The 116,564-nt window shown below is 37.6% G+C and overlaps 2 protein-coding genes across 3 annotated transcripts; both read left to right on the top strand.

Moving 5' to 3' along the window:
• Nucleotides 1-4,439: 4,439 nt before the first annotated feature.
• On the top strand, nucleotides 4,440-101,497 carry fam184ab (family with sequence similarity 184 member Ab). Of its 2 annotated transcripts, XM_057823024.1 has the most exons (22): nucleotides 4,440-5,142; nucleotides 30,091-30,210; nucleotides 30,299-30,457; nucleotides 33,115-33,354; nucleotides 33,418-33,501; nucleotides 33,573-33,824; nucleotides 36,834-36,969; nucleotides 37,036-37,217; nucleotides 39,181-39,366; nucleotides 47,337-47,459; nucleotides 49,453-49,614; nucleotides 49,688-49,809; nucleotides 53,135-53,285; nucleotides 59,684-59,896; nucleotides 68,466-68,619; nucleotides 73,069-73,196; nucleotides 79,529-79,713; nucleotides 85,428-85,574; nucleotides 85,941-86,058; nucleotides 89,842-89,946; nucleotides 91,007-91,275; nucleotides 101,259-101,497. In XM_057823024.1, the coding sequence occupies exons 1-22, from the start codon at nucleotides 4,954-4,956 to the stop codon at nucleotides 101,338-101,340; spliced, it is 3,507 nt and encodes a 1,168-aa protein (XP_057679007.1). In that variant the 5' UTR covers nucleotides 4,440-4,953; the 3' UTR covers nucleotides 101,341-101,497. The 2 variants fall into 2 exon arrangements, with proteins under 2 accessions (XP_057679007.1, XP_057679009.1); XM_057823026.1 differs by lacking the exon at nucleotides 91,007-91,275.
• Nucleotides 101,498-108,846: 7,349 nt separating this feature from the next.
• ptrhd1 (peptidyl-tRNA hydrolase domain containing 1) lies at nucleotides 108,847-113,616 on the top strand. Its single transcript, XM_057823175.1, has 2 exons — nucleotides 108,847-109,072; nucleotides 112,543-113,616. The coding sequence occupies exons 1-2, from the start codon at nucleotides 108,860-108,862 to the stop codon at nucleotides 112,711-112,713; spliced, it is 384 nt and encodes a 127-aa protein (XP_057679158.1). The 5' UTR covers nucleotides 108,847-108,859; the 3' UTR covers nucleotides 112,714-113,616.
• The last annotated feature ends 2,948 nt before the right edge of the window (nucleotides 113,617-116,564 follow it).

Genomic DNA, 116,564 nt, shown 5'->3' on the forward strand with positions numbered 1-116,564 from the left:
CAGCTCACCAAAATCAACACCGTGAAGCATGGCAGAGGGAGCATCATGATTTGGGGCTGTTATGCTACCTCCAGGCCTGGACAACTTGCAATCATTAATGGAACAGGCATGAAAATGGGTCCGGGATTAAAAAGGTGAGAAGGGTGTGGAGGAAATATATTCCAGTACACTGTATTGTACACCCCAACAAAATATTGAGCTCTGTCGACCCACACTGTGTTTCAGCAGGGCCATGCAGAGACCGGTGGAGGGGTGGGGGCTCGTAGATCAAAAGGGGCACATGAACAATCAATCTCCCTTCCCTACGACGCATGTCTATGTAATGAAATATAAATATTTAAAAAAACAAACAGACTCCCCGGTGGCTTTTAGTTTTAAAGCCTTCTTAATTTCTTTCTCACTCAATAACAATGGAGTTAGATTTGTGTTTTTATTATTCAATCAAAAAACAAAGTTACTTCTATCAAAAACAAAGTTGCTTCAATCAAAATGCAGTATATACTTTTAATCCCAAAAAGTAGCTTCAATAAAAAAAATGTTTTTGATTGCAATAATAAATTTGAGACAAAAAAAGCATTTGAAAACTATTTTTCTTGATTGAAACAAATTTTTCCATTTAAGTAATGTTTTGCGTTTGGGCCACATTTTGGCTAGGACATTTGTGTCTTTCTTATTCAATCAAATAACAAAGTTACTTCTATCAAAAACAAAGTTGCTTCAATCAAAATACAGTATATACTTTTAATCCCAAAAAGTAGCTTCAATAAAAAAAAATGTTTTTGATTGCAATAATAAATTTGAGACAAAAAAAGCATTTGAAAACTATTTTTCTTGATTGAAACAAATTTTTCCATTTAAGTAATGTTTTGCGTTTGGGCCACATTTTGGCTAGGACATTTGTGTCTTTCTTATTCAATCAAATAAGTTGCTTCAAACAAAAAAAAAATATATGTAAAAAGAAAAACGTTGGTTTTCACTTATTGCGGCGGGTTCTGGTCCCCATTAACCGCGAAAAACGAGGGATCCCTGTATTTCTGAAAAGCTTTAAGAAGCAGGACTCATTCCCACCACTCGTCAGGCCGGTGTTGTGCCGACACCGGCCGTCAGCTCAAATCCAAGCCGAAAATAACGCGTCTCCGGCGGACGACGGGAGCGATGTGAGGCGCCCCCTCCATCCGAGAGAATGCCGCTTAATTTGACTCAACAGTGTGTTTCTTCGTTTATATTACCGCTAAATACACAAGCTTGACGCCAATTTAACGGGAGCTATTTTTTTTTCATGGGAGATTTGGCTAGCTCTGGCAGGGTTCAACGCAAGCTGCAACGAATGGCAGTAACTTTTTTATATCGCAAAACGTGAAAACGATTGAAACCATTACTCACCAAATTCAATCTGCTGGCAAATACAGGCAAGTGTGTATGCTGCGCTCTGGTCTGCCCCGATGTGGATAAGGCCTGCTTTTTGTTTTCGCAGCTTTGCAATGCAACCGAAGGCTCTCCGAGCACTCCATGTACACGTGTAGGGAGTGCGCGCGTTTGGAATAACGGAACGCAGCTTGGGCCGATGATTGGTTCTCGTCAGCGAAGCATCTAGAAGGATTTGCTGACTGTGTTCTTAAGTGCTCAGTTTACGTACTAAGTTAATCACATGATGATAATAATAATAATTAAATAAAACCTCCCGACCCCCCCCCCCCTCCCAAAAAGAATTTCTCCTCGGATCTACACAATTCACGTAGGTCGCCCTTTTTGACTTCAAAACGGCGAATTTCGCCGAAAGGTGAGAGATTTTCATGCCTGATGGAAGAATGAATTCAAAAGTTTATCAGGATGTTTTGCAGGAAAACCTGAGCCCGTCTGTCAGTCAGTTGAAGCTAAAAAGAGGATGGATGCTGCAACAAGACAATGATCCAGAACACAGAAGTAAATCAACTTCAGAATGGTTTCAAAAGAACAAAATACACGTTCTGGAGTGGCCAAGTCAAAGTCCAGACTTGAACCCCATTAAGATGCTGTGGCCTGACCTAAAGACAGCGATTCATGCCAGACATCCCAGGAATCTGACTAAACTACAGCAGTTTTGTCGCGAAGAATGGGCCAAGATTAGTCCTGATCGATGTGCCAGACTGAGCTGCAGTTACAGGAAGCGTCTAGTTTGTTATTGCTGCCAAAGGGGGGCCCACAAAATATTAAATGTGATGGTTCACTTATTTTTCCCCCTTCTGTCATTGTTTGCATAATATACTCATTAAAATATGAAACCCTATAAATGTTTGGTTGGTTTTAGTTAAAGCAGACAGTTTTTTCATCTGTGTGATTTTGACAAAGAACAGATCACATTTGATGGGGATTTTATGCAGAAATGTGAGAAATTCCTAAAGGTTCAGATACTTTTTCATACCACTGTGCTTGAGTAGATTTGTGAAGAAAAAAACGCTACTGTTACTCCGCTGCTTTGGGCTACCCAAGAGGTTTTACATTTTTCCCCTTTATTCCACATATTAGATTTTTTTTTCCCAGCGCCAAGAGTAGCTCTACCAATTTCACCAATGAGACGTCGCAACAATAATCACATGAATACAATATACCAATCAGACGCAAGCTTGCCGTTCTATGATCAGGCCAGCCTGCTCAATCACATGGCGGCTTTAAAAGCACCGTAAAAAATGAAGTATTTGATATGGCGTGCTGCCCTCAACATGACTCGAAAGCACGGATTTAAACCTCTCACAGTTTTTATTTGGCACCGACTGACCACGGAAAACCGGCGATATTATCCTTTTTTTTTTTTTTCTCACGCCGGAATTCTGTGATTTTTTAAAAAAAAAAAAAATTGTATATCTTTGGCTTAATGTAGTTATGTAATGGGTTAATGTATAGTATCGTTATAACAACAGTTCAAGTTTGTGCTGAGAGAAAATACCATTGCTTAAAAACGAAAAATCAAACATCGAAAGCAGTTACTCACAGTGTTACCCACTTCTTCAGTATTCTTTTTACTGGATATTATTTTTACTTGTACTTGAGTACATTTTTTTTAATGACTACTGTAATATTATTTTGAAGTAACGCTACTCTTACTTGAGTAAAATCATGGGGTACTCTACCCACCTGTTTAAAACACAACAAAATTTGAAATATTTGTTTAAAAATTGAATTAAAAAGTCACATGCCAAATAGTTTACATGGAAAACAAAATACATTTAAGGGTGGAAATACATTAATCGAAATGAATTTTTATAATTTAACCAATCATGTGGCTTTTTTCATCTTTCTACTGTATTGTAAATTTATATTAGTTTGTCACTAGCAGATGTCCGATCCATTTTAACTGGAAGGGCTGGCAGGGAATGAACATCTGTTCATTCAAACGAATTGGATGTCTTATGGCAGAAAGTAGGTCAATAAATGATTTTAAACATTTATCCAAATTTATTTAAATTGACAGATGGAAAATAATATATTTTTGACCATCTTAAACTACCAAAAAAAAAAAATAATAATAATAATTATTTGAAATTTGAAAAAATAATAATTCATTTGTTAGAGCAAACATAAATCGAAAAATAAAGTTCAAAATGTGTCAGTTAAAAATACTTTCATTTAAATAGAAATAATTCATCAACCTTTTTAATGTCAATATTTTTTGGGGTGCGGGGAGATCATTTGAATGTAGCTTTTTCATGCGCTTACATGTTTCTCCTCTTTTTAGCCTCCATTAATTCTTGCTCACCAATATAAGCAATATCATTTTGCTCCAAACATACTAGTACATTCATCGAAATGCATTTTTCTAACTTAACCAATCATGTGGCTCTTTTCATCCTTCTATTGTAAATTTATTTTAGTTTGTCCATTTTAAGTGGAAGGGCTAGCAGTGAATGAACATCTGTACATTGACTCGGATTGGACGTCTAATGCCGTTATTGGCAGAAAGTAAGTTAATAAATGATTTTAAACGTTTATCCATTTATTTTTAAATAAACAAATGGAAAATATATATATATATATTTGACCATCTTAAATTACAAAAAAAAAAAAAACGTGAAAATTTAATTATTTAAAAACTAAAAAAAATAATAATGTTATTTGTTTGAGCAAATATGAATTGAAAAATAAAGTTCAAATAATGTCTGTTAAAAATACTTCCATTTCAATAGAACTAATTCATAAACTTTTTTAAATGCAAATATTTTTTTTGTGGAAAAAAATCTTTAAAAGTATCAAAATGCATTTTGCAATCATTTGAATGTAGCTTTTTCATGCGCTTACATGTTTGTCCTCTTTTGAGCCTCCATTAATTCTTGCTCACCAATATAAGCGATATCATTTTGCTCCAAACATATTTTTTTCCTAATGTGGCTGTTTCCTTCATTGTCGGTCTGTGAACGCATCTCTAATTTTCGCAGCCTCCGTGAAGGCATCGTGGACTGTTGAGGTGATCCATGGCAACAGGAGAGCAGCAGCCGAGCGCGGGCTGAGGCTAGCTGGAGGGTCCGTGTCGGTCAGTCTTTCAGTCCGTCCGTCCATCGACACGCTCGCCGACCCGTCCCGTCTCGCGCACGCGCACGCCAGCACACCTCCAATGTAGCCGCGGAGCACCGAGGAGAGGACCAATCCGGCGCGACGGCTCCTCATTTGGGCTCCAAGGTGACCGACCGGGGAGGGGGGGAGCAGCCAGACGGCAGCCCGACTTCCGCTGCACGTCAGCGGCAGGTGAAGCTGGCCGTAGCCGCACGTCGGAGCGCTGACGGCGGCCTCGTTCACGATGCGAGCCGCTAACATCTCCGGAGCTTGAAATCCTGCACCTCACTTTCCCCCCCCATGAAGCAAAATGGGACATGTTCTCAACAGATTGCTGCGTCATGGATTCCGATCGATTCATATCATTTTTCACATTTTGAATAATTGAAGCTCACATCTCCATCAAGCAAATAAAGCATCATCGTGAAGATGGCGACCGGGTCGGGTTGGCAGCAGTATTACTGCCCTGCCGGTCAGGGGAAATACACTTCATCCTCCTCGTCAACGTCGTCTACATCCACCACGTCCTCTTCCACCTCTTTCCAGTCCGGCCTGACCATGGAATATACCCAAGACCTGCACCTGAAGATGAGCAAGAAGATCGCCCAGCTGACCAAGGTAAGACGCAGATGTTCCGAGGCCTTTTTGCATCCTCCGCTGCTTTAACTCTTCGCTCCAGACTCCGTTAGAAAATCCGCATATTTTACGTTTGCGCTCTCACTGCTGCATATATGACAACTACGACTAAAATGATAATTTTATTCCGATCTTCCCAGTCATCTGCTTCATTCGGCATTGATTATAGTTTAAATTTACATAGACTAGTGCTGCAACGATTAATTGATTAACTCGAGTAATTCGATTAGAAAAATAGCTTCGAATCCAATTTTGCTGCTTCGAAGATTCGTTTAATTAAGAGTGGCGTTGTAATGGTTTGTTTTGAAAGTGTTTGCTTTTAGTTTTACTGATCTCGGTTGATACACTGTCCTCCATTGGCAACAGTCAATATGACATACTGTATTTTTCGGACTATAAGTCAGTTTTTTTTCATCATTTGGCTGGGGGTGTGACTCATATTCTGGAGTAGGGCTGCAGCTATCGAATATTTTAGTAGTCGATTAATCGATGGACTCGTTAGTTCGAATAATCGAGTAATCAGATAAGGACCATGAAAAATTAAAATACCTGAACTGAGCCTCAAACGGTATAAAATAAAAAAATAAAAAAAAAGAGGATCTAAGTACAACAAAAGAACAATTGGCTAACTTACATAGAAAAAGTCCGCTAGCTTAAATGCTATAAAATGCTAATTTTTTGTGTGTTTTTTTTTTTACAATGCTCTTAACAAATGGTTCAGAAACATATTCCCACAAAAAAACGACTAAATATACCTAGAAATTAAATTATGAATGCATTAAAAAATATTAGCTCAAACAAAAACTTACTTGACGTCAAGTGACTCTGAAACAACGTTGTTCTATGGTAGGTCAGGAGATGGTTGGGTTAACATTGTTTTATAGTTGATGAACTAATGTTGACAAATAGTTGATTCATGATTGACCGGAAAATATGATTGAAAAGTCATTGAATTATGGATGAGCGGGTGTTTTGGTCGAAAATATAACATTGATTCAGCGTTGTTCCAATATTATTAATAATCGAAACGACGTTTAGGTTTTGTAAGGATTTCAACGTTGAAACAACATTAATTGAGGGTGCAAAAGTGACGTTGATTCAACGATATAAGATCGACAGCGGAATGTTGATCCAACATTTTTTTTGAACGTCGGTCTGCTATCTGGGGGTACTCCCTGTTAAGCCCAACATAAGTTTCTATTTGAGCTAATGATTCTTTATGCAATCATTTAGTGCTGCAACGATTAATCGATTAACTCGAGTGTTCGATTCGAAAAAAAGATTCGAATTACATTTATCTGCTTCGAGTATTCGTTTAATTAAAGAGGCATTGTATTGGTTTGTTTTGAAATTGTTTGCATTTAGTTTATTGATTGGCTGAATCCAGCTGCTCCCCGTTTTTGTTTGAGCTAATGTTTTTTTTTTTATTACTGCATTCAGAATTTAGTTTATAGAAATTTATAGGCCATTTTGAGAATGTGTCTGAACTATTTGTTAAGAGCATTGTAAAAAAAAAAAGAAAAGAAAAAACATTTTATAGCATTTAAGCTAGCGAACTTTTGCTTTGTAAGTTGGCCAATTATTGTTCTTTTGTTGAAAATAGATCCTCAATTATTTATTTTTTTATACTGTTTGAGGCTCAGCTAAATTTAAATTTAAAATTTTTGTGTCCCTTATCTGATTGATTATTCGAACTAACTAGTTCATCGATTAATCGGCTACTAAAATAATCGATAGCTGCAGCCCTACAATCATAATTTAGTTTATAGGTATATTTAGCAGTTTTTTTGTGGGAAAATGTGTTTGAACGATTTGTTGAGAGCATTGTACCAAAAAAATAAATAAATTAAAGTTAGCATTTAATAGCATTTAAGCTAGCGGACTTTTGCTATTCAAGTTAGCCAATTGTTCTTTCAGTGTACTTAAATCCTCATTTATTTATTTTAATACAGTGTGAGTCTAAGCGCAGGTATTTTAAATCATTTTTCAATTAATTTATTGCTCTTGTGAAATGAAAGAGCAGTTGTACAGAACTTGAAGGAACACTAGTGAATTTTAGTTTGTATTTTAATCATAATTTTAATGCTCTTTTGAAAGTGCAATCTCAGCAAGCCTTTCTGTAACACATTAAATGTTCCTAATCCGATGACTCAATTTTTCAAACGAACTAATTGATTGATTAATCGCTTACTTCAATAATCGATAGCTGCAGCCCTAACCTAAACGCGGTGTTTCCATGAAGCTCTTCGGTAAATTCTGCTTCAATACAAGAACACGTTCGATTTTAGCACACTTCAGCAATATTTTTCACAAAAGTACATTGGATATGTTCTTTTAAACGCACGCCGAATTAAAGAGCGGCTTCTCGTGTTACTGTCACTTCTTTAACGTGTACTAAAAGGCATTTATCACCTACAAGGCAGACTAATTTAAAATCAGTCGATTCTTCAGGGAAGTTTGGTGGTTGCATACTGTTGCTCCAGAGAAAAAGATGTCAGCTGCCTGAAGGTGAAAGCGTTTTGTCTGGATGCTGCATCCGTCTGTGAGGCACGCGCAGGGTCATTAGCCACAACATTAATCACATCAGTCGGTCATCAGCCACAGCCGCAACAGTGCGCTCACACAAGAGAATCGTGTGTTCATGAAGTGAGGCAACTTGGAACACATCCTATTCAAAATACTCACAATTATTATTATTTCAAACAAGTGACTTTCATTACTTCTTTCTAAACATGCCCAAGATACACAAATTGTTTTTTTCCCCTACACTTTGACCTGTTTATACTAAAAATAAATTTCATATTCCCACCAGTGTCGTCAACGAAGACGATAACCAGTGGCGTGCACAGACAATTTGGAGGCCAGGTGCTCAGAGGGGGAAAAAAGGGCACCTTTTGCAGCGTATTTAACTGCCAGCCCGGCTGCGTTGTTAGAACAATTTGAATTCATAAAAGAAAGAATAAACATTGCGGATTTTTGAAATTCGCCCCCCCGGCCCATACGCACCCGTGAACAGCACCAGCCAAAACAAGTGCCGCTTGGCTGACGCTGTTATATTATTATATTATTATAATTATCCAGAAATGCAATGAAATTGCCAAAAGAAACAAAAATATATACATTTTATACTCTGCAACACTCCCGGAAAAAATGGAAGATGAAGTACTGTGAACAGTGCAGTGCACATACCTCTTAAAACTCACGCATCTTAAATTTTGTATGCTTTTACATGTACATTGCGATTATCGTATTGGCCCGAATATAAGACGGTGTTTTTTGCATTGAAATAAGACTGAAAAAGTGGGGGTCGTTTTATATTCGCGGTTTAGACATTATACCCATTTACAACGCTAGATGGCACCAGATATCACTGAAGCGATGTTCTGTCATGACAAATCTCAGCTCAAGTTTAACCAGTTTGCATTGTTTTATTGCAACGTTTTTCCTTATTCAGATTTGTTTCAAGACTACAGGTACAGTTAGACTTCACTTTGATGGTTAATGCAGTTATTGCAATTTTGTTGTTTTATCACAATAAATGGGTTTATTGACATTTCTTAGTTTACATATTTAAATGTTCAGATATTAAGATTTGAATGAGGCAAAATAACATGCTTTTTCTCTCAAATAGATTGTTATAATTATTTGTTTCAAATGTACTGTAATTATTTTCTGTATAAAAATTAATTTGGTGTTCAAAAAGTCTTTTTTCAAACTTGAGTCTTTAAAAAGAGGGGGTCGTCTTACAATCAGGCCCGTCATATATTCGGGCCAATACGGTATTTTGTGGTACCTAAAGGGTTTATTCCAAATTGCGCTGAAATTCGGGTTCCATCGCCAGCGTAGGAATGGAACCTGGGGATGTTTATGATTTTTTTTTCTTAAATATGTATTTTAAATAACATTTTAATGGCTAAAAAGTGGCAAAAAAATCCCAGAAATACAATGGCATTGCCAAAAAAACAAAAATATATAAATTTTATTAGAGGTGGGAATCTTTGGGCACCTAACGATTACGATTCAGAGACTTCGATTCGATTATAAATCGATTATTGACGCCCTGCCCCCATTTTTTTTTTCTTTAAATGTTTTGTATATTTGTTCCAAAATTTTTCAAAAATCCTCTCAGGCTAAATAAATCAAACTCCTATTTTAGGTTTAGATACCGGTTAAAAGCAGTAAATAAAATACTCAAGTCCCCATTCTGTATCAGCAGCTTTAAACTACATTCAATTAATTTAATGTTGTGAATCAACCGTTAAAGTTGTTAAAATTGCGCCCGTTATTCCATAATTTCCCTCATGTCTACTTTCGACATGTGAAAGTTTTAAAACTGTTTCATCATTTAAAGATAGATTCAAGTCAAGATTTTGCCGATTTAGGGGTATTTTAGATAAAAAGTAATTAGGTTCTCTATAACAGAGCCTTCTAGAGAAGTCTACTCCTTTAAGATGGAGCCTGTTTACTAGCGCGGGAAAGTCTGTCATTTCACATCTAGTCTAGATATATGTGATATCTACCATAGCCGTATGTTGCCGTATGTTTGTAGCAACTACCAACTGGGCGCTGTTTGTAGCGGCTGACTGCAGCAGTCAGGTATTATTGTTTTTTTTTTGTTTTTTTTACCTAGCGGCATTAGCTGCACATGGTATTTACTCTCGGTCCGTTCCTCATTGTCCCGAAGACCGCGCTGACTAGAGGTGGGAATCTTTGGGCACCTAACGATTCGATTACGATTATGATTCAGAGGCTACGATTCGATTATAAATCAATTACTGATGACCCCCCCCCCCCCCCCCCCCCCGCTATTAGCTGCTTTTAATGTTTTGTACATCAGTTACAAAACTGTAAAAAAAAAAAAAAAAAAAAAAAAAAAGGCTTAAATAAACGACTATTTCAGTATCAAGTTAACAGTTAAAAACAATACTCAAATCCCCATTCTGTATCAGCAGCTTTAAACTACATTCAATTAATTCAATGTTGTGAATCGACCGTTAAAGTTGTTAAAATTGCTCCCGTTATTCCATAATTTCCCTCATGTCTACTTTCGACATGTGAAAGTTTTAAAACTGTTTCATCATTTAAAGATAGATTCAAGTCAAGATTTTGCCGATTTAGGGGTATTTTAGATAAAAAGTAATTAGGTTCTCTATAACAGAGCCTTCTAGAGAAGTCTACTCCTTTAAGATGGAGCCTGTTTACTAGCGCGGGAAAGTCTGTCATTTCACATCTAGTCTAGATATATGTGATATCTACCATAGCCGTATGTTGCCGTATGTTTGTAGCAACTACCAACTGGGCGCTGTTTGTAGCGGCTGACTGCAGCAGTCAGGTATTATTGTTTTTTTTTTGTTTTTTTTACCTAGCGGCATTAGCTGCACATGGTATTTACTCTCGGTCCGTTCCTCATTGTCCCGAAGACCGCGCTGACTAGAGGTGGGAATCTTTGGGCACCTAACGATTCGATTACGATTATGATTCAGAGGCTACGATTCGATTATAAATCAATTACTGATGACCCCCCCCCCCCCCCCCCCCCGCTATTAGCTGCTTTTAATGTTTTGTACATCAGTTACAAAACTGTAAAAAAAAAAAAAAAAAAAAAAAAAAAAGGCTTAAATAAACGACTATTTCAGTATCAAGTTAACAGTTAAAAACAATACTCAAATCCCCATTCTGTATCAGCAGCTTTAAACTACATTCAATTAATTCAATGTTGTGAATCGACCGTTAAAGTTGTTAAAATTGCTCCCGTTATTCCATAATTTCCCTTTTGTCTACTTTCGAAAGTTTTAAAACTATTTTAAAGATAGATTCAAGTCAATATTTTACCGATTTAGGAGTATTTTAGATAAAAAGTTAATTAGGTTCGCTTGGAAGGTTAGCTACAACAGCCTTGCAGGGAAGTCTACTGGTTTAAGATGGCGGCCGTTTACTAACAGCCACATCTAGCTTTCTGTAGATGTGCTGCCAACGCCACTGAGTCTATATGGCATCTAGTCCTATATACGTAAATATGATATTTACCGTAACATTATGTGGACGTACTTTGTAGCAGCTGTCGGCAGCAGTCAGGTATGTTGTTGTTTTTTTTATCTCGCGGCATGAGTTGAGCTAGAGCCGTGAGTTGAGCATTGGCATTACCCGAGGGGCCGGGTAATGACAAGCATAATGTTTAGCTACTCTCGCTCCGTTCCTCATTGTGTCCCGAAGACCGCGCGGCGCGCTGAGTGTGTTTTACCTCCGCTTTACTTGACATATTTCAATAATCGGAATTTGGATGTTTGTGAATCGTTCTCGAATCTTCCACGGCCGAATCGCGAATAATCTAAGAATCGGAAATTTCGCACACCTCTAGCGCTGACTGCGTTTTATTTTCGCTTTACCTGGTATAATTCAATAATCGGAATTTGGATGTTAGTGAATCGTTCTCGAATCTTCCACGGCCGAATCGCGAATAATCTAAGAATCGGAAATTTTGCACGCCTCACATTTTATACTCTGCAACACTCCCGGAAAAAGCGGAAGATGAAGTACTGTGAACAGTGCAGTGCTGTAACATGTTTGGTACTTTTTGCTCAAATAAATAAATAAATCAGATCGGGACTCTGTATTGGACTCGGGTGCAAAAATATGTGATTGGGACATCCCTAATAATTATGTTGCCTGTTTACACTTGTTGCTGCAGCTTTTTTGTCAAAATGATAATTGCTTGTAATTTTTTGCAAAGCAAACAAAAAACATTGCACATACTTCTTAAAACCCGTGCATCTTAAAATTTGCATGCTTTTACATGTACATTGCGATTATTTGTGTTCATACTCAAGGAAATATGAAGGCTTAGCTTTAGCTGATATAAAATACTACATAGAGCAGCGTTTTACAACTCTGCTTACTGACACTCATCAGCCTTTCAAGGGCATTCCGCAACTTCCAGCCTTGCCTTGGGGGAGGTCCAGGCTTTAATCTCCGACAACAACAAAATGACATGTTCCCGAGCAGGTTGGAACTCGTGAATAGTTTTGAGTGTGTCATTATCGCCACGAGCGGGAGGTCTGGCGGGGTCTTGCGCTCACACACACTTCCTGTTGGAACCACAAGTCACTTGATTAGGTACAGGAGAGGCTGGCAGGTGGCGCTGTTAAAAATTTAATGCTTTGCTTTTAAAATGTTGCTTGGAGTACATACTCAAAAGACATTCTCAGTGGAATGAAAACGGTCCAATTTTTTTTTTTTTTTTTTTAGAGTTGGTGTTTTTGATCATAGGAAAGGATAGAAGTAGAGTTTATAATTCAAATGACTTGTATTGTAAATAGGGTTGCCACAAATTATTATTTTGACAGTCGATTGTATTGTATGATAGCCGATTAGCTGTCGATTTAGCTAAATTTATTAGTTATATTACTCTGGGCTAGGCATTTTGACTCATTATAATTTCAAGTGGTATCATACAACTGCTTTAAGTAACTATTAGGTTTAGGGTTGTTCTGATCATGTTTTTTTGCTCCCGATCCGATCCCGATCGTTTTAGTTTGAGTATCTGCCGATCCCGATATTTCCCGATCTGATTGCTTTTTTTTTTTTTTTTGCTCCCGATTCAATTCCAATTATTCCTGATAATTTTTCCCGATCATATACATTTTGGCAATGCATTAAGAAAATAATGAATAAAACTCGGACGAATATAGACATTCAACATAAAGTACATAAGTACTGTATTTGTTTATTATGACAATAAATCCTCAAGATGGCATTTACATTATTAACATTCTTTCTGTGAGAGGGATCCACGGATAGAAAGACTTGTAATTCTTAAAGGATAAATGTGACTTTGTATGTTGTGACTAAATATTGTCATCTAGTGCATTTGTTGAGCTTTCAGTAAATGATACTGTAGCCATGCCCAAATGCATGATGGGAAGTGCAACCATGACTGTGTGTATTGGCACCAATTGATATCTCTTCTCTGTGTTGGGAAATAACATATGGTGTTAAGAAAAAGATCAACTACTACCTTTCTTCCCCACAATGCTTTCCCACGTTATTTCTAAATGTTGAGGGAGGGATTTTAAGGCTGGAGCCAATTAAAAAAAAGGCTCCAAAGACTGCCAAAATTCACTTTACTCATTTTACGCTGCCTTTTAGCTCTATATATAGGTAAAATCGGCGCCATTACAGATTGAACACGACAATGCGTGAGTGGGTCGTGCAGCGCATGCATTAATTGCGTAAAATATTTTAACGTGATTAATTAAAACATTTTTAATTACCACCGTTAACGCGATAAATTTGATAGCCCTACTTTAAGCCAAAACTAAAGACTCTGGATGAGTGTAAGACATATTGTCTGTAACGTTCAATACAATTAGAAAACCATTTAATTAAAAAAAATATATATATATATATTAAAAAAAGGCATGTCCGATATTTTTTTTGCTGATTCCGATACTTTGAAAATGACGTGATCGGCATCCCGATCGAGCGGGACATCTTTAATTAGGTTATGTAGTTAAATGAAAAATGCCTAAATGATTTAAGTAAGACTTAATAAACTACTCGAACGAGTTAAACAATTCCTACATGCAAAATGTGTTTTGTTTTCTTAGAATAGGAGAGTTAATCTTAAATATTCATTTTGATGTTGTTAATATTCTGGATGAATGGGGGACCGTAGTGCATATGCAGCGTTAAAGGGGGTGCTTAGGGGGCCAGGCCGCCCCCTGGTGGCCGAAAAGTGTCATTGCATGTAACTGACTTTCTTATATGTGATTTTAAAATTAAGAGTTTTCCGGTAAAATGTTGTCTATAAAAATTGTAAAGCAATAAAACAAACAACAAAAATTAATAAAATGAAAAAAAAAAAATTCTATAATGGGTCAAAATTATTTATCAAACAGATCATGTGACGAGCACCTTAGATAGTCATTTGCTCTGCTTAGCCAAAACCACCTGAGGACTGAAGAGGCAAGATGGATATACGTGATTTTTTCAAACCTAAGCTTTTAAACGAACCAAATGAACCACCATGAAGTTTCATTTGGCCATCACTGCTCCCTTGGGGGAGACGGTCAACCTGTACTGCCACTTGCTGTCAACACTGTTGTCATCCAGCTTGCCTCCTAGCATCCATTGCAGCACTACAGATGTAAATAACAATCAAAATTCATGATCTCTGCTAATTATTTCTTCAGTTACTGTTCCAGTTGTTTCATTAATTGTTACGGTATTTTGGTCACACATTTGACAGTGGTACCATAAGACTGTCATAAGACCACGACACTGCCATGGGCATTGATAAATGCTTATGACAAATATCATTTTTTGTCATCTGGCGAATTATCTCACTTTTTGAATGGTTGTGAAAGATCTGAGCTGGACATAAATGGAGTTAGTGACATAATTTGATCGATCATAGTCGATCGCAAAACTAGTGTGGGTAGCTCGTGGCATTAAAAAAAAAAAAAATGTACATAGTTAATTATGATTATGTTGTATGTTTATTTGTGTGATTAACATATGAGGTTATGCAGCACCCGTCTCTCTCTAAGCAGCTTCTTGCTCATGTTTTTCTAGTTCTATAGTTTCCAACAGATTTCACTACATTTCTCACTGTTTAATTAACGTTAACTGTAGAAAACACAAACAGAAGGACACTTCTCTCTCAGCAGCTTCCTACTCGAGTTTTGCAGGTTAGCAAGTTCACACAGTTCAATATTATGCTAACTCTGATGCAGGTCGGACTTTCAGCAGCAAAATTAGTTGTGGGTTTCTCATCTCCACAACATTGGCGTCTTTTTAAAACACGTATAGTGGCCGCTGCTGGCCGAAAAGAACTTCTAATATCCCTCCTCTTCGAAGAGGGTGGAGGAGGCGGCATGTTTTTTGATATGTATTTCTGTTGGGGTTGTGTGAGTGTGTGTGTCGGGGGTGGGTCAAGTCATCAGCCAATGATACGTGCATTTGAGGGGGAAAAATGGACGGGCGCATCCAGCAAGGGAAATGGGGTAAATATAAGTTTGAATATAATTCACTTAATAATGGTAGGCTCAATTTTATTCTTACAACATATGGGAAGACAATCTAAATGACCAATATAACTGAACTCATTATATCATGCATATATGGTTGCTTAAAATTTGGTCGGGACAATTTGAGCATCCTGAAAAGTTGCTAGTGTTACAGTGGGGCAAATAAGTATTTAGTCAACCAGCGAGGCCTTTAATTGTCAACATGGGTAATCCTCAGCCATGAGAGACAGAATGTGGGGAAAAAAAAAAAGAAAACCACAATGTTTGATTTTTAAAGAATTTATTTGCAAATCATGGTGGGAAATAAGTATTTGGTCAAGACCCAAAAGTTCATCTCAATACTTTGTTATGTACCCTTTGTTGGCAATAACGGAGGCCAAACGTTTTCTGTAACTCTTCACAAGCTTTTCACACACTGTTGCTGGTATTTTGGCCCATTCCTCCATGCAGATCTCCTCTAGAGCAGTGATATTTTGGGGCTTTCGTTGGGCAACATTTTCTATGGGGTTTGAGATCTGGAGACTGGCTAGGCCACTCCAGGACCTTGAATGCTTCTTACGAAGCCACTCCTTTGTTGCCCTGGCTGTGTGTTTGGGATCATTGTCATGCTGAAAGACCCAGCCACGTCTCATCTTCAATGGCCTTGCTGATGGAAGGAGATTTTCAATCAAAATCTCTCGATACATGGCCCCATTCTTCCTTTCCTTTACACAGATCAGTCGTCCTGGTCCCTTTGCAGAAAAACAGGCCCAAAGCATGATGTTTCCACCCCCATGCTTCACAGTGGGTATGGTGCAATTCAGTATTCTTTCTTCTCCAAACACGAGAACCTGTGTTTCTACCAAAAAGTTCTATTTTGGTTTCATCTGACCATAAGACATTCTCCCAGTCCTCTTCTGGATCATCCAAATGCTCTCTAGCGAACCGCAGACGAGCCTGGACATGTACTGGCTTCAGCAGGGGGACATGTCTGGCAGTGCAGGATTTGAGTCCCTGGCGGCGCATTGTGTTACTGATAGTAGCCTTTGTTACTGTGGTCCCAGCTCTCCGTAGGTCCCCCCGTGCGGTTCTGGGATTTTTGCTCACCGTTCTTATTATTTTAACACCACGGGGTGAGATCTTGCATGGAGCCCCAGATCGAGGGAGATTTTCAGTGGTCTTGTATGCCTTCCATTTTCTAATAAGTTGATTTCACAGTTGATTTCTTTACACCAAGCGTTTTACCTATTGCAGATTAAGTCTTCCCAGCCTGGTGCAGGTTGACAATTTTGTCTCTGGTGTCCTTCAACAGCTCTTTGGTCTTGGCCATAGTGGAGTTTGGAGTGTGACTGACTGAGATTGTGGACTGGTGTCTTTTATACCGATAATGAGTTAAAACAGGTGCTATTAATACAGGAAACGAGTGGAACCTCGTTAGATCTCATTAGACGAAACTAGACCTCTTTGACAGCCAGAAATCTCGCTTGTTTGTAGGTGACCAAATACTTATTTTCCACTCTAATTTGGAAATAAATTCTTTAAAAATCAAACCATGTGATTTTCTGTTTTTTTTCCCCACATTCTGTCTCTCATGGTTGAGGTTCACCCATGGCCTCTCAAATCTTTTCAAGTAGGAGAACTTGCACAATTGGTGGTTGACTAAATACTTATTTGCCCCACTGTATGTCCCTACCGTCCCTATGCAAACCTACGCCCTTGCTGTTAACCCAAATAAATCAACAAATAAGCCGCACGATTATCCAAATAGTCAATTAATTGCCGATTAATCGTTTCTACCCAGATCTCAAATCTGTATTCCCCATTGAAGTGACTTGGAATACCTTCAGTTTGTTGAGCTTGCCGTAACAATTGTTTTGTGAAGTGTTTTAAATCAAGAAAACTAGCACTCAGTTTTATACAAAACCACATATTTAAACATACATTTGTATTTATATAAACAGAGACTATGTTGTGGTGTGAAAATAGCCTCAATCCACTTTATTAGCATTGCCGTGTGCCAACGAGCTCGTCAAAGTAGACCGCGCGACAACAAAAGCGCGGCAGTTTCCATGACAACTATCCCACTGGAAAAAAATATAGTCTTCTACTCGCCGCGAGACAAACGCTCTCAAAAGACTGAATGCAACTGCTGCGATAAAATAACTCATCGACGTCCAATCCTTTTTGACTGGGAGGGCTGGCAGCGATCATTCGCTGCCAGCCTCTCCCAGTCAAAACGGATTGGACGTCTATAGCAGTCAAGGGTAGCAAACAGGTTTAAAAAAAAAAAAAAAAAAGTGACCTAAAACTCCTCAGAGTGCAGCAGGTTTTTCCCAGGCTGGCGTTTTGTGAACTGATGAAACGCAGCATATGATGACACACAAAACAGTGAGGCTGCAGGCTACAGAGTGCCAATTGAAACGGATGGCAGCGCTAATGGAAGTCGGTTTTGCGTGTGTGTAAGTGTGTGCGCGCTCCTCGCTGAGTCTGTTATTATGACGTTCATGTCAGACGTTTTGAGCAATCTGTGATTGCACCAAAAAAAAAATACAAATGAGAGTGATTGAGAAACTGGGGAAGTAGCTTGAAATGAATGTGTGGTGATTGGCTGGCGACCAGTCCGCTTAGAGCTGGGAAATGTTAACAGATATATTGTGACATATTGTGGTATATTGTTTGATTGTGTGTATATTGTGACGCATTACGCATATCGCAATACAATGTTAGTTTTCCAGTAGATCGCATGAATCATAATAATTAATTTTCTTCGTCAGTTTTTCTAATAGATACTAGACCAGGGCGGTAAACCGAAAATTTACCGTTACCGAAATTCTTCATGATGACCGACGTAATTTTGACCATGTCGGTAAATTCGGTAATTTAATAAAACAAGAAAATATAGTCTTTTCATCCCGCTTTGACTCTGTGTTGTTCGGCTATGTTAATTCCCCTTGAAAAAGCAGACAGTGTGCTTACGTATGGTTTTCAGGAAGCCAAACAAACAGAAGCCCGGTAGGCTAACGCTAGTGGCTAACGCTACAAGTAAACGGGATGGAGTCGGGCTTAATTTAGCTTCGCCAAACTTTCACCCGACATTAAGTAAACTCTTGGCGGATTCCAGACGGGCTTTCACCCGCTGTCCTCCCTGGTTCTCACGATTTCAGAAGAGGATGCTTTCAGTGCTTTCTTCTGGTAGCCAAGCCACAGGCTAACGCTAGCGGCTAACGGTACAAATGAATGTGATGGAGTCGGATAGCGGTTCTAACCTGGTTGAAACGGCTGAAAATAATGAGTGGACTGGCCACGGACTTCATGTAGCAATCATTATGTCACGTTATTTGGTATCTCTGTGTGATTTCTCTGAAAGCTTTCATGATGGTAAAGCACTCAGCATAGAGTATAATCCAACAGTGAAGCCTATATATAATCAGTGTTGTTAATCTTACTGAAAAAAAGTAATTAATTATAGTTACAAATTACTTCTCCCAAAAAGTAATTGCGTTAGTAACTCAATTACCTGAATGTAAGAGTAATTAGTTACTTGGCAAAGTAATTGGTGATCATTACTTTTTTTTTTTTTTTTTTTTTTCTCCTCAAAAAAAAACAAAACAAAAAAAACATTGGCCACACTATGTGAAGTTTTTAGTATAGGTTTTTGGTACAATTGGCCCGAGCCCAATTCTTTACCCTAATTTACCCTTTACCCTGAATCAACTGTTAAAAGTTGTTAAAATTGCTCCTATTATTGCATTAGTTCCCTTCTCTCTACTTTTGACATATGAAAGTTTTAAAACTGTTTCATCATTTAAAGATAGATACAAGTCAAGATTTTGCCGATTTAGAAGTATTTTAGATAAAACGTTACTTAGGTTCGCTAGGAAGGTTCTCTACAACAGAGCCGTCCTAAAATGTCTACTGCTTTAAGATGGCGGCTGTCTACTAACGCATTGAGTGCCATGTCTGTCATTTTGCATCTAGTTGTATCTATATACAGTACATGTGATATCTACCATGTCTACCATATCTACCATAACATGCGGGCGTAGTTTGTAGGTTATCGGCTACAACATGTATTATTGGAGCTACCTAGCATCGCGTTTGCTCGGCGTCACAACTTTCTTGCCTCCTCCGCACTCCTGCTCTGCTCTGTCGTCTCGGTGAGTCCGTCTCCCTCAGACTTTTCGACCAATATAGTAACGCATAGTAACGCATGCCTTTCCGTCCTCAGTAACGGTAACGGCGTTGCCAAGATGAGAAAAGTAATTAATTAGATTACCCACTACTGAAAAAAATAACGCCGTTAGTAACGCCGTTATATTGTAACGCCGTTATTAACAACACTGTATATAATATGACAGTTTAATGGCCACAGCTATTTTTCTGTATGTGTTTGCTTTATTCTGCCATCATAAAATCTTAAATGTTTCATTGGCATCAGAGCAATACAGCTTTAATCTGGTTGTGTCTGTGCGGTGGGTGCATGTATTAAAAAATGTTCTGGAAAAAAAAACCTGAAACCTTGACGTAAACACTTGTGTTGAATAATTATGTCACAGCAGCCATTACCAATAAGTTGTTTGAAGTGTACTGTTAAAGCTGCAAGTCATTTGTGTTAGAATGACATGTTTGCACAGTCGTCATATTGATTTTTATAATGTTATACATTTTTCAAGTCATACAAGCTGTTATAAATGTTCACACTAGAATTCTTATTGTTTACAAGATTTTTTTAAATACTTAATGTTTAGACTGCATGTGCAATTGTTAAATTGAAAGCTGATAAATAAATTTAATGAGAAACGGTTAATTTGTATTCCATGCATTGATTCATTGATTCATTCATTCATTTTCCATGCCGCTTATTCCTCACGAGGGTCGCGGAGGTGCTGGAGCCTATCCCAGCTAACTTCGGGCAGTAGGCAGGGGACATTCAAATTTTCAAATTATATAACAGTCCGCTTGGGCGAATTTATCGTCATTTACGTTATCGAGGTAAATCTGCTCAATTTATCGTGATACGTACTTAAGGCCATATCGCCCAGCCGTAATAGATACCATCTTAAAATATGTCGTAGTAGGTTAAGGTCAGTTGTCATAATCCCATGATTTTTATTGAACTGTATTTACACGGTTGTTATAGATGTCAAATATGTAAGCCTAGCTATAAGGCTGTAGACAGTGGTATGAAAAAATATTTGAACCTTTTGGAATTTCTCCCATTCTTGCATAAAATCCCCATCAAATGTGATCTCATCTTTGTCAAAATCACACAGATGAAAAAACTGTCTGTTTTAACTCATTTGCTGCCAAAAACGTATAAACACGTTCTATTTTTATTCGTTTCAGTGTCCCAAAGACGTATTTATACGTCATTTACGTTTTGTTTTGTTTTTTTACAAGAGACATCTCTGGGATCTGATTCCAAAGCACAAAGCTGAAAATCCATTTTAAAGCAATAGAACTGGCTACTGGAGGGCAGTAGCGCATTTGGTAAGACAGTGCAGCGGACGATGCCGTTGAGTCCATGCTGCTCGCCGAGCAGAACCCGCAGAGACTCAAAAAGTCCATCTTTATAAGACAGGCCAAGACACCATTATCTCTCATTTAGTTATGTGTAAATAAATTGTTACTTTGCTGTCAAAAGCTCTATTTGTCTTGTCAGGGCCCGAGCACCAATAGGTGCTGCAAAGGATTATTATTATTCTTTTTTTCATGGCAAATGAAAACGGCCAATTCGGAGGTCTTAACATGCTTAAAAACTAAATTCACCATAAACCAAAACTCACACAAACAAGAGGCTTCGCGAAAATTTCGATAATTTGGCAACGTTGTGAAAAACTGTCAAAAAATGGCTGAGTGGCACCCCCTGGAATTTTTAAAAAAGGCCTCTCCATTTAGGTTTTTTCAACGTAGAGCGATGAAATTTGGGGAGATGATACCTTGTCCAAAAATGCTTTAAAAATCGGGTATTTTCGATTGAATGTTGAAAAACATGCCATTTTTGTCGAAAACCAGAGTGCACGTTTGAGACCATTGCACTGAGGCAGTTAGTTGGATCCTCCTCAAAATTGGTGAGACTCTTCATGAGACATATGAGATGTTAAGTTATCAAAATGGTGAGCTTTCATTCACGGGCCTGACCTGGGCGGAGTACCAAAGTCGGACTTATTTGCAGATTAGGGTTAGGGTTTAGGGCTTCTTCAGGGCAAATGAAAATGGCCAATTTGAATTTCTAAACATGCTTAAAAACTCAACAAAATTTTTGTATTAGGGTTAGGATTTAGGGTTAGGGCTTAGGCTTAGGAAGAAAAGTATGCCAAATGTACTGTATTTAGCATACTTTTTTTTTTTTTTTAAATCACCGAAAAGAAATTGGAGAAATCGATAGGTTCCCCGAAATAAATTGGCCACTTTGACTTGGCCACTCTACAATGTGTATTTTGTTCTTCTGAAACCATTCTGAAGTTGATTTACTTCTGTGTTTTGGATTATCGTCTTGTCTTGTTGCAGCATCCATCCTCTATTTAGCTTCAACTGTCTGACAGACGGCCTCAGGTTTTCTTTTCACCCAATTCCGATTGGCCTGATTATCAATCACATGATCGGATCTGGACATCCCTACAAATAAATACAAATGATTTCATCTTCTGATACACTGATTTGGCCCAATTTCCGTTAAAATAAATACGTCTTATAAACCCGATGTTTTTCACATGATTTCGATCCTGGGAAAATTTCGTGATCAGGCCCAATTTCCGATCACGTGATCGGATCGGGGACATCCCTACTCATCAAAGCTTTACGTTAAAAGTGGTGCTGCAACGATTAATTACTTTAGTATTTCGATTAGAAAAAAAGCTTCGAATCAAATTTTTCTGCTTCGAGTATTCGTTTGATTAGAGTGATGTTGTATTGGTTTTATTTTGAAAGTGTTTGCGTTTGGTTTTATTGATTTGGGTGGATACACCGCCCTCTGGTGGGAACAGTGAATATGACATAACTCATTAAAATAGCTGAACCCAGCTGCTCCGTGTTAAGACCAACATAAGTTTTTGTTTGCGCTAATATATATTTTTTTTATGCATTCGTAATTTAGTTTATAGGTAGATTTTGCCATTTTAGGGAGGGATTATGTGTTTGAACTAGGGCTGTCAAAACTATCGCGTTAACGGTCGTTAATTAATTTTTTAAATTAATCACGTTAAAATATTTGACGCAATTAACGCAGATGGCCCGCTCAGACAGATTTTAATGACTGCAGTGAAACGCTCACTTGTCGTGTCTATGGAGTTTTGCCGCCCTCTAGTGGCTCTTGAGTGCGACTGATTTTATAGGCTTCAGCTCCCATGAGCATTGTGTAAGTAATTATTGACATCAGCAATGGCGGGCTACTAGTTTATTTTTTGATTGAAAATTTTACAAATTTTATTAAAACGAAAACATTAAGAGGGGTTTTGATATAAAATTTCTATAACTTGTACTAACATTTTTCTTTTAAGAACTACAAGTCTTTCTATCCATGGATCGCTTTAACAGAATGTTAATAATGTTAATGCCATCTTGTTGATTTATTGTTATGATAAACAAATACAGTCCTTATGTACCGTATGTTGAATGTATATATCCATCTTGTGCCTTATCTTTCCATTCCAACAATAATTTACAGAAAAACATGGCATATTTTATAGATGGTTTGAATTGCGATTAATTACGATTAATTAATTTTTAAGCTGTAATTAACTCGATTAAAAATTTTAATCATTTGACAGCCCTAGTTTGAACAATTTTTTTTAAAGAGCATTGTCAAAAAAACCTTAGCTTTTTATAGCATTTAAGCTAGCGGACTTTTGCTATACAAGTTAGCCAATTGTTCTTTTGTTGTACCTTATATCCTCATTTATTTATTTTAAGCTCTGGTATTTTAATTTATTTTAAAATGAAAGTGAAATTTTGCATAGTTTGAAGAAAGACTCGGTAATTTTATTTGTGTTCGCATCGCTTATGAAAGTGCAATCTTAAGAAGTTTTTAGCATGTTTTACATCTCCGAAAATTGATTCTGCAACATATTAAATGTTCTTAATGCGATTAGTCGAACTAACTTGTTGATGGCTTAATCAACTACTAAAATAAATGAGAGCTGCAGCCCTAGTTAAAAGCCACCACACAAGCTGTTGAAAGCATTCAACATCCAAGTCAGAATTTCTTGTCTTGTCTGTCATGACAGGTGAACTTAATAAATTGACAATACATAGATCCTAGCATACTAGGCAGGCAGTGACATCATGCCATCAGGCCGAGGGTGGATTAGAGATTTGTAGCTTTGAGCAGCACGCTGCTGGTGACTCATCTGACCTGATTTTGCATAGCAGCCGCAGCCTCAGCAGCGAAATCAGCCACTCGGGCGGAAAAAGGAAAATAAAAAAGGCCTTGAAATACACATTCAGCATGGACGTCACCATATGCTCAGTGCTATGACGGTTGACTGGTTGTATATGTAGTTAGAGTCCAACTAAGATCCAAAATATGGAGTACAGTAGCTTTTCTTTTGAAAATATACATATAAACGTCTAATCCATTTTGACTAGATTGGATTAAGCGTCTATCAGCGTCAATGCCAGTCAATGAGCGAATAACGCCTCCTCACGTAGGCGACTGTATCCAGTTGCCACGGAAACCTAGCGCGCGTGTGTGTGATCAGGAAAGTATTTAACCCCACCATCCCATCAGTCGCTCCCCCGCCTTACCTGTATGTGCTGCAGGTAATTACAGTCTTCCCACTCAGCTCTAAAAATATTCCGAGCTTCCGCAAGCAGACGACACTTCAAATATTCAGATGGACGTGAAACGACCAGAAAACTTTTGAAGTGTCTTCAGATTTTAGCTTAACTTGTTAGCGCTAGACGTCTGATCCATTTTCACTAGAAGGTTAAAAATGGATTGGACATCTATCGCAGTCAATGGCACTGCAACATGGAGCATACAACACATAAAGACACTTGACTTCTTTTTTCAGGATTTCAAGACTGGAATCTCCTCACCGAGCAGTTAGTGTTGTATCGGTCGCAAACGATTCGTTCTTTTTGAACGAATTGTTTAGGTGAACGAGACCGAACTAATCACCATGTGCGCTGATTCGTTCTATGAAGTTGGTGCTTGTTCGCTGCGTGGGAGGGCGTTGAGCAAGCGGCAGCGTCCTCTGACATCGCACACGACCAATCAGACGCCAGCCTCATCGCGGGCAGGGGTGGGAGCGGAAACAGAATCAGGGCGTCTGTCACTCAATTCCACGTTCGGCCAATAAGCAGCCAGCGTGCAGGCAGGGGGGCAAGACAGAGTTATGTCACTTCCCGTTCAGTGACTCGGTCCTCCGGTTCCTGACCTAGCTTGCTGCTAACTTGACTTTACAGTCAATGACTGTGCGGTGAACGAGTCAAAAAATGAAAGGAAATGACTTTGTCACATATTTGTTAACTTGGAGCCTATCAAATGCTGCTCAAACAGACAAAAAACACCACACAAATCTAGCGAGCATGGTTTAGTGTACTACTTTTCTCAACAGACTCGGGACTACCTATGACGTCATACTATCAAATTTACAGTAATTTAAAACACGGGTAGCTACGAGGCAAGCAAAAGCTGAGCTGCGGTCGCGTGACGGCAGTGAAGGGGGCAGAGAACTGTCACTATATGGAGGCTTCATGGCAGCGATATTTACCTCATATGTGCACAGAAAAAAAAAGAATATTTAGTATGATCACCATAATACTGATTTGCAATGAAACTGTATATACATGTCAATTTTTTCCGAGTGTTTTTTTTTTTTTTTTTTCGTGTCAGAGCGTGTCGGGTGTTGGTTGGTTTGACAAATTATGTCAATCCGTCCATCATGTGCTATTCAAGCGCCCAAAAACAACGCACACGGACACGGGAGGTGTCGCAATATGTCTACATTTTTCTTAACAGACTAATGAGAGTAGAAAGGCGACATCGTAAAGAGCAAACAATTACTTCTCGTCAGCATTTGACGATCTGAGATGCGAGGACGACAGGGGAGTTGACCGGATTATTTTATTAGTAATACCAGTGCAAAAATTCAATACGATCATCTTAATACTGATTTGCAATGAAACTGGCAAATATCAAAATGTAGTATTGTTTTTATTTCAGAGCAGCACATTTGACAACTAGCTATTTACACTTACAGTTTTGACAATAGTGACCAAAAATAATAGTGATGAGCATAAAAACAAAAATACAACAGAGCAAGAGGTAAATATGATGTGTTGGTCGTTCCATATTTAGAAATTAAACTTTCGATTTATTTTTATTTTCGTGACAGCAAGCACGCTGCGTTGGCTGGTAGCAGCAGCATTGTATATGTGATCAAGAACATGCTAAAGAAAGTCCGTGCGCCCCCGACCCCAAACCCCCACTCCCCACACAAAAGGAAAATGTTTAACTGTGTCCTAAATTGAAATGCAAGCACGAGCCATGACTTTGAACCCATAGAACTAGGACAGACGACGCGGAAGTTCTCCCTCGCTTTTGCAGCAGCGGGAGGGAGACGAGGCTGTCTGTGAAAGCAGAATGATATCGCCTGTCACTCATTTCTGAAACTACGACGAGCGGTCAATGAGGAGCCTGTGTGCAAGAGAGGGAGGGACCAAGCAATGTCACTTCCCGTTCAGTTATACTGCGAAGCGGTCTTTGGTGATTCGTTCGGCAGCGTCACTTCCCGTTCACTAACCGAACGATTCATTTGGGCGGGGAGGGAGATGAGGGGGGCGAACGATTCGTTGAACGATTTGTTTGAACGAATCTTTTTACTGAACGAACCGGAATGGATTCGTTTACTCAAGTGAACGACAGATCCCGTCACTACGAGCAGTTCGGATGTGACGATGTTATTTTGGGGCGGGACTTAAAAAGGGTCAAAGTGGCGGTATTTTTATCGGCGGCCTAAAAATGGCTTTCATGTTTTATTGATAACATTTGGGTTTGGATGTCGGAGAGGCAGAAACGCGGAAGCTGACAGTGAGATGAGTAGGAGGTTGTTCTTCAGAAGACAGCTGAAAACAGGTCTTAAAATGTTTTAGGTGGTTTTTAGTTCACAAAAAAATGTTTTTTACTGTACATATACAGGTAGTCCCCGGGTTACGACGCACTCGACTAGCTTGATTTCGACTTTATGACGCCAGTCTCGGCTGCCATTTTGTCACCAGTCATTTTGGGTATTTTTAGTCGTATAAACAGTACCTTATTGTACGTCATAGTCAGGGGTGAAAGTGGCTTGAATTTCTTGCCGGAACTCCTCGACGTGAAGGTCGCCACGGAGCCAGAAATTTTATTTTATTTATTTTTGGGGGGGGCGCAAACCTCTTAAACTACTGAAATGCAAAGAAAACTGTTTTAGCACAGTTATTTCTATAACATATACAAAAACTGATTTTCATTCAAAATTGTATTTTTTCAATGATTTGCAAAATAAAAGTTAACAAAAACAGCAATAACGCCATCCTCCAACTCCTAATTTTTATTTTCCCTCACATACCAAATGCCAAATCTCAATTTTAACTACTTAAGAACATAGGATATATATTGAAATTGAAGTTCATGTAAACATTTACTTTTTTTTTTTTTTTTTTTAAGAATAAAGATATAAGTAACATACATTCAGAAAAATAAGTACAAATGACTTATACAGAGTGAAATTGAATATATTTCGAAGATCCCACAAACATTGACTTTTTTAAATCATAAGGAAACAAATAAGTCGCCTAACATAAATGAACAAATATAAGTCCAAAGTGCACATTGAAAGCTAAAATGTTCTGAACCTCCCCATCAGAGCAAATAACACTAAATATGATAAATAAGCCTCCTCAACTCTTTCGTTGCTCTTAAAGATTTGATCCATTTTATGTTGCATTGCCCTTTTTTTCGCATCAATTCAACGAGCTTTTTGTTTTTTTTTTGCTGTTCCAGAAAACATGCACATTTGAACCAATCAGAGCTAACCATCTCTGCTGATCACATGTCAGTATGTCAGCCAATTGAACGGATAAATGAGTCCAAGCGTTTTGCTTTGCTGTGTGCATTCGCACATTGACCTGACTCATCATCGTGAGACTCTGATAACTGCAGCAGCTGGGAAAACCTCCATGCCGTCCGTGGAATAAAATCAATAATAAATTGGTGGAAACGGATTACGCTACACAAGCACTTTATTATGCTTGTTGTTAACACTTGTGTATGTAAATCTGATGTTGGTAGATTTTTTTCTTCTTGGAGCTGAAATGCATGTGTGGCAGCTTCGCATTTTAAAACAAAAATTTTTTTTACATAGCGTTTTGACAGTTGCTGTCATATTTTATTTTCGGAATCAAAGCACCGTGTACAGAAACTGCGTTCCGGCCCTGAATCTTATACCAAAACTGCGTTCTGGCCCTGAATCTTATACCGGAACTGCTTTCCTGACCGTTCTGGCCCACTTTCACCCCTGGTCATAGTATCTTATTTTGTACTCTATTAATATGACTTGTTCCAGCCTCACTAAAAATGAAGTTGTTCAGGTTGATAGACAGCAAACAAGGCAATTGTGCTTTTTGAAGCATTTACTTCCTTCACTTTTTACAATTTGTAAAGCTGTAACACATTTATGTTCAAAACAATAAAACACTTCACACAAAACAGACAAAACATCCATTTAGTCTGATCAATATGTAAATTAAGTAGATTAAATTAGCCTAATTTGCCTAACAAACGGCTGCTAGCTTAAATGCTACCAATGTTAACATATTTACAATGGCGTACCGCAAGCAAAACGTCACTTTTGCTCATTAATTTTCATGACGTTAGCAATTGCGGCTAGGTGGGTCAACCAATAGTAAATACATGGAAATAGTGTACGAACGAGATGTTTACTGAGCTAAACCTACCAATTCTGTCCGAAAATGATGTCCCTGGTGCAAAATTCACTGGTAAAGATGTGGAAGAACGTACAAATGTTCAGTTAAAGAGAATGCTTGAGTGTCAAGGGCTGAAAAAGGGCCGCGCCGACCTGATCCAGAATTAGCTTTTTAATCGACACCTTTTTCTTGTGTGCATTGCCTTATGTCACTGACAATGACATTCTCCTGTTTCAACAATCTATCCGTTACCACCATATGCCCTGTTTTTCTTATAAATTATGTCCTCTGGTTGTCTTACGTCTCTGAACCGTTGGGTTCAATTTAGATTGCTATTTTTGTGTAGCAATTGCAAATGCTACACAGTGATAGCCAAGGAACACTTTTAATTTTTTCATTAATAACAAATCTTAATTCTATAATTTATTCACACTTCCCCCTTACTAAGTTGTTTTTAACAACTGAAAAGGTAACAGTGGCAGTCAGATACAGGTCATTCATTGTCATACAGAAGCAGCACGGCAAAACACCACGCTAAAAAAATAAGTAAAAATATCAAAACGACTTACCTCATCATCCTCTGAAGGATCATGGCCCCCAACAAAATGTTGCTGCATATGAAATGTGAATGACTTCACCTTGCTGGCGTTAAACTGGTCTTTTGGACGTCTTTGCAAGTTGATCCATTCTTCACATTTTTGGGTGAGTTTTTGGTTTCGGGAAACGTATGAAGAAAACATCCTTCATATGTTGTCATGTCTAGAGTTGTTTCTACAAGTTCCATAGCAGCAGTGTTTGATCAGCATGTTCTTTTTGTTGAAAGATTGCCAGAGAAAATACGCAGAAATAACATGTTTTGCATGCGAGGTCTATAATGTCCCACTTCCGCATTACGATGGTGACGTCGCGGTCCAAAAATAGCATTCGTTCGGTACTATTCTCATCGGAAATCGCTCACACAAATTGTGACTCTAAATTTTATTACAAACACATGCACAAACTTATACTGTATTAGCTGAAACAACTTGCAGCCTTAAGTGGGCCAAAACAGAGCGCAGCTATCCTTTATCTATGTCAGACATTTAAGTCTGCACCTCCGTCAAACCAGGCGACAGTCCAGCCAGACCCAATGTTGCCACCGGAAAGCAGTGTATCATCCATCATTAAACAAAATGCAATACCTTTAGACTTTTTGATGGTTATTTTGAGTTTTGGGGGTACTTCCGATAGTATAATAATTCCGATATTTGCGGAAATTCGGGCCACGTCGTCCGGTGTAGGAACGGAACTCATTCGTAACCCGGAGACTACCTGTACAAGAAAAATGTAAAAATGTTCGCAGTAAAAATTTTAAAAAGTCCAAATTTGGTGAGTTTTTTTTTTTTAAATCGCTCAAAGGTGTTATTCTTATAAATATTTTTGTTGGTTTTACATTTTTTGACATATATTTTTTTGAAATTTTCTTACATTTCTGGGGGTGGGGGGGAATCATAACATTTTCATTTCGCGTCAAAACAGCAATAAAATATATTTTTCTTTTTGTATTTTTTTTTCATTTAAAATATTTTTGTCCTTTAATTGGATGAAATGAACGAAATATTTACAGCATCGTTACGCATTTAATTTTTTTCAAAGTCAACGATTATGTATAGAGTTGTTCAATCATGACTTTTTAACCGATCTCCCGATATCCGGTTACTCCAAAAATCTGATACCGATATCAAACTGATACCGATATATGTGGTCGTGGACTTAACCTATTTTGGCTGATTGTATTGTGAAGCCCCACTGGATGCTTTAATGATGATAAATGTAATAACTTCAAGGTTTTCCAAATAAAGATTATGGAAAAAAAAGAAGACTAACTTCAATGAAAGTTATGAAAAAAGGGTTTATATTGCACCACTGTATTTATTGCACATGCATATTGGCCCATAACCGATAATTAAAATGTCGATATAGTTTACAATGCTTTTATCGACAACTCTCATGATGTATTTTTCTTCTTGTTCAGGTGATCTACGCGTTGAACACCAAGAACGACGAGCACGAAGCGGCCATCGCTACCCTGAAGGAGGCTCACGAGGAGGAGGTGCAACAGATCCTCTCCGAGACCAGGGAGAAGATTTTACAAGTATGTTGCAACACCTTTTACTTCTCGTCCAGTTTGTGATCACCTAACAATTCCGCCTTGATGTGTTTTTATCTTTTTTTTTTTTCAGTACAAAAGCAAAATCAGCGATGAACTGGACCTGAAGAGACGCATCCAGTCTTTGGAGGAGTCCATGGAGCTTCACGAGAGGATGAAAAGGCAAGCTTTGGCTGAGTTCGACAACTACCGGCAGAGGGTGGAGGACCTGCAGTTATGCACGGAGGCGCAGGTAGTAATAACAGTATATTGATGTTTCATCTAGAGTTGCACTGATAGCATTTTTTTGGCTCCCGTTACTGCAAAAATCACCTAAGCAGTGGTGTACTTGGCAATTTGGGGGCCTAAGGCGAACATATCCAGGGGCCCTTTTAATGGGTCAGGGGTTAAAAAGATGAGAAGGGTGTGGAGGAAATATGTTCCGGTACGCTAGGGCTGTCCTAAACGACAAATTTTCTCCTGATTAGTCAGCCGACTAGTTTTATGATTAGTCGACGAATCTAATAATTTTCTTCTTTTTTACTAATTTAGCAATGACATTTTTGTTGACGCTTATCAATTCACAAAACCATTTTGGAACATTTATGTTCTTTATTAAAGTACAAATAATCATGTAAATAACAATAATTAATCACAAATAAACAATGAGGTGAAATGCGGATAGCATTTACTAGTGCAAAAGAATGGAACGTAAACAGATTCAGAACACTGACTTTCTTTCCAACATTATTCAAAACAATTCTTAAAAAAAAATTCTAGCATTATTATTATAGTATACTACTATATATAATAGTAGTACAGTGGTACCTCTACATACGAAGTTAATCCGTTCCAGGACCTTGTTTGTAAGTCGAAATGGTCGTATGTCGAGCAGGATTTTCCCATAGGAATACATTATAATTCCATTAATTCGTTCCACAGTCCAAAAACCTGCACTAAATCCTTAAAAAATACTGCTGGTGCTATTACAAATGGCAATTACACGTAGCAAAACAAATAAATTATAAATCAAAATTGGAATAATGTAATAAAAAGAATAATAATAATTCCTGTAATAGTGTAACGAATCGGGTTCTAATAAGGCGGACGTTTATTTGTGTACCTGAACGCACCGCGGGGCTCACGTGCCAGAGACGGACCGGTGAGTTGAGTTTCACTTTCACTTTGAATGTTCTCTTGAGAACAGCAGACAGCATGCGTTTTGTGTTGAATAAGTTGTGAAAGAAATGATGAAAGCTGGCGATTTCTTTGGAGACAATAAGAATTGTCAGCTTAATTTATAAAGACTGGCGAACGATGGTCGGAGGAGGACCGTGGAGATGTATTGTTGAGCCATTTCACGGATGCCCACCCCACGCTCATATTTTTCTGTCATTTGCATCTTCATTTCGAAGGTAAGCATCAACTTTTTCCTTGTTTCACCACCTGTACCAACCTTTTCTGAAACCTGTGTTGATTTGTCACACAAGAAAATCCGCCGTGCATTCGTCTGCGGTGCTGCCATTGTCGTCGTATTTCGAGCATGTCGTCGGATGTAGAAACAAATGGCGAGTCAAATTTTGCGTCGGATGTCGAAAAGTTCGTGTGTCGAAGCGATCGTATGTAGAGGTACCACTGTATAATAATTATAATAATTATTTATTGCCAATCATACTTGTCATAAAGAGTGTCATTTGAAAGCTATTCTTAGTGTAGATTCTAAAGATGTATCGATCGGGTCCGATCACGTCATTTTCAAAGTATCGGACATGCCTTTTTATTTATTTATTTATTTTTTTTTAAATTAAATCGTTTTCTACTTGTATTTAACGTTACAGACAAAATGTCTTACACTCATCCAGAGTCTTTAGTTTTGGCTTAAAGTAGGGCTATCAAATTTATCGCGTTAATGGCGGTAATTAATTTTTTTTTTTAATCACGTTAAAATATTTAACGCAATTCACGTATGCGCTGCATGACCCACTCACGCATTGTCGCGTTCAATCTATAATGGCGCCGTTTTATCTATATAGAGATATAAAAGGCAGCGTATAATGAGTAGAGAGAATTTTGGCAGCATTTGGAGCCTTTTTTTAATTGGCTAAAGCCTTGCAATTCCTCTCTCAACAATTAGAAATATCGTGGGAAGCAATGTGGGGAAGAAAGGTAGTAGTTGATCTTTTTCTTAACACCCTATTGTATTTCCCAACGCAGAGAAGATATATCAATTGGTGCCACTACGCACAGTCATGGTTGCACTTCCCATCATGGATTTGGGCAGAACAGTTAAATGGCTGCAGTATCATTTACTGACAGCTCAACAAATTCACTAGATGGCAATATTTAGTCACAATATACAAAGTCACATTTATCCTTTAAGAATTACAAGTCTTTCTATCCGTGGATCCCTCTCTCAGAAAGAATGTTAATAATGTAAATGCCATCTTGAGGATTTATTGTCATAATAAACAAATACAGTACTTGTGTACCGTATGTTGAATGTATATATTCGTCCGAGTTTTATTCATTTTTTTCTTAATGCATGGCCAAAATGTATATGATCGGGAAAAATTATCGGGAATGATTGGAATTGAATCGGGAGCAGAAAAAAAAAAGCAATCGGATCGGGAAATATCGGGATCGGCAGATACTCAACCTAAAACGATCGGGATCGGATCGGGAGCAAAAAAACATGATCGGAACAACCCTAGACTAGATTCTGTATTCTTTAGTATTTACTCAACATACTGTATGTCAGACTCTCAGTGTGAAACATTAAAACTGTTCAGACCATCCGGGCACTTAGACTTCCATTCTCCGTGTCAAACAGCTGAACAGGACAGGTTAAAAAAAGAGAACTTGAAAAAAGAACTTGAGAAGTTAACTCACACCGTTTTTTTTCCCCCCAAGCACACGCAACGGGTGGTGTCCATGTCGCGCGAGGTGGAGGAGATGCGGCGCTCATTCGAGGAGAAGCTGCGCACTTTCAGTCAAGCGCAGGCGCAGTTCGAGCAGGAGAAGAAGGTAGCGCTGGAGGAGCTAAAGGGCCAACATCGTCAGGAGGTTCAGGAGCTGCTACGAAGCCACCAGAGCCACAACGCCAACTATAGTAAAGATCAGGAGAAGCTAGGCCAGCTACACAAAGCTGAGGTGCGATGTAAAGACTGAAAATCTCAAGGAACTCAGGAACTGATTATGCTCTGTTTTTTGAAGGTGGATTCGCTAACTGAGCGAGTGGAAGAACTTAAACAGGACAAGAAAAGACTCGTGGATGAGTACGAAGCCAAACTCAGCAAGGTATTGATTTTAAAGTAATCTCCGCTCGACTCCCAAGATTCCTTGCTGGAGGTAACCGCGTCCAATTCCAGGCCCAGGCCTTCTACGAGCGCGAATTGGAGGCCATGAAACGAACGCAGCAGCTGACGGCTGACAACCTTCTTGCGTGGAAGCGAACCGAGGCCGAGCTGCGGCGCGAGTTCCAGACGCAGGAGGCGGCACTCCAGAAGACGCTTGGCAAGCTGCGGACTGAACTGGCGCGCGTCACCGAGGAGGCCCGCGAACACCGCGACAGATCGCACAAGCTGCAGGCGTCGCTCACTGCTTCTGAAAACGCCGTCAAGGTGAAAGAATTTTCTTATGAGGAAAAAAAAAATTAGATATATTAGGGGTGTCAAACGATTAAAATTTTTAATCGAGTTAATTACAGCTTAAAAATTAATCGTAATTAATCGCAATTAATCGCAATTCAAACCATCTATAAAATATGCCATATTTTTCTGTAAATTATTGTTGGAATGGAAAGATAAGACACAAGATGGATATATACATTCAACATCCGGTACATAAGTACTGTATTTGTTTATTATAACAATAAATCCACAAGATGGCATTAACATTATTAACATTCTGTTAAAGCGATCCCTGGATAGAAAGACTTGTAGTTCTTAAAAGATAAATGTTAGTACAAGTTAGAGAAATTTTATATTAAAGGAAAAGCGGCATGGAAAATGAATGAATGAACGAACTCCTCTTAATGTTTTCGTTTTAATAAAATTTGTAAAATTTTCAATCAAAAAATAAACTAGTAGCCCTCCATTGTTGATGTCAATAATTACTTACACAATGCTCATGGGTGCTGAAGCCTATAAAATCAGTCGCACCCAAGCGACAGCAGAGGGCGGCAAAACTCCGAAAAACACAACAAGTACACCTTTCACTGTGCTGTCATTTTAATCTGTTTGAGCGGGGCATTTGTGCGTTAATTGCGTCAAATATTTTAACGGGATTAATTAAAAAAATTAATTACCGCTCGTTAACGCGATAATTCTGACAGCCCTAAGATATATGTTAATAGCGTGATACTTTATAGAAGTGGCGCGAGAAGTGGGGTGCCGAGGGTGCTGCAGCACCCCCTGGTGTTTGAGAGAAAAAAGTTTTGGTAGATTCTTTTTTTGGGGGGGGGGGTTTAAAAGTAAATAAATAATAAATAAATAAATAAATAAATAAAATATTGAAAGAATAGAGTGATTAACTTTGGGAACTAAATATATTTTGAAAAATTTTTTGGGGGGGGAATAACATGGTCACCACCTGACACCTTGCTTGATACCGGGTCACGTTGAATAAGGCGCTATTGGAAAAGTTAACTGTTGATAGAGGGGGTGTTAACATGGTGCAAAAACGAATTAGCGATTTTTTAAATTTACAAAAACAGCTACATTTTCTTCATATTTAATTCGAGGTTGAAAATGAAGGATTATGATGATTGCTCTATCTACCTTTGGTGTCTTCAAATTGGTAAGACATGCTCGCATTGTAGCCATATTATTGTTTGTTGTTGCTGTTGTGCTGCCGCCGTGCAGAGTGCTGTTGGATATTCGTGTGCAATTCATTCTCGTGTTGTGAAAAGGGCGTGTCAAACTGAGGCTTATTGGACCTTTTAGTTTTCAAATGTGTTCTAGCTGTACTGATTTGCGTTATACAGTGAGGCAAATAAGTAATTTAGTCAACCACCAATTGTGCAAGTTCTCCTACTTGAAAAGATTAGAGAGGCCTGTAATTGTCAACAAGGGTAAACCTCAACCATGAGAGACAGAATGTGGAAAAAAGACAGAAAATCACATTCTTTGATTTTTAAAGAATTTATTTCCAAATTAGAGTGGAAAATAAGTATTTGGTCGCCTACAAACAAGCAAGATTTCTGGCTGTCAAAGAGGTCTAACTTCTTCTAATGAGGTCTAACGAGGCTCCACTCGTTACCTGTATTAATGGCACCTGTTTTAACTCCTTATCGGTATAAAAGACACCTGTCCACAATCTCAGTCAGTCACCCTCCAAACTCCACTATGGCCAAGACCAAAGAGCTGTCGAAGGACACCAGAGACAAAATTGTAGACCTGCACCAGGCTGGGAAGAATGAATCTGCAATAGGTAAAACACTTGGTGTAAAGAAATCAACTGTGGGAGCAATTATTAGAAAATGGAAGACATACAAGACCACTGATAATCTTCCTCGATCTGGGGCTCCGTGCAAGATCTCACCCAGTGGCGTCAAAATGATAACAAGAATGGTGAGCAAAAATCCCAGAACCACACGGGGGGACCTAGTGGATGACCTACAGAGAGCTGGGACTACAGTAACAAAGGCTACAATCAGTAACACATTGCGCCGCCAGGGACTCAAATCCTGCACTGCCAGACGTGTCCCACTGCTGAAGCCAGTACACGTCCAGGCCCGTCTGCGGTTCGCTAGAGAGCATTTGGATGAACCAGAAGAGGACTGGGAAACCAAAATAGAACTTTTTTGGTAGAAACACAGGTTCTCGTGTTTGGAGGAAAAAGATTACTGAATTGCATCCGAAGAACACCATACCCACTGTGAAGCATGGGGGTGGAAACATCATGCTTTGGGGCTGTTTTTCTGCCAAGGGATCAGGACGACTGATCTGTGTAAAGGAAAGAATGAATGGGTCCATGTATCGAGAGATTTTGAGTGAAAATCTCCTTCCATCGGCAAGGGCATTGAAGATGAGACGTGGCTGGGTCTTTCAGCATGACAATGATCCCAAACACACAGCCAGGGCAAGAAAGGAGTGGCTTCGTAAGAAGCATTTCAAGGTGCTGGAGTGGCCTAGCCAGTCTCAAGATCTCTACCCCATAGAAAATATGTGGAGGGAGTTGAAAGTCCGTGCTGCCCAACGACAGCCCCAAAACATCACTGCTCTAGAGGAGATCTGCATGGAGGAATGGGCCAAAATACCAGCAACAGTGTGTGAAAAGCTTGTGATGAGTTACAGAAAGCGATTAACAGGTCTTTGAGGCTCACAATTCTAGCTAATAGGTGTTCAAATACTTATTTGCAAAAGTATAACACATATAAATTGTTAAAAAAATCATACACTGTGATTTCTGGATTTTTTTTTTCTTTAGACTGTCTCTAACAGGGGACAAGCACTGACCATGAAAATTTTAAACCCGCCCATCATTTCTAACTAGGAGAACTTGCAAAATCGCTGGGTGTTCAAATACTAATGTTCCTCACTGTGTATCTTCATCTAAAATTTACTCGGTCATCTGGTTCACACTTCACACACTTTGGCATTTAATTTTGCTTGTCTTCGCCTCTTCAGGAACTCAGCAAGCAGCTGGACGAGGTGACGCAGAATTCGGAGATCGTGGAGATCCGTCAAAAGGAGGCCGAGTGCGAGCTGGAAGCGGCCCGGGATCGAGTTCAGCAGCAGGCCACTGAGATTCTCCTAAAAGCTAGTAAGATGTAGTAAGATATAAGTTAGCTTGACGACGTCGACGTGACACCTTGTCAACTGCTCTCAGGTCAGATCAGCAGCCTGCAGGCCACACAAATGACTCAGGAGGCGGCCGTTCGCGATTTGGATAACGAGCGCAGTCGTCTGAAGGACAAGGTGCTGCGGCTGGAGGAGGAACGGGAGGCGCTTCACGGACAAAGTCAAGCGCTGGAAGACAGACACAAGCAACAGCTGCTGTCACTACAAAAGGTTCGGAGCCGACGAGTTGAACAGTTAAAACTCAACCTTCGGGCAATTGTTTGGGTCATATTTAGCAAAAAAAAGTGGAGGCAACCGTGACAGTGCGTCAATAAGTGTATTTGCCAGTCTGGAGGAAAAATGGCTCTTTTTCGAAAAGGTCACATGAAGAGCCGCCAGCGTGTCCCCTACGCTAAATGTCAAGCGCGACGGCTTCACGTTGCCTTTGTTGTCTCTTCGGCATTGACATTTGTGCTGTGTTGTCCTCGGAGAGGCGCTGACGAAGGTTTCGATCGATGGGAGTGAGCGCACATGTGGCTTGAGTCGAAATTTGTTTGGATTTGATACCAGAAAAGCCAGCTATTGTGTGAGGGTTGATTACAGTGACCTAAAATAACCTTAAACCACATAAAGCTGCCATGATTCATTCACTGATCAACTACTGTGACTGTCAGTTAGTCATTTTGAGACATTGTTGACCTGAGAGTTGTCCTAATCCTCCTGTTGAATCCTCCATCCTTTAGAGCCTCTTAATAGTAAACAATGTTTTTTTTTTAAATATATTATCAAAATTATTATTATTATTTTTACATTTGTTTAATTAAAAAAAACATCAAATTGTAAAATATTATCTTCTATTTCCACGTCTTTTGAAATGTAATTTATTGATTTAATATTTTAAATAAAAAAGAAAAGCTAAATATTTTCCTATTTAGTTATTTTATTTTTAAGAAAAGGATAGTAATATTCTTAAATTTTTCCAATTCTTTTAATATTTTATTTACACATATATTATTTTAAATGAAAAGTAAATTAATAAATTTAAAAAAGTAATTAAAAAATAAATTTAAAAAATATTTTTAAATATATATATATATGTATATATATAAACAAAATATTTACAGTTATTTTAATTTATTATTTAATATTTAATTTTTTTTTAAAGGACAAACAACAGTATATGTACTATTTACATAATTTTTTTCCAATTCTTTTAGTGTTTTATTCATTCATATATTATTTTGAATAAAAAGGAAATAAAAGAATCAAAAATAAATTAGTTAATAAATATTTAATATAGTATATATAAATTAAAAAATAATTTAATGAACAAAAAAGGAAAAACAAATTATTTACAGTAATTTTATTTATTTTTAAGGACAAACAACAGAAAATGTACTATTTTCATTAATTTTTCCAATTCGTTTAATATTTTATTCATTCGTTTATTATTTGAAATAAAAGGGAAATTGATAAATATTTTAAAAACATTAAATACATTATAATTAAAAATGAATTGATATATATAATTAAAAAAAGATTATTTTTGTTATTTATTTTTAGTCATTTTATTTAATTGTTTATTTAAATGTACTATTTTCATTACTTTTTCCAATTCTTTTCATATTTTATTCATTTATTATTTCAAGTAAAAAAAGAAATCAAAAAACATTTTTACAAAAAAAAATTTAAATTTGAAAATTTAAAAAAAATACATAAAAAATAAATGAAAAAAATATATGTATTACATTTTTTCAAAAAAAACAAAGGGACAACAAAATACTTTCATTTTGTATATTTCAATTTTTTATTTATTTTCTTATTCCTTTTTATTTTTATATAACATTGGGGAAAAAAATATTCTCTGATTTCTGTAGTCCTTGATGAACTCGATGATAATCGTTTGAATTTATTGATTTAAAAAAAATTGCCCCCATCAGTTCTGATGCACTTATACAGCTAAAATGTATAGCCCAATGTGATTTCAATACAAGCAGATTGGTCGACTATCGAGCCAATCATTTGTATAGCCCTAAACCCACAAACTGCTTTGCTCAGCCAAAAAAAGTCTCTGACAAGGACAAAGCGTAAAAATGCCAAAACTCTGTCTGAATTCTCGCCCGCTCATTAGTAATCGCTGTCAATATGGCAGAGTGACGCAGCATATGGCTTCACTCGTGTGTGTTTTTGGCAGACGCTGCGCGAGGAGAAGGCGTCGCACGAAAAGGACATGAGCGGCCTGCGCGCTCGCTATGAGGAAGAGAGCAGCCAGACCAAGGAGAACCAGGCCAGGGTGCTGGACGAAGTGGCCAAGAAGCACCGGGCGGCGTTGGAGAACGCGCTAAGTGGGGCGGAGAAGGACAAAAATAGGATGTTAGCGGTGAGTAAGTGCACCAAAATGTCATGTTTACCATCAATAACATTTAAATCATTGGCTGCTGTTGATGGCGATAGATGTCCAATTAGTTTTTTCGAGTGATCGCAAGATTAAAGTCGTAAAGTTTTGAGGATAAAATCATACGTTGTAGTACTACGATAAAAAAAAGTCAATATTACAAGGAAAAATGTCATACAGTGGGGCAAATAAGTATTTAGTCAACCACTAGTTGTGCAAGTTCTCCCACTTGAAAATATTAGAGAGGACTGTAATTGTCAACATGGGTAAACCTCAACCATGAGAGACAGAATGTGGAAAAAAAAAGAAAATCACATTGTTTGATTTTTAAATAATTTATTTGCAAATCATGGTGGAAAATAAGTATTTGGTCAATACCAAAAGTTGAAGTACGCATAGTTTAACAACCACTGATTTAGGGATATTGTTGACATAAAAATTGTCCAAATCCTCTTTTTTGAGCCTCACAGTGGCAATTATTTTCTTGTATCTTTTTTGTCCTCAATCATTTTTTAATCAAAGAAAAAAGGGAATAAGTTTTGAAATTTTTTTTTTGTTAATTTTTTATTTGAATTTATTTAGTTACATTAAAATTCAACAACAAAACTGCAAATACATTTTATATTTGTTTGCGTTAAAAACATTAAATTGAAAATACAGTAAATTTTAATTTTTGCATTTAAAAAAAAACAACAAAAAGCAACTTGACGAGCACCCAGAGAGCCGACCTCCTCCCCCATATTTCTGACCTCTGTGACCTTTGACCCTTCCTCTTTTCAGATCACCTAACCTGCAAATTTGAGTGAACCTAATGACAGAATAGCCTGTTTATTGTGAAATTCCTTTTCTGACCTATGTAACCTTTGACCTCTGACCTCATTCCCTCAAATGTAATCATCTCTTCTGTTTCTTATTATCTGGTCTTTGCCTTATTGGCACAGCCAGATAATGTTGTTCTGCAACTTTATTGTTATTATTTTTACCTGGGTCTTTCCAAAGGAAAGGCTAAGGTTCTGTTCTGCAACTTTATTGTACTTATTATTTATTATTATTATTATTCATCGTATTCTCCGCATTTTTTCGAGCCACCGCGCAGCTCAAACCGTAGCACCGATCGGCACCGTTCGAGTATTGGCATGACCGGAATTTTCGCGCGACGATGGGAATTTTTCTAACGGCCCCGAAAATTTTTCCGTTCGCCTGTAGTCCCCAATTCCATTGACGCTTATAGGGGGTGCTGCCACTGACGTCCATGGACGTCCAAATTTCCCATTCATTTCTCATGGCATTTGCTTTGTTTAATGCCATTGATGGGCATGTTTGTCCATTCTATAGATGCCAATGTACTTGGATGCCATTGACGGCTATGAACGTCCAAATTTTTTACCATTCATTTTAAATGGCAAAAAAAAAAAAAATGTCCACAAATCAACAGGAAATAACCAGATATCAATAGGACACGCCCCCAAATGACCTGATATGATCAGGCCACGCCCCCTAAATGTTCCCAAATGACCTGATATGATCAGGCCACGCCCCTAAATGTTCCCAAATGATCTGATATGAATAGGCCACGCCCCCAAATGCTCCCAAATGACCTGATATGAATAGGCCACGCCTCCCAAATGTTCCCAAATGACCTGATATCATTATCCCAGGCCCAGTAAATGTCCCCAAATAGACAGGAAGTGCCCTGATATTGTCCCCGAATTGTCCCCAAACCAACCTAGGCTGGGGCTAAGATCTGTATCTCCACATGGCAAAGACCAGAAGTAATTTCTCCCGAAATTGCAGTTTCTAGTTACAAATATATCCTCCAGGTTTGATAATAATCTCTTTATTCATTCTTGAGTTATCTTGAAAACAAACATACGAAGAGACGTGTAGACTGCCAGAAGTAAATATTCTGATTCTCGTAGTCCTCATCTTTCATTGAAGACTACAGAAATAATAATAATAATAATCACTGTGGCGCTTTGAGATACAAGTTAAATCATTTCAGGGACATATTTGGAACTCAACTCTAGCAGTGATTCGTTAACTTAATTTGAGTACTTTTAACGAACCATTTAACAGATATTTGAATACTGCGAAAAGTAGTGCTGTTTTGGTCAACGATAACAAAAATATTTACGATACTTTTTTTCCATGACGATAACAAGCTAAAAACGGGTTTTGGAAGACTAAAACATAACGAGACGAATGCCAGTTTTCGTCTGACGAGATGTTGCTTTAGCCTTTAAAGGTCTTTACTGAGTGATCATCACAAGCTAAATGTACGGTTGTGGTCAAAAGTTTACATACACTTGTGAAGAACATAATGTCATGGCTCTCTTGAGTTTCCAGTTATTTCTACAACTCTGATTTTTCTCTGATAGAGTGATCGGAACAGATACTTCTTTGTCACAAAAATCATTCATGAAGTTTGGTACTTTTATGACTTTATTATGGGTGAACAGAAAAAAGTGATCAGATCTGCTGGGTCAAAAATATACATACAGCTGCGCTAATATTTGGTAACATGTCCCTTGGCCATTTTCACTTCAATTAGGCGCTTTTGGTAGCCATCCACAAGCTTCTGGCAAGCTTCTGGTTGAATCTTTGACCACTCCTCTTGACAGAATTGGTGCAGTTCAGTTAAATTTGATGGCTTTTTGACATGGACTTGTTTCTTCAGCATTGTCCACAAGTTCTCAATGGGGTTTAAGTCAGGACTTTGGGAAGGCCATTCCAAAACCTTAATTCTAGCCTGATTTAGCCATTCCATTACCACTTTTGATGTGTGTTTGGGGTCATTGTCCTGTTGGAACACCCAACTGCGCCCAAGACCCAATCTTCGGTCTGATGACGTTAGGTTATCTTGAAGAATGTGAAGGTAATCCTCCTTCTTCATTATCCCGTTTACTCTCTGTAAAGCACCAGTTCCATTGGCAGCAAAACAGCCCCACAGCATAATACTACCACCACCGTGCTTGACGGTAGGCATGGTGTACTTGGGGTTTAAGGCCTCACCTTTTCTCCTCCAAACATATTGCTGGGCATTGTGGCCAAACAGCTCGATTTTTGTTCCGTCTGACCACAGAACTTTCCTCCAGAAGGTCTTATCTTTGTCCATGTGATCAGCAGCAAACTTCAGTCGAGCCTGAAGGTGCCGCTTTTGGAGCAAGGGCTTCCTTCTTGCATGGCAGCCTCTCAGTCCATGGAGATGCAAAACACGCTTGACTGTGGACACTGACACCTGTGTTCCAGCAGCTTATAACTCTTGGCAGATCTGCTTTTTGGTGATTCTCGGTTGAATCTTCACCCTCCTGACCGATTTTCTCTCAGCAGCAGGTGATAGCTTGCGTTTTCTTCCTGATCGTGGCAGTGACAAAACGGTGCCATGCTATTTATACTTACAAACAATTGTTTGCACTGTTGCTCTTGGGACCTGCAGCTGCTTTGAAATGGCTCCAAGTGACTTTCCTGACTTGTTCAAGTCAATGATTCGCTTTTTTAGATCCATGTATGTACATTTTTGACCCAGCAGATTTGATCACTTTTTCTGTTAACCCATAATAAAGTCATAAAAGAACCAAACTTCATGAATGTTTTTTGTGACAAAGAAGTACCTGTTCCAATCACTCTATCGGAGAAAAATCAGAGTTGTAGAAATAACTGGAAACTCAAGAGAGCCATGACATTATGTTCTTCACAAGTGTATGTAAACTTTTGACCACAACTGTAACTCATAGCTTTAGCATAGCATTTGCCTTAGCATTAGTCTTTTTTTTTCTACTTACAGTTTGTGGCGTCCAGGTGGGTACAATTAATAGAAAATAATGTCCTGTTTTCCTGCTGAGTGTGTATAATCACCGAGTTGGTGTTGCAGTATCTTTTTTTTTTTTTTTTTTTCTTTTAAAGACGAAAACATTTAAATTAAACGTCAACAAAACTCGATATAACTCAAATTTGACTAATAAAACTAATAAGTATTATCGTCCAAAAGATTTAGACGGAAATGAAAAGAGCTGCCAACAACAACACTGGCGAGAAGCATAATTACGTACCTGATAAAGTGCTAAAGTGTGTGCATGTACTTACAGAATGAATATTTGAGGTTACTTAACTTCAGCGTGCCGCTAACATGCATTAAAGTGAGTTATTCATGCTGCTGCTTTTAAGCCGCTTGTGTCCTACATAATGTGAGATCACCATAATCATCATGTACATGTACAGTATAGCCTGTTTATGCTGCTGCAAGTATACTGTTGTCACGGTACTTCAATTTTCAACTCGACACCAAAAAAAAAAATGTCCCCATCATTTTTGATCCTATAAAATTGTACTATTTTATTTTGTAGTGGAAGGGTGACAGTGCTGCCAACCTCCCAGTTCAAATGGATTGGAATTCCAGCGATGTCAAAGGCAGCCAATGAGTTAACAAAGAAAATGCAAATATATCATCCATTACTATCAAAAGCAGAGTACGATTATACACAGTTATACAATATCTGTGTGAGGGGAAAAAATGTCATAAATTCCGAGATTAAAATCGTAATATTATGAGAAAAAAAGTCATACTATTGCAAGATTAGTCGTACTACTGCGTAATTTTATGTAAAAGTAGCAGAGGTGAAAAAAGTGGTTGTATTACAAGTAGAGCTGAAACGAATACTCGAGCAACTCGAATGACTCGAGTTGAAAAACTGATCCGAGTCATTTTATTCACCTCGAGTAATCGTTTATTTTGACATCTCTAAGCATCACGTTTTGCTCGGACTACTTTTAATGCGGGACAACACACTGATGTCACGTGCGTAGAGGAAAACAAACAAAAAAAAAACTTACTGCAGCCGACAGCCGCTACAAACGACGCCAACGTTGCTAAATGCCAATGCGACGTTGCAACTTTAAACCACTCATCAGTGATTGGCCACACACCTGAGTAAAATTGTTTGAAAGTTTGAGTGAACCTAATGACAGAATAGCCTATTTTTTTGTGAAATTCCTTTTCTGACCTATGTAACCTTTGACCCCTGACCTCATTCCCTCAATTGTAATCATGTATTCCATTTCATATTTATATATTTGTAAAATATACCCTTCAAGTTTGATAATAATACCTTTATTCATTCTTGAGTAATCTTGAAAACAAACAAACAGATATATAGACTGCTGGAGGTAAATATTATGATTCTCGTAGTCATCATCTTTCATTGAAGACTTTAGAAATAATGATCACTGTGGCGCTTTGAGATACGAGTTATATCATTTCAGGAACATATTTGGAACTCAACTCTCGCACTGATTCGTTAACTTAATTCGAGTACTGTTTCATGAACCATTTAACAGATATTTGAATACTGCAAAAAGTAGTGCTGTAGGGCAACTTTAAACCACTCATCAGTGATTGGGCACACACCTGAGTAAAATTGTTTGGTAAAGATTGGTTTCATTTAGGGCTGTCCCAAACGACTAATTTCCTCCCGATTAGTCAGCCGACTATTTTTACGATTAGTCGACTAATCTAATAATTAAAAAAATTTTTTTTTTTTTTTTTTTTACTAATTTAATAATGAAATTTTTGTTAAAGCTTATTAATTCACAAAAAACATTTTGGAACACCTAAATTCTTTATTAATGTATAAATAAATAACATAAATATCAATAATAAATCACAAACAATGAGGTCAAATGTGGCTGGCATTAACTGGTGCAAAAAAATGTAAACGGAAACACTGTGACTTTACCTTTTTAACAGGAGTCAAAACAATTCTTACTCTTTTTGCGGTATGTCATTGTCTATATTGTTCTACAGTAAATGTTAAAATGAATTGCAATGTCCCGTACAATCATTTTCAGAATACTGTGTGAGTTTAGATGCTCTTTCCGGTGTGCATTCTGCATTTTTTGGGGAGGGGAAAAACTGTTCAACTTTTGTTTGTTTTAACCTGAAGACAACACAGAGGGCACACTGAAATATTAGTAAAATTATTTTGAATGAAAGGCACACATACCCACAGTAACAAAAATTAAGAATATAGTATTAATTTTATAGTGTACTATTATATGTAAACTTTATAATATTAAATAACTAACATTAGTGGATTACAGTAAGCAGGCCAGTGGTGTTTCCATATATATTTTTTATATTATGTATATACAGGATATATGTATATATTTTCCCTAGGTGGGAGCTTCCATGATCCTAATAAATTTAATAATAATTTTAAAAAATATATAATTATGTTAATTATTTTATTAAATAAAAATGGGCTTGATACGACGCACATAAAGGCAACTTCCATTTAAAAAATCGTTAGAGCGTTGTATGGACTTACAATCCGCTAGCTTGTTGTTTCTTGTTGTCTTCGAAAATTATACTTGGTATTATACTTGTTTCAAGTGTTTGTTTATAGCCGACGTGCTACCGTGGTATGCGAGCTCAGTTTAGCAAAGAGTACACACAGTGGCACCCTCCATATTTTCCTTGAAATAATTCCAGGCTCTGGTTATTCTGGTCCGCTTTTTTGACTTTATGCCTCTTTCACGTGTAACCATCTCTGCCCTTTATGGAAATGCGCAGTGTTTTCAACTCCTCACTGGTGATTCACTTGGCTCGTTGTTGCCGGTTCGTCTGGGTTCGTCCGATTTCCTCCTCGGGAAGGCGGCGGCGTGCATAAAAACACCGAGAGGCGTCGGATGGCTCTTTAAGGATACTTTTATTGACCAAAACAAAAACTTGGGGGATGAAGCCACTCAACTCGGCGCTACCCGCGCACTTTTCCAACTCGCCGATCTCGCTCCCTCTCTCTCGCTCACTTGCCCACTTTCTTCCTCTTTGCTCAATCTGACAACGCCGGTCACATTAATATAACAGCGGCCCCCTTGGGGGTGCCAGTAACAACCGCTTGTATCGCGAGCGCCTGCCATTCTAAACTTTATCCGCATGTCATTTTTTTAAACCCGTGATTACCCGTCGACGGTATGTTTTGCCCGTCGACGCATTTACGTCATCGATGACGTCGACAACGTCAACTAGTCGGGACAGCTCTAGTTTCATTTGCTTTTTAAGTCTCCAGGGACAGAGGGTTGACTTACTTATTTTTCCACCTTCTGTCATTGTTTGCATGTTATCCTCATTAAAATATGAAAACCTATAAATGTTTGGGTGGATTTAGTTAAAGCAGACACTGTTTTTTCATCTGTTTGATTCTGACAAAATCAGATCACGTTTGATGGTGATTTTATGCGGAAATGTGAGAAATTCCACAAGGTTCAGATACTTATTCATAGCACTGTATAATATTTGTGTTAACCTAATACTCCATCGTTCAAAATCAAATTTAGCCCATGACAACAAATTTCTGGTTACCTTTGGTAGGGCAAAAAACCAATTAACTGATTTTTGATACATTTATCTTATCCTGATACTTTTCAGTATTGACACTTTGATAAGTTTGACAAAGCTACTGCAAATATACTGTTATATGGACACATATTTTAGTTAAAACTGACTGTTGGTTTAAGTTTAAATGACAGATTCGGGTTGCAAATTAGGGTTCCAATCAGGGTTTTTGCTAAAAATAGTTTTTTTTTAGCCTGAGGTTGATTTGAAATCGTACAAAAATAAAACGTTGAAAGATGAATGTGAAATTGGAACTCCAGGATTTCTCAGCGTGAGTCCAACCAGCTGGCAATGAAACACATTTTGAAGAAATGATGACTAACTGGACGTCCGGCTGTGCTTTTGCGCTCTAATGAGCCCCTGGCGGCCACCCGGCAAAGCGACTCTCGTTAGCCCGAACCCTCGGTTAGTCCCGGAGCCACATGGCACATTTGGGGTGACGTTAGTGCGAGCGAGCGGCCGAGTAGATCCAAAGCGACAGCTGCCGTCTCTTCCATTTCAGATGAGCTTTTTGGATTTCTTTGAAGCGTGCGTGTTGTTGTTTTTGTTGTTTTTGTGCATGTAGGAGCTGGAGCAGCAGTTTGAGCGAGAGCGCCACGCGCTGGAGGAGCAGAGGAGCGCCTTGCTGCAGCAGCTCCATCACTTGAGAGAGGAGATGAGCGCCAAGCTCGATGCCGCCGACCAAGAGGCGAGACGCATACTTGAATTGGGGCTTTGAATAAAGGGTTACGATTTTGCAGTAGGGTTGAACACTTGGGATGGGTTAGAAATGAGGGTTTAAATTAGGCATGTGCCAGTATGAGATTTTGACGGTATGATAACCTTAAGCAAAAATACAGCGGTGTCACGGTATTGCAATTATAGCTCTAAATGTGTTATTTTGAGATGTATGGGTTAAAAAAATAATAATTCTGTTGAACAGGATTTAAAAAAAAAAATTCACAACAGTCTTGCCAATGGCGTACCGCATGCAACACGTCACTTCCGGTCTTTAATATTCATGACATTAGCTACTAGAGATGTGGGTCCGATCACGTCATTTTCAAAGTATCGGAATCGGCAAAAAAATATCGGCCGTGCCTTTTTTTAATAGATATATATTTTTTAATCGTTTTCTAATTGTATTTAACGTTACAGACAAAATGTCTTACACTCATCCAGAGTCTTTAGTTTAGGCTTAAGGTAGGGTTATCAAATTCATCCCGATAACGGCGGTAATTATTTTTTTACAAATGTATCACGTTAAAATATTTAACGCAATTAATGCATGCGCTGCACGACCAACCCTTGCATTGTCGCGCTTAATCTGTAATGGCGCCGTTTTACCTATATAGAGAGATAAAAGGCAGTGTAAAATGAGTAGAGTGAATTTTGGCAGCCTTTGGAGCCTTTTTTTAAATTATATAAAGTATTATTTATATAAATTATATAATATATATATATATAACTTTTAATATAAAATTACTATAACTTGTAACTATAACATTTGTCTTTTAAAAACTACAAGTCTTTCTACCCGTGGATCATTTTAACAGAAATAATGTTAATAATGCCATTTGTGGATTTATTGTTACACTAAACAAATACAGTACTTATGTACAGTATGTTGTATGTATATATCCGCCTTGTGTCTTCTTTCCATTCCAACAATAATTTACAGGAAAATATGGCATATTTTATAGATGGTTTGAATTGCGATTAATTGCTAGTAATTAGGATTAATTAATTTTTAAGCTGTAATTAACTTGATTAAAAATTTTAATCGTTTGACACCCCTAATATATATATATATATATATAATATTTCCCAACGCAGAGAAGCTATATCAAATGGTAGCACTACGCACACTCATGGTTCCACTTCCCATCATGCATTTGGGCATGGCTACAGTATCATTTAATGAAAGCTCAACAAATACACTAGATGGCGATATTTAGTCACAATATACAAAGTCTAAAGTCTTTCTATCCGTGGATCCCTCTCACAGAAAGAATGTTAATAATGCAAATGCCATCTTGAGGATTTATTGTCATAATAAACAAATACAGTATTTATGTACTGTATGTTGAATGTATATATTCGTCCAAGTTTTATTCATTTTTTTCTTAATGCATTGCCAAAATGTATATGATCGGGAAAAATTATCGGGAATGATTGGAATTGAATTTGGAGCAAAAAAAAAAAGCAATCGGATCGGGAAATATCGGGAACGGCAGATACTCAAACTAAAACGATCGGGATCGGACCGGGAGCAAAAAATCATGATCGGAACAACCCTAGTTTTAAGAGTGTAGTTTCCAATTTGGGTTTTGAAAAAGTTCAAAATTGGGTTTTAGTTCTGTTAGGTTTTCTAACAAAACTTGGTGTTTCAAATTAGGGTTTTAAAAATAATTAGGTTTTCAAATTAGGGTTATAAAAAGTCCTAATGTTTAAAATTAGGGTTTTAAATAGGTTGGAAATTCTGTGGATGGGGTTTCAAATTAAAGTTTTCGAAGAGTTAAGGTTTCTCAAATGTGGGTTTTAAAAGTGGTTTTTAGGGTTTCAAATTAGTGTTTCAAAAAATGTTTAAAATGTCGGTTATGTTTTCCAACAAGTGTTAGGGTTTTAAATCAAGTTAAGTCTGTATTATGTCTTTTAAATTAGCATTGTTTTAAAATTAGGCTGTCTTCCTTGTCGTTCAGGTATGCCGTCTGCAGGAACAGGTCCAGCAGGGCGAGAAGGACATGGGCGCGGCCGAGAGTCAGATGGCCACCATGAAGCAAGCGCAAGACAAACTGCTCGAGGAGCTAGATGCCACAAGGGGGCGACTGAGGGAGACCAGCAACCTGCTTACTGCCCTGCAGGTAAACCACCGCCATCACACCTTTGACCAAACTCTGGGCAAAGGCATGACTTTACTTTGTGCTGGCGGTTCAGGGTGAGCTGGAGGTCCAGACGCGTCAGCATGAAGCCAAAGTCATCAGCACCAAAGAAGAAGAAAAGCATAAAATGGATAAAATGGCTTTGGAGTTGGAACTTAAGTGGACTGAGACGCTAAGGTACAATACACTTACATGAATGGGCATGTTTTAGTGCCATTACAACGATCAATCTTGACCGGGAGAGACTGGGAGTAGTTAGTTGTTGTCTAGTCAAAATGGATTGGACGTCAACGGCCGTCATTGGCAGCTGATAAGGAACTCGACGTTTGAATTCTGGGTGACAAGTTTGCTCGAGTTACTACTTGTACTGCTGTACATGCAGTGTGTGTATGTACGCATGTGTGGAAACAGCAGCTGGTAAATGGCTTTTCCAGGGAAAAAAAAAACAAACACTTTAGTTTGTCATTTTGAGAGGTGGCAAATGTCAGACTCAAGGCGGACACACACATGCAAGTGTGCACCATATATACACAAACACTTCACACTCTGCTATTATTTGGAGGAAAAGAGATGACTGCAGAAAAAAATGAGACAAAGGGAAAGCTGAAAAATGGACCAAATGAGCTGAAATGAAATGGCAAATCAAGATCATTCTGATTATGAGTGAGTTGAATGTAAAGATGCACGATAATATCGGTTAGCGATAATTATCGGCCAATAATGGCAATTATGACGTCTCACCGATAAGAGATTTTAAAAAATTTAACCAATAATGCAATCCGATAAGTCTATATACTTTATTTAGCCTTCAAATGTGTGCAACCGACAGTTTTGTCGAATTCTGGGCCGGCACCCCAACCCCTCCTACGGATATTTCTTGTGCAATTAAGTAATTAATTTGTACGCATTATGAATATCAATTAATATACAATGATTCAACGTTGGAATTTACTACTTGCTCACATTTGATGTGGAAAAAGTAGCGATAATTTGCATTTTTGCACAGTAACATTTCCTCTTTTTTATAATTTAAATTTGTATATATGTATATCTTTTCAATAGAGTTATCGGCTTGACATTATCGGTTATCGGCTGGAAGGAGGAGGTGATTATTGGTTATCGATATCGGTTGAAAAATGCATTATAGTGCATCACTAGTTGAATGGATAGGTGGCTTAGATGAGATTAATGGATGGATGGATGGATGGATGGATGGATGGATGGATGGATGGATGGATGGATCAATTAGATAAGAGACATGGATTTGGATAGATGAATGAACAGACAAATGGATGGATGGACGAATAGCTTGGATGAGATACGGATGGATCACTTAGATGGGAGGGATATGGATGAATGGGTGGGCGGATGGACGGACAGGTGGTTGAATGGTGGTTGGATGTATGTATGTAGAGATAGCTCCGATGAGATGAATAGAAGGAAAGGATGGTTGGATAGACAGATAGCTTGGATGAGATATAGAGAGTTTGATGGATGGATCAATTAGATAGGAGATGGATGGATGGATGGATGGATGGATGGATGGATGGATGGATGGATGGATGGATGGATGGATGGATGGATGGATGGATGGATGGATGGATGGATGGATGGATGGATGGATGGATGGATCACTTAGATGGGAGATATATGGATAGATGGGTGGGTTAATGGACAGGTGGTTGAATGATGGATGGATGTAGATATGGCTTTGATGAAATATGAATGGAAGGAAAGGGTGGTTGGATGGACAGATGGCTTTGATGAGATATGGAGAGTTGGATGGATGATGGATAGATGGATAGATAGATGGATCACTTATATGGAGATAAATGGATGGTCTTGGGTGGATGAATAAATGGATGGACAGACGGATGGATGGACTGATAGCTTGGATGAGACATTATTGGAGAGATGGATGGATGGATGGATGGAAGGGAAGAAAGGTTGGATGGATAGATGCTTCGATGAGATATGGATGGATGGATCACTTAGATGGGAGATGGATGGATGGATAGATAGATGGATCACTTATATGGAGATAAATGGATGGTCTTGGGTGGACGAATAAATGGATGGACGGACGGATGGATGGACTGATAGCTTGGATGAGACATTATTGGAGAGATGGATGGATGGATGGAAGGGAAGAAAGGTTGGATGGATAGATGGCTTCGATGCGATATGGATGGATGGATGGATCACTTAGATGGGAGATAAATGGATGGGCATGGATGGATGAATGAATGGACGGATGGACGGACGGATAGCTTGGATGAGACATTATTGAAAAGATGGATGGATCACTTAGATGGGAGATAAATAGATGGGCTTGGGTGGATGAATAAATGGATGGATGGATGGATGTATGGATGGATGGATGGATGGATGGATGGATGGATGGATGGATGGATGGATGGATGGATGGATGGAAGCAAGCAGACGGATACCTTGGATGAGACATTATTGGAGAGATGGATGGATCACTTACATGGGAGATGGATGGATGTAAAGATGTAAAGATGATAAGATATGGATGGAAGGAAAGAATGGTTGGATGGATGGAGGGATGGATGGATGGATAGATGGATCACTTACATGGAGATAAATGGATGGTCTTGGGTGGATGAATAAATGGATGGACAGACGGATGGATGGACTGATAGCTTGGATGAGACATTATTGGAGTGATGGATGGATGGAAGGGAAGAAAGGTTGGATGGATAGATGGCTTCGATGAGATATGGATGGATGATCACTTAGATGGGAGATATATGGATGGGTGGGTGGATAGACATATGGTTGGCTGATGGATGGCTTGAATAAGGTATGGATAAATGTAGAGATGGCTTGGATGAGATATTGGTGGAAGAAAAAATGGATGGATGGATGGATGGATGGATTGATAGATATAGAGATTGCTTGAATGAGATATGGGTGGATGGGTGAACGGATGGAAAGATGGGTAGATTGATAGAAGCAAGGATTATCTATGCTTTCATTTCATCCATCCATCCATTGACTTTGATATGATATGAATTGATGGATACTAGCTTGAATGAGATTTGGATGGATGGGTGTATGAATGGGATATGGATGGATTTATGGACGGATGGATGTGCGGACAGCTGGCTGGCTTAGATGAGATATACTGTAGATCAGGGGTCTGCAACCCTGGTCCTCGAGTGCCACTATCCAGCTTGTTTTCCATGTCTCCCTCCTTTGACACACCTGAATCAAATGATCAGCTCATCAGCAAGCTCTGCAAGAGCCTGATAACGATCATGATTATCTGATTCAGGTGCGTTAAACGAGGGAGACAAGCTGGATAGTGGCACTCGAGGACCAGGGTTGCTGACCCCTGCTGTAAATTGTTCTTATTGTAGATTGGAGTGTTAAATATGTTGGCGGATATATGTAAGCCTGGACTAGCCCATCTTCACAATCTACTTGTTATGAATTTTTCTCTCTCTCTCTGTGACATGTGTCTGCGTGTGTGCAGGCAGGAATGTAAGAAGCTGCGTGAAGAGCTGCGAGAGGATCATGAGGCGGACAAAGCGGCGGCGCTGGGCCAACTGGCCCAAAGCAAAGAGCAAGAGATGGTCAACGCCCGGGACAGCTGGCAGAGGAAAGTGGACGACCTGCTGGAGCAGGTACGCCCTGCAGGCTTTTTAGCCTTTTCTATAGTACAGGAGAACTAGAAGTTTTTCTACTTCTAGTCAGCACTCAGGCTGCGGCGAGTTGTCGCAGCTGCGTGACAAAGCATGAAATTGTCTTCCTCTTCTGTTTTTATGACAGGACATTTTAAATTTGCCCGCAACAAGAGAACTGATCAGCGCTCCCCTGTAGATATGACTTTTTATAGATCAGTGTTAACTGCAGTTTGCCTTGAAAAAGTGCCTGGCATCTGCAATTTGCTGGCCAGCAGAGCAGATTTAATCACAGCACAGCAACAAAATCAATACGGAGGAATAAAGGAAGAGAGCGAAAAACGACAAGAGCGATGAGCTCCCTCCTCGCTTTCCCCAGACTGACTCACAGCGCCGCTAATGGCCGTCCGCTATTATCGATGACGAGAGCCTTCGCCGCAGACGAATAGCCGCGCCGCTTGCGTGACGAATGCGCCCGCTTCTCGTTCTCGCGCGTCACCGGGCGAGCCGTCAAGCATAGCTTTTATGGCAGACGCCTTTAAGATGCTCCATTTTGATTCAGAGCCTTCCACACTCACTTTATTAGACGCGTGACATAAAATTAGATGGTGAGAAATTGGAAAGCTTATCCAAGCTGCCTCATATGTTAATTGGAGTGTCAAACTCATTTTCATTGAGGTCGGCGTTGTATATTGTTTCCCTGAAACTGTGAAAATCATCTTAATGTGTCATCACGTTATTATATTATTAGGTTTATTCAATTGCCCCTGCATTTCATTATGATTGGCTGCCAGAGGTCAAACGTTTTGAGACACTTCACCATTCAGAGGAGAACGTGTCTCCAGTGTTGTTTTTGTCAACAATGGCGATAATAAAAATATTTCGTCAACTAGCAATTTATTCAACGAAAAGCTAAAAACGTGTCTTCGGAGACTAAAACATAACAAGACGGATGCTAGTTTTCATCCGTCGAAACGAGAACAAGATGAAAATTCGTCAGTTTCCGTCATTAGTTCACAATGTGTGAAATTTTCTTATCTTATGTGTAGTTAGCATGCATCGTAGCAGTGTTTGGTCGTGTCACTCATGTGACGTGCGGCGTATGTATGAGCATATGGCGGAAAACACAGACAAGACTGAAAAAGCAAGTTTCTGCTCTTGCACTCCTCTTTTAAAGAAACTGCAGTATTTTAAGCCAAAACAACTGTTGCGTTTAATAGAACAATACATCTATATGCTGCCATAGCAGATTCATGGCGCACGAAGCCCCCGAACTATTTTGAATTTGTCCATTTTACCCTGAAAACCCCCGTTTACGGACGTCGCGCAACCACTTTTGTTTCAACCTAGCCATAAAAAGAAGGCAAGTAATTTATCATTCAAAATGTCTGTCATTTTTAGCTTAGAATCATTAATTGATTTCTATTATTTAGTTTAAAAAAAGAAAACAACTTTAAAAAATTATTCACTCGCATATTTTAAACTTTTAAACAAATTACGTTACAATGAAAAATTTGGTGTCTGTAAAAAAAAGTCACGGATATCTACCTCATAACTCGTTTAATAGTATTTTTTTGTCAATGTCGCATTTTCCCAGATATGTAAGATGATAAATAATCGATCCAAACAAAGAAAATTTGAAACATAACATTTAAAAGGGCAACTATGTGAAAAAGAAAATCTCAACCACTCCTTGTTGTCTGCAATTTCTGCATCAGGACCCTTGTTATATCACCCTGTTTCAGCCATAAAATCCCCCAAAAATCTGGCTGTGTCTTGACACTCGGTAATACATGCTTCATGGAGTTTCTGGATCGAAACATAGTAGGTACGCGATTATGTCTCGTTAAAATTGTAGCGTCTTTAATTCTGCTCTCGCGTGCTCTCGCCTCCAGTTAGGGTTTTGCTGTTTAAAAAAAAAATTTTTTTCAAAATGCCCTCCTGTTAGAAATTTTTCTTCTCCCAGAAAATGGAGATTTTAAGCTTTCCAATGATGTATCACACATGCATATCGGACAGTTTTGAAATTTGGCCAAATGGGGGGTCTCAGAGCGGAACTTCAAGTCACCTGAGTGTTTTCCGCCATATTAATTTTAATCACAAATGTAAAAATCCTATTAAAATACCTTTTTTTGTTATTAAATGACATACCATATTTTCCGCACAATAAGGATCATCGGCGCATAAGGCGCACCTTCAATGAGTGGCCTATTTTAAAACTGTTTTCATGTATAGGGCGCATCACATTATAAGGCACAGTAGTAGTAGTAGTCGTTGGGGTTGTGTTATACATCCACTAGATGGTGCTGCGCTAAAGGGAATCTCAGGCCATGATTAACCAATATTGATCCAAATATAAGGCGCATCGGATTATAAGGCGCACTCTCATATATTGGGAAAATTGAAGGTTTTAGGTGTAAAATATAGCATTTTGCCTTAATCACACAATGTCATTTGTGGAGAAAAAATGGAACAGCTCACCAACATCAACACCTCATCCCCAGTGTGAAGCATAGTGGAGGGAGCATCATGATTTGGGGCTGTTTTGCTGCCTCAGGGCCTGGACAACTTGCAGTCATTAATGGAAGAATGAATTCAAAAGTTTATCAGGATGTTTTGCTTGAGGCCGTCTGTCAGACAGTTGAAGCAAAAAATAGGATGGATGATGCAACAAGACAATGATCCAAAACACAGAAGTAAATCAACTTCAAAATGGTTTCAGAAAAAAAAAATACACATTCCGGAGTGACCAAGTCAAAGTCCAGACTCGAACCCCAGTGAGATGCTGTGTCATGACCTAAAGACAGCGAAAAAACCCAGAAATACCAGGGATCTGACTGAACTACAGCAGTTTTGTTGAGAAGAGTGGGCCAAGATTAGTCCTGGTTGATGTGCCAGATTGATCTGCAGCTACAGGAAGCATCTGGTTGAAGGTGTTGCTGCCAAAGGGGGGCCGGGGGGGAGCACAAAATATTAAATGTGATGGTTCACTTACTTATATTTGCCCATTCTGTCATTGTTTGCATACTATTATTAAAATATGAAAAGCTATAAATGTTTGGGTGCTTTTAGTTTAAGCAGACACTGTTTTTTCATCTGTGTGATTTTGGCAAAGATCACATTTGATGGTGATTTTATGCAGAAATGTGAGAAATTCCAAAAGGTTCAGATACTTTTTCATACCACTGTGTATATATATATATATATATATATGTATATATATATATATATATATTATAAACAGTTTTCAAGCACTTCTAATGTAGTAATTATGATAAGTTTTAAACATGTTGCTGTCCCACCGAATTATTTTTTTAAAAACAAGATTAAAGTAGAAAAATGTATGTCTTTATTAAATGCTTCATTGAGTGCGTCCACAAATCCGCTCAAGCTGCTCACTTACACACAATGAGTTGCCACAACAACTGTTTAACAAGTTAAACGTTGATTGACGCATTGGCGCTGAAGTTTTGACTTCCAAGCGTCTCTGGCAAGATGAAACCTTAACGTCTGTCAATCATCGTTAACTTTAATAAGCAACTCCAGTGCACGAGACTACGTGATCGGATCGGGACAGCTCTATGAAATACTGCATTTATTTCTGTGTTTTTTAATTGAAAAAAAAAACTGATTGAGACTGAGGGTGCGAAGTTTTAAGCACCAAGTATGTTAAAATAATATTCATCGAGTAAATATATAACAAACTAGGCCTGCAAGCAGGACTGAACGGGCCCTCGCAATCTAGCGCAACTCGGACGTCATGCAACTCGGACTGTGTGCAGGTCAGGGTGGTGGCAGATCGTCCTCTCTAATCATCTCATTAGAACCTAACATGCGCGAAAGTTGCCTCTTTACATTCACACACCTAAGAGATAAAAACCCCTATTGGACAGAGGACTACAAAAAAGGAGCGAATAAAGGGTCATCACAGCAACAGACAGAGACATGTGGACATGGGCCGTAAAATAAGAATTTTAAAAGGTCTTGAAACTACAATGACCAACCTGAAAAGAACTGGACATATATTTCAAGAAATGAGTGACTTTCTATTGCCACTAGTTGGCGCTGTAGGGTTGATGCAAATGACCCCTACAGGACCCTTCAGACTATGACTCAACAAGCACGATATGTTTGGCGCAGATATGTTGTAGAAGTTATGACTGTTCAAAACTTGTGGTGAGACGAAATGGCTTCAGTCATTTTTACTTCTCCTGTTGGACCCTTCTGCTTCAACCAAACCTCAGTATTTTTCATCAGGCACCTGAACACATGTCTTAAGGCTCCCCTGATGCAGGTTTGAGGTGAATAGATTTTTTTCCCTTGGAGGAGGAGCCTGTTTCGTAAAAAAGGCATTTCCTGTTCCCACTAGGGGGCGCTAGGCCTAATGAGTAATATTTCAATGCACTCGTGTTAAGGGTGGGATGCCGCATATACATGCCAGATATGAAAAAGATTGAACGTTGTTTCAAGGAGCTATTAGTCCTTTACTGAATTTGTCATTTTGCCGAAAAAATGGCCGACTTTGGCACCACGCCCAGGTCAGACCCATGAATGAAAACGCACCATTTTGAAAGGTTTAGATTTCATATGTCTCCTGAATTGTCTAACCAATTTTGAAGATGATCCAACTGATTCCCTCTGTGACAAGGTCTCAAATGTGCACCCTGTTAATTGATAAAAATTTCACATTCGATCCAAAATACCCGATTTCCTGTTGGGTTTGGAATATGGGTGCAAGAGACTTTTTGGAGCAGTTTTGCACAAGGTATCGACTCCCCAAATTTCATTGCTCTACGTTAAAAAAACCTAATAGGAAACGCCTTTTTGAAAAATTCAAGGGGGCGCCACTGAGCCATTTTGTTACATTTTTTTGTAACGTTGCAAGATTATCGAAATCCACACAAAGCCGCATGTATGTGCAAAATTTGGTGAGTTTTTGTGCATGTCCAGGCCTCCAAATGTAAACTGTACTAGAAATGGACAGAAATTTCACATTCGATCCAAAATACCCGATTTTCTGTTGGATTTGGAATATGGGTGCAAGAGGCTTTTTTGAGCAGTTAGGCATAAGGTATCTACTCCCCAAATTTCATTGCTCTACGTTGAAAAAACCCAATAGGGAAGGCCTTTTTTAAAACTCCTTTCTGTCGCCACTAGTTGGCACTGTAGAGTTGATAAAAATGACCCCTACAGGACCCTTCAGGGTATGACTCTCAACAAGCATGGGAAGTTTGGCGCAGATATGTTGTATATCTGCTGAGTTATGACTGTTCAAAGTATTTTGCGAGACAAATTGTTGACGATCATTTTCACTTTCATGTTTGGACCCCTCCGCTTCAACGAAACCTCAATATTTTTCATCAGGCACCTGAACACAGGTCTTAAGACTCTCCTGATGCAGGTTTGAGGTCAACAGATTTTTTTCCCTTGGAGGAGGAACCTGTCTCGTAAAAAAAGGCATTTCCTGTTCTCACTAGGGGGCGCTAGGCCTAATGGGTAATATTTCAATGCAGTCGTGTTCAGGCTGGGATACCGCATATACATGGCAGATATGAAAAAGATTGAAAGTTGTGTCAAGGAATTATTAGCCATTTACTGAATTCGGTGTTTTGCCGAAAAAATGGCCAACTTTGGCACCACGCCCAGGTCAGACCCGTGAATGAAAACACACCATTTTAGAAACTTAAGATCTCATATGTCTCCTGAACAGTCTCACCAATTTTGAAGATGATCCAACGAACTCCCTCGGCGAAAAGGTCTCAAATGTGCACCCTGTAAATCGATAAAAATTTCATATTCGATCCAAAATAACCGATTTCCTGTTGGGTTTGGAATATGGGTGCCAATGCTTTTTTGAAGCGGTTTTAGACAAGGTATAGACTCCCCAAATTTTATTGCTCTACGCTGACAAACCCTAATGTTATAGGCCAATTTTAAAATTTCAAGGGGGCGCCACTGAGCCATTTTGTTACAATTTTTTGCAACGTTGTTAAATTATCGAAATTTACAATTTTCCGCACGTATGTGCAAATTTTGGTGACTTTTCGCGCATGTTCAGGCCTCCAAATTGGCCGTTTTCATTTGCCCTGAAAAAAAAAATAAATAAAAAAAAAAAAAATAATCCTTTGCAAAACAATAGGGCCTTCGCACGCCTAGTGCTCGGGCCCTAATTAAGCAAAAGTCTTACATTTTTATTGAAAACTGCACCTAATAGCATGTATTTTTACAAATTGTTATAAAAAGTTACAATTCAGTAATATATTTTATTTTACTCGTTGATCTCAATCTTCGCAGATTGGTCCATATTAAAGCAAGTAGGCGTTCCATTTGCGAAACCACCAAAAATGCTTAATTTTTCAAGCAAACGATTTTCACCGAGCACAACTCAACACTTCTTTCAGATCTCGTTGCTGAAGCAAAGCCTGGAGATGCAGCTGTCACAGTCACAGTCGTCTCTACAGCAACTTCAGCAGCAGTTCAGCCAGGAGCGCGAGCACTTGCGCACGCAGCTGGACGAGCTACAGACGGAGCATCAGCGCAGACACCAGCGACTGCACGAAGCGCAGTGTTGCGCCCTGCAGGACGTCGAGCACGCGCGGCAACGCGACATCAAGGTACGCCCCCGTCCCGGAATCAAAAGTGGTACCTTCCCATCAAATTGCGTCAACGGCTGTCATTACGTAAAAGCTTCAGGTCGGGAAAAAGGCGTCCGTTCTTTTATTCATCATCTTCCAGAGTAGAAAATTTGCCGTGAGTCACACGCGCATTCATATTTATACTTATGCGCGAACGTCATTACGGGGTTCGAGAGCGGGAACGATAAATAAAACACCTTCTTTCTTCTTTCCTCCCACACGCTCGCTCTCATTTCCACAAACACAGACGCCAAATTGCCTGGCTTGGTTTATAATCATTAAGTGGAATTGCATTCCAAAGACTATGTGGGGACACGCTGGTGTTGCCGGGCAAGAAATGAAGTGTGGCACACGGAATTGCTGGTGATTCACTCATGAGTGCTGTTTAAAAAACTACAAGTTAAACTGATAGAATGAATCTTTTTCAGTCATGGAAGTGTCACTTTTATGGGGCGTCACTAGACCTAATACAGTTCTGGTGTACTGGCGAGCGAGCAAATTTTTTAAAACAGTTTTCTGTCATAAAAAGTCAGAAATAGCACTTTAACCCTTTAACACCTAAGCCTATTTTGGCCGAATTTGCATGCATTTGATGTTGCCTTTATATTTCAAAGAAAAAATAGTTTACAATGGCCAAATTGGGTCCCTTTTTTCGGGACACCTTGAACTTCATGTCTAAACTGTTGTTTTCTTCACTGACCAATTATAATCCACATGTTGGACCCAAAAAGACAAAAAAATCCCAAAATCTTTTTTCAAAATTTGTAAAGTTTTTTTTTTTTTTTTTTTTTTTTTTTTAAATTTCATTTCATTTCAGGCAGTTACATTCATCTTCACAAATACAGATCTTTGCTTTCAAGAAACAACAGAGACAAAAAAAGACACAAAACAAAACAAAATGCCTGAAAGGGAGTGGGACGAAGAAAACTTATTAAATCCCACCCCGATTTCTCAATAATCATCAAAATAAATAACTATTTTCCTGCAACCTGTTTCTGTTTAGTTACATAGAATACATCCTTCCCTGACACATGTAACGGGAGGGCCGAACCCTCAATATCGATTCCCTCAGTCAAAAGAGAGAAAAACAAGAACAACAAACCCAAAATATGTATATATATATATATATATATATATATATGTATATATGTATATGTGTGTGTATATATGTATATGTGTGTGTGCGTGTGTGTGTGTGTAAATATATACAAATACACACACACACTTATATTGCGTATATCCATACCAGTATGGTAAAAAGACCTACACAAACAGTGATGTACATTTAAGACCCTTCCTGAATATACTTAGACCAAATTAATTGTTTATAATGAAATTTAAATATGTGAATATTTTTACACTCTCTTAGTGATGAACTCAGATTGTTCCATAATTTAACTCCTCTTACAGACACACAGAAGCTCTTACGAGTCGTTCTAAATCTAGGAAGTACGAACTCCCCGTAAGCTCTTAAATTGTGAGCTCTTTCACGAATGGTGAAATGTTGACGTCCCATTGACAACCAAACATGCTCGACCAACCATTTTGAAGCTTGATGATATTTATTCAACTTGTTAGGATAAACATTCAATAGAAAAAAATAAGATTGAATAGTTTTATGTTTGACAATTCAACACAAACAGCAGGTATGGTCATAGGCGTTTTTGGCCTTCACACATACTATGGTCAAAACAGGCTATATAGTGTGCAAAATAGTGAGAAAAAAATGTGTATATATCATCTAACACATAAAGGGTTTGGAAGATGTCTCTTTGTGAAGTTAGGTGTTGTACCCATCACCTTATCAAAAGTATATACGTACATGCAATCAAGCTTCTCGCACACACATCTACATAAAAATTGAAAAGATTATAGTGAAGAAAAAAATATATAACATTGAAAAAAAGTATTTTAAAAAATATTTGACAAGTAGTTCAATTTCTTGGATTTTTCAGGCATGCGACCCAATAAAGTGTTTTTTTTTTTTTTTTTTTTTTTTTGCGCACTCAATAAAGCTTCTTCTTGAACACACACACACACACACACACACACAGCCTACTCTTTCGCCGTTTGCGCTCTACTGTCACTTCTTCTCGCCAAGACGCCGATTCATCAGAGGAAAACAACGACAAATACGACTCATCTTCTTCCTTGAGTTAATGAAATAATGCATTAGCTTGTGCTAAATGTAGTTTTAGATTCATTCTGCACGTTTCGAAGTCGCTCGCTCAAACCAACCGGTGTTGAGCATTTTTCGGCACGACACCGGCCGCTGCTTGCTTCGCATGCCTCCCTTTCAATAGTTGGCGCCTCACTCGGAAATTTATTAAAAATGATCACATTCGGTTCGTCCTTCCTGACATCACAACGACTCTTGGGATTAGTATTTTGTGCAGCTTTCACTTTTGAAAAAGGACAAGAAATGATGACAATATGGAGATGGATACATGGTCCATGCAGCGTTTTAATGTATATTTATGAGTGCAATAAAACTATAAAATTCAAATGACATTATCTCCCGTTTTTCTTGGCCGATTGACTTCAAATAAAAACTGGTGTGGACATCAACTTCCGCACTTTCAAACGAGACCAACCAGCAGCACGTGGGTGATGTAATTACAGCGTGACGAAGCTTCAAAGACGATATGCGTAAAAGCGTCGCAGCCGACACGTTCGGTGTTAAAGGGTTAAAGGGTACCATTGATAGAAAGACATGTCATTCTTAAAAGACAGATTTTATCATGAGTTATAATAATTTGATATTAAAACCCCTCGTAATGTTTTAATTTTAATAAAATATGTGAAAGCGAGACACAAAAAGGGTCCATGACAGTTGGTCGGGATCAATAAAAAACCTGAGGGAAAACCGCGGTGAGAGGCAGACAAGGAAAAAAAAAAAAAGGCAGGGATGCAACTAGCAACGGAGGGATATACAAACTGTCAAATGGTAGCAAGTCAATATCTCGGCAAGCCGCCTAGGATCGATTTAAAGACACTGCTGATGAGCTGGAATCGAATGCAGGTACGATGTTGGGAACTCATCCCACAGCTCTGTAACAAAACAATCTGACAAGCAGCAGAATGTGACAAAATCATACCGGCCGTCATACTAGCTTTGCCTGCTAGCTAGCACAGCTATTCTCCCAGTACAGTTTTGTTCCACCACTGGTTTTAACCCTTTCAGCAATGGCTACCTGCACTTTTATGTAGAAAAACACGCATGTGTTATCTTTATCTTTGCAAAAAAAATGACTAGAATTTTTCTTAAAACATTTTATTTTTCTTCAGCTTTTAATGTGCAATGACGTTTTATGACCTCGTCTTTTATTTATTTTATTTTATGTGTTTGTTTTATCTTTCAAAGTTGACTTATTTTGCTGTGTTATGCTATGAAAAGCACTTTGGTGTCCTTGGCGGATTTTTAAATGTGGTATACAAATAAAGTTGATTGATTGCTTGATAGAATTGCTTAAGTGATTGAAGGAATGTGACCGTCCCATGTATTATGGAGGACAAGGAGTGCCAAAATTCTATAGATGATTAAATGCATAATTAAAATGTTTCTATTTCAAAATTTTATGATTGATTTGTTTGTTTTTATTTAAACGTATATTTATTCATATCAGTTGTCATTTTTTTATTTTAATTTGTATGCCCTCCACCCCCCAAATTGTATTTGTATATTTATTTATTCTCGCATGCCTGGTCCTCCAAATGTATATCTCTATGTCTGTTTTATACTGCCCCGCAGTGGACAAAGTGTAACACAAGGTTCATTGTGTTGAAGCGAAACAAATATTAAGAGTGCAATTTTCCAAACTGAAAAACAAATTACACTTTTTTTTTTTGTTTGGAAGCTGGAATCGATGCATAGTTGTGCTGTCGAAGTTAAACATTCAATTTCGAAGATAAAGTAAAGGGTTTAACTTCGCACTGTATACATATTTAACATAAAAAATATATATACAGTATATATATATATATATAAAAAATCAAATTAATCAGATATGTTGTAATTATTTTTATCTTGATGAATCACATTTTTAAGAAGTTTTTATTTTATTTTTATTTTACAGGATTTTTGTGAATGATTCAAGTAATATAGAAAACTGCGATTAATTACATTTTTATGGAGCCCCTAACGGGACATTGACAGAAATACAATAAATTTAAGCAATCTGGTGCACACGAGAAACGATCTGGTAAACGTTAGCATTATATAGCATTTATGCTAGCGGACATTTGCTGTGCAAGTTAACCAATTGTTGCAATTGCTAACTTGCTAACTTGAAATTGTTGCAATTGCTAATTTGCATAGCAATAGTCCGCTAGCTATTTCATGCTAATGTTTACAACAATTGGCTAACTTGCCTAGCAAAAGTCCGCTAGCTTAAATGCTTTATAATGCTAATGTTTACAATAACTGGCTAACTTGCATACCAAAAGTCCGCTAGCTTGAGTTCTATTTAATGCTAATGTTCACCAGATAGTTTCTGGTGCCCACTAGAAGCAATCTGGTGCGCACCAGATTGCTTAAATTTATTTTATTTCTGTCGATGTCCCTTGAGGGGCTCCGTACATTTCAATGCAAAACAGTAGAAAAACATTAGTGCCATTTTAAGCCATTTGAATTTTGATTTAACCCTTAAATACCAGCAACATGAAGCAATTATCTGAGAATCCCCAAATTGGGATAATAAGGTCCTACCTTTTTTTCAAATTTGTAAAAAGAAAAGTCAAAATGAATATGTGCTAATATGAATAAGCGCTCTAATATCTGTATCCCTTGCTAAATCCTGTTTAATTTTCTCATGGAACCTGCTGATGCATGTGTTGACTTGCATCCATCATTTTTTTATCAAAAAGAAATGTCGAAATTCTGAATTAGTCTCAAAATCATGAAATTTTAGGTGTATCAAATGTGATACGTTTCGTTAAAAAAAGGGTTAAGAAGCCTAAAACTCCAAGTAATTTTAACAAAAATGATTTTGAACATATTGCCCGTAGTTAGCTGGGATAGGCACCTCCGCGTCCCTTGTGCGGATGGAAGCGGCATGGAAAATGAATGAATGATTTTGAACATTGTCCATGTTGTTTGGTGTTCTTGCGTCATTAATTAATCATAAGTAACTTGGTAAAGTCCCACCCTTGTATATGTATAGATTATTAACATTAATGCTGTCCAAGTTCAAGCTTCAACTTCAATCTCCACAGCTAAAACCTGGCGACCCGCCAGGCTCATAAAGCACTTGGGGAAACTCTGAAAGGGAAATACCTCCTGAACACAGTGGCATTAAATTTAAAAACTTTCATATCGTTTACAGTAAAACTTAAACAGAAAAGTCTCACTAATAATCATAATAATCGCTTGTTTTGCTTTCTAATTGCGAGCGCTTAAAAAACGCTCCGTGTTTTCTTCCATGCTGCGTCTGTGTTCGTTTGTGCAGCATCCGCAGTGTTGTAAGTTTCGCCTGGAGAGTGATAAAAAAGAGGCAAGGCGGGGCAGGGTAGGTGGGGGCATTTCATGTAATGGTGCGAGAAGGCTCCATTACATTGTTATTATCTCGCATCTCACTCATCTCAGACGGGGATCGTTCGGCTTGATGAAAGGAACAACGTGAAGCTTCTTAACATTTGGATATTAAAAAGTAAAAAAAAAAAAAAAAAAAAAAAACGCGCTAACAAACTGGAGTGCAACCATCATATGGGAGTGAATGGAAGGCAGTCAAGCGGATCATAATGCAGCAGAGTGCTGAGTAAGAATCTTCCACCTGCAAGATTTCCAGCCTTTAAATCACTTCTCCTTTATGACCAAGCACTCGGGTGAAGAATGTTTGCCTATGGGTCGCACTCGATCATCCTTACACAACCTGCGAGCAGCTTTAGTTTGACATCTCCATAAGCTGTTTTACATTCACTTAGCAGTTTGTTTTACTCATTCACGACCACTGACGATGATGGACGTTCAATTCATTTGGATTGGAAGGGACTGCAGCAATTGGATTGGACATCGATCTAGGTCAATGTCAGTGAAATTAGAAACAATTTTGAAAAAAATGCAAATTCTTAAGAAATTGTGTCGGATTTTGGGGCAATTCTGGGTCCTGATTTTGGGAACTTTCTGTTGTTTTCAGGGCAATTCCTGGTAGGGCTGCAGCTATCGATACCGTAATTTTCGGACTATAAGCCACTACTTTTTTCCTCCATTTATAATCCTGCGGTTTATATTCCAGTGCGGTTTATTTGTTGATTTATTTGGGTTAATAGGAAACCCATGCCTCCAAGTATACATTGCAGCCATAACATAACAACCAAAATTCATGTTCTGTGCTAATTGTTTATTTTTAGGGCTGTCAAACGATTAAAATTTTCAATCGAGTTAATTCCAGCTTAAAAATTAATCGTAATTAATAGCAATTCAAACCATCTATAAAATATGCCATATTTTTCTGTAAATTATTGTTGGAATGGAAAGATAAGACACAAGACGGATATATACATTCAATATACGGTATATAAGTACTGTATTTGTTTATTAAAACAATAAATCAACAAGATGGCATTAACATTATTAAAATTCTGTTAAAGCGATCCATGGATAGAAAGACTTGTTGTTCTTAAAAGATAAATGTTAGTACAAGTTATAGAAATTTTATATTAACACCCCTCTTAATGTTTTCGTTTTAATAAAATTTGTAAAATTTTCAATGAAAAAATAAACTAGTAGCCCGCCATTGTTGATGTCAATAATTACACAATGCTCATGGGTCCTGAAGCCCATAAAATCAGTCGCACCCAAGCGCCAGCAGAGGGTGTCAAAACTCCAAAAAAACACAAGTAACAAGTGTACGTTGCACTTTTCTGTCATTTTAATCTGTTTGAGCGGGGCATGTGCGTTAATTGTGTCAAATATTTGAACGTGATTAATTTAAAAAATTAATTACCGCCCGTTAACGCGATAATTTTGACAGCCCTAGTTATTATAACAATAAATCAACAAGATGGCATCAACATTATTAACATTCTCTTAAAGCGATCCATGGATAGAAAGACTTGTAGTTCTTAGAAGATAAATGTTAGTACAAGTTATAGGAATTTTATATTAAAACCCCTCTTAATGTTTTCGTTTTAATAAAATTTGTAAAATTTTCAATCAAAAAATAAACAAGTAGCTCGCCATTGTTGATGTCAATAATTACACCATGCTCACTCATGGTACTAACCCATAAAATCAGTTGGACCCAAGCGCCAGTAGAGGGCGCCAAACACCAAAAAAACAAGTAAAAAGCGGACATTACACTGTACTGTCATTTTAATCTGTTTGAGCGGGGCATGTGCGTTAATTGCGTCAAATATTTTAACGTGATTAATTTTAAAAATTAATTACCGCCCGTTAACGCGATAATTTTGATAGCCCTATTTTATTTATTTTTGTATACCGTTTGACGCTCAGCTCAGGTATGTTAATTTTTATATTCCTTATCCGATTACTCGATAATTCAAACCAACTACCCTAATTTTCGGACTATAAGCCGCTACTTTTTTCCCTCATTTTGAATCCTGCGGTTTATAGTCCAGTGTGGCTTATTTGTTGATTTATTTGGGTTAATAGGTAACACTTTATTTGACACCAGCATCATAAGACTGTCATAAAAACATCATAATTATGACAAGACACTATCATGGGCATTACTGAATGCTTATGACAGATGTCAATATGTGTCGTGGCATATTATGTCACTAAATCCATTTATGTCCAGCTCAGATCTTTTACGTCCATTCAAAAGTGAGATAACTAACCGACATCTATTCCAAGCATTCATTAATGCTTATGACAGTGTCATGTAATAATTATGACTGTCTTATGACAGTATTATGGCACCACTATCCAAGAAAATGATACCAAATACCATAACTAGCCATTAATGAAACAACTGGAACAGTAACTGAAGAAATAATTAGCACAGAACATGACTGTTATTTACATCTGTAGCGCCGCCATGCATGCTAGGAGGAATGTTGAATGAGAACAGTGATGAGAGCAGGTGGCAGCAGAGGTTGACTGTCTACCCCAAGGAAGCGGTGATGGCCAAATGAAGCTTTTAGTGACAATAAGGCTTTGCAGCCAATTGGTTCAAAGCTTAATGGTGGTTTATTTGGTCTCATGACAGTCTTATGGTGCCATTGTCTAATGAAGTGTTACCAGTTAATATCTTTTGGTGTAAATATCCCATAATATAATGAGGACAACTGCGGCTTACAGTCCAGTGCGGCTTATCTATGAACAAATGCCATTTTCATGTCAAATTTGGTGGCTGGCAGCTTATAGTCAGGTGTGCCTTATAGTCCAGAAATTACAGTAGTTCATCGATTAATGGACTACTAAAATAATCGATAGCCGCAGCCCTAGTTCACATCCTATTCTAGGCTACCTGATCGCTAATCCTGGCACATCTCGTTCATCTGCGCGTGTCGAATTGCACGCCGTCATGCGTGAACCCACCTTTTGACTTTCTCAAATCATTGAGATTTAACTTTCTTTATCCAGGAGCTTGAGGAGCGTCTGCGCCAGCACCACCACGCCGAGCTGCAGTCACTGCGGGAAGCCCACCGGCACAGCGTGGAGACGCTCAAGCAACAGTCGGAGCAGGAGTTGCAGACGCTGCGCTTTGAGTTGGAAGACGAGGGCAAGGCCATGCTGGGTAACGACATTCTTCTCTCCCTATAGCGAGACAAAATTGATGAAGCCACGGAATAACTTTGAGATCTGAGTCTCAAAACTTGAGTTTTGCCAATTTTACGAAACATTACACACCAAACCAGTAACTGAACCTTTAATTACTTTGTTTTTAAATTGGGGTAGAAATGTATTTTCTGATTCATTAATAAAATAATCTAAAATTTAATCAGTTATTAAATCAATGGTGAATAGTAAAACGGACAAAACCGAGACTAACAAAATTGCAATGTAATCGAGGTTGAAGCTTACCATAATTTTCGGACAATAAGCTGCTACTTTTTCCCCTAATTTTGAAGAACTGCGGCTTATAGTCCACTGCAGTATATTTGTTGATTTATTTGGGTTAATAGATCACTCTTTATTTGACGGTGGCTTCATAAGACCTCCATAATTATGACATAATACTTTACATCCATTCAAAAGTGAGATAATTTGCTGGAGGATGACACAAAATCACATCTGTCATCAGCATTCTTTAATGCTCATGGCAGTGTCATGTCAAGATGATGGACTTATGACAGTCTTATAGTGCCACTGTCAAATAAAGTGTAACTAAATACTAGGGTTGTTCCGATCATGTTTTTTTGCTCCCGATCGTTTTAGTTTGAGTATCTGCCGATCACGATATTTCCCGATCCGATTGTTTTTTGTTTTTTTTTTTGCTTTCGATTCAGTTCCAATCATTCCCGATAATTTTTCCCGATCATATACATTTCGGCAATGTATTAAGAAAAAAATGAATAAAACTCGGACGAATATATACATTCAACATACAGTACATAAGTACTGTATTTGTTTATTATGACAATAAATCCTCAAGATGGCACTTAAATTATTAACATTCTTTCTGTTAGAGGGATCCACGGATAGAAAGACTTGTAATTCTTAAAGGATAAATGTGACTTTGTATATTGTGACTAAATATTGCCATCTAGTGTATTTGTTGAGCTTTCAGTAAATGATACTGCAGCCATTTAACTTCTGCCCAAATGCATGATGGGAAGTGCAACCATAACTGTGCGTAGGGGCACCAATTGATATATCTTCTCTGCGTTGGGAAGGAACATAGGGTGTCAAGAAAATGATCAACTACTACCTTTCTTCCCCACATTACCTCCCACGTTATTTTTAATTGCTGAGAGAGGTATTGTAAGGCTTTAACCACATATAAAATGGCTCCAAAGGCTGTCAAAATTCTCTCTACTCATTATACGCTGCCTTTTAGTGCTATCTATAGGTAAAACGGCGTCTTTATAGATTGAACGCTGCAATGCGTGAATGGGTCGTGCAGCGCATGCATTAATTATTCAACGTTATTAATTAAAAAAAATGAATTACTGCCGTTAACGCAATAAAATTCATAGCCCTACTTTAAGCCAAAACTACTCTGGATGAGTGTAACACATTATGTCTGTAACGTTAAATACAATTAGAAAACGATTCAATTAAAAAAAAAAAAAGGCATGTCTGATATTTTTTTGCCGATTCCGATAGTTTGAAAATGACCGATACTTTGATGATGTCCCGATCGATCGGCATCCCGATCGATCGGGACATCTCTACTAAATACCATAACTATCAATTAATGAAACAACTGGAACAGTAACTGAAGAAATAATTAGAACAGAACATGAATTTCGATTGTTATTTACATCTTTAGCGCTGCAATGCATACTAGGAGGCATGTTGGACGAAAACCGCATTGACAGCAGGTGGCAGCAGAGGTTGACCCTCTCCCCCAAGGTAGCAGTGAGTGCCAAATAAAACTTCTTGAAGCAATCATGGTGTTTCATTTGGTCTTATGACAGTTTTATGATGCCGCTGTTAAGTAAAGTGTTACCGGTCAATATCTTTTGGTATAAATATCCCATATTCAGTGAGGACAGTTGCGGCTTATAGTCCTAGCCTATACACTTAAAAAATAACTGGTGGATTTACTCGATAAAATCATTGTAACAATTTGCACTCACTTTTATTGAGTAAATTTTACTACTTGGAGTATTAAGTTCAGTTCACAAGCAGTAAAATTTTTTCAGTGTAGATTTTCTATGAACAAAATGCCGTTTTTCATGTCAAATTTGGAGGGTGGCGCCTTATAGTCCCAAAATTTAGTCAGTTTTTCTTTGTCGAGTACGTATATTCTTCTAATGCATATGTAAACAATGCATTCCTACGTCCCCTTATCAATTTTTTTAATGAAATGCTTCCAGAAGGGAGTACAGGCACTTTGCCAATGAGTCTGAAGACAGTAACAGAACAGCAATGAATGAATACGTATAAGTACACGTGATTATATGTAAATATATTCCATCAACGTTCAATCCATTTTGACTGGGAGGGGCAAATGAACGAATTCAATTCACTCGCAAAAATCAAATCAGCACAAAAGCTCTCCCCACCCCTGATCAATCCCAAACTTCGGCCACCCAAATGGAACTTTCCAGATTGTGCCAAGTGTGTTCAACAGAGGGTGACAGCCCTGATGAATGTTTCCCCATTAACCTTCACGCTCAAGCTCCTGACACCAGAACAACGCCGCCATCCGTCTCACTGCTCGTACTCCTTTATTATCCCGCACTCCACTTCCTCTTTGCAGTGTGTGTGTGTGTTCTTTATCGTATTAAATCCAAGTGTAGAGCTATTAATGTGTCAAAAAGTGTAGGTGTGTATTTCTAACACCGTATCTTTACTCCTTCATGAAATACCCTCGGACAACTTTACACAAGTGTTAAAACACTTGAACTTTTTCAATATTACTAGACCGAAAAGGATACTTGACAACTATACACTATATCGGGGGCATAATTATAAACTGATTTTATCTATCAAATCAGGAAGAACGCAAAATATCGATCAATATCGGCCTCTTTTAGATATGTAGTTTTGTTCTAAAGAAATAGGTTTAAATCAAGTGGATGATGTTTTTCAGCCAAAAAATGCTAAATTGCTTTGTATTTTTTGTTGTTTTTGCACAGGAGTGTCAAACTCATCTTTGACGTGGACCATATCAAACTTTTTGTTTCCTTCAGAGAGCATGCTAATGGAGGCTGTCACGCTTAATCGATAAATCGGCAACTAATCTAATCGACGAATAACTGTCAAAAAGATTGATAAATATATCAATAGTTGACAAATCATTCAGACGCATTGTTGACCTAGAATTCTTCCAAATCCCTTTTTAAAGCCTTTTTGTATAGTTATATATATATAAATTAAAACGAAAAATGCATAAACATTCTTATGGTTGATATATTTTTTTACAATTTTCATTGATTTATTTTTCATTATTTATTGATTTTTCATTATTTATTGATTTTTGTTGAAAAAAATGTAATTAAAAAAGGAGAAAACGATAAATATTTTTATTTTCTATTTTGTATTTTTCAGACTAAAAAAAAATTTTTTTTAATTTGTTATTATTTCCTTTTATTTATTTTTATACATTTTTTTCTAAATTATTTTTCCATATACATTTTTTTTAAAAAAAAAAAAAAAGAAAAATACAGTGTTTTATGTATTTTTTTTATTTTTATTGATTTATTTTTCATTTGATTTTTTTACATTTTTAGTTCAAAAATGAAAACAGTAAATATTCTTTTTTATGTATTTATTTTGTATTTTTAGACTAAAAAAATGCAAAAATGGAAAAAATAGTAAATATTTTTTGATAATAGTCTATTTTTCCATATACATATTTTTTTTTAAATTTAAAGGGAAAATACAGTAAATATTCTCATATTTTATGTATTTTTTAAATTTTTACTGTTTTATTTTTCATTTTTTTGCATTTTTAATTTCAAAAAGGAAAACGGTAAATATTCTTGTTCTTGTATTCTTATTTATTTTGTATTTTTAGACAAAAAAGTAAAGTAAATATCAAGTAAATATTCTTTGATTCTTCTTATTATTCTTTTTTTTTTACATTTTTAGAAAATGTCTTTTTTCATGTACATATTTAATGTTTTTTTGAAGGGAAAATTTTGTTATCTAAAAGAAATTAAAATAAATAAAAATCTTAATGCTCCTCAATGACAGCCTAAGGACTACGGAAATTTTATTTACTTTAAAAAAAATTTGATGTTCGCTGAAATTTTAAGGGCCACACAAAATAACATGGCGGGCCAAATCTGGTCCACGGGCCTAATTTTGATACTTGTACGTTCAGTGAAATAGATGTAAACATTACATAACATATGTATATATATTGTGTTAAATGTTTACATAATTACCTAACATGTTACATGTTGATGTAATATTGTATTATATCGATTCAAAATCAAATCGTGGCACACTTTGTAATACCTGCAAGTATTGTAACGATCGATTATGGTGTCATAGCATCATGAAATTTCTTGATTTACTTTTCTACACTGCGTACATCAACAACAAATGTGTCAATGGTTCATTTCAGCATCTCTGCGATCGGAGCTGAACCACATCCACGCGTCTGCCATCGAGCACCTGCGACAAAACCATCAACAGGAAGTGACGGCTGCCAAGAAGGAACTGGAAAAAACGGTGGAGAAAACCCGCCTCCAGGTACCGTCGATACGTTTCCGACGACATGTTTAAAGTTTTTTTTTTTTGAACGTGTGTGTTTGTTTTGGTGTGGCTAATTGGACAAATGCTGTTTGCATAAATGTGTTAAATTGGCCTCTGGGCTCTCTGCCCGCTTGCATGCAAGCAAGCACGCTTTGCTTCGTTTTAATGAGCGCACTGCTTTTAAATAACATGCGTCATTTTTTGTTATCGCAGCGTGGGGGCTCTTTGCTATTTAAATGCGTTTTAATGAAGCTCTTGTATTGAATGTCGTTAACTCCTTGAATTTACTTTGAAGTCATGTGGCGTCCAATCACCCTTTTATCATTGAGTTTATAACGAGTTGACGAACACTTCAAATGGATTGAAAATCTATCACTGTCAAAAACGTGTTAAAGGTGCGATGAAATGGTTCACCTAGTGACTTTAAAATGATAGACCTTATTTTCGGTAGGGGTGGGAACGTCTGGGTACCACACGATACGATACAATAATTAGCCTAACGCGACTGCTACGCTAATTAGCGTGCGACAAAATATCGAAATAGTGATATATCGTGATACATTGCATCCGAAAAGGTTATCGATATATAAGGGCATGCCAAGAATTTAGATACTGTTTTAAAGAGGTGTCAATGTTTAAAAAAGGAGCCAACAAGTTGCTACCAAAATCTTCCTCCGTGATAGTGTCTCAGTTAACTCAATGGCTGAAAGCGTTCAATGCCCATTCCATTAAGACAGGGATGAAAGTTCATTCGAAACCAGAGCACTCACAGTGAAGGAGTTTGACCTTTTTGCCAGACGGCCGGAATCACGGCAGCCAAACTGTCGGAACCGCGCTAGCGCAATTCCAAACTGTCGGAACCGCGCTAGCGCAATTCCAATGTCCCGGGCCGGCGGAAGTCCGACAACCCGGCCAAAAGGCCGAACTCGACGACGAAAAATTTCCTGTTTGCATCTATATGGTTCCGTCTCCATTCAACCAATGTCGCAATTCCGCATCAAAACGATGTAGTATTCATGCCAGGCCCTAGGGGGCAGTGCAGATTTACAATTCGACAGCGAATGATGCACTATGACCCCGACAACCTCCTCAGCCCGGAAGACAACATGCCCGCCAACTCCAAGCAATGGCCTTTTTCTTTTGCTCCAAAAGGCACAAAAATTGAAACATTCAACATATTTAAATTAAAAATATTATTAAAACAGTAAATTAAAGCTGACGTTCCGCCATTTGCTGTTTTTAAAGTTTAGTAGCACTGCTGCGCACGCCCAATGTGACGTGTGCGAGTGCTGATGTTATCGGCGCAGGAGCTTTCCATTGATTTGGATGCAGAGCAAGCCCCCGCAATCGAATCCTACCACTTTGGAGGCAGGATTCCAAGGTTTGCGTCTTTGCCAACGCCATATGAACGCGAGGCCACACAGTCATTGCGTCTTGGTGTCGCAGAGTCGCCATGTAAACTGCCCCTTAGTCTTAAGTTCCTAACCCCTTGCACTGACTCCATTTTGAAAGCTGGAAAAATGCTTCGAAACACAAGTTGACAATTTATTCCAAGTCGTCAGCAATCTTAAAACACAGAGAGACCCAGGCGAGGAGGCAAACTGGATCTACGGTCAACGTATTACAAGTCAACAAAAGATTTCCAAGAAAAATGACAAGGAGTAGTTCAACATTCAGTCTTTTAAAGGTTCCTGTGAGGTGGACCGTGGTCCGAAGAAGGGTGTGTTTGGCCGTTGTTTAGGTTTATTGTCGGTTGTGGATTGGACAGGAGGAATGGGCGTTACTGCTATCCTCAGCGCTACATGAGTGCTGAATGTTCACTTCTTGGTCGCGGGTTCCTCCGTATTAGGTGTTCCTTGTGGCAAGACAAGATGTCCCGCCATTTTTTCTGGACTGTCCAGAAGAGGGATTTGGTGGTGCTGACGTGGGCTTGTGGAGGTCTTGCCTATCACCTGCTTGTCAGCGTCAATCTTGCTCAGTCAGCTGCATGACGCGCACTTTGGGCTTCCGTGGTCAGAAGGCGTCCTGTATCTGTTCTGCCCTTATCCGCCCATTGTCTTGGCACTGCAAATTCTAATTATTTCAAGTCCAACTGTTCATAATATCAAATATATTCTGCTTGTTTTTTCTTAAACTATGATTTAAATGCTATTTATTTTGTATTGGATTTGCTAGAGTAATACAAACCGTCAAACATGAAATATGAGAAAAGATACTATTCCCTTCATCACTCTTTCCGATTTTCGGGGTATTTACCGGTCAGTTTCTGTTCATTTTAGGGCATTTGCAGGTCTTAATGTAGAAAATTCAGTTGAAAATGAAAATGTGAAAACTCTAAAATGAGAAGTCATCGAAATATTTTTAACAAATATGAATTAAAGTAACTTAAGAAAAATGAAAATTGAAAAATGTGCATTTATTTTTTTTACGATTCATAAATTTCTCTTCATTTTTTTGTTTTTCCCCAAAATGTTTCTTACATTTTTAAAATGCTTTCTTTTAAAATTTCTACTTTCAGTTAGTATTCAAAATTTTCCTCTATTTCACGTTACTTTTTTCAAATCTTTATTTTATTTTTTTAAATACATCATTGTAAATTATTTCCAATTCATTTTCTAAATTTTGTGTATTTTTTAAAATATTTTTGATGTCTTTTCAATTTAGGATTTTCTCATTTTTAGTTTTTTTAATTAAAGTGTCTCTATTTTCCTTTTATTAGGTTATTATTATACTACATATAGAACTTGATGTATATTTGTTAACCCAGGCATCAAGAGGTTAAATTACCCGAATAAATTGGACAGTTTCAGTTCTATTTTCAGCACAGTGAGACACGGTCCTCTGTTTCACTTGGCTAATGTCCTCATTGGATTAATAATTGAAGCCTTTTTCTTATTTTTAAAGATGTAAAAAAAAAAAATTGAGGGTGGAAATAGTTGGAGTGAAGAAGAGCAGAGGAAATGAGCTCATTAATGTTTTGTGGGTCGGAAAGGGAAGAAAAGCCAAAGTGGTTTCAATACAGTGAGCAGATGTGTCATCTGGCAACGCATCTGCGCGCAAAAGGGAACTTCTAATTAGCATCTTTGATTACATTGGAAACAAGTCGCAAGGAAACAATCACCATGGAAAATGAAGACTGAGCGATTGTTAGCACCATTTTTATTTTTAGAAGCACTAGAAGTATCAAAGGTTTTTTCATTTTTACATAATTTGAATTTATGCTTTTATGAATGCATACTTTCAATCATGAAATACTGGAAGAAAAAGCGATTTGTTTTAAACAGTTGTTCAATGTATTTATTGCAAAAGATTACGTTTTAAATTTTTTACTATATTGAACAATTGAGCAAAATAACTTGAAAATAACTGAAATTAACATAGATATGAACAAAATAATAACTATCTACTTTTAATATGCATTTTAAAAAGTGGATAATTGGAAAAGTATTTATTTTTATATCATAGACGAAAACTAAAGGTAAAATAAACTATTTCGACACAACATTTGACATTTTATTTCCAGTTTTTTATGTAATATTTGACAAAATATACAATTACAATTCATGAAATAAGGAACTATACATATATTTATATGTAAATAATAATATTGAAAGATTTTATAAACAAAGAATCTAACATTAACTATTATTTTATCATTATATTCAAATATTTTAACTGCATATTTTAATTTTATTCACAAACTAGAAACTAATTTCTGGAGAAATTACGATTGGGCTTTGATGTTGTAGATACGGATCTATCAGGTCACTTCCTGTTGATTTGGGGACGTTTCGGGGACATGTCCTGTTGTATGGCTGTCAATTGCATCAACTTACTTGGGCATCAGTTAAGTGTCAGTGGGCTGTCATGATAAGTTTTTGGTCAAAAATCACATCCACACAGATTTTTCTGCCTTTGAAAATGACGAGGGAAATTTGAACTTACATGGCCGTCAATGGCATGGACGTGCATGGCTGCAAAAATCACAAGGACCTATGTTTTCCTGCCATTGAAAATGAATGGGAAATTTGGACGTACATGGCCGTCATTGGCATCCACTTTCTTGGACACCAGTTGAATGTCAATGGGCTGTCATTGTAAATGGTCAAAAATCACAAGGACCTATGTTTTTTCTGCCATTGAAAATGAATAGGAAATTTGGACGTATATAACTGTAAATGGCATGGACGTGCATGGCTGTCAATGGCAGCAACTTACTTGGGCGTCAGTTGAATGTCAATGGGCTGTCATGGTAAATGGTAAAAAAATCACAAGGACCTATGTTTTCCTGCCATGAAAATTAATGGGAAATTTAGCTGTACATGTCCGTCAATGGCATGGACGTGCATGGCTGTCAATGGCATCGACTTACTTGGGTGTCAGTTGAATGTCAATGGGCTGTCATAGTAAATCGTCAAAAGTCACAAGGACCTATTTTTTCCTGCCATTGAAAATTAATAAGAAAATTGGACGTACATAGCCGTCAATGGCATAGACGTGCAAGGCTGTCAATGGCATTGAATTACTTGGGCGCCAGTTGAACGTCAATGGGCTGTCATGGTAAATGGTCAAAAATCACAAGGACCTGTTTTCCTTCCATTAAAAATGAATAGGAAATTTGGACGTATATGGCTGTCCATGGCATGGACGTACATGGCTGCCAATGGCATCAACTTACTTGGGCGTCAGTTGAATGTCAATGGGCTGTCATGGTTAATGGTAAAAAAATCACAAGGACCTATGTTTTCCTGCCATTGAAAATTAATGGGAAATTTGGCTGTACATGACAGTCAATGGCATGGACGTGCATGGCTGTCAATGGCATCGACTTACTTGGGTGTCAGTCGAATGTCAATGGGCTGTCATGGTAAATTGTCAAAAATCACAAGGACCTATAATTTCCTGCCAATGAAAATGAATGGGAAATTTGGACATACATGGCTGTCAATGGCATCCCATTAAAAATGAATGGAACAGTTTTTTGAAAATTTTGGGGGAAGTGTACGTTTTTGGCAAATTTTGTATGCAACTTTATGCCTTTTACCGTCCTGGAATTTTTGATGTGTAAATTATGGGATTTGGTCAAAAATTGTATGGACGAGATACATTTTTTTTTTTTTTACCCGCGTTTACAGGCGAACGGAAAATTTTTGAGGGTCATTTGAAAAATTCCCTGCGTCACTCGAAAATTCTGGTCATTTTGATTTGCCTTGCATATAATAGTATTCAATATTCAATAATAGCCAATAATATATAATTCAATTTCAATAATATTCAGTATTAGGAATTTTTATCTCTTTTATTATTTTTTGATTAAAAATACGTCTAATTTTAAAAAAAGGATTAAAAAAAAAAAAAACAAGAACCAACACCTCAACACTTGAAAAAAGTTTTTAAAAGTTTTTATTTTTATATTCTTTTGCATTCTGTTGTTATTTTATATATTTTGTTGTTTCATTTTTTTTATCATATTCTCAAAAGATAATTCGTTTAAAAATATATGTAATAGGGCTGTCAAACGATTAAAATTTTTAATCGATTTAATCACAGCTTAAAAATAATCGTAATTAATGGCATATCAAACCATCTATAAAATATGCCCTATTTTTCTGTAAATTATTGTTGGAATGGAAAGATAAGACACAAGATGGATATATACATTCAACATACGGTACATAAGTACTGTATTTGTTTATTATAACAATAGATCAACAAGATGGCATTAACATTATTAACATTCTGTTAAAGTGATCCATGGATAGAAAGACTTGTAGATCTTAAAACTAGTAGCCCGCCATTGTTGATGTCAATAATGACACAATGCTCATGGGTGCTTAAGCCCATAAAATCAGTCGCACCCAAGCGCCAGCAGAGGGCGACAAAACTCCAAAAAACACAAGTAACAAGTTGGCATTGCATTGTGCTGGCATTTCAATCTGTTTGAGCGGGGCATGTGCGTTAATTGTGTCAAATATTTTAACGTGATTAATTAAAAAAAATTAATTACCGCCCGTTAACGCGATAATTTTGACAGCCCTAATATATACTTACTGTCAAGTTATACTTCTCACTCCTTTTCGAATATTCATATTACAGAATGCCTTTCTTATATTTTATTTGATTATTGTTATTCATTATTGCTACTTTATTAGTCAGTATAAAGTAAAGTATGTTCATCATTATAATTATATTTAGAATTTAAACCAACCAGATGAGTGATGATTGTCATTTGCTATCGTACACGCTTTCTATGATTTTATCATGGCTTGTGATTGGCTAAACCGCCGTTTTTCCATCCCTGACCACCTTAAACTTACTTTTCCCATCAGGAGCGCGAGCTGCTGGGTCGCACCTCCGAGCTGCAGGAGGAGGTGACGCGCAGGAAGAAGCACATCGCACAGCTGGACCATCAAATCCACACGCTCAACGAGAACATCAGCAGCCTGACCAAGGAGCTGGAGCTCAAAGGCAAAGAGGTGCTCAAGATTCGCAGCGAGGCCAACCAACAGATCAGGTACAAATTTGCCGAGGAACAACAAGCCATCGCGTTCAACTGTCGCTCGGCTGATTTTGTGTTTTGACTTACACGCAAAACTTGGTGTCATGTCACTCTCGCTTAAGGTTTACAATCAAGCGCAACATAAAACAAAGGGGAATTACATGTTGTGCATTTATAATCACTGCACAACTTTTCGCTCTGAGGTTTTATCACATTTTGGCTGAGGAAAGTGAGATAATGTATTGTTTTTCCCAACAAAAATGTCTCTTTTAAGGTTTCCATGTAAGTGGGATTTATTTTGTAGATGAACTTTTGGCTTCAAAACAACATGAAATTTTAAAAGCAGATCTTTTGCTAGTTTTTGTTTAAAAAAAAAAAATGTTAAAATCCGCCTCAAAAACGTTTTTATGCACCAAACAATTGACTCTCTTAACTACCGTACACTATATTAGATTTTCTCATACAGTATATTTGTCACAAAAAGCTACATTTTACCATCTTGTGTATTAAATCACTATTTTCTCAAAAAAGCTCAACCAGAAAAAAGGATTTTTTTTCCTACTAAGGATTTTTATTTTTTTATTTTTTTTGCTTTTAAAAGTAAGTTCAAATAATCGAGTAATCTGATAAGGAACATAGAAAATTAAAATACTGAGCTGAGCCTCAAACTGTGTAAAAATAAATAAATAAATAAAATAAATGAGGATGTAAATACAACAAAAGAACAATTGGCTAACTTCCATAACAAAGTCCGCTAGCTTAAATGCTATAAAATGCTAATTTTCTTTTCTTTTTTCTTTTTTTTTTTTTTTTTTTTTTACAATCCTCTTATCAAATGTTTCAAACGCATATTCCAACAAAAAACGGCTAAATATACCAATAAACAAACAAAAACAAATGGAGGAATGGGCCAAAATACCAGCAACAGTGTGTGAAAAGCTTGTGAAGAGTTACAGAAAACATTTGGCCTCCGTTATTGCCAACAATGGGTACATAACAAAGTATTGAGATGAACTTTTGGTATTGACCAAATACTTATTTTCCACCATGATTTGCAAATAAATTCTTTAAAAATCAAACAATGTGATTTTCAGTTTTTTTTCCACATTCTGTCTCTCATGGTTGAGGTTTACCCATGTTGACAATTACTGGCCTCTTTAATATTTTTAAGTGGGAGAACTTGCACAATTAGAGGTTGACTAAATACTTATTTGCCCCACTGTATATGAAAATGAAAATCTCCATTACTCCTTGATGTCTGCGATTTCTGCATCGCGACCCTTGTTATATTACCATGTTTCACCCATAAAAGCCCGAAAAAATCCAGCTGTGGCCATTCACATCTGTGTCTTGACACTCAATGATACATGTTATATGGAGTTTTTGGATCCAAACAAGGTAAGTATATGATAATATCTCGTTAAAATCATGGCGTCTTTAATTCTGCTCTCGCGTGCTCTCACCTCCAGTTAGGGTTTTGCTATTTAGAAAATGTATATTTTTTTAAATGCCCTCCTGTTCAAAATTTTTCTCCCCCCAGAAAATTGAGATTTTAACCTTTCCAATGATGTACACACATGCAAATAGGACAATTTTGGGGGTCTCAGAGCGGAACTTCAAGTCACCTAAGTGTTTTCCGCCATATATTTTTTGCTTCAACAGGCTCTCGTTGCATTCAAATGTAATATTCGGTCGCCAAAACATTCACACATATGAAAGCTCGTATAAAAAACTAGAATCTTCATTTCTTGAGCGTGTTGGGAATTCTTCGTTGATTTCGCTGCTCATTAAAATGTGTGTGCGCACACAGCATGAGTCCATTATGTAACAGCTGTGGTTGTGTGTGCATGTGTGTGTGAGAATGGCGGTCAGAGAACTAAAAATAGGAAATAATGAAATAAATGAATGAATGCAGTGAGGAGATGAGGACAAGGGTTGTGTTCATAAGAGAGCGATAATATTTGGAGGAATTTATATCACAATTTTTGGGGGGCAGATGTGTCGGTTGTAGATAACGATGCAAGGTATCAGTTGACGGCGATTCCGTTTTGACGTCCATCGGCGTCAATGGCATGAATGGTTTGATAGGAGATTTGAATTGTTACAAAACTAATATTTAATACTGTTTCTGCCACAAACAGTTATTGTGATAGTTGGCTAAATTCAAGGGGTGTAATGGTACACAAAAATCTCGTTTCGGTACGTACCTCAGTTTTGAGGTCACGGTTCGGTTCATTTTCGGTACAGTAAGAAAACAAAATGGAAAATATAAATGTGCTAGTTGTTTATTACACACTTTTGTGCTTTCAACAATAGGAACATTAGCCAATACAAAGCTAGAATTCGGCTAAAAAAGTAGCGGGTATTTAAAGATAATCCAACAACAATTTGCCTTTCAGACCCCGTGTATTGGTAAGCTTTCTTTCTGAAAGAAAGAAGAAAAAAGAAGTCCTGCGCGAAAGAGAAAAGCAATCCCAATGACAAAGATTTTAACATGCATTTTACAAATGAAATGCCTCAATGAATCTTTTTTTTTTTTTCTTATGAACGGTTTTCAAAAGCTTTATTGGTGGATTTTCTCAAGTTAAAGCGGCACATAGAAATCAATAAATTGTGTAAGCAGGATCTGTGTATTATTATTTAATGACAGGTGTTTTAGCTCATTTCAATTTATTTTATTTAAATGGGCTATTATTTATTTTATTATGTGTTTATATTTTACAAATGTCATGTTGTATTCATTTATATTGTATATTTTATGTTGTATAACTTTAGTCCCGATGTGAATATTAGTTCCTACTTGTTTTGTTGTGGTAGGAGGGTTTTGTATTGAACACGGGGCCGTGTTGGTTATTATTATAGCAGAGAAGACAGCAGTAAATCAACAAAGACAAGTCATCCGTGCCCCGATCTACCACTCAAGAGATCTGATGGACTCAAAAAGTTGGTTACGATTGCATATTAGTTTGAAAATCGACCGGATCCACCGTATTTTTACACGAGTGACTTCCGGTGTTGTGCCGAAAAATGTCGTCCCCACCCCCCACCCCTCGTGAAATGTCCCCCCTGACGGGAGCGCTTATTTATGAGGCTTTATTGAGGTGAAAACGTCAAATGTTTTCATGGACGCATTACAGTAATGGATTTACGACTGTAAAATCAGTTTTAAATAAATAAATTACACAAAATACTAGTGATGTATTTTGGTAACAAATCGCGGACTGGGCCACATAACCATCTTTGAACAGAAATGTATTAGTCTACAGGTTTTCATGACCATATCCCGATGACAATCACACAGGTATGACGTTTATTAGTTCAAGCAGAGCAAAATAATACATATTCACAATACAATATTTATTAGTTCAAGCAGAGGAAAATAATACATATTCACGGTAAAAAAAAAGTCGTTTCCGTGTCCATCGATTGGTAAGAAAAAGCTGTTTGTACGAGTGACGTGTTGGCGGTTCCGTCAGGGGGGACATTTCACACGGGGCGGCTATTTTTCGGCGCAACACCGGTCTGCCCGATCCTAGCTAGTAGTATTGACGCAGGAGGGCCGCGTCTCGCGTCAAATAATAAACTCTGCCGTTCTTTTCGCATGCGTCGTATTGAGCCGCTTCTGGGACGCATCGAACAAGCGGCCGCACTGCGACTGGTGTGCATTGGCTGATTGACTTTAACACCCGCGTTTCACTGCGTTCTCGCGGCGGCCGCGTTCTCGCACCATTATAGTAGAGAAGACGGAGTACATATAATCTACCCAAAGAAACTGTAACCCGATCAACTCACAGCCTCGAAAAGTAAGGGTTACATTACGTCACAAACTCGTTCGGTACGCTTCCGAACCGAGCACCCCGTACCAAAACGGTTCAATACAAATACATGTACCGTTACACCCTTACTAAATACAGATTAATTTAGCGACTGGCCGACTAAGGGGATCACATATTCAGTAAATCACATCAAGATAGTTGTCGATTATTAATTAATTAAGTCATTTCTGGTATTAGTTCCTTGAGATATAAGACATTACGTGGCCAAACTTGTCCGTACTTCGAAACACTAGTATCTCAAATTTATCTAATCTGACATTTTATAAGTAAGGCTGGGTGATAGTGAGTCATTTTAATCGAAATTAATCGGGTGAGATTTTAACAATATATTATTTGATGGGAAGTATACAAAAAACAAAGAATTAAACCTTTGATGTGTCCGAATTAGCCAGGGGGCAGTATAATACAGACATGAATCGATAAACGAAGAAGACTTTCACAACTACTTTAAGTGACTTCATCAGTCAGAGAATTAGTGCTGCCGTTATCGATTATTTAAGTAATCGATTAATCTATTTATTAGGGCTGTCATAATTATCGCGTTAACCGGCGGTAATTCATTTTTTAAATAAATCGCGTTAAAATATTTGACGCAATTAACGCACATGCCCCGCTCAAACAGATTAAAATGACAGCACAGTGCAATGTACAAGTGTCCATGTGCAATGTTTTTGGAGTTGTGTCGCCCTCTGCTGGCGCTTGGTTGCGACTGATTTTTATGGGCTTAAGCACCCATGAGCATTGTGTAATTATTGACATCAACAATGGCGACCTACTAGTTTATTTGTTGATTGAAAATTTTACTAAAACGAAAACATTAAGAGGGGTTTAAAAAAAAATTCTATAACTTGTACTAACATTTATCTTTTAAGAACTACAAGTCTTTCTATCCATGGATTCCTTTAACAGAATGTTAATAATGTTAATGCCATCTTGTTGATTTATTGTTAGAATAAACAAATACAGTACTTATGTTCCGTATGTTGAATGTATATATCCATCTTCTGTCTTATCTTTCCATTCCAACAATAATTTACAGAAAAATATGGCATATTTTATAGGTGGTTTGAATTGCGATTAATTACGATTAATTAATTTTTAAGCTGTAATTAACTCAATTAAAATTTTTAATCGTTTGACAGCCCTACTATTTATTGATTAGTTCAAATAATCGAGTAATCGGATTACTGCCTAGCGGTATAAATTTTCGGAGATGTAAAAGGAAGGAAACAATTGTTTATGCTTGCAAAAATATTTATCTTGGCTTGCTAAGATTGCACTTACAAAAGAATACAAAATAAAATTCCTGATTTTTTCTTCAAACTACGCAGAATTACACTTTCATGAAAAAATTAAATAAAATACACTAATAAAAATAGTTTAGGCTGAAATGGTATAGAAAAATAAATGAGGACCTAAGTACAACAAAAGAACAGTTGGCTAGCTTAAATGCTATAAAATGCTAGCTTTTTTTTTTTTTTTTTTTTACAAAGCTCTTAACAAATCGTTCAAGCCCATACTTAAACAAACTTTAGCTCAAACAAAAACATTATTTTGTTGGTCTTAACAGGGAGCAGTTGTACTCGGCCATGTTAGATGTGTTATGGCATATTCCCTGTTGCCACTAGAGGGGAGTGTATCCACACAAATCAAAATAACATATGCAGACACTTTCAAAACAAACCATTACAATGGCACTCTAATTAAACGAATCCTCGAAGCAGTAAAATTTGATTCCAAGCTTTTTTCTTAGTATTTTCTATTCGTAGTAGAGTAGTTTTTATTTATTATAAAAAATAAAAAAAAGTGTAAAATCAAATTATTTAAAATTAATCTGAATTTAATTCATTTGAAAATAGTCATGCTTTTGTATTTTTATGTGTTTGTGTGTAGGGCTCACGAGCAGGAGCTGCAAAAACGCCATGAGCGCGACGTGTCCGAGCTGAACGCCGTACACAGCAGGGAGACGCATAACATGCTGGCCGACTTCAACAAGGCGCAGGAGGTCCTCAAGGACAAGATCTCTGCACTGCAAATTCTGTACGTGTCCTTCCCCTCATACTCCTTCATAAGCGAGACATTTTCATTTTGCTTATAAGTGGCCACACTGGAGCTGATGAGGGGTTTCAACCTGAAATAATTTATATGAATTTAAAAAGGCCACTATGGTGATTTTGGCATCTTTTTCTGTGCGAGTGACATTTAAATGGCAAACGTATTAAATGCCAGTTTTTCAAGTGTCATCAACCGTTAGATAACAATTATTACAAAACTAATTCGATATATGGTTTCGGAGGTAATGAAATGATGACAAAAAATGCAGTTAACCTTGTTTACAAACTTGAGATTCACAGAAAAGCTGTCTTAGTCGTTCCTTCTTTTAATTTTTTTTTTTTCATGCAACAGGCTCGAAGGCACCGAGGAGAAGTTCAAGAACAGGGAAAGTCGACCCGAGGATCTGCAGATGATCGCCGAGCTGAAAGACATGGTGTCCGAGAGGGAGTCGCTGGTCAAAAAGCTGGTGGTAAGTCCAGGAAAAACAATTTGAAAGATTATCACTTGCACGTCAAACATCGGCGGAGTTTGACTTTTGTGGCAAGGGGGAGCAAAAATGTTGATGACCCCCAAACGCAGTGTCAGCAATAAAATTAACTTACAAGATAAATGCTCAGATATTAGCTTAGCCCATGCTTGTACATACATTTTTGAGGGTTAACGTCTTTAGTGGAGCACACTGAAACTCCGCTCACCATGTTGGCGGTGCTCTGCGGCGTTTCATGGTCTATATCTTCAATCCTTGGTTTTCGCTCAGTAGTTGTTGTTGCTTTTTGAAAGCTTAGGTTTGTTTTTTTGGGGCTAAGCAAAGCAAATGACCGTCTCTCAGGTGGTAGTCACATCATCTGTTTAAAAAAATGTTGACCCATTGTAAAAAAAAATTTTTTTAATCCGTTCATTTCATTCATTTTAGTTGTTTGTTTTATTGCTTTACAACTTTTGTAGACAACATTTTACCAGCATAGTCTTGATTTTTAAAATTCATATATTAGATAGCTGGCTACTTAGCTAGATGGATAGCTACGTACGTCGCTAGCTAGCTAGCTAGATGGATAGGTAGGTACGTAGCGAGCTAGATGTTTGAAAAATAATTTTGACCCATTATAAGAAAAAAAAATCTGTTCATTTCATTCATTTTTGTTGTTTTATTGCTTTACAACTTTTGTAGACAACATTTTACCGGCATAGTCTTGATTTTTAAAATTCATATATTGGATAGAGACGTATGTAGCTAGCTACTTAGCTCGATGGATAGTCACATACGCCGCTAGTTACTCAGCTCGATGGATAGCTATGTAGGTCTCCAGCTAGCTAGCTAGATGGATAGGTAGGTACATAGCTAGCTAGATGTTTGAAAAATAATTTTGACCCAATATAAAAAAAAAAAAAAAATTCTGTTAATTTCATTCATTTTTGTTGTTTTATTGCTTTACAACTTTTGTAGACAACATTTTACCGGCATAGTCTTAATTTTTAAAATTCATCTATTGGATAGAGACGTATGTAGCTAGCTACTTAGCAAGATGGATAGCTACGTACGTCGCTAGTTACTTAGCTAGATGGATAGCTACGTAGGTCTCTAGCTAGCTAGCTAGATGGATAGGTAGGTACATAGCTAGCTAGATGTTTGAAAAATAATTTTGACCCATTATAAAAAAAATATATATATATATGTTCATTTCATTCATTTTTGTTGTTTTATTGCTTTACAACTTTTGTAGACAACATTTTACCGGCATAGTCTTACTTTTTAAAATTCATATATTGGATAGCGACGTATGTAGCTAGCTACTTAGCTAGATGGATAGCTACGTACGTCGCTAGCTACTTAGCTAGATGGATAGCTACGTACGTCGCTAGTTACTTAGCTAGATGGATAGCTACGTACGTCGCTAGCTAGCTATCTAGATGGATAGGTAGGTACGTAGCTAGCTAGATGTTTGAAAAATAATTTTGACCCATTAAAAAAAAAATCCGTTCATGTAATTCATTTTTGTTGTTTGTTTTATTGCTTTACAACTTTTGTAGACAACATTTTACCGGCATAGTCTTAATTTCTAAAATTGATATATTGGATAGCGACGTATGTAGCTAGCTACTTAGCTAGATGGATAATGACGTATGTAGCTAGCTACTTAGCTAGATGGATAGCGACGTATGTAGCTAGCTACTTAGCTAGATGGATTGCAGCGTACGTCGCTGGCTACTTAGCTAGATGGATAGCTACGTACATCGCTAGCTAGCTAGCTAGATGGACAGGTTGGTACGTAGCTAGCTTGATGTTTGAAAAACAAATTTGACCCATTATTTAAAAAAAAAAAAAAAAAAAAGAATCCATTCATTTCATTCATTTTTGTAGACAACATTTTACCGGCATAGTCTTAACTTTTTTCATGTATATTGGAAAGTCAATTATATGCAATGACATTTTATGCCACCGGGGGGGGGGGGGGGGGGGGGGGGGCTCCACGTAGGACGTCAAAGTACAGTGGCCGAACTATAAAGTCCAAACTCTTTTCACAAACAAAAGCAAGAATGCCATAACATGATCCACAAATGCCAGAGCACCAATGCACATTGCCAAACCACAAACCCCAGTTTCCCGCAAAACAAAAGCAAATGGATCACAACACAAATGCAAATGGCTAACTACAGGAATGCAGATTGCTCGCAACACGAATGCAAACGGCTCATTGGATTGGTTTTGTAAACCATTTGCATTCGTGTTGCAGGCAATTGGGGCTTGTGTTGTGGCAATTGGGGTTCGTGTCGTGGCTATTAGGGTTCGTGTTGTGGCTATTTGCATTGGTGCTGTGGCTTGTCCCCTCTTTCTGGGGACTCGTTTTCAGACTGCATAATTCACTGTTTCTACTCGCCTGCTAAGGACTATATGCTCTTTTAATGGTGTTCTACACCTCTTCTACCCCTGTCTTGTCGTGGTGATACCATTTTGTCCATGTAATTGTGAGAAAATTTGATTATTCCAGCAGAGACATGATATAAAACATCGTGGATTCAAGATGGCGGCCACTGGCACCAAATTCGACTGGATTTCCCAGTCGCCTTGCGAAAGCTCTTTTTAGATATGATGTGGGAGTGCCGCCATCTGGTGTTGAATGAAAGAGCTACTCCTCGTCTTTATGTTGGTCAAAAAATGACATCACTATGATGACTAAAACAGACATTATGCCCCAGAGAAATCAAGGGGACGCCGGCGTCCCCGATTGTACAGCGCGGAGTGTAAAGCGTTAAAGCCACAGGTGGTGCTGTGATCCCATCGGCGTAAAAAGGACAAAAATCCCTAAAACGTGACGCCGCTCTTGACGCCACCGTGTGTCTTCTATATGCCTTTACACGTGTAAATCGGTCATGGCATCTGTGTAAAACGGGTGGGCAATCCGGTCCTCAAGGGCTGCTGTAAATCCTGGTTTTTGTTCAAACCGATCCTGCACAGACGGTTTAACCAATGAGGTTTGTGCAGAAACAACAAGCATCTGATTGTAATTGTAAGACACCAGATTGGCAAAAAGGTGTTCCTCTTGGGGGCAGTTTAGATGGCGACTCTGCGACACGAAGACGCAATGACTGTTGCGGAGTGGCCTCACGTGCATAAGGTGTCGGCGAAGACAGAGGCGAAGACGAAAAATTCTGAATCCTGCCTCCAAAGTGGAAGAATTCGATTGCGGGGGATTGAGGGGTGCTTGCTCCGCATGCATATCAAAGGCTCCCGCGGCGCGACACCGCGCCGATAACGTCAGCACTCGTACACGTCACATTGGGCGTGCGCAGCGGTGCAACTAAACATTAAAAACAGCAAATATGGCGGAATGTTGACTTTAATTTACTGTTTTAATAATATTTTTAAATTAAGTATGTTGAATGTTTCCAATTTTGTGCCTTTTTGAACAAAAGAAAAATGCCATCGCTTCGAGTGGGCGGGCAGATTTTTTTCCAGGCTGAGGAACTTTGCTGGGGTCAAAGTGCATCATTTGCTGTCACCTTGTAAATCTGCACTGCCCCCTAGGGCCTGGCATGAATACTACATCGTTTTCATGCGGATTTGCGACATTGTTCGAATGGAGACGGGCCCATATAAATGCAAACATGAAATTTTTCGTCTTCTCGGAGAGTTGCCATGTAAATGGCCCCTTGATGGGTTGGAAAAGATACCTGCATTCACTGCGGGCTTTTGTGGAATAGTTTGCCCGCCTTCTGGTGTAAAAGCTGAGCCGTTTCCTTCCCGCCACTCCAGGATGACAAGAAGTTCTACCAGCTGGAGCTGGTCAACCGAGAGAGCAACTTCAACAAAGTGTTCAACGCCAGCCCTAACGTCGGCGTCATCAACCCGCTCATTAAGGTAAGAGAAAACGCACGCCGCCGAGCGCCGTGCCATCTCATCGCAAACATTTTTGCATTCACTTCTAACACTGTACTTGAGATGTGCCTGTAATTTAGTTTTCTAAATATATTTTAAATTTTGTTTGAATAATATTTAGCTTTTTTAAGTACATTTTAGTATTTTTTCCCCCCTTTGTTTTCACTCTTCTTAGGGTTTTCATGAATTAAAAAATATATTTTAGGAAAACTTACAAGGTTTTCAATTTTCACTTTTCTATGAATATGTTCTACTTTTAATACATATATACTTTATAAAAATGTTATAAACTATTTTTAACATAATAATACACGTGTTTTAATAATGTACTACTTTTTGATATTTTACTGTATGTTGAAGACTTTTACAGTTATCTACTTGTACTGCTTAAATTTTACTTTGATACATTTTAATGTAATATCCTTTAGATTAGACTTTTACTATGGTTACTTTTTTATGGTTTTTACTAGAAGTACTCTTACATTTAAAATATTTAAGGTTTTAATTTTCAGGTTTTTAATTTAATTTTCAGTATTTATTTTTTTATAAAGTAACACTTTATTATTACAATTATTTTATTTTCCTTTACAGTAAAGACTTTTAATTACATTCAACATGTACTTAACTTTTTATGATGACTTTTTATTTTTAGTACTTGACTGGACTTTTTAAACTTGCTCTCTTTTTTTGCGGTCCTTTCTTTTACTCTTAAATACGTTTCCAGCTCCAAAATTAAAAATCCCTACTAGCGATTTTCAGGGGTCGGGGTTGCGTCATTCTCCCACCGCATGCTCACCATTGAAGTGTATCTGTTGTTTTTTGTCTTTTCTTTGCGTCCCGTGCGTCCTTACCGACCGTCTCACTTTGCTTTCCAAGCCATTTGGATGTCGGAAGCCAAGCGGGAGCCCACTTTAGCTTTTGTCTCTTGGGAGCTTTCCTCATTTTCCCTTTTTCTTGACCTCATTATTTTTTTCACCCTGATTTTTTGCTTTGAATCCCCTTGTCTCCCCCCGTGCTCCCCCCCTCCTTTCTCTCTGTGTAGCAAAAGCGAAAGAATGAGAAAGCGGCGGCGAGCAGATTCGGCAGCTCCGCCGGTCTCAGGGGTCTGGAGGCAGCCGGCTCGGGCCCGGTGGGCCCCGGGGGTGGCCCGCAGCCGCCGCCGCCGCCCCCTCCGCCGCCGCCCCCGGCCCAGCCCGGCCGCCTCGAACCCCTTTCCCACTCCCCTCTCCTTCTCCACCACCTCGAGCTCAACGCCAACAAACCTCTTCCCCCGCCGCCGACCCCTCCCACAGAACCCAAGAAGTTCACGAGGTGAGCGTCTCAGGTGGGCGGCGGCCAATTAAAAATCATCCAATCACAGAGCTCGATTATCATCTGATTGATTTGCACTCTCTAGCTGCCTTCAGGTGGTAACGTTACATGAAAGAAAAAAAATCTAATCAAAATACAGTTGAGTCAGCACTCCCTTCCATCGCTTCCAAACCAACGCTGCATTCAGGAACACTGGGTTTTACAGACTACAAAGTGAAAAAAATAAAAGCTGCAAAAATGAATTAACCCTTTTATGCACAAATTATGATATTTTTAACAAATATTTTTTATTACATTTATAGAGGACAGTGGTCTCAAATCTGCGGGGTCAATAAAGGCCCAAAGGACAATATTTTGCATCCCCCATTTGACATCAATTGTAGTATTAATGTGGCCCGTACGCCTTTTTCGATGGGCAAGAAAAAATGATATAAATTTTGAACTAGATGGATGAATTAATTGAAGGATTCATTTCAGGGGGGAAAAAAACAATTATTTAAATTGTAAGAAGTGAAAAAATTAAAAAAATAAAAACGAAAAAAACTTGAAAAAGTGAAATGAAGCAAATTGCATTAAAATGAAAAAAAAAAACAAAAGAATAAGGACATAAATTCATATAAATTTTGAAATAAATGTGGCCCATGTGTACCTTGGTCTGGGAGTTATATTTAGATAGATGGATACGTAGCTAGCTAGATGGATGGATAGGTACTTACCTAGCTAGCTAGCTCGATGGATGGGTACATAGCTAGCTAGCTACGTACTTATTCATTGAGCTAGCTAGCTAGCTGGATGGATGCGTAGGTAGCGAGCTGGATGGATGGGTATGTAGCGAGCTGGATGGATGGGTATGTAGCTAGCTTGCTAGCTAGCTCGATGAATAAGTACGTAGCTAGCTAGCAGGATGGATGGGTACGTAGCTCTCTAGCTGGATGGATGGGTGTGTAGCTAGCTAGATGGATAGGTGTGTAGGTAGCTTGATAGCTAGATGGATAGGCGCGTAGGTAGGTAGGTAGCTAGATAGCTAGATGGATAGGCGCGTAGGTAGGTAGGTAGCTTGCTAGCTAGATGGATAGGCCCACAGGTAGCTAGTTAGCTAGATGGATAGGCCCACAGGTAGCTAGTTAGCTAGATGGATAGGTCCATAGGTAGCTAGCTACCTAGATGGATAGATGCATAGGTAGCTAGCTACCTAGATGGATTGGTGCGTAGGTAGATAGCTAGCTAGATGGATGGGTACGTAGCTCTCTAGCTGGATGGATGGGTACGTAGCTAGCTAGCTAGCTAGCTAGATGGATAGGTGCGTAGGTAGGTAGCTTGCTAGATGCATAGGTGCGTAGGTAGCTAGCTAGCTAGATGGATATGTGCGTATGTAGATAGATGGGTAGGTGTGTAGGTAGCTAGACGGCTAGATGGATAGGGGCGTAGCTAGCTAGATGGATAGGGGCGTAGGTAGCCTGATGGATAGGTACGTAGGCAGCTAGATGGATAGGTGCGTAGGTCGCTAGATAGCTAGATGGATAGGTGCGTAGGTTGCTCGATAGATAGATGGATAGGTGCATGGGTAGCTAGCTACCTAGATGGATAGGTGTGTAGGTAGCTAGACGGCTAGATGGATAGGGGCGTAGCTAGCTAGATGGATAGGTGCGTAGGTAGCCTGATGGATAGGTACGTAGGCAGCTAGATGGATAGGTACGCAGGTCGCTAGATAGATAGATGGATAGGTGCATGGGTAGCTAGCTACCTAGATGGATAGGTGCATGGGTAGCTAGCTACCTAGATGGATAGGTGTGTAGGTAGCTAGATGGATAGGGGCGTAGCTAGCTAGATGGGTAGGTGTGTAGGTAGCTAGACGGCTAGATGAATAGGGGCGTAGCTAGCTAGACGGCTAGATGGATAGGGGCGTAGCTAGCTAGACGGCTAGATGGATAGGTGCGTAGGTTGCTAGATAGATAGATGGATAGGTACCTACCTAGCCTTTTTGTCCAATACAGAAATTGATTTTCCCAGTCTGTCATCACCAACATTAATACAAAGCCACATCACTTTATAATAGACATTTAAGAAGAAGAAAAAAATGTTTTGTGACCTCAGAAAGCCTAGCGCTTTGGTTATCATTGACGGCAATAGATGTTCAATCCATTTTAATTTGAAATGGATTGTTCATCTATTACCTTCATTAGATTTTTTTCAATTTAGATTTCCCTTTCCCTAACTACCAGAATACATACTCTGTAGACTGTGACCTGGGCTGGCAGCGAATAAGTTAAGCAAATAATGACTTTTGCATAGATTTCCACTGTAGTGACAACCGTCCCCGAAAGAGTTAAAGTAATTTCGAAGAACAGTTTCATGTCGTTGAACACGTTTGAGAATCTGATGTTAGGGATATAAAGATATCTCGAACACGTTCAACCAATAACAAAGCAGATCTTGTAAATTGCCAATTCCAAAATCAAAACAAATATTTTCAAAAGGTGTGAAATTTCCAATGAATTTAAACGCAGCTAAAGAAAACCGGAGACACCCGTTACGAATCTGGTCACCTTGACGTGATTGGATGGTTGAAGTTTATGGGCGGGGTTTCCTTTTTGCTATGAACTTAACAGGCGGCATCGAAGAATGGCTTTGGGATGCAAAAGGAGCATGTTTGTGTCCGTTTTGATGTTTTTTTTTTCTTTTTTCGTTATTGCGGTTGTGTTTTTGCTCATCTCATCTTCATTCATTCAATGTTTTGCGTATTTATAGAGGATTTACGGTTTCCTGCTTGTTAATACGTAATAAAGACGATCAGTGGATGACCACACGGGGAGCACATTTGCATGCACATGAAGTAAAGAAATGTGTGCATGTTTATACTACTGCATGTGGCTCTGCTACTCCATGACTTATGGGGGGATGGGGGAGTCATTTGAATGAACATATTTGCAAATGAACTTAAAAAATAAGATATCAAACAAACAGAAAAGGAAGAAAGGAACTCTGAAAAACGGGTAAATTAAAGCAACATATATTAAAAGATTCTTGATAATATGTACACACACACCAGTAGTGACAGTATGAGGTCACATACAGTAGAATGCATCCACTCTGTATTAAGGGATTAGACCCACTCGCCTCTCCTCACTCTTTCCCCTTTTCTGAATCATTCAATCACATCATTAATTTTAATAAAGCTCTCAAATATGTACTTTCATCTTAAATTATGGCTGGTTTGCACGCGAGGGAATATTTTTGAACCCGCAGAAAAGTGTCAAACATGCAAAAATGATGGAGTGGAATCGTGATGAAATCGTGTCAGGTCATTACAGAGGATTGCAGTATTGCAATGGCAATGTTGAACTGGAGTTTGTCGGCCTCTCTTGGACAGATAGTGTATTACAAAAAGATAGTTGTCCGATAATGATTTTTTTAAAACCGATAACTCATATTCCGGATATAGTCCAACTAAAAAAAATCCAATACTGATATATGCGGTCTTGAATTTAACATATTATGGCTAATTCATGAGTTTATAATTCATTATTTTTCAATCTTTTATTGTTCATTTTAAATTTAATGGACAAAAGGCATAACTGCTGTGCTAAGCTGTGACCAGCCCTTGTACAAAAGCAGAAGGCTTCTACATTCACTTTGAAGGCAACGTGCATATTGGCTCAAAACCGAGACTGAACAACCGATGTCGATAATATCCAATATCATTTTAAAATGCTTTTATCGGCCAATGTTATTGGCTACCCGATAATATCGGACAACTCAACGAAAACATACTTTCTTAGGTAGACAGGTTTTATAATTGACGAAGATAATGATGTCTACATTTTGATTTAGATGTCAAAGAGGTAGTAAAGATAATCATTCAATTAGGGCTAAAACTATCGATTATTTTAGTAGTCGATTAATCTATCAACTAATTAGTTTGAATAATCGAGTAATCTGATTAGGAACATTTAATGTGTTGCAGAATCAATTTTAGGAGAAACCAAGGCTTGCTAAGATTCCACTTTCAAAAGAATTTTTTATGCGAATACAAAATAAAATTTCCAAGCATTTCTTCAAACTATGCAGAATTGCCCTTTAATATAAAAATAAATTAAAATACCTGAGCTTAAAAAAAAAAAATTAGGATAATAGGACAACAAAATAACAATTTGCTAACTTCATAGCAAACGTTCGCTAGCTTAAATTCTCTAAAATGCTAAGATTGTTTGACAATGCTCTTAAAAACCTTCAAACACATTTTCTCCCCAAAAGTGGCTAAATATACCTATAAACTAAATTACGAATGCATAAATGAATATATTAGCTTAGACAAAAACTTACCTTATGTTGGTCTTAACAGGGAGCAGCTGGATTCAGCCATTTTAATAGGTTATGGCATCTTCACTGTTCCCACCAGAGAGCAGTTCATCCACCCAAATAAATAATACTAAAGGCAAAGACTTTCAAAACAAACCAATACAACGTCACTCTAATTAAACGAATACTCGAAGCAGCCAAATTTGATTTGAAGTTTTTTCTAATCAAATTATTCGAGTTAATCGATTAATCGTTGCAGCACTACATTCAATATATACAGTATATATATATATATATATATTTTTTTTTTTTTATATGAACATATAGTTACATAAAATGTCCAATTTCTACCTAATTATTTGAATCATGTCTTGGATTTGATTGAATATTTAATGGTTACTACTAGTAATTATTTTTAAACATACAGTTGACATTCATTAATAAACGACTAAATGCAAAAATAACATTAAATGACGATGATGAACAATTTTAAGTTAGTAAATGATTTGAAAAAAAACAACCTCAGCATTACCTTACCATTAGATTATATTGCATACTTTATCAATTTAACTTCTATTAATAAATTAAAATCCAGCCATCATTGGTGTTACTGACATTTCTGTACAGTACGTATAAGTACCCTAATTTGCCAGATGACACAAAATGACATCAGTCATAAGCATTCATTATTGCTCATGGAAGTGTCATGTCATAATTATGTGTAAAAAAAAATGATGGTCTTATGACAGTCTTATGGCGCACTGTCAAATAAAGTGTTACTAAATACCATAACTAGCAATTAATGATACTACTAGAACAGTTACCAAAGAAATAATTAGCACAGAACATGAATTTTGATTATTTACATCTGTAACACTGCAATGCATGCTAGGAGGCATGTTGGACAACAAAAATGTTGACAGCAGGTGGCAGCAGAGGTTGACTGTCTCTCCCAAGGGAGCATTGATGGCCAAATGAAGCTTCTTGAAGCAATGAAGCTTTGAAGCCAATTGGTTCAAAGCCTCACGGTCGTTAATTTGATGTTATGACAGTCTTATGATGCCGCTTTCAAATATAGTGTTACTGGTTAATATCTTTTGTTGTAAATATCCCATATTACAGTGAGGGCAGTTATGGCTTATAGTCCAGTGCGATGTTATATAGATCGTTTCTAATATGTATTTAAAAAATTGACTTCATCACAAGTTTGCAAAAGATTAAAATGGGTAGTCCCTGGGTTACGACATAAGATTACAGTTTAGCTCACTGTCTAGCTAGGGCTTAGCGACAACATGTTGGCAAGGACAGTACAATGACGAATAAGACATGTTTTTGGATAGTTATTTTGAGATTTTGGGGGTTATTTATGGGTACTTAAAGGGTTAATTCCGATTTACGCAGAAACTCGGGTTACATCGCCAGCTATTAATCTTATTGATATGCCACAAATACGAATATTTCATTAAAACAAAAGAAAACCGCATTTTGGAACTACACTTTGTCAACATAATATGTAAATTCTGATATGAAAACGAAATAATTTTGAAGAAAAAATATTACGCATCCATATAATGTCCCTACAATATAAATATTTTACCTTTTACCAGAAATGAGTAGAGTAGCCTAAAAATGTATTCAAGAGTAGTGTTACTTTTAAATATTACAAAAGTAAAAGTAGTCATCCAAAAAATTTACTCAATTACAAGTAAAAAAGTTTTTTTTGACAAGAATACTACTAATAACATTGTGATTAACTGCTTGCAATGTCTGATTTTTAAAATTGTTATACCATAATTTTCAGATAATAAACTGCTACTTTTTTCCTTCATTTTGAATCCTGCGGCTTATAGTCCAGTGCGGCTTATTTGTTGATTTATTTGGGTTCATAGGCAACACATGCCTCCTAGCATGATGTAAATAACAATCAAAATTCATGTTCTTTGCTAATTATTTCTTCAGTTACTGTTCCAGTTTCATTCATTGCTTGTTATGGTATTTGGTTACACTTTATTTGACAGCGGCGTCACAAGACTATTATAAGACGGTTTTATTTATGACATGACACTATCATGGGCATGACTGAATGCTTATGACAGATGTCATGAAGTGTCAAATTATGTTACTAATGCCATTTATCTTCAGTTTGGGTCTTTTATATCCATTCAAAAGTGAGACAATTTGCCGGATAACGCAAAATGACATCTGTTATAAGCATTCATTAATGCTCAAAACAGTGTCATGTCATGGTTATGATTGTCTAATGACAGTCTTACTGTCTAATAAAGTGTGAGTAGATACCATAAATAGCAATTAATGAAACAAGTGGAACAGTAACTGAAGAAATAATTAGCATAGAACATGAATTTTGATTGTTCCTTACATCTGTAGCGCTACAAAGCATGCTAGGAGGCAAATTAGATGACAACAGTGTTTACAGCAGGTGGCAGCAGAGGTTGCTTTGTCCTCCAAGGGAGCAGTGATGGCAAAACAAAGCTTCTTGAAGCAATAAAGCTTTGCAGTTAATTGGTTCAAACCTTAATGTTGGTTCATTTGGTCTTATGATGCCGCTGCCAAATAAAGACTTACCGGTTAATATCTATTGGTGTAAATATCCCGTAATAAAGTGAGGACAGCTGAGGCTTATAGTCCAGTGTGGTTCATCTATGAACAAATTCTGTTTTCGTGTCACATTTGGTGGGTGGCGGCTTATAGTGTGAAAATAACGGTATATTTTTTCAGCACGTCATCTATATTAACCATTACTATTATACTGTACTAACCTATTTCATGACCAAAATAGTCCAAAAGGATGACACAAAAATCATCAAATTCAGACAAGAACAACGCAGCAAACATCACACATCCAAAGAGCATGAGCGCCCTCTAGTGGGAAAAAAAAACCATTGCTACCTTTGATTGGTTGAAAGGAGCATGTGGTAAATATTGCGACTAGGGCTGCAGTTATCGACTATTTTAGCAGCCGATTAATCGATGAAGTACCGTATTGGCCCGAATATAAGACTGTGTTATTTGCATTGAAATAAGACTGAAAAAGAGGGGGTAGTCTTTAGAGGTGTGCAAAATTTCCGATTCCTAGATTATTCGCGATTCGGCCGTGGAAGATTCTACAACAATTCACAAACATCCAAATTCCGATTATTGAAATATGCCAAGTAAAGCGGAAGTACAACACACTCAGCGCGCCGCGCGGTCTTCGGGACGCAATGAGGAACGGAGCGAGAGCAGCTAAACATCAGGCTTCTCATTACCTGGCCCCTCGGGTAATGCCAATGCTCAACTCACGGCTCTAGCTCAACTCATGCCACGAGATAAAAAAACACAAAAACATACCCGACTGCTGCCGAAAAGCTGCTACAAAGTACATCCACACAATGTTACGGTAGATATGATTTATATAGGACTAGATGCAATATAGATTCGGTAGCGTCAGCAGCACATCTAGAAAAAGCTAGATGCGGGCGTTAGTAAACGGCCGCCATCTTAAAGCAGTACACTTCCCTGCAAGGCTGTTGTATCGAACGTTCCAAGTGAACCTAATTAACTTTTTATCTAAAATACTCCTAGATCGGTAAAATATTGACTTGAACCTCGCTTCCTACTTCTCACAGCTCTCCAGTCGCAGCGTCTCGGACCGTGCATAGTGTCTTGTTTTGAGCTTTTTGTTGACAAAGGTATCAAACACACGACGTGCTAACAACTTTGTTTCTTTATCAAGACATTGAACTAACAGCACAAACACAGCTTGGGGGTCTCGGCAGGCTGTGCCTCTCTATCTCACTCCCGCATCACGTGACCAAAACAACAGTAACGTTGCGTGCACTTCAGGGTGCCTCGAAAAAATTATATCAGAATTAGGGCTGTCAAAATTATCACGGTAACGGGCGGTAATTAATTTTTTAAAATTAATCACGTTAAAATATTTGACGCAATTAATGCACATGCCCTGCTCAGACAGATTTAAATGACAGTACAGTGAAATGCCCACTTGTTAATTGTGTTTTGCGGAGTTTTGCTTCCCTCTGCTGGCGCTTGGGTGCGACTGATTTTACAGGCTTCAGCACCCATGAGCATTGTGTAAGTAATGATTGACACCAACAATGGCGGGCTACTAGTTTATGTTTTGATTGAAATTTTTACAAATTTTATTAAAACGAAAACATTAAGAGGGGTTTTAATATAACATTTCTATAACTTGTACTAACATTTATCTTTTAAGAACTGCAAATCTTTCTATCCATGGATCGCTTTAACAAAATGTTAATAATGTTAATGCCATCTTGTTGATTTATTGTTATATGAAACAAATACGGTCCTTATGTACCGCATGTTGAATATACTGTATATATCCATCTTGTGTGTTATCTTTCCATTCCAACAATAATTTACAGAAAAATATGGCATATTTTAGAGATGGTTTGAATTGCGATTAATTACGATTAATTAATTTTTAAGCTGTAATTAACTCGATTAAAAATTTTAATCGTTTGACAGCCCTAATCAAAATATTACAGAGTTACGCACATTGCAGTATAAAATAAAATACCGTATTGGCCCTAATATCAGACGGCCCTGATTATAAGACGACCCCCTCTTTTTCAAGACTCAAGTTTGAAAAAAAAGACTTTTGAACACCAAATTAATTTTTATACAGAAAATAATTACAATACATCTGAAACAAATGATAAAACAATATTTTTGAAAGAAAAAGCATGTTATTTTGCCTCATTCAAATCTTAATATCTGAACATTTAAGTATGTAAACTAAAGTGCAATCACATTCGTAATTGAATGGCTTCTGGTTTTTTAAATGAAAATAAACCAATCTATTGTGATAAAACAACAAAATTGCAATAACTGCATTAACCGTCAAAGTGAAGTCTAACTGTAACTGTAGTCTTGAAAGAAATCTGAATAAAGAAAAACATTGCACTAAAATAATGCAAACTGGTTAAACTTGAGAGTAGCTGAGATCTGTCATGACAGAACATCGCTTCAATGATATCTGGCGCCATCTAGCGTTGTAAATGGGTATAACGTCTAGACCGCGACTATAAGACGACCACCACTTTTTCAGTCTTATTTCAATTAAAAAAACACTGTCTTATAGTCGGGCCAATACGGTATTAATATGCATAGATTAATTTACAGAACAAATCCCAAGAATTGCATGTTGTTTTTAAAAATTTAACGTCATTTGAAAGACTCGGAGATTTGTTGTTGCACTGAAAACTGGACCAACAAATCACGCCCCTGACGTTAAAAAAAAAAAAAAAACTTTTGAAATTAACGTCATCTGGGGAGCAAGCAGCCAAGATAAAACGGTATTTCAACATGCCAAAATGACAGTTGCATATACTGTCTTTTTTTTTCAAAAAGGAAGATGGTTTAAAACTAATCAGAAAAGCACAAAGAAAAGAAAGAAAAAAAAGTTTCACAGCATGGCAAGTGGGCATTTGCGTTTTGTTTTCAGCACCATTTTCTGCGTATGTTCCGGGACCTCTGCCCGTGTCGTCATCCCTGCCCTGTCATATGTACTTTACGTTCCGGTACCTTATGATTTACAAATTAAGCACTGCTTTTACCTCATTATTCTGATGGCAAAACTCTACATAATCCAAATGCACATACCCGTAAATGAATCATTTTTGTCGTCTTCCCTTCAGCCCTCCTGAGACAAAGGAATCCTCCATCGACTTTCCGGATGCTCAACGGCAAGAGTGGTTCGCTCAGTACTTTTCCTTTTGATTGACAACACACTTACATGCACGCACACACATATGAACTGCAGAAACAAAAACAGACCAGGATTCAGCAGCATGTCAGCCAAACTTTAAAAAATGTCTGGATTTAAACAACAAAAAAGAGAGAAAATGTTTGTTTTCTGTATTGTTTTAAAAAAAGGGGAAAAAAATTCAGGCTTGGCTTAGTTCATGGCATCTTGGGAAGAAGAATGTTATTCAGCTTGAGGTCCTCATTACGTGGATCTTGAGCTGAATATAAAGAAAACTGGAGAAAAAAAGTGCTCAATAGGCTTTGGTACATGGAAATCAAAGATATGGACTAAATGCTCCTCACTCTGATTTGTCATCTTCTAGGTTGGATGTTTTAGTTTGTTTTCCCCATTCATTTTCATCATTGCCAGCGTTTTTTTGGACTCCAAGTGAGAAGTAGACGTGTGTGGCGGTGCCTGGTTTAGAGGTCCTTGTTGCTCTTCTCTGTGCGTTCCAAAAAAAAAAAAAATAAATAAAAGTACGGTAATTTAAAAAAAGAAAAAAGCTGCTTTTCTGTTAGACGCCAGATCAGTCAGTCCGTTTTAGAGGGGGCACCATCCTTATGATAGAAGATGATGATGACGATCTTTTTGAGTAGACTATAAAACTCTTGTTTGTATGCTTGTCTGTCTCTACACAGATACAATGATGTCTCACCAATTTTAAGAGAAAAATAGCATTTTATATTTATATTATAATGTGTATGCTTAATAAATGATTATTGTGACATTTACCCATGGGAGTTTCTAGCCTCTTTTTTGGGAAATTTGGGATGAAATTAATGTAGAAGGACAACATGGATGGCAGTGGTGGAATGTAACCAAGTAAAAGTCCTTTGTTACTCAGGTACACTTTTGTGTATCTGTACTAGGGGTGTGACAAAATATCGAAATGGTGATATATCGTGATACTTTGTACGCCAAAAGGTTATCGATATGCTCCTGCTAAGAATCGAGATATCGTTTTAAAAAGGTGTCAATGTCCAAAAAATAAATAAGAATATACACTCACCGGCCACTTTATTAGGTGCACCTTTCCAACTGCTCGTTAACACTTAATTTCTAATCAGCCAATCACATGGCGGCAACTCAGTGCATTTAGGCATGTAGGCATGGTTTAAGAAAATCTCCTGCAGTTCAAACCAAGCATCAGTATGGAGAAGAAAGGTGATTTGAGTGACTTTGAACGTAGCATGGTTGTTGGTGCCAGAAGGTAGAGATGGTTGATACCAGTGATTTTGGATTCCATCCAATACCAAGTAATACCAAGGCCAAATATTGCGATCCCGATCCGATATCGATACCGGAAGTTCATATTCTATATATATATATATATATATATATATATATATATATATATATATATATATATATATGTGTGTGTATTAGGGGTGTCAAACGATTAAAAATTTTAATCGAGTTAATTACAGCTTAAGAATTAATTAATCGGAATTAATTGGAATTAATCGCAATTCAAACCATCTATAAAATATGCCATATTTTTCTGTAAATTATTGTTGGAATGGAAAGATAAGACACAAGGCGGATATATACATACAACATACTGTACATAAGTACTGTATTTGTTTATTGTAACAATAAATCCACAAATGGCATTATTAACATTCTTTCTGTTAAAGTGATCCACGGATAGAAAGACTTGTAGTTTTTAAAAGACAAATGTTATAGTTACAAGTTAAAGTAATTTTATATTAAAACTAGGGCTGTCAAAATTATCGCGTTAACGCGCCGTAATTAATTTGTTAAATTAATCACGTTAAAATATTTGACGCAATTAACGCACATGTCCCGCTCAGACAGTATTCTGCCTTTTGGTAAGTTCTACAGCAAGGTTTTTTGTGCTGTCTAACAGCGAACTCTTGTGGTCGCTTTGCGACATGGTTTATTGCTTTCTTGCCAGTTCAATATGGCTGCACGACGTCTCGGGCTGACGCCTACGTTGTAATGTTGTGCTTATATGATCCTCGGACAAGATTAGTCCGTAAGTATGGTTGTTGTAAAGAATGTACATATTATGTAAGTAAGCGAAATGTTATATTTTTTGTATGAGACGCTTTTTGTTTGTTTAGTGAACCTGTATAGCGTGCTAAGCTAACGTTGTTGCTAATGCAATGCTTGTGTACTTTTTTTTGTAGTTTCACTACGGTCTAAAGAGGACAGTGGTTTGAGGCCATTTTATTAATAAATCAGATGAAAAAGGAAGAAGTCCGATTATTAAGGCGTCGTTCACTAGCTGTCTAGCTTTGGAAAAAGTACACTTTTTCGGAGTGAGGACAGCATAGACAGATTTAAATGACAGTAGAGTGAAATGCCCACAACAGTCCTTATGTACCGTATGTTGAATGTATATATCGATCTTGTGTCTTATCTTTCCATTCCAGCAAATTATTTTTACAGAATATATATATAATTTACAGAAAAATATGGCATATTTTATAGATGGTTTGAATTGCGATTAATTATGATTAATTAATTTTTAAGCTGTAATTAACTCGATTAAAAATTTTAATCATTTGACAGCCCTAATTAAAACCCCTCTTCATGTTTTCGTTTTAATAAAATTTGTAAAATTTTCAATCAAAAGTAGAGTTAATATAATTATAATAAAAATAAAAATAAACATGATAAGAATAGAGTGACCAAAGTCTGAGTAAGTTTTACGTGTATTTTGCATAGCTATTTTGATATGGAATGCCAGTTAATTTTGCATTGTTGTTTATCTGTGAGAATAGGGCCTCATTACTATAGACTGAAGTCCTTTTCTTTTTTGTGAACATTATTTTTTTTTGAGAGTGAGAGGAATATTATTTTTGTTGTGCTTTCACTAAACGATACTTATGTTTGTTGTGAAGGAGAAGCTTATGCCAATAAACGGCGCGGTCCAAAGAACGCCTGTGTCCACTCGCCTTTATAAAATACATATCTCTGTACATATCTTACCCAAAATACAACAAGAGACACATAATAGCCACTAAAAGAAAGAAAACTTACCGAAATATGTGTGGAGCACAAATAGCAATTTGCATTGCATTGTGCATTCAGCATAAACATCTCACAACTAATAATTCTCCCACGTTTATAAGAAAATAACATTAGTATGGAACGGCGCTGCCCCCAAGCGGCCGGTGGCATTCTCTTCACTCTTAATGTCCATAAACGGCCTCATTGTAATCTGTTTAAGGCAATGTGCAAGCTGGTCATTCAGTGAATGTGTTAATTGCGTCAAATATTTTAACGTGATTAATTTAAAAAATTAATTAACGCCCGTTAACGCGATAACGTTATATCGATATATATATAACTGATGATATGTAATGTACAACTACATCAAGCACTCAAAAACTATTAAGTCTCTTTGTGTCAAATATGCTTTGCAATGGAAAACTGCTGCTTTTAATAACTAGCAAAGCAGTTTCCCTCAAACTCACAAACCAATCCATCAACAACAAAATCTGATTAGTCGGTCTCACTCTTTAAACATGACCCTTAAATTCATATGCACAGAACATTTCCCTGCTACACGTTGTATTTGATAAAATTTTAATCTACCTAAATTAAATGTTTTTGATCTAATTAAAGAACGAATTGATAGTAGCATGTTACCGCCCTCTAATGGTAGATCACTAAAAACCAATGGTCACTTGCCGTTTTTGAATTTTATTTTACTAACACAATTTTCAAACTGATTTTGAAATTAAAAAAAAAGAATAAATTAATTAATAAATTTAAAAAAAAAAAAAAGATTTTGAAATAATTGAAACAGACCTTTAACAAAATAAAAATAAGTAGCAACGAAACATAAGAAATCAAGCATTTAATTGTTTGTAACATAAAAAAATATGGAAAAACATTTCATAGAAAAATAAAAATATCAAACATAAATTCAAAAGAAATAATAATAAATGAGTAAGAAATAATTATAAGGTTAAGTAAGAAATTAGGCGTGGGAGGGGTGGAGGAAAAGCATGCTGTTCCACACAGGATAGGGACGTCAATGGGGGCGGGAGCACACGCCGGTGCACTGCTTATGTGTGTGCACTGCTTACGTGCGTGTAGAATGCGAAAGGGAAAAGTAGTACAAAAAGTGTGCACAAAAATATACCCAAAAAATAGACAAAGAAAATATATTAATTCCTGATATCGATACTTTTGCTTGGGGATCGATACCTAAAACTAAACGAGCTGGATTGTAATATCGATATTTTTGTATCGATCCGCCCATCCCTACCAGAAGGGCTGGTCTGAGTATTTCAGAAACTGCTGATCTACTGGGATTTTCACACACAACCGTCTCTAGGGTTTACAGAGAATGGTCCGAAAAAGAAAAAATATCCAGTGAGCGGCAGTTCTGTGGGCGGAAATGCCTTGTTGATGCCAGAGGTCAGAGGAGAATGGCCAGACTGGTTTGAGCTGATAGAAAGGCAACAGTGACTCAAATAACCACTGGTTACAACCAGTGTTGAGAGTAATGCCGTTATAAATAACGCCGCTACGTAACGGCGTTATTTTTTCAGTAACGGGGTAATCTAACTAATTACTTTTTCCGCCGTTACAACGCCGTTACCGTTACTGGCAGTCAAAAGCGGTGCGTTACTTACTCTGAATAAATAGAAGAAACTACCAGCCGTGTCGAGTTGACTCTCTGCTCTGTTGATTTGTCATCCAAGACTTGGGGTGCGTTCAGGTTCGAGAATAGCGCACGTACTTCTGACTCCAAGCTGTTTGTCCCTGCTCATTCAATTAGACAATGCTTTCCAAAGTTTGGTAACGTTTCTCTGTTTGCTACACCTGATGCTAGCCTCGTTCCCATGTCAGCCAGCAATAATTCTGCTTCCATCTTGAGGACGGCAGACGCTTTGAAGGTGACGTGAATTGTCGGGAAACAAGCCTACCTAAATGCAGCCCCTCGAGAGATGCGATGGAAGTGATTGTGTTTGGCTGAGGGTTAGAGTCATGTGTCGTGGTAAGCCAATCAGAGCCGGTGATTTCACAAGCAAACCGGAACAGCGCGTGCAGCAAACACACACACGCAAAACAGATGCACAGGGTCGAGATGGCAGAGCATTCAGAAGAAAATTGTCCTTTAAGAGGTGGAGATATAGACACTATTTCAAGTTTGTCGAAATTAAAGGAAAGAACCTGCATGTAATGTGTAATTTATGTCCAGGGCAAAGCTTTTGTCGACATCTGTGGTAAGCAATTCAAATCTGCTGAAGCACCTAACAAGTTAACTACCTGTCTGTTCTTTATTCCACTGACTCGAATACTGCTCAGAAAATTTCAAATTCTTTGACACACAACAAGTTCTTTTTAAAGTAACGGAAATAGTTACTTTCCCTGGTAACTAGTTACTTTTACTGTAGAGTAATTCAGTTACTAACTCAGTTACTTTTTGGAAGAAGTAGTGAGAATTATAACTAATTACTTTTTTTAATGTAACGTGCCCAACACTGGTTACAACCAAGGTAGGCAGAAGAGTATCTGAACACACAGTACGTTGAACTTTGAAGCAGATGGGCTACAGCAGCAGAAGACCACGCGGGGGCCACTCCTTTCAGCTAAGAACAGGAAACTGAGGCTACAATTTGCACAAGCTCATCGAAATTGGACAATAGAAGATTGGAAAAACGTTGCCTGGTCTGCTGAGTCTCGATTCCTGCTGCGACATTTGGATGGTAGGGTCAGAATTTGGCGTCAACAACATGAAAGCATTGATCCATCCTGCCTTGTATCAACGGTTCAGGCTGGTGGTGGTGGTGTAATGGTGTGGGGAATATTTTCTTGGCACTCTTTGCGCCCCTTGCACTCTGCATTACTTTTAAAATTGGATTTCTTTCTAAACTGATATATTGGTCATCCGTCCAAAAGATGTCACTATTGTAACTCCTGACTCTACAGCTTTTCATTGGTTTTGCTATGTGCGCTTGGCTACCCCTAGTGGTGACTTACTGGAAGCAGCAGGCAAAAAAGACATAATTGCTGAAATTGGAAAAGAATCCTTGTCAGGGTGTACGGAGTACGGACGTTACACTCTGCGCTACACATCGTTGGGAACCCTTAATAAAAGAAAATCTGTAAGTTTGCACGTTTTAACAAAGGGTCTTATACTATTTCGGTGTGTTTATTCTGTTACTTTGTCATTTATGTGAAGCGAAGCAACACGTTTTTATGCTAAGCTAAATTAGCCACTTTATTATGATTTGCTCATAAAGGAGCTAGACTTCATGGGGCTTCTTGCTGGTGTTAGGCAGTTATTTTTCATCGGGAAAAAAATGCTATTACAATTTATCAAGATGAGTTTATTGTGTAAATATCCCATGAAACAAATAATTCGTTGTCAAAATGTGCTCTTTTCTAAATTAGGTACTGTATTGTGATTTTGAAGTGATTTGGAATTGTCCGCTCTTATAAATTACTTTTACATATTTAAATGCACTCACAATTTTTAATGTATAAGGAAAATATGCCATATTTTTCTGTAAATTATTGTTGGAATGGAAAGATAAGATGGATATATACATTCAACATACGGTACATAAGTACTGTATTTGTTATAACAATAAATCAACAAGATAGCATTAACATTATTAACATTGTGTTAAAGCGATCCATGGATAGAAAGACTTAAAGTTCTTAAAAGATAAATGTTAGTACAAGTTATAGAAATTTTACATTAAAACCCATCTTAATGTTTTCGTTTTAATAAAATTTGTAAAATTTTCAATCAAAAAATAAACTCGTAGGTCGCCATTGTTGATGTCAATAATTACACAATGCTCATGGGTGCTTAAGCCCATAAAATCAGTCGCACCCAAGCGCCATCAGAGGGCGACAAAACTCCAAAAAACACAAGTAACAAGTTGGCATTGCACTGTGCTGTCATTTGAATCTGTTTGAGCGGGGCATGTGCGTTAATTGCGTCGAATATTTTAACGTGATTAATTTAAAAAAAAATAATTCCCGCCCGTTAAAGCGATCATTTTGACAGCCCTAATTAGTATTTATTGATTGATTTTAATAAAATTTATTTTTCACTATTAAATGGTCAAAAAAATGTACCGTGAATATATTTTTACAGATTGGATGTGACTTTTAATTTTTTAATTCAGACAAAGTGATGCACTTTAACTATGCTTTATTGTAAGTTGAGCTATATATTTTTTCTTTAAAATTAAAAAGGACACAATATTATGCTGAGGTATACTTATATTAATAATTTATAGGCAAATGATACAATTTACAGTGGCGGCAGAGAGTTGTGTGGGGGCGCAAAACGTTTACGTCTTCTTGAGGGGTCGTAACAGGAGATAATTGAGAAGCGCTGAACTAAACTGACCTGGTAGGACTTGTAATTCTAATTCTTTGTCGCTAGATGGCAGCAACGCTATTGTATTGACCAACCGGACACTTTTTTTTTTTTTTTTTTTTTTTTTTTTAAATTTGACCCGGAAGATAAACACGCCTACGAAAGAAATGGCTGCCTCGGGAGCCGCCGGTTCCCCGGGCCGTTTGGTCCAGTACGTAGTGGTCCGCTCGGACCTGGTCCACAAACTGTCGTGGCCGCTTGGAGCCGTCATAACTCAGGCGTGCCACGCAGCCACCGCCGCCGTCCACCTCCATTATGCCGACGGGGACACGCAGAGTTACCTGTCCGAGCTTGACTCCATGCACAAAGTGGTGCTCGGGGTGCGTACCAAACTCCATTGAAAATCTCGTAAATTTAAGGCTAACCAGATTATAAACATTTATAAGTGGTTTCATCCACCGAATATAAATAAGCAAATATTGGTATGGGCATAAGAGAAGTTCGTTGTCAATTGATTTTATTTTTACCACTTGAGAGAGGATTAGTGCAAGGTTTTTTGAACTTGCTTATATAAGAATAATGCTTTTGTAATACGTAATTGTATGAGTTCGCTTGTGTGTATCTTCTTTACAAGTGTAGACTACAAGTAAAGCAATATTGTAGTCATGTCTAAAGTAGGCATGTGTCGGTATTATATTCTGACGATATGATAATACCAAAATATTAGGGTATTGCAATTACAGCTCTAAAATGTATTACTCTTAAATACAAAAAAATAAAAACATATTTGCAAAGTGGAACGTCAGTAACATCTAGCATTTAACTTTAAAATAAAATAGAAAAATAACTGAAATATTCAAAATAAAATTTAAATACCTTATTGGCCGGAATATAAGATGGTGTTTTTTGCATTGAAATAAGACTGGAAAAGAGGGTTGTCTTATATTCGCGGTCTAGACGTTATACCCATTCACGACGCTAGATGGCGCCAGATATCATTGAAGCGATGTTCTGTCATGACATAACTCAAGCTACACTGGTTTAACCAGTTTGCATTATTTTATTGCAATGTTTTTCCTTATTCAGATTTGTTTCAAGACTACAGTTACAGTCATACTTCACTTTGATGGTTAATGCAGTTATTGCAATTTTGTTGTTTTATCACAATAGATTGGTTTATTTACATTTAAAAAACCAGAAGCCATTCATTTACGAATGTGATTGCACTTTCGTTTACATATTTAAATGTTCAGATATTAAGATTTGAATGAGCCAATATAACACGTTTTTTTTTATCTCAAATATATTGTTATAATCATTTGTTTCGGATGTACTGGAATTATTATCTGTATAAAAATTAATTTGGTGTTCAAAAGTCATTTTTCAAACTTGAGTCTCGAAAAAGAGGGGGTCGTCTTATATTCGGGCCAATACGGTAAATGCAGTCCTTTAGGTGAGCCTAAACCCACAGCCACTGCTCAACTTTACCATCATCAGAACAAAAATTATTGAATTATTTTCAATGTGTATGACCCACATCATGTTTACATTACAGTCCATGACAAAAGTCTTGTCGCTTATCCATTTTGTTGAAACAATTGCTAATAGCCTGACTTTTAATTTTTCAATCGGTTTCAGAAATGGCTCATATGAAAGCTAAGGCCCTCCCAAATGATGTTGAATGTACAAAAATATATGTTTCACTGAAGAAAGATTTATGAAGACAAAGGTCAAATTTTGGCAAGACAAAAGTTTTTTCGCCTACAGAAAGTAGTGTGAAAATTGAACAAAAATGTACTTCAAATACAAAAATATGTTACTTAACATAAGCGAATTAGGTCGTTGTGCTGTGAGATCCAAATTTAATCATTTGTATGACTTCCATGGACTTTGGCAAGGATTCATACAATTTATTGATGAAGTCATCAGGAACATCAAAGAAAGCAGTGTTGCATGCCTCCCAGAGTTCATCAACATTCTTGGGTTTCGTCTTCCATGCTTCCTCTTTCATCCTACCCCAGACATGCTCATTGATGTTCATGTCTGGTGACTGGGCTGGCCAGTCCTGGAGGATCTTGATTGAAGTATGCAATGGAGCACCATCCTGCTGCAGAATTTCGCCCTTTTTATCGTTAAGAATGTAAGAGGCAGCTAAGATTTGTTGATATTTGCCTTCCACCCTGCAGATCTCTTGCACACCCCCATACTGGAGGTAACCCCAGACCATGATTTTGCCACCACCAAACTTTATTGTTTTCTGAGTGAATCTCTGATCCATGCGGGCTCCAGTAGGTCTCTTGCAATATTTGCGGTGACTGTGGTGTAATTCAATGGAAGATTCATCTGAAAAATCCACCTTTTGCCACAAAACAGTGAATATCAGATAAGGAACATCAATGAAAATACCTGAGCTGAGCTTCAAACGGCTTAAAAAAGGGCAACCAAAGAACAATTGGCTAACTTACATTGTTAAAGTCTGCTAGCTTAAATGCCATATATTCCCACAAAAAACGGCTAAATATACCAATAAACTAAATTGCGAATGCATTGAAAAATCATTAGCGCAAACAAAAACTTTGCTTATGTTGGTCTTAACAGGGGGCAGCTAGATTCAGACATGTGAAATGACGTTATGTCACATTCACTGTTGCCACTAGAGGGCAGTATATCCACCCAAATCAAACTAAATGCAACACTTTTAAAACAAACCATTACAACGCCACTTTAATTAAGAGAATACTCGAAGCAGCAAAATTTAATTTGAATCTTTTTTTCTAATAGAATTACTCGAGTTAGTCGATTAATCATTGCAACAGTAATCTTATTAATATTTAGGAAACCTTAAAATTAGGCCTGTCCCAAACGACTAATTTTCTCTAGATTAGTCAGCCGACTATTTTTACGATTAGTCGACTAATAATATATATATATATATATATATTTTTTTTTTTAACAATTTAGTAATGAAATTTTTGTTAACGCTTTTCATATCACAAAAAAAATGTATGAACACTTTAATTATTTATTAAAGTACAAATAAAGAGGTAAATAACAATAAATCACAAATAAACAATGAGTTCAAATGCTGATAGAATTAACTGGTGCAAAAGAATGGAATGTAAACAGGTTCAGAACACTGACTTGGCCTTTCCAACATGATTCAAAACAATTCTTTAAAAAAACACCTACCATTAATATTATAGTATAGTACTATATATTATAGTATAATAATAATTATAATAATTATTCATTGCCAATCAGATTTATCAATATATCAGATATATCAATTGGTAGCACTACGCACAGTCATGGTTCCACTTCCCATCATGCATTTGGGCATGGCTACAGTATCATTTACTGAAAGCTCAACAAATACACTAGATGGCAATATTTAGTCACAATATACAAAGTCACAAGTCTTTCTATCCGTGGATCCCTCTCACAGAAAGAATGTTGATAATGTAAATGCCATCTTGAGGATTTATTGTCATAATAAACAAATACAGTACTTATGTACTGTATGTTGAATGTATATATTCGTCCGAGTTGTATTCATTTTTTTCTTAAAGCATTGCCAAAATGTATATGATCGGGAAAAATTATCGGGAATGATTGGAATTGAATCAGGAGCAAAAAAAAAAGCAGTCGGATCGGGAAATATCCGGATCGGCAGATACTCAAACTAAAACGATCGGGATCGGACCGGGAGCAAAAAAACATGATCGGAACAACCCTAATTAAAACAATTAACAACTGTATTTGTTTCCTGTGGCTACAAGCAAAAATTATAAACAATGTGTTTCTGCGTCAGATTTTTCAAACAAATTCATAATAAATTTGTGTTTTCCAGGCTCCAGACGAGGTCGCCCTCACAGGTTTATCTGAGAGTCTGACCCAAGCCGGCGTGGCCCACAAGCTTTGGATCGAACAGCCTGAGAACATACCTACCTGTCTGGCCCTTAAACCATATCCCAAAGAAACGGTGCAACCGCTTATGCGCAAGTTTAAGCTCTTCAAATGATCCAGCCTTGCTGTTGAAGTCTTACGGAAAAACATGACAGCCATCATGTGACTTTCGAAATACAAGTTTTCTTGTATAAACTGAACTGCTCACGTAAACAATGAGAAGCTACACTCATTGAGTTGCACATATTAGACATAACTAATTGCGTGGTTGTGAGGAACCGTCGCAGAGCTTAAAGGAGAAAGTATTTCTGCTATGACATGTTCACTCTAATAAATAAATCCCTCAACCCACACACATACTCTCGAGATCTGACATTTTGAAGTTCAAACTTTAAGTGAGGCCTCTGCTTCTTTTGTTTACTTGAAAAATCAAATGCCACACCTCAAATGCATGCCCTTTACTAATGTGGCACCTGGACAGGTGACTCTAAAACTGAATTTGAAAAGTAAAAATGCTGCTGAGATAAATTACCCTCCAGCGAGTCATAGTTGCTAAAACAACATCATTGTTGTCATTAACACTTTTCCACTTTCAGTAATTAAATGACACACCTTGAATAGACAATAGCTCTTCCCAGAAAAACAAAACAAAACTCAACAATAGATGTTACCACTTGGTATGCCACCTGGCTACGAATGTACGTATTCTTCAAGTAGTATCTTTGAAAAATATTAGTTTGTTGGAAGTACTTATGTTCTAAGGTCTTAGTCTTAAGTTTGATTTCTTTCTAAACTGATATTTTCTCAGGTACTAGTCTTAAAAGTAGTTTTGGTCCTCATGTACATGGAAGTGCACTTTGGGTTGTAAGGTAATCATTTCAGTGCTTTTTTTTTTTGTATCTTTAAGTGTGCTTCTGGTTCCAATGGACTAATATTAAGTGGACCAAGGGCTGCACAATATAACTAGAAACTGCAATTTCTGGAGAAATTACTCTGGATCTTGGGCTGTGTGGGGATACAGATCTTAGCCCCACACAGGGTGGTTTGGGGACATTTCGGGGACAATATCAGGTTACGTCCTGTTGATTTGGGGACAATAGGGGGGCGTGTCCTGTCATTGGTCATTTGGGGGCGTGTCCTAGTCAGATCAGGTCATTTGAGGGGGCGTGTCCTGGTCATATCAGGTCATTTGGGGACATTTGGGGGGCGTGTCCTGGTCATATCAGGTCGTTTGGGAACATTAGGGGGGCGTGGCCTGGTCATATCAGGTCATTTGGGGAAAATTTGGGGCGTGGCCTGGTCATATAAGGTAATTAAGGGTCATTTGGCGGGCATGTCCTAGGCATATCAGGTGATTTTGGGGCATTTGGGGGACACGTCCTACTGATATCTGGTAATTTCCTGTTGATTTGGGGACAGTTTTTTTTTTTTTTTTTTTGCAATTGAAAATGAATGGGAAAAATTTTGGACGTCCATGACCGTCAATGGCATCGACTTACGTAGGCGACAATGGAATCCGAGTACATTTGCATCAATAGAATGGAAAATTATGCATGTAAATGGCATGAAACAAAGTATATGCCATTAGAAATGAATGGGAAATTTGCACGTCTATGGCCGTCAATGGAAGCACCCTCCGTTAGCGTAAAAATAAGACAGGCAATACGCATATTGCAAATTGCAATTGACTTCCTTCTAATTCTGACACAAAGATTTCGTCCAAATTACAGTGCTGGCCAAAAGTATTGGCACCCCTGCAATTTTGTCAGATAATGCTCAACTTCTCCCAGAAAATGATTGCAATTACTAATGCTTTGGCAGTTATATCTTCATTTATTTGCTTGCAATGAAAAACTGAAGAACTGTTTTGTCCAACTGGACTAGCCTATTCGGAAGGGGGAGAGAAAATGACCTCTAAAGGTGTGCTTTGCCTCAGACAACCATCCAGTGGCACCTTTCTGTCTCCATACAGTTTACACACACATGCAGTATATATGAGATATACTGTAAGTCTGCCCACAGTCTGGTTCCATACATGGAGTTTAAAAGAAAAAAAAACAACCTGACTTGTATGTTTCATTTGGTTTACACAGAGGATAAAACTGGAAGAGTTTAAGGGACAAGTAAACACCTAAAAAGAAAAGTCACATCCTGTCAGTAGTTTGGTGTATTTTATGGTGGCTTTTTCACCACAATCTGTCTTCCGGGCTTGAAAGTGACAACAGGCCGGTGAGAATAACACAGTGTTTAACCTTCCCCCATCAGGCACCCCTGCCCTGCAAACACTCAAGTCAAGATGCTATTTGGAGCAATCCAACCCTATGGTTTTGCAAGTGTGAATGGTAATGACTAATGAGGACCATAGTGCTCACAAAAGATATGCTGATTAGGGTCAGATGTTCCGTCTCTGGTTACAAAAGGGATTTTTATCAAATGATCCCTTCTTGGTAGTTCTATTGTTAAAAGTACTTTTGGTCCTAGTGTACATGCAAGTTACTTATGGTTCTAAGGTACTAGTCTTAAAAGTACTTTTGGTCCTCGTGTACATGAAAGTGTAGTTTGGGTTCTAAAGTAATAATTTTAAAAGTACATTTGGTCCTTGCGTGCATGCTAATGTCCTTTAAGTTCTCTGGTAATCATTTCAGCGCTTTTTTTGGTACCTTTAAGTGTGCTTCTGGTTCCAAGGGACTAGTGTTAAGTGGACTAAAAAGGACCGCACAATATAATAATAAAAAAAATAAGATGTGCAATACACATAAAATATCGTAAATTACAATTGACTTCCTTCTGATTCTGACATTAAAGTTTCGCCCAAATTACAATTACCTGGACCAGAATGCATAAAGCCTGCTCATTTTGTCATATTTGAATGGAAAATATAGAATTGATTTAGAAGCATGTTAAAAATCAAAATAAAATGAAAATTGTGATATTTAACCCATGTTCCATCTCATATTGTGCAGCTTTAAGCAGAGGAGTCGCAAGCCATTAGGCAAAGCAGGCAATTGCCTAGGGCCTTCAGCCAGCAGGGGCCCCCAGTAGGCGAACAGATTTAGCACACACAGCTTTACTGTATTGTCGCAGCGACAAGTGTAGGGGGTGTTTCAATACCACGGAATCATTTGGCAGATTATCAAACACTAACCATGTCACATGGATTATACATGATTAAGAAAGTCCAATCAGCTATTGATACCACATAATTGTTTAAAGAGTGACCCACCAAGTACTTTCTGGTAAGTTCTTGCCGAGTTGTTTTACATTGATTTTCACAGGCCAGCTCATTATTTATGTGACTACTTAAAGAAATAGTGATTTTTCCCAAAAATTCTATTAATGGGTCTATCGTATTCCTCACGAATACTCTATAAGAAAAATATAACATATATGCATCTAAAATAATCCTAAACAATTTTATTAGCAAATGTAATACTCATTTCGGTTGGTAGTCCACCAATCAGTGTTTTTTACAGAATAATTTCAATTTGTTGGGTCATAGGGCCAATCTGACTACTGGTTTCACACAAAGGTTTATACTCCGCATCCGATGGTGGTATTTTTGTGTTGCTACTCTTTGTTCTATTGCTATTACAATAGAAGCTTACACCCACTGACTGTAGAGTGAATGGGGTGGGCACTTTGAGTGTCCTAAAAAGCGCTCTATGAGAGTGAGGCGTTATTAGACTTTTATTAAATAGGCTATTGCTTATAAGTCCAACTGTCCTCCTTACTTGCACACGCTCGAAGGGCCCCATGTTGCCTGGGGCCCCTTGCTACGCCTCTGTATGAATGCATATATTTAGAACAACTGCTAGGTAGCATTGATCATTATCAGTCCACTCCAACAACTGTACACGATGACAACCAAGGGACAATCGCTCTTGCCAAAAATCCTGTTAACAGACAAAGATGTAAGCACACATAGACATAAAATTTCATTTTATTAGATCTACTATGAGTCAGGGA

Source organism: Corythoichthys intestinalis, chromosome 19 (assembly GCF_030265065.1).
Source record: "Corythoichthys intestinalis isolate RoL2023-P3 chromosome 19, ASM3026506v1, whole genome shotgun sequence".
Classification (NCBI taxonomy): domain Eukaryota; kingdom Metazoa; phylum Chordata; class Actinopteri; order Syngnathiformes; family Syngnathidae; genus Corythoichthys; species Corythoichthys intestinalis.

Coding starts and splice junctions, on each gene's coding strand:
- fam184ab (XM_057823024.1), top strand. CDS start 4,954: ATGGCGACCGGGTCGGGTTGGCAGCAGTATTACTGCCCTGCCGGTCAG. Junction 49,615..49,687: donor ACCTGCTTACTGCCCTGCAG/GTAAACCACCGC, acceptor CTGGCGGTTCAG/GGTGAGCTGGAGGTCCAGAC. Junction 68,620..73,068: donor CGAGGGCAAGGCCATGCTGG/GTAACGACATTC, acceptor GGTTCATTTCAG/CATCTCTGCGATCGGAGCTG.
- ptrhd1 (XM_057823175.1), top strand. CDS start 108,860: ATGGCTGCCTCGGGAGCCGCCGGTTCCCCGGGCCGTTTGGTCCAGTAC. Junction 109,073..112,542: donor TGCACAAAGTGGTGCTCGGG/GTGCGTACCAAA, acceptor TGTGTTTTCCAG/GCTCCAGACGAGGTCGCCCT.